Genomic DNA, 144,179 nt, shown 5'->3' with positions numbered 1-144,179 from the left:
ATCCTTACATTTACACACAAAGCTAGTAATCACCTACATCTAACCTTGACAAATGGAGGACTTAGCTACTCATTTTCATGGTAGCTTGGTCGGCAAGTTTCGGAAGAAGGTTGATCAACATCCAAGTCGGATAATCGATATTGGATGGGAATCCACCTTCTTTTTGTAGAAGATGGTTACAAGATGAAGAGAAATGAAATCTAGGGCATAAAAGATCCTAAGAACAATGCTGGAAAATATCTCTAAGAAAGTACAAAAGTGGAAAAATGCAGTAAAAACTAGGTATGGTGCTCAAAAGTGGCACTTGCTACTTATAGACCTGTGCTGGGCTGTCATGCTCGCTAGGCGAGCAGAAAGGCTCGCCTAGCGAGGGTCTAATTGTGGCACACAAGGCACCTGTGCCCAGAGAAACAGGGTCTGTTGAACTGTCATGTTCTCCTAGCGAAGGACACGCTCCAACCTTCGCCCCAGCGAGGTTGAGAGGTTTTGCTACTGGAATGCTCGCTGGGGACTCGCTAGAGCCTCGCCTAGCGAGTGAGTGCTGGCTGCGCTTTTCACCAAAACTGAACGAACTCGCTACCACCATCGCTAGGATCTCGCCTGGCGAATTTATTGGCATTTTACTGGAGCTTTTCGCTGGAAACTCGCCTAGCGAGGCCTTCGCTTCAGCTCTCGCCTAGCGAGCAAGCTGATGAATGCAAATTCTCTTTGGTTCCTTTGCCAACTTCTTGTGTCTTTCATTTTCTATTGTTTCATGCCTTCTACCTGCACAATAACACACAAATCAAAGGTACCAAGATCGTTTATCAATGTATTGCATTTCATGTTAGAACAAAGGTGGTTTTGACAAAAGAGCAAGGAAATAGAGTGAAAAATACCCTTAATTGATAACTCAAATAAGCACTTTTGGGTATCTAACAGTGGCTAACCAGGAATAAATCCATCAAAAGCACTCTGTCTGGCAAATTCCTCCTTGAGTTCACAATTCTCTTGCTCAAGATGATCCATCAATCTCGAAGAATCGGCTCTGGTGTAGTACCGACGAGGTGCGTCTTCAAATTAAGTGAAAAGCACAGAGATCAGACCCCGAGGCTGAGAACGACACCTGCTTATGCAAATGATGCATGCGATGCTCGTGCATATGATTGATTTTATTTCAAAGGAACTCGAGGGTTTTATTTGCAAACTTTGAAATGTTAATCATTTTATTGCATATGGAAATATCTCATTGAATAATTCTTTGTCTTTCCATATCTGATTTTTTTTTGCAAAGAAACCCCTTAAGTTCTTTGAAAAAAAAAATTCTCATTTTTTGATGATATGGGTGCGGATGAATGCATGAATGTATGAATTCAACAATCACACTCAAGGATCAAGCAAAGCACACCAGACAAAGGTCATGGGAAAGCTCATAGTATCCTTAATATCAATCATCCATTTTGGTGGATTATGATTTTCACCTTATCGACACCCAAGTTCCATTGATATTAACAATACATGAACCGGCTCAATCATCCTTAATATCAATCATCCATTTTGGTGGATTATGGTTTTCACCTTATCGACACCCAAGTTCCATTGATATTAAGGATGTCTGAACGACTCAACCATGAATCACGGGTTTGTTGAGAGTCACGAGCATGGAGTCTCGGTTAAGAACCACCCAAAGGGAGTGTACTAGGGTTTAAACCTGCCGAGCATGTTCTACCAGAGGTTCCCATAGTCATCATCCCATCTTTCGAATATTATCGGAGGAACGAATACTCGTATTCCAAAAATATTCTCAAGAGAGACTCTTATGAGTGTAGTATCGCGTAACAATCGCATCAGATCTGACATCTGAACGACCTCCGCACTACGTCCTAAAAATAGGCCAAGATGGGCTTGGTAAACTAAGGTCCTTGGCTTCTAAGGCACATGATTGAAAGAATAATGCCTAACCACAAATAACTTGTGTGACATTAGTAATCCAACATGACCTCCACCAAGTGAATGGACTCGCAAGTCAACTTGTTAAGGAATACTCCACACAAGTCGACAAGACTATGCCATTCTCCTATCCTAAGGTGCACTCGAGTTCGGGTATAGAACTCATCTCACAGAGATCACCAAGCAAACAACAATTGTATATCAAGCAATTCAAACATTACAATCAATACAGTCATCCCAAATTGTACAAAAATATGTCAAATAACACATAAACAATATCATACAACAAGGGTGAAAAGTAGGCAAAACCACCAAGGATATTCATCCCCAACAGAGTCGCCACTATTCTGTAGCGGTGTATTCGTCACTTTATGATTTATTGACTAAATCAAAAGCAAAAGCATACAAAGAATCGAGTCGCCACCGTACTTTTATTTATCCAAAGGATTGGCTAAAAAGTGAACAAAAGCCTAAGAAGTTTTACACATAGAAAACTAATGAAAAGATCAGAGAATCTGGGTAAGGGGTTAATTACGCAATGGGAAGGTGTTAGGCACCCAAAACGTCCTAGGTACTCCTAGGGAGCCCTTTTCACACTTGTTGTACGAAATGTTATTTATTGTGAAAATATTATTGTGCAAACATGATTGGGAAGATGATAAAAGAATATACAAGTTATTATTTTTGTGTTTGAACGGATGAACCCGTTGCCTACGTACCTTTCCATGGAAGGTAAGGATCAAAACGCCGTAGTTCGGCTAAAAGATTTCCAAAATATGAGTGGGTTCATTTTAAACAAAAGCCCTAAGGTCTTTCGTTATCCACGGGAGAAAACTCAACCTTATACAAACAACAGGTCCATCATGTGAGAAAAGCTTCAACTTGCTAGTGAGGGGTTAACCCTATAATAAGCAAGGAAGTCTTACAATTCAATCACTAAGGACAAGAAGGTGAGATTAACATCAACCAACTAGGATAAATCAAACCTATGGCTAATGCGTGAAAACTTATCAAGAATGGACAAAGCCACAAAACAATTGAATGAGTTGGATTAACCAATTAGGATTTATTCACAAAAGAGTGGTCAAGGTATGATTAGGATTCAATTCAAAAGAAGTATTATGAAAATGGAGTTTGAAAAATCAAAGGCCTAAAGCCTAGGTTTCTAATTTGAAAAGAGATGAAAATGTTTGCACAATATTTTTTAGGTTTAGAATTAACATGCAAATGGAGGTTTAAAGAACAAAAGGTGGGTGGGTGAGGAAGTGTAAAACTTCTTAGATGTTCACCTCTTGAAATCATATGTAGATGATTCAAGTGATTCCTTTGGAATGAGGCAACAATGCAAGTAAGCAAATGAAAAATGGATACCGGATGCCAATCAATGGACTTACACTAATCTCACAAACAAAGATGGATACCGGATACCAATCAATGGATTTACACCAATCTCCTAAAACAAACAACAGATGGATACCGGATGCCAACCAATGGACTTATTCCAATCTCCAAAGGATGATCATAGGAATACAACTGCCAACAAATGGACTTACAATTGAATCCTCACATACAACAAAACAAAACAAAAGCAAGAGGTAAAAGGAAACAAGTTTCCAATAAATGGTCTTACACTCGACTCCTTCCAGATCATGGGAACAATGGCCAATAAATGGACTTACAATTAATTCCTCAATGGACAAACCAAAGATGTCACAAGGATATGAATCATGATCATGCAATGATGTTCAATTAATGATGATAAATGCACAAGGCACACACAAGCAAATATGCACAGATGAAACAAACAATCAGACAAACAAGTCAATTAGCACACACTATACACAAGCAATTAGGCTAAAGCAAGGTTAGACTTTAAAGTCAACTGGAATGGGGTATGTGGTGCTCCTAACCCTAACATTGAGAGTTAGGGTGAAGCAGATGAAATGGAGATGAGGGGTGTGCCTTGTAACACCCTTCTAAATACCCCAAAATATTTAATTAAAACATATAACATATCAAATCAGAGTAATTATGCCCCGAAGGGTGTCACACAATCGTTTCACAACAATCATCAATTATCCTGTCATGCTCATTTATTTAATCAAAATAAGACTCTTTTGCATAATTCGCAGCGGTTATAAAACATCGACATTCAAATCATGTACTACATTACAGGTAAAGTTGAATCAACAACTAAATTAAAACATAGTCAAACATTCCCTCCCGATGTTACATCTACCAGAGCATGACCCACTAAGGACGACACTAGACTCCATAGTACTAGCTTCTACTCAACTCACTGCTCGTTACCTGAAAAATAGATGTAAGGGTGAGTTTCTCAATCAATATAATAAGCATTATAGAACAACATGTAATGCTAAGTAAATAACACATCAATTCACCCTAATCAGACTACGCACTCAGCAACGGCAATATCCATTCAAACATCATATTCAACAGTAACATATAGCATATGTATAATCTCAACCATACTCAACATCAACAACACAACACACAACACACATATAATACTGGAATACATCCATTCATATTATATGCCATACATTCATTATGCAATGAGACTCCACACATGCGGTACCGACTATTCTTGAACATACAGTTCAAGCTCACCGATCAAATCCAGATACGGCTACTAAGCTCACTAGTCCCACTCATTTGAGATCTAATGACTCACTCACTAATTCCTCACCGTGGGAATTAGCTACAGCCCCGAAGGCTAGACTATGCACACTAATCATCTAGCATGCAAACATCAACAACAAATCCACAATGATTCACTCACTAATTCCTCACCATGGGAATTAGCTACAGCCCCAAAGGCTATGCCATGCATAATATATACATTCACAACGATATGCATATCATCAGACATCCTCAATATTTTATCACATAAGCATATCAGATCATGACAAACAACAACCACAGTATTAGTACACTCTACTAATACCTATACTACTCAAAGCCACGGGAAATGATCCCTAATATGTCATACCTCAGCTGAATTACACACTCAGCCTAAACAATCAGAAACTGCACAACAACAGCACAGAAAATTCACAATTCTGCCCATACGCGTATTGCCTATGCCCATACGCGTATTGCCCACGCCTGACCAAATCCATACGCGTAATGCCCACTCTCATACGCGTATTGCGCATTTCCTCGCCCAACCCATACGCGTATCACCTGTCTCATACGCGTATGCTACGCGTATCACTTCCCCATACGCGTACCACCAGAGACCATTTCACGTTCAAAATTTCATCTTCCTCATCCATACGCGTATTGCCTAGTGCCATACGCGTACTAGCCATCTCATACGCGTATTGCCTAGTGCCATACGCGTATGACCAGAGACCAGAACTCTCAGATCTGCCATGGCTTTCTCTGCTACGAGATCTACCCAATCCAACCTTCCACAGTCCAATTTCTACACAGAAATCATTCATATTTTCAACACAATTCGTATCTTATTCGATTACACAAAATTTGACACTTTTACATCTAATTCCTACGAATTCTTTCTCAATTATACCCCAATTTCGTTCATCCAAAGGGTTCACAATTCATCATGCCTCAATCTAATCAGAGGTAAAACAATAGTTTCTTACTACCCAGTACATATCATCCCATAATACCCGTTAATCGATGATAAAACCCCCCTTACCTGAGTTAATCCAGCAATCTCTGAGCTCCAAGCTTTTCCTCTTCTCTTGCTCTGCCTTTTTGCCCTTTTTCCACTTTCAACCGCTTCTCTGTGTTTTCCTTTTCACGTGCAAACCCTTTTTACCAAAAAATGGGACTTTTTATTATTCCAACTTATTTTATTCCAATAAATAATTATCCCAATAATTATTATTCCAAAATAATAATAATAATAATAATTCAATTATCTAATTAAATTAATAAACATATTATTAACTTAATTTAAATAATTATTATATTATTATCGGGGTGTTACAACTCTCCCCCACTAACAGAGTTTTCGTCCTCGAAAACATACCTCAAACGAACAACTCCGGATAAGACTCCTTCATCTTACTCTCCAGTTCCCAAGTCACATTGCCACCTGCTGGTCCCCCCCAAGCTACCTTCACCAAGGCAATCTCTTTACCCCGCAACTGCTTCAACTCTCGATCCTCGATCCTCATAGGTGATGTCTCAACAGTCAGGTTATCTCTCACCTGTACATCATCTATTTGGACTACATGCGACGGATCATGAATGTACCTCCTCAACTGAGACACGTGAAAAACCTCATGCAAATTCGCAAGCGACGGCGGTAAAGCGATACGATAGGCTACCTCTCCTATCCTCTCCAAAATCTGATAAGGACCAATAAATCGAGGTGTCAACTTCCTTGACTTCAAAGCTCGACCAACACCAGTTATCGGAGTAACACGAAGAAACACATGATCTCCCTCTTGGAACTCAAGTGACTTCCTCCTCTTATCATGATAACTCTTCTGACGACTCTGAGCAATTCTCATCTTCTCCTGAATCATCTTAATCCTTTCCGTAGTTTGTTGAACAATCTCCGGTCCAACCACAGCACTCTCACCGGACTCATACCAACATAAAGGTGTCCGACATCTCCTACCATACAAGGCTTCAAACGGTGCCATACCAATGCTCGAATGAAAACTATTGTTGTAGGTAAACTCAATCAAAGGTAAATAACAATCCCAAGCACCTCCCTTTTCCAAAACACAAGCTCTCAAAAGATCCTCTAATGACTGAATCGTCCTCTCAGTCTGACCATCAGTCTGCGGATGATATGCAGAACTCAATCTCAGCTTAGTTCCCAAAGCCTTCTGCAAACCTTCCCAAAATTTCGATGTAAATCTAGGATCTCTGTCTGAAACAATACTCGACGGAATACCATGCAAACTTACAATCTTCTCAATATACAACTCAGCTAATCTCTCTAACGGATAATCCATTCTGATCGGAATGAAATGAGCCGACTTCGTCAATCTATCAACAATTACCCATATAGCCTCAAAATTCTTACTTGTCCTCGGCAAACCAGAAACAAAATCCATACTGATACTATCCCACTTCCACTCTGGAATAGCCAACGGTTGCATTAGCCCAGACGGCTTCTGATGCTCAATCTTTGACTTCTGACAAGTCAAACAAGAATAAACAAAACTCGCAATTTCTTTCTTCATTCCCGGCCACCAAAATAACTTTTTCAAATCATGATACATCTTCGTAGCTCCAGGATGAATACTCAAACCACTACGATGTCCTTCTTCAAGAATGCTCTTCTTAAGCTCAGTAACATCCGGAATACACACCCGATTACCAAATCTCAAAACACCATTCTCATCAACTCTGAATTCACCACCTTGACCTTGATTCACTAAAGTCAACTTATCAACCAAAAGCATATCGGATTTCTGACCCTCTCTGATCTCATCCAAAATATTACTCGTTAACTTCAACATTCCCAATTTAACACTATTGTGAGTACTTTCACACACCAAACTCAAATCTCTAAACTGCTCAATTAAATCCAATTCTTTAACCATTAACATAGACATATGCAATGATTTCCTACTCAATGCGTCAGCCACTACATTTGCTTTACCCGGATGGTAATTCAAACCAAAATCATAATCCTTCAGAAATTCTAACCATCTCCTCTGTCTCATATTTAGCTCTTTCTGATCAAACAAATACTTCAAACTTTTATGATCACTGAAAACCTCAAATCTTGATCCGTACAAATAATGCCTCCACAACTTCAGAACAAACACCACAGCTGCCAACTCTAAATCGTGTGTCGGATAGTTCCTCTCATGAACCCTCAGCTGTCTCGAAGCATAAGCTATAACCTGCTTATTCTGCATCAACACACCACCCAAACCCAACAATGAAGCATCACAGTAAACCTCGAATAGTTCCGACGAACTCGGTAATATCAGGATAGGAGCAGTAGTCAACCTTCTCTTTAACTCTTGGAAACCTTCTTCACATTTCGATCCCCAAACAAACGCTTGCCCCTTTCTAGTCAACATCGTCAACGGTAACGCCAACCTAGAAAATCCCTCAATGAACTTCCTATAATAACCAGCCAAACCAAGAAAACTTCGAATCTCAGCAACAGACTTCGGAGCTTCCCACTTAGACACCGCTTCTATCTTAGAAGGATCAACAGCAACACCACCTCTTGAAATCACATGACCAAGAAAACTCACCTCTTCTAACCAAAATTCACATTTAGAGAGTTTAGCAAATAACTTCTTTTCTCGGAGAACTTCTAAAACCACTCTCAAATGCTCAGCATGCTCTTCTTCAGATTTCGAATACACCAAAATGTCATCAATAAACACCACGACAAACTGATCTAGATACGGATGGAAAATCCTATTCATATACTCCATAAATACTCCAGGCGCATTAGTCACACCAAACGGCATTACAGAATACTCATAATGTCCATACCTTGTTCTGAAAGCAGTCTTTTGAATATCTTCAGTTTTCACACGTATCTGATGATACCCAGATCTCAAATCTATTTTGCTGAACACACTCGCACCAACCAACTGATCCATCAAGTCATCAATCCTCGGCAAAGGATACCGATTCTTGATCGTCACTTTATTCAGTTGCCTATAGTCCACACACAACCTCATAGTACCTTCCTTCTTCTTAACCAACAACACTGGTGCACCCCACGGTGACACACTCGGACGAATAAATTTCTTATCCAACAGGTCTTCCAGCTGACTCTTCAATTCAGCTAACTCAACAGCAGACATACGGTACGGAGCCATCGATATCGGTCTAGTACCAGGTACCAAATCAATCGAGAACTCAACTTCACGCTCTGGCGGCAATTCATTCACCTCTTCCGGAAACACATCAGGAAAATCACACACCACAGCTAGATCACCAATCACCAGTTTATCTTTAGCTTCCATAGTCGCTAACAGCATAAACAACTCTGCCCCATCTACTACTGCCTCATTCACCTGTCTTGCAGATAGAAACAAACTCTTTCCTTCCTCAATCCCAGGAAATATCACAGTCTTATCAAAACAGTTGATATAGACTCGGTTAAACACTAACCAGTTCATACCCAGGATAACATCAACCTGTACTAGTGGAAGACACACAAGGTCTATCCCAAAGTCTCTACCAAAAATACTCAAGGGACAACTTAGACAAACTGAAGTAGTAGTTACTGAACCCTTCGCAGGAGTATCAATCACCATACTTCCAAGCATTTCAGATATCTCTAACTTAAGTTTCACAGCACAATCCAAGGATATAAAAGAATGAGTAGCACCTGTGTCAATAATAGCTACAAGAGGAAAGCCATTAATATAACACGTACCTCGGATCAAACGATCATCTGCAGAAGTCTCAGAACCCGATAAAGCAAAGACCTTGCCTCCTGACTGATTCTCTTTCTTCGGCTTAGGACACTGTGGACTGATATGACCCACTTCTCCACAGTTGAAACAAGTCACAGTCTTCAACCGACACTCTGCAGCCAAATGACCACCTTTTCCACACTTGAAACACTTCATCTCAGCACTGGTACACTCATGAACACGATGTCCAGCCCGACCACATCTATAACACTTAACAGGGGCACTAGAGTCTCCCCCACTAGGCCTCTTCATCCCACTCTGTCTCTGAAAACCTTTGCCAGCTGCATACGGTTTTCCACGGTCATTCTGACTCTTGCCTTTCCTATCAACCCTTTGCTGATAGCTCTCTGCTCTAGCCTTGGAATCCTGTTCGAAAATCCTGCAACAGTCAACCAAATCAGAAAACACCCTGATCCGCTGATATCCAATCGCCTGCTTGATCTCGGGACGCAGCCCGTTCTCAAACTTCACACATTTGGAAAATTCCCCAGTAGCCTCACTGTAGGGAGTATAATACTTTGACAGCTCTGTGAACTTAGCAGCATACTCAGTAACAGACCGGTTACCCTGCTTCAATTCCAAGAATTCTATTTCTTTCTTCCCTCTAACATCCTCTGGAAAGTACTTCCTCAGAAATCTCTCTCTGAACACAACCCAAGTGATCTCAGCACCTCCAGCAGCTTCCAACTCAGTGCGGGTAGCAACCCACCAATCATCAGCTTCTTCTGATAGCATATGCGTACCGAACCTGACCTTCTGGTTCTCGGCACACTCAGTTACTCGGAAGATTCTCTCGATCTCCTTCAACCACTTCTGAGCGCCATCTGGATCGTATGCTCCCTTGAACATTGGAGGATTGTTCTTCTGGAACTCACTCAGTTGACGAGCAGCTCCCATTCCCACAACATTCGGATTTCCTCCAAGTACTCCAGCTAGCATACCCAGAGCCTCAGCAATTGCAGCATCATCTCTACCTCTTCCAGCCATCTCTATTCTGAAAACCCAAACAAACTAAAACCATGAGTACTGATAGGTTACACAACACCTATACCGTACAGGGGAAACAGAATAATTACGACTCGACTCGACCGACTATGCTCTGATACCACTAATGTAACACCCTTCTAAATACCCCAAAATATTTAATTAAAACATATAACATATCAAATCAGAGTAATTATGCCCCGAAGGGTGTCACACAATCGTTTCACAACAATCATCAATTATCCTGTCATGCTCATTTATTTAATCAAAATAAGACTCTTTTGCATAATTCGCAGCGGTTATAAAACATCGACATTCAAATCATGTACTACATTACAGGTAAAGTTGAATCAACAACTAAATTAAAACATAGTCAAACATTCCCTCCCGATGTTACATCTACCAGAGCATGACCCACTAAGGACGACACTAGACTCCATAGTACTAGCTTCTACTCAACTCACTGCTCGTTACCTGAAAAATAGATGTAAGGGTGAGTTTCTCAATCAATATAATAAGCATTATAGAACAACATGTAATGCTAAGTAAATAACACATCAATTCACCCTAATCAGACTACGCACTCAGCAACGGCAATATCCATTCAAACATCATATTCAACAGTAACATATAGCATATGTATAATCTCAACCATACTCAACATCAACAACACAACACACAACACACATATAATACTGGAATACATCCATTCATATTATATGCCATACATTCATTATGCAATGAGACTCCACACATGCGGTACCGACTATTCTTGAACATACAGTTCAAGCTCACCGATCAAATCCAGATACGGCTACTAAGCTCACTAGTCCCACTCATTTGAGATCTAATGACTCACTCACTAATTCCTCACCGTGGGAATTAGCTACAGCCCCGAAGGCTAGACTATGCACACTAATCATCTAGCATGCAAACATCAACAACAAATCCACAATGATTCACTCACTAATTCCTCACCATGGGAATTAGCTACAGCCCCAAAGGCTATGCCATGCATAATATATACATTCACAACGATATGCATATCATCAGACATCCTCAATATTTTATCACATAAGCATATCAGATCATGACAAACAACAACCACAGTATTAGTACACTCTACTAATACCTATACTACTCAAAGCCACGGGAAATGATCCCTAATATGTCATACCTCAGCTGAATTACACACTCAGCCTAAACAATCAGAAACTGCACAACAACAGCACAGAAAATTCACAATTCTGCCCATACGCGTATTGCCTATGCCCATACGCGTATTGCCCACGCCTGACCAAATCCATACGCGTAATGCCCACTCTCATACGCGTATTGCGCATTTCCTCGCCCAACCCATACGCGTATCACCTGTCTCATACGCGTATGCTACGCGTATCACTTCCCCATACGCGTACCACCAGAGACCATTTCACGTTCAAAATTTCATCTTCCTCATCCATACGCGTATTGCCTAGTGCCATACGCGTACTAGCCATCTCATACGCGTATTGCCTAGTGCCATACGCGTATGACCAGAGACCAGAACTCTCAGATCTGCCATGGCTTTCTCTGCTACGAGATCTACCCAATCCAACCTTCCACAGTCCAATTTCTACACAGAAATCATTCATATTTTCAACACAATTCGTATCTTATTCGATTACACAAAATTTGACACTTTTACATCTAATTCCTACGAATTCTTTCTCAATTATACCCCAATTTCGTTCATCCAAAGGGTTCACAATTCATCATGCCTCAATCTAATCAGAGGTAAAACAATAGTTTCTTACTACCCAGTACATATCATCCCATAATACCCGTTAATCGATGATAAAACCCCCCTTACCTGAGTTAATCCAGCAATCTCTGAGCTCCAAGCTTTTCCTCTTCTCTTGCTCTGCCTTTTTGCCCTTTTTCCACTTTCAACCGCTTCTCTGTGTTTTCCTTTTCACGTGCAAACCCTTTTTACCAAAAAATGGGACTTTTTATTATTCCAACTTATTTTATTCCAATAAATAATTATCCCAATAATTATTATTCCAAAATAATAATAATAATAATAATTCAATTATCTAATTAAATTAATAAACATATTATTAACTTAATTTAAATAATTATTATATTATTATCGGGGTGTTACAACTCTCCCCCACTAACAGAGTTTTCGTCCTCGAAAACATACCTCAAACGAACAACTCCGGATAAGACTCCTTCATCTTACTCTCCAGTTCCCAAGTCACATTGCCACCTGCTGGTCCCCCCCAAGCTACCTTCACCAAGGCAATCTCTTTACCCCGCAACTGCTTCAACTCTCGATCCTCGATCCTCATAGGTGATGTCTCAACAGTCAGGTTATCTCTCACCTGTACATCATCTATTTGGACTACATGCGACGGATCATGAATGTACCTCCTCAACTGAGACACGTGAAAAACCTCATGCAAATTCGCAAGCGACGGCGGTAAAGCGATACGATAGGCTACCTCTCCTATCCTCTCCAAAATCTGATAAGGACCAATAAATCGAGGTGTCAACTTCCTTGACTTCAAAGCTCGACCAACACCAGTTATCGGAGTAACACGAAGAAACACATGATCTCCCTCTTGGAACTCAAGTGACTTCCTCCTCTTATCATGATAACTCTTCTGACGACTCTGAGCAATTCTCATCTTCTCCTGAATCATCTTAATCCTTTCCGTAGTTTGTTGAACAATCTCCGGTCCAACCACAGCACTCTCACCGGACTCATACCAACATAAAGGTGTCCGACATCTCCTACCATACAAGGCTTCAAACGGTGCCATACCAATGCTCGAATGAAAACTATTGTTGTAGGTAAACTCAATCAAAGGTAAATAACAATCCCAAGCACCTCCCTTTTCCAAAACACAAGCTCTCAAAAGATCCTCTAATGACTGAATCGTCCTCTCAGTCTGACCATCAGTCTGCGGATGATATGCAGAACTCAATCTCAGCTTAGTTCCCAAAGCCTTCTGCAAACCTTCCCAAAATTTCGATGTAAATCTAGGATCTCTGTCTGAAACAATACTCGACGGAATACCATGCAAACTTACAATCTTCTCAATATACAACTCAGCTAATCTCTCTAACGGATAATCCATTCTGATCGGAATGAAATGAGCCGACTTCGTCAATCTATCAACAATTACCCATATAGCCTCAAAATTCTTACTTGTCCTCGGCAAACCAGAAACAAAATCCATACTGATACTATCCCACTTCCACTCTGGAATAGCCAACGGTTGCATTAGCCCAGACGGCTTCTGATGCTCAATCTTTGACTTCTGACAAGTCAAACAAGAATAAACAAAACTCGCAATTTCTTTCTTCATTCCCGGCCACCAAAATAACTTTTTCAAATCATGATACATCTTCGTAGCTCCAGGATGAATACTCAAACCACTACGATGTCCTTCTTCAAGAATGCTCTTCTTAAGCTCAGTAACATCCGGAATACACACCCGATTACCAAATCTCAAAACACCATTCTCATCAACTCTGAATTCACCACCTTGACCTTGATTCACTAAAGTCAACTTATCAACCAAAAGCATATCGGATTTCTGACCCTCTCTGATCTCATCCAAAATATTACTCGTTAACTTCAACATTCCCAATTTAACACTATTGTGAGTACTTTCACACACCAAACTCAAATCTCTAAACTGCTCAATTAAATCCAATTCTTTAACCATTAACATAGACATATGCAATGATTTCCTACTCAATGCGTCAGCCACTACATTTGCTTTACCCGGATGGTAATTCAAACCAAAATCATAATCCTTCAGAAATTCTAACCATCTCCTCTGTCTCATATTTAGCTCTTTCTGATCAAACAAATACTTCAAACTTTTATGATCACTGAAAACCTCAAATCTTGATCCGTACAAATAATGCCTCCACAACTTCAGAACAAACACCACAGCTGCCAACTCTAAATCGTGTGTCGGATAGTTCCTCTCATGAACCCTCAGCTGTCTCGAAGCATAAGCTATAACCTGCTTATTCTGCATCAACACACCACCCAAACCCAACAATGAAGCATCACAGTAAACCTCGAATAGTTCCGACGAACTCGGTAATATCAGGATAGGAGCAGTAGTCAACCTTCTCTTTAACTCTTGGAAACCTTCTTCACATTTCGATCCCAAACAAACGCTTGCCCCTTTCTAGTCAACATCGTCAACGGTAACGCCAACCTAGAAAATCCCTCAATGAACTTCCTATAATAACCAGCCAAACCAAGAAAACTTCGAATCTCAGCAACAGACTTCGGAGCTTCCCACTTAGACACCGCTTCTATCTTAGAAGGATCAACAGCAACACCACCTCTTGAAATCACATGACCAAGAAAACTCACCTCTTCTAACCAAAATTCACATTTAGAGAGTTTAGCAAATAACTTCTTTTCTCGGAGAACTTCTAAAACCACTCTCAAATGCTCAGCATGCTCTTCTTCAGATTTCGAATACACCAAAATGTCATCAATAAACACCACGACAAACTGATCTAGATACGGATGGAAAATCCTATTCATATACTCCATAAATACTCCAGGCGCATTAGTCACACCAAACGGCATTACAGAATACTCATAATGTCCATACCTTGTTCTGAAAGCAGTCTTTTGAATATCTTCAGTTTTCACACGTATCTGATGATACCCAGATCTCAAATCTATTTTGCTGAACACACTCGCACCAACCAACTGATCCATCAAGTCATCAATCCTCGGCAAAGGATACCGATTCTTGATCGTCACTTTATTCAGTTGCCTATAGTCCACACACAACCTCATAGTACCTTCCTTCTTCTTAACCAACAACACTGGTGCACCCCACGGTGACACACTCGGACGAATAAATTTCTTATCCAACAGGTCTTCCAGCTGACTCTTCAATTCAGCTAACTCAACAGCAGACATACGGTACGGAGCCATCGATATCGGTCTAGTACCAGGTACCAAATCAATCGAGAACTCAACTTCACGCTCTGGCGGCAATTCATTCACCTCTTCCGGAAACACATCAGGAAAATCACACACCACAGCTAGATCACCAATCACCAGTTTATCTTTAGCTTCCATAGTCGCTAACAGCATAAACAACTCTGCCCCATCTACTACTGCCTCATTCACCTGTCTTGCAGATAGAAACAAACTCTTTCCTTCCTCAATCCCAGGAAATATCACAGTCTTATCAAAACAGTTGATATAGACTCGGTTAAACACTAACCAGTTCATACCCAGGATAACATCAACCTGTACTAGTGGAAGACACACAAGGTCTATCCCAAAGTCTCTACCAAAAATACTCAAGGGACAACTTAGACAAACTGAAGTAGTAGTTACTGAACCCTTCGCAGGAGTATCAATCACCATACTTCCAAGCATTTCAGATATCTCTAACTTAAGTTTCACAGCACAATCCAAGGATATAAAAGAATGAGTAGCACCTGTGTCAATAATAGCTACAAGAGGAAAGCCATTAATATAACACGTACCTCGGATCAAACGATCATCTGCAGAAGTCTCAGAACCCGATAAAGCAAAGACCTTGCCTCCTGACTGATTCTCTTTCTTCGGCTTAGGACACTGTGGACTGATATGACCCACTTCTCCACAGTTGAAACAAGTCACAGTCTTCAACCGACACTCTGCAGCCAAATGACCACCTTTTCCACACTTGAAACACTTCATCTCAGCACTGGTACACTCATGAACACGATGTCCAGCCCGACCACATCTATAACACTTAACAGGGGCACTAGAGTCTCCCCCACTAGGCCTCTTCATCCCACTCTGTCTCTGAAAACCTTTGCCAGCTGCATACGGTTTTCCACGGTCATTCTGACTCTTGCCTTTCCTATCAACCCTTTGCTGATAGCTCTCTGCTCTAGCCTTGGAATCCTGTTCGAAAATCCTGCAACAGTCAACCAAATCAGAAAACACCCTGATCCGCTGATATCCAATCGCCTGCTTGATCTCGGGACGCAGCCCGTTCTCAAACTTCACACATTTGGAAAATTCCCCAGTAGCCTCACTGTAGGGAGTATAATACTTTGACAGCTCTGTGAACTTAGCAGCATACTCAGTAACAGACCGGTTACCCTGCTTCAATTCCAAGAATTCTATTTCTTTCTTCCCTCTAACATCCTCTGGAAAGTACTTCCTCAGAAATCTCTCTCTGAACACAACCCAAGTGATCTCAGCACCTCCAGCAGCTTCCAACTCAGTGCGGGTAGCAACCCACCAATCATCAGCTTCTTCTGATAGCATATGCGTACCGAACCTGACCTTCTGGTTCTCGGCACACTCAGTTACTCGGAAGATTCTCTCGATCTCCTTCAACCACTTCTGAGCGCCATCTGGATCGTATGCTCCCTTGAACATTGGAGGATTGTTCTTCTGGAACTCACTCAGTTGACGAGCAGCTCCCATTCCCACAACATTCGGATTTCCTCCAAGTACTCCAGCTAGCATACCCAGAGCCTCAGCAATTGCAGCATCATCTCTACCTCTTCCAGCCATCTCTATTCTGAAAACCCAAACAAACTAAAACCATGAGTACTGATAGGTTACACAACACCTATACCGTACAGGGGAAACAGAATAATTACGACTCGACTCGACCGACTATGCTCTGATACCACTAATGTAACACCCTTCTAAATACCCCAAAATATTTAATTAAAACATATAACATATCAAATCAGAGTAATTATGCCCCGAAGGGTGTCACACAATCGTTTCACAACAATCATCAATTATCCTGTCATGCTCATTTATTTAATCAAAATAAGACTCTTTTGCATAATTCGCAGCGGTTATAAAACATCGACATTCAAATCATGTACTACATTACAGGTAAAGTTGAATCAACAACTAAATTAAAACATAGTCAAACATTCCCTCCCGATGTTACATCTACCAGAGCATGACCCACTAAGGACGACACTAGACTCCATAGTACTAGCTTCTACTCAACTCACTGCTCGTTACCTGAAAAATAGATGTAAGGGTGAGTTTCTCAATCAATATAATAAGCATTATAGAACAACATGTAATGCTAAGTAAATAACACATCAATTCACCCTAATCAGACTACGCACTCAGCAACGGCAATATCCATTCAAACATCATATTCAACAGTAACATATAGCATATGTATAATCTCAACCATACTTAACATCAACAACTCAACACACAACACACATATAATACTGGAATACATCCATTCATATTATATGCCATACATTCATTATGCAATGAGACTCCACACATGCGGTACCGACTATTCTTGAACATACAGTTCAAGCTCACCGATCAAATCCAGATACGGCTACTAAGCTCACTAGTCCCACTCATTTGAGATCTAATGACTCACTCACTAATTCCTCACCGTGGGAATTAGCTACAGCCCCGAAGGCTAGACTATGCACACTAATCATCTAGCATGCAAACATCAACAACAAATCCACAATGATTCACTCACTAATTCCTCACCATGGGAATTAGCTACAGCCCCAAAGGCTATGCCATGCATAATATATACATTCACAACGATATGCATATCATCAGACATCATCAATATTTTATCACATAAGCATATCAGATCATGACAAACAACAACCACAGTATTAGTACACTCTACTAATACCTATACTACTCAAAGCCACGGGAAATGATCCCTAATATGTCATACCTCAGCTGAATTACACACTCAGCCTAAACAATCAGAAACTGCACAACAACAGCACAGAAAATTCACAATTCTGCCCATACGCGTATTGCCTATGCCCATACGCGTATTGCCCACGCCTGACCAAATCCATACGCGTAATGCCCACTCTCATACGCGTATTGCGCATTTCCTCGCCCAACCCATACGCGTATCACCTGTCTCATACGCGTATGCTACGCGTATCACTTCCCCATACGCGTACCACCAGAGACCATTTCACGTTCAAAATTTCATCTTCCTCATCCATACGCGTATTGCCTAGTGCCATACGCGTACTAGCCATCTCATACGCGTATTGCCTAGTGCCATACGCGTATGACCAGAGACCAGAACTCTCAGATCTGCCATGGCTTTCTCTGCTACGAGATCTACCCAATCCAACCTTCCACAGTCCAATTTCTACACAGAAATCATTCATATTTTCAACACAATTCGTATCTTATTCGATTACACAAAATTTGACACTTTTACATCTAATTCCTACGAATTCTTTCTCAATTATACCCCAATTTCGTTCATCCAAAGGGTTCACAATTCATCATGCCTCAATCTAATCAGAGGTAAAACAATAGTTTCTTACTACCCAGTACATATCATCCCATAATACCCGTTAATCGATGATAAAACCCCCCTTACCTGAGTTAATCCAGCAATCTCTGAGCTCCAAGCTTTTCCTCTTCTCTTGCTCTGCCTTTTTGCCCTTTTTCCACTTTCAACCGCTTCTCTGTGTTTTCCTTTTCACGTGCAAACCCTTTTTACCAAAAAATGGGACTTTTTATTATTCCAACTTATTTTATTCCAATAAATAATTATCCCAATAATTATTATTCCAAAATAATAATAATAATAATAATTCAATTATCTAATTAAATTAATAAACATATTATTAACTTAATTTAAATAATTATTATATTATTATCGGGGTGTTACATGCCTCATAGCTCTTATCCCTGGCCTGGGAGAGCTTTAAACAATAGAATGTGTGGGAGTTCAGAAAGTTGGAACTCTTTTCCACAAATGATTAGACTCTATAGATCTTGGGCTTTTACTCACTATGCATCAACACATGTGGTGTGAGCAAGGTGAGTGACACACTGAGTAGCAGGAGATGGATTACACATTTCTTTTATCTGCCAATTGCCTTATCAAAGGACTTTTCCTGCTTAGCACAAAAATAAACACACAAAGACATTGCCTCTTAAGGAGGGCTTCAGACAGGTGCCTGACCACATAACAGGCCAGGTCTTCCAGACTACATGAAGAAGAGAGGTTATACCTAATTGGTTAAGCAACCAAGCAAAAGCAAGTTCAAAGTGAACTTAAGCAACTTATGTACCTGTGGAAACATCAAACAAATCAGTACACAATACAGACAAACAACCAACAGTTAATGCAACAGATAACCAATATACACAATGTGTAAGCCAAAAGTCAAACTCAAGAGAGTCAACATCAACCTATAAAACACGCATTAGTAATCAAAAGAAAATATCAAATGCTCTCAAGATGAGGCATCATCAATTGTGTAACTTGAATGTGTAACCTGAAACAAAGCTTCAAACATGAGAGGCAAACCACTAGGTCAAAGCCTAGGGTCAAAGATGGAGAAAAAATTCAAAACAGAAACTCAAATTTGACATGATGAAACTTCAAACAATTATTGGCACATTGCAAAAAGTCTCACATCAATATCATTTACCAAATTCATTTCATGATCAATTGAAGTTCAAGGCAATTTTAAAGTTCAGAAGTGACCAAATAGAAAGAAAAATCTCAATTAAATCAGAAATAATTCACAAAAATCTGGAAAAAATTCATGCATATTCAAGACATCTCATATGATCAGCATGCAAAAAATCAGAACAATTGAGCATCATTTGATAGGGCAAACACATAGCACAAGATGAACATCCAAAGGTGTGACACAAATTGTCACACCTACTTAGAAAAATCACAAACCAGAAATGATAAATGATAAAAATGCAAACTCAACACCGAAATGTCAAGCAAGGTGTCTAGTTTCATCATGCAAAAATTCAGATTCATTGGATCAACAACCATCATTTCACAAATGCATAAGCAAGGCAATGTCCAAAATGCACACATGTACAAGAACCCTAGGCAAAATATTTAATCAGCCAAGCACAGCTTGAGTTATCATGATGATAAAAAACTAGAGAGAAAAAGAAACTCAATGCAAAAATCCTCACATTTTTTGGATAATTTTTGGATTTGTTATGATTTTTGAAAGTATGAGAATAAAATGAAATGAAATGATTTAAATGAATTAAAATGAATTAATGGAATATAATATAAATTTGAATGGATGCTGACGCCAAATCAAAACGCCGCGTTTCATTTATTTTCGCCTGGCCAATCAGAAGCGCTGCATGGGCGCTCATGCAGCCAACCACACGCTAACCCTAACACAAACAAAAGAGAACGGTTTCGCGTGGCATTTGCAAATCCAAACCGTAGCCTTAGGCTCTGAATCGTCTTCCCCAAACACGTTTTCATGAACAGTGGAAGCTCAAGAACAACATGAACATTTTTTCCAGATCTTAAAACTAAGCATATCAACATGTAGCACATACATCCTAGGTCATGAATCAAGCAATGAAATAGCATTTAACATCATGAATCAATTGGATCGAGCAAATCATTATTCATCATCAAAACTTTAAATCATCGAAACTAAGTGAATATGGCATGGAATTAAGTGAATCGAAGCTCAGAATAACAACAACAGCATGATCTACAACATTCACATAACAAAAATGAGAATTAAGAGAAACGATTTCGTGACCTCTTGAAGTGCAGCTTTGGAATTCACGCGTTTCAGGCCTTGCAATGCTCAAATGATCCTCTAGCAAGCTTGTAGAGTTGATTGGAAGAGGTCTTGAGGTCCAATTGTCCTTGATTCAACAGAATTTTGCTTTCACCATTGATGAGCTTCAAGCTTCGAGCTGCTCCAAAGTGCAAGAATCCTCTTGGATCTTCCTTCAATCTTGATCAGTGATGCTTCCAAATGATGAATTAGGCAAGAAAATGTGAATTGATTGAAGAATTTGAGAGAAAATTTTGAGATCTGAAATTTGTGATGTCGTTTTTGCAGAAACAGTTAGGATTTACTATATATATGCTGTGTTAATCATCCCTTAATCATGTTTAAGCAATTGGCAAAGTGGATTAGCAAAATGATGGTGTAAGTGCAAATTAGCAAATTCACCTCATGCATGAAATGCATGGTTAATAGTGCACGAAAATCCAATCCAAATTCACTTAAAATCCTGTTTTGGAGCTATTGGCAATGATAGAATGTTCAAATAATTAGCCAATTTTAAACTTTAATTTTCCCTCCAAAATTTAAGTGAATTTGCACATGATTTTGTGATGATAATTGATGTAATGCAATTCATGATTTGGAAAGTAGAAGTCAAAAAAAGAATTTAGCAAAAAGAACCACTTGAATTGGAGCTTTGGTTGAGAAGTTATGCACATTTGAATCTCCATGTACATCTTGCCATGTTTTGATCATATCTTCTTAACCACACATGAGAAATTGATGATCTTGGACTTTTTGGAAATGGGAGAGAAAGATATACAACTTTCATGTTCAACAAAATTTCATTTTAAGCTTTCTTGATGATGTAATTTGAAGTTGAAGTTAGGTTAAAACCTTTCCATCTTTGTCAATTTTGAATTATAGATCACTTTCTATTTTTGGAAAGTTTTGACCTGACTTTATTTTCTTCAATGTTGATGTTTGAAATGTCAAATGAGACTTGTTTGAACATGAATGAAGTATTTCTAGGCTCTTCCCACCTCCAAATCCACAGTTGACTTGGCAGTTGACTTTCTAGGCCTCCAATTGACTTGACAATGTTCTGATGAAATTCAAGCCTCTACCACTTGGGATTTTGATTCAAAATAACATCATAGCTCATGTAAGCTCTTGTGAATGATTGTGGTGTCCAAATTCTCAAGAATGGCCACCATCTATTGCTCAATGACTGCCTTTGACTGCTTTGACTGTTGATTGCTTCATCTGCAAGGCAAAGGTTAGATGACATATTTTTGTACTTTTGGTTAGTGGTAAAAGAAAAAGCAATGATATACAAATGCAAAACATACTTGGTGATCAAGAACCACTCTCAAAGGGATAACCAACCTACAAGGAAGGAAGCAAGGTGTACAACGATCCTTGAGGCAATGATATGGTATGATATGATGCCATGAGGGATCTTAGGGACAAAATTGGGGTCTTACACTTATCTAAAGCTCGGGTTATGTTTCAACAATCCACAAAAAACCTTCCTCACGAGGTTCTTCATTTATAGAAATCTCAGGTTTCTTATTCTTTATGATAAGGTTCTCAAAGAATTATATATATCAGGGTTCAATAATCACATTAAACTTCAAATTCAAAAGTCTATACGCTTTACTGTTAGCACATAGCCTACAAAAGCACATTTGATCTCTCGAGGACCCAACTTAGTCCTTTTAGGATCCATGTTATTATAAGAAACTACACACCCTATAATCTAAATAATTGATATTTGCGCTTTGCCTTTCCATACCTCATATAGAGAAATATTATTTTTCTTCAGAGGAATTATATTCATTATATGAGAAGCAGATAACAAAGCCTCGCCCCATAAATTAAAAGACAATTCAGAATGCATTAACATGAAATTTATCATTTCTTAATATGTCATATTATTTCGTTCGGCTAGATTGTTTTGTTGTGGTGTATAAGGTGCAGAAAATTTATGTATAATACCACATTCTTCATAATATGCATCAAATTCAGTATAAAAATATTCACCGCCTCTATCCCTCATAATGATTTTAATCCTTCTACTTAATTGATTTTCTACTTATGCTTTAAAATTTTTAAATGTATTAAAATCATCATCTTTATGCTTTAAAAGATATACATGTATGTATTTAGCGCAATCATCAATAAAAGTAACGAAATACCTATTTCCCCCATGAGTTATCATGCCTTTAAATTCACATAAATTTGAATGCAAAAAACCAAGCAATTTGATATTTATTTTTATAATAAGGAAAAGTTTCTTAATATTTTTTATTTAACACATATTTTATATTTTTTGAAATTAACCTCACATGATATTAAACCATATTTAATTAATCTTTTCATAGTGCTAATACCAATATGAGCTAATCTACTATGCCATAAAGAAATAGATTCAATCATATAAGAAAAAATAAAAACTTTATTAATAATGTTGTCAATATTACAAAGCTTAACAATTTCCTCAGCGAAATAACCCTTTCCCACAAATGCACCATTACGGGTCAAGATTAACTTTCCCAATTCATACACAGGATTAATACCTGATTTTCCCAAAAGATCTATCAAGTTTTCTATTCATGTCGGGAACATGAAATTCATTAATAAGCGTAAATTTATTCTATTATGTAAAGTTGAGTTCCATGGAATCTCAAGCATAATGATTGTGTTTTCCACACACATAACAGCCGTGATTAGGGCCTTTTGATCCTCTGAAACTTTTGAACTTATTTTGATCCTTCTTAGTACAAAGATAGTTCTTCTTGCCTTTAATTCTCACCGTATTGGCCTTAGAATATTCGTTTGTCTTAGATTTCTCTCTATCTTTTGATTCCTCCTCGATTCGAAGATGTTTTGGGATTTACTACAGTGAGAAGTCCTCAGAATTATGAAATAACACCATTCAGTCTATACAATACTACGGAATACATATCTTATCACAATTGGGTGACATATTCTACTATGGATGGTGGTCCGTGGTAAGGTAGCTCATGGTTGTATGTGCCCTCTTTACAACCACATGTTACTAGCCGTGGTAAAAAGACAGTAGCGCGTAACATACCACTACGGTTGTTTAAAACAATCGTAGTACAATGTTAAGGCCATGTGTTCGATTACGAGCGCCTTTATATTTTCCAAATTTCAACACATTTCACTATGATTCTAGAAGCAAATCATAGTGAAAAACTTAGCGCACAACATATAACCACGGTCCTCGATTACAATCGTGGTGATATGTTTACTTGAGTTTATTATAACTTATGTGGAATGCTTATTTCACTAACTGCTCACGAAACAAATAACTTTTTAATCTAATTCAGAAAATTATAATATGAGATATGAAGTTATATTAGAAAAATAAGTTACACTAATCAGTGTTGTACAAGATTTCTGCAACCCATAATCCGCATTTCGCTCTTTAACAGTTAGATCTTGTTTCAATGCTTCTAGTTCTTTAACTACCCCTTCCTTCACCTTTAATTCATTTTGCAAAATATTATTTACTTTGCAAACAAAATTAGAGGTGAAAGAAGGCATAGTTGAAGAGCTAGAAGCATTGAATCAAGTTCTAACCGCTAAAGAAAGAAATGCAGATAATGGGCTGAAGAAAACTCGTATAACATTGATAAATGTAAGTTGTTTTCTAATATAACTTAATATCTCATATTATAATTTTCTAATTCAATTCAAAAGTTTATATATTCGATAATGGTTGGAAAAATACTCAAACCACATAAGATATAATAAAACCAACTTCAATTTCTTACAACGTACAACTTTTATCAACAACGACATACATTAACAACAACAGACAACATATATCAACAAAAATAAAATCATCAACAACATACCTTAAACAACACACTGTTAGAATAAATTCATTTCAGAAACTTGTTGAAAAAGTTTGTTTGAGGGTATTTTAGTATTTCTCCTAAAATCCCACTTGTATTTAAGCAAGTGAGCGGTGTGAACAAATTATATCTTTATTCCTTTTTGCAGTCTGCAACAGTGTGTGTGTGTGTGCACCTATTTTATAACCGTTTTGAGTAGTGGAAGTTTGTTATTATTCTCTCTTCTCTCTCTTGTTCATTGTTCATCTTTATCACCTTGTGCACCAACAATTGGTATATAGATCTCCGGTTCAGATCCACATGGAAACACCACGGGAAACACGAGTGAAATGGTGAGGCGTTATGTGATTGATTTCTATTCGGAGAATTCGTGTTGTATTTCTGATCATAATCGTAACAGAATCACATGTCTTGATTCTGCGGGATTGGGAAACAATGTATTTTGGTGAGATCTGAGTGTATTGCACAAGGTTGAAGATGAACGAAAACAATCTGAGAACCAAGCTTTCAGTGCTTTGTGGCAAGAACTAGAATCGTTGGATCATTCAGATACATGTGTTGTTTGGAGCTTAAGATTTTCTTAATCTCATCAATGATGGTTATGTTCAGACTACACTTCCAGAAAATACAACAGAAGCACAAAAAAATGCTCAATGTGATATGAGGAAGAAGGATCAGAAGGCTTTGTTCTACATCCATCAGTGTATGGATATGATCGTGTTTGAGAAAATCGCTGATTCGACGACGGAGAAAGCTTCTTGGGACACACTGGTGCGGTGCTACAATGATGATGCATTAGTGAAGAAGGTGAAGCTTCAGTCTCTACCTAAGCAATACGAGAATCTCAGCATGAAGAACAATGAGAAGGTACCTGACTACATTTCTAGAGTGATTCTAATCACAAATGAGATGAAGTCGTGTGGAGAAACTCTTTCTGAAGAAAGTATCATTGAGAAGATACTTAGATCTCTTACTCCTCAGTTTGATTACATTGTTGTAGCAATTGAACATTCTAAGTATCTGAGCACCATAAGAATAGAAGAGCTACAAAGTAGTATAGAGGCGTAAGAGTTATGTCTGACTGAAAGAACCTTTGAGAGTGAGGTAGAGCAAACTCTGAAATCTTCTTTTGTCAAGAAAGACCAGAAGAAGTCTTGGCCAGAAGCCAAGAAAAGACATGGTAGATCTCAGGAGTCAGAAACCTCCAATTCTGATGAGAAGAAACATCATAAGGGAAAGGAGAAGCTTGACAAGAGAATGGTTTAATGTTACTGTTGTAATATGTTTGGACACTTTGCTAAAGACTGTTGGTCAAACAAGGACATGAAGTAAGAAGAAGCAAACATAGCCAAAGGAGATTCTGATGATGAACATGTGCTATTGATGACTTATGAATCTGATGATGATGAACTTGTGTGATTGACAATTTTTGATTCTGAAGGAGACTTTGAATATGAGTCAGAATCAGAAGATGAGTCAGAATAGGAAGGTTTTGAAGATGAGTTAGAATCTAAAGGTTCTAAAGAAGAGTCAAAATCTGAGGGTTCTGAAGCTGAAGTTGAGTCAGAAGATGACTCTGAAGGTGAAGGAGAAGTTGCCTTTGAAGAGGATTCTACCTCTGAAGGTGAGTCAAAATCAGAAAATAAGTCTGAAGATGACTCTGAAGATGAAGAAGACACTAAAGGCGAGTTTGACTCTGACGGTGAATATGATTCTGGTCTAGATTCTGATGATGATCCATAATCTAGAGGTAACATAATATTTAGAAATGAAGCTTCTGGAGGTGAGCTTTTGAAGGAAGAACTTATGAAGATGAGTCAGAGCATGAAAATGATTCTGAGAGTGAGTCAGAATTAGAAGACGAGATTGATTCTGAGGAAGAATCTGATTCTGATCCAGATTATGACGGTGATTCAGATTTTGGTGGTAGTCCAGATTATGGGAATATTCTAGATTCTGAAGGTGGTCATGCTTCTGAAGTTGGTACTTTTAGAGTTCCAGCATCTGGTATTGTTCTAGAATCAGAAGGTCCTGAACAAGTTTAGAGGCCACAAAGAATCAGAAACATTCCGAGAAGGTTTGTAGAGTTTGACATGCTGCAAGATATTAAAGTAGACTCTGAAGGGGAAATTATTCAGTGTACCATGTTAGTAGACTCTGAACGCGTGAGTACGAAAGAAGCTCTCAAGTAGAAAGTTTGGCTGAAGTCCATGAAAGAAGAACTTGATGCCATAGAGAGAAATAAGACTTGGAAGCTGACAAAACTTCCAAAGAACAAGAAACCCATCAATGTGAGATGTGTTTATAAGGTGAAGCTAAAGTCAGATGGATCAATTGGCAAACACAAACAAGGTTATTTGTGAGAGGTTTTCTGCAGAAACTCGGGTTAGATTACTTTGAAGTGTTTGCGCCTGTAGCAAGACATGAAACAATCAGGCTGGTGATTACGATAACTGCTAACATGAGTTGGCCTCTGATGCATTTAGACGTGAAATATGCATTTTTGAGCGGTCCATTGAAAGAAGAGGTTTATATCTCACAACCTCATGGATTTGATAAATAGAATCAGGAAGGGATGGTGTACATATTACACAAAGCTTTGTATGGACTGAAGCAAGCCCCAAGAGCTTAGAATTTGAAAATTGATTATTTTTCAAGAAACATGGAATTTCAGAAATGTGAGATGGAGTATGGTGTCTATGTTCAGCATACTTCTAAAGGCAATATGATTCTGGTGTGTCTCTATGTTAATGGCATATTGCTAATAGGACGTTGTGAACATGAAATAGCTAAGTTCAAGAAGGAGCTGATGAATGAGTTTGAGATGATTGATCTAGGGAATATGGTTTATTTTCTAGGGATAGAGATTATGTACTCTGAGAAAGACATAATTTTACATCAGCTGAAATATGAACTTGAGCCACTAAAGAGATTTGAGTTGCTGAATTGTAAAGTTGTTGTCACACCAGCTGATACAAATCAGAAATTGGATTCTGATTCTGATGGTGATGATGTAGATGCGACAACGTTCAAGCAATTGGTAGGATCTCTGAGGCATTTGTGTAAAATCAAACCTGATATTTACTATGTAGTTGGAATGGTGAGTAGGTTTATGAGTAAACTGAAGTGTTCTCATTACCAAGCTACTGTCAGAATTCTTAGGTATATAAAGGGAACTTTGAAGTATGGAATTTTGTGCCCTTCTGGTGCTGAAACTGACTAAGAACTTCTGAGTTACTAAGATTCTGATTGGTGTGGAGATAGAGTTGACATAAAAAGTACTTATGGATACTTGTTTAAGTTTATGGGAAGTCCTATTTCTTGGTGTTCCAATAAGCAACCAATTATTGCTTTGTCAACCCGTGAAGCAAAATATGTTGCAGGTGCTGTGACTGCATGCCAATCTGTGTGACTTCTGAATTTACTACAAGATCTGAAGATCAAAGTAAACAAGCCTATGAAGGTGATGATTGATGACAAGTTTGCAATCAATCTTGCCAATAACCCAGTGCTGCATGGGAGAAGCAAGCATATTGAGACTAAGTATCACTTTCTGAGAAGTCAGGTTCAAAATGGAGTGCTAGAAGTTGTGCACTGTAGCATCCAAAAGCAATTGGTAGATGTTCTGACGAAGGCGATCAAGACTGATCAATTTCTCTGCTTGTAGGGATGGAATTGATGTTGTTAGTTTTGGTTAAGCTGAATATGAATTAAGGGATGGTGTTAGAATTAATTCATTTCAGAAACTTGTTGACAAAGTTTGTTAGAAGGTATTTTAGTATTTCTCCTAAAGTCTCACTTGTATTTAAGTAAGTGAGTGGTATGAACAAATTGTATCTTTATTTCTTTTTGCATTCTGCAGTAGTGTGTGTGTGTGTGCACCCATTTGATAACCGCTTTGAGTAGTGAAAGTTTGTTACTATTCTTTTTTCTATCTTTTGTTCATTGTTCATCTTTATCACCTTGTGCACCAACACATACAACATACAACATACATTACCAACAACATACCAACGACATATAACTTTTTATCAACAACAACGTACTTTAAACAATATAAAACATATATCAATCAAAACAAAATCATCAACAACATACCTTAATAAACATACAACATACAACTTTTATCAATAACAACATACATTAACAAGAACATACAACATATATAAACAAAAACAAAATCATCAACAACATACAACTTTTATCAACAACGACATACCTTAAACAACATACAACATATATCAACAAAAACAAAATCAATAACAACATAAAATGTGAAATGTCTCACGTACCTGAAATGTGACGAGGAAGTGAAAGAAATGAGTTTTGTGTAACATATTTTTCTTGATCCATACGAGATGAAGAAAATATGTTGGAATTTTGTGAAGAAGTGATATGAAACCGTTCATGGAGTTAGGATGAGGCGTGGGAGAGTTTTAGGGTTTCATTTTGTGAGAGATGAATGTGTTCTTTCGCTTAAATATATATTATACTTATTACCACGATTGCTATAAATGATCGCGATAACATGCATGTACATTTAACAACGTGTTCTATTATAGATCGTGGTGAAAAGTATTTTAGTTTTGATATAAATATTATGATTATAAGTGACACACCCATTTTGTAACCAAAAAAAGAAAAATTGATGGTGCTGGGATTCAAAATCTGTATGCTTTATCATATCACCATAGTTACTAATATGGAAAGTAGTGAAATGTCTTTTAATAAAAGACAAAAATTTGCAGGCGCCTAAATAAGAGCTCTTACTACAGTTGACTTCATGACCGAGGCAATAACATGTTACGTTATGTGTTTTTTCTAGTCGTGATAAATAATCTGCTTCGAATTTCAGAAAATTATACAAATTCGAACTCTCCTCTTCCTTATTTAAATTACACATTTCTTTCTTTCCTACGTTCGAATTTTATCTGTCTTGAGCAAATTTGAAGTAGATTAAGCTATCCTGAATATTTCAGTGTATATACTCCGAGACAAAATAGATAATGCTTGAAACACTGTAAAAAAAAAAAAGGGATATATTCACAATGCTTGACTGATACAATTAATTTAATTTAGAATCAATTTCTAACCCTTATTACTTCATCATCTAAGTAAATGCAAAATTGCTATGTACTTAACTACATTTTTTATTTATAAATAAAATATATGTTAAGATTTGTACCAAACAAATGTTTTAATGACGGCTGTTCCAACCCATACAAAGGCCTAAAGCAATTTCAGAATGTTGCATTTTAAAATAGTAATATTTATATTTCTATAATATATATATATATATATATATATATATATATATATATATATATATATATATATATATATATATATATATATATATATATATATATATATATATATATATATATATATATATATATATATATATATATATATATATATATATATATATATATATATCTTTCGCATGCATTTGATATCATCTCTCGCAAACTTTAGCATCAATGTAACTTTCTTTAATCTCATCCAAAATTGTAAAATTAAAGTGGGGCATATATTACACAATAAGATAAAAGAGTGCAGAATGAGAATGAAATATATCTGAAAGATTCCAGGTATATTCTTTCCTTCAATTTAATATACATAACCGATAAGACAGAAAGAATAAGAATATGAATGGAATGGTACAAATGAATGTCACGAATTTGATATCACTGAAAGCATCATACATTGAAACTTGTCTCATACATCTGAGACAGTTCTGGGGGGGTGACATTGACAACAATCGTGAGTTGATGTAGTTTTCAATTTGTCTCTCCCTTTTGTCTATTCTAGCTCAATCATGTTGTTGCTGCTGCCAATTTTGTATGTTTTATTTTAACCATGTAAAATACGAATACCATTATCATGATTCAACAATTTTATAATTTTTTAAATTTTTTTCTATTAATATATTCTCAAATTTCTTCCTAAATTTTCATGATATGCAATTGGTTTTTCCATTGAACTTAAATGCTTAGCTACTAGGCTATGTGACAAATAAAAGCATGCAATTCTTTTTCTGTTTGAGAGGAAAATTCCACGATTGAAAATAACAGTTCATTGCATGTCTTGGAGTTTAGTTACTGTTATTTTGAAGTTTTTAGTCTAAAACTAAAGAGCCAGAGAAAGAATATTGTAGAATCAGCCTTATGATGTATCAAATTTGTGTTAGAAGTCTCATATTGATCATGTTGAGCAATATAAAAATAAGATGATTCTTTAAAGTTTTAGGTGAAAATATAATTTATAACCTTACTTGTGTATAAAGTCAGATATATAATAGATTCCGGGCTTGATTTTAGTCGTTATCAGAGTTGTCTTAAATTATTTTGGAGATTTTATATAGGTTAATCATAATTTAACCATGACAAAACATATAGATTTTATTTAATAATGATTTAACTTACAAATACTTTAATAAGAGACTCTATTTAACTGTAATTTAATCTGACAAATTTGAGGTCATCTACGGTAGATAATCTTTTATGACTTCAAAAACGGCTCCGATTGTTATCAACCAAAAACTATTGAGATATAAGATATAATCCAAATTGTGTGAGGATCAAACTCAAAGTCAATTAGGGTTTAAGGTTTCTTATTTAGTTTATTATAGTTTGGTACTTACTAGTCAAGTAACTTTGCATATAAATACATGCATATATAAATCAGTTTGCAACACAATCATTCTTTAATAATAGAATCCTTATTTTCACATTCTCTCTCTTTTCTCTCCTCACAAAAGTGTCTCACGCACTAAACAAATTGGTATCTAAAGCTCTGATTAGGTTCTTGATCGTGTTTTCAAGAATCACACGTCGCTGATCGTGTTTCTGGGATTGTGGGTTGTTAATCAATCGCTGCAAAGATGAATGGTACTAATGACATTCCGACTTCTCCGTCAAGAACTGGATCCGATGAAGAAAACATATGCAGTCCTTGTTCGACTTTCATGAAACCCTAGAAGTGGTTAGTAACGGCGTCCCTGAGCTTGCTAAGAATGCAATTGATACTTAGAGACTAGAGTTCATAGGAACTCTGGGAATAATACAACGATCTCTTCCAGAAAAGCCGGAGTCGCGAAGAATAAAGACTGCAAGGCCATATATTGCATTCAATCGGCGATAGTTTCGGAAAATTTCTACAATATTTCTCATGCTGAATCGGCGAAGGAGAAATGAGATATTCTTATCAAGTATTATGAAGAAGGTGAGAAAGTCAAAGTCGTCAAATTGCAGACTTTGCGACAATAGTATGAATTGTTTCAGATGAGAGAAGATGAAAAGATTGTAGGATATGTGTTGAAAGTTCAGAATCTCGTCCATCTCATAAAGGATTGTGGTGAAACCCTAACTGATAACATGATAGGTAATGTGTATGTTGAACTCTCACTTTGATCACGTCATCGTAGCTATTCAAGAATCCAACAATATTGAAATCATGAAATTGAAAGATTTGGTTTGTTCTTTAGAGGCACATGAGATTAGGATTGTCGAAAGGAAAGGGGTTCAAGATTCGATACAAGCATTGCATGCTCAGGCTTGGAAAAAGAATGATGATTCCAACAAGTTCCAAGGCAAAAGTGACAAGACTCAGAGCAAGAAGTTTTGGTCGAACCCTCAAAAGCACAAGGCCGATGATAGGTCTTCTGAATCCTCAAAAAGAGGGGGAGGAAACTCCTATCAGAAAGACAGAGAAAAAAAGTGTACAATGCTATAATTGTGAAAAATGGGGTTACGTGGCCAAGAACTGTTGGTAAAATAAAGACATGGGATCGACAAAAGGAAAGGAGGAAGGAGAGAACCTTCTACGCCAAGATTCAAATGATTATTAAAATATGATGGCTACGGCTGCAGTTGTAGATGACCATGTCGAATCCAGGATATGGTTCCTCGACTCGGGCTGCTCGAATCACATGACTGGTCAAAAAGTGTAATTAACAAATTTCGACTCGTCGAAGAAGAGCAAGATCAAAGTTACTGATAATAGCTCGTTATAAGCAGAAGGAGAGACATAGTTATTCAAAGGAATAATGGAGGAAAAGCTATGATCAAATATGTACTCTATGTACCTGGAATGAAGTGCAATTTACTAAGTGTTCGACAACTGGTTGAAAATGTTTTCTCAGTGATTATGAAAGATGGAGCCTTGGAACTATTCGACACTCAAAATAATTTGGTCTTGAAATTTTCTTTGTCGAAGAATAGGATATATAATACCATGATCAATTTGAATGAAGTACAATGTTTAAAAATTGTTTTCGACCATAAGCATAGTTGGCTGTGGCATTTGAGGTTTGGAAATTTGAGCTTTCAATCACTTAATCAATTGATTAATCAAGATATGGTAATTGGTATACCAAGTCTAGAGATGCCCAATAAACTCTGTGAAGGTTATCTAGTCGGAAAGAAATCCAGAAAGTCGTCGTTTTGACTATGCCAATGAGATCCTCCTGCATACTCGAAGTTGTACATTCAGATGTATGTGGCCCTTTTTAAGAGCATACCATTAGTGGAAACATGTATTTTGTTTTGTTTATCAACGAGTTTAGTAGAAAGATGTGGATCTATGTGATCAAGCAAAAAAATGAAGTATTTGAAACCTTTAAGAGATTCAAGATGTTTGTTGAAAACCAGAGTGAGAAGAAGATCAAAGTTCTGCGAACAGACGGGGGTAGTGAATACACATCTAAGATGTTTGAAGAATTATATGCAGAACAAGGTATTTATCATGAGGTAACTTCTCCTTACACGCTTCAACATAATGGAATAACATAAAGAAGAAACAAGACCATACTGGACATGGCGAGATGCATGTTAAAGCAGAAGAATGTGCCAAAATCCTTATGGGGTGAAGCTGTTTCCATTGTTATTTATATTATGAATGGTGCCCTACCAAGAAGTTGAAGAAAAAGGTTCCTAAATAAGTTTGGAGTGGAAAATGACCATCAGTGAGTCATCTGAAGGTGTTTGGCTCTATGTGTCACAAGCATGTTTCTGATGCTAAAATAAGGAAGCCCGATGACAAAAGTGAACCTATGATCCTGTTAGGATATCATAAACCTGGTGCATATAGATTGTTCAATCCAATTAATAAGAAGATTGTGATGAGTCGATATATTGGGATTGATGAAAATTCTTCCTAGGATTGGAATTCTAGTGATGAAATTGACAAGCCTTTGATGAGCTATGATTTCAACGAAGCAAGTAGTGATGTCGAAGTCGAAGATATTCCAGTTGAAGTTGAAGCAACTATTGATGTGCCTGACACAGTTGTAGTCGAAGATGGTGTAGGTAGTACTAGTTAAAAGACCTCAAAGAACTAAAGTTCGTCCAACAAAACTTCAAGACTATGAAGTGACTGGTGATGATGAAGTCACACTAGTTGGAGAATTAGTTCATGTCGCCTTACTTGCAAGTGTTGAACCAATCAACTATAGTGAAGCCTTAAATGATAAAAAGTGGAAGATAGCTATGGTCGAAGATTTACAAGAAATCGAAAGAAACAACACACGGGAGTTAGTCGAATTGCCAACACATACAAAAGCTATTGAAGTGAAGTGGGTGTTCAAGTTGAAGCACAAAGCTAATGGATCGATATCAAGACATAATGCAAGATTGGTAGCTCGAGGTGTTCTTCAGAGAGAAAGACTCAACTACTCTGAAGTATACGCACAAGTAGCAAGATTGGAGATTGTTCGTCTAGTCGTTGCCTTGGCATGTAATCAAGGTTGGTCGACATTTCACTTAGATGTGAAATCAACATTTTTGAATGGTCCTCTAGATGAAGAGGTATATGTCACACAACCTCTTGGGTTTGTGATTCAGGAGGAAGCAAGAAAAGTATACAAGTTTCACAAAACGCTCTATGGTCTCAGGTAGACACCTAGAGCATGGAACAAGAAGATCGACTCATACTTAGTCGAATTGGTATTCGTCAAATGAAAATCTGAGCATGGTGTCTATGTTCAGGTTGTAGAACAAGATATACCAATCATCTTCTTATACGTCGATGACCTGTTAGTAATTAGAAGTAGCTTGGAGAACTTATCGAAGTTCAAAGAATTGATGAAAAAGGAATTTGAAATGTCAGATTTGGGAAACTTCTCTTATTTTCTAGGCATGGAAATTCAAACGTCGAAGCAAGGTACGGTGCTACATCAAAGAAAGTATGTCAAAGAGATACTCAAGAGATTCCAGATGGATGATTCGACTCCTGCACCTTCACCTGTCGAACCAAACTTGAAGTTGGAGAAGCATGGAGAGGGAGACAAAGTCGATGTAACTATGTTCAAACAAACTATCAGATCTCTAAGATATGTGTGCAATAATCGACATTATATAGGTATCTCAGTCAGATTAGTGAGAAGATACATGAGTGAACCAAGGGTGTCACACATGAAGGCTGCACGAAGAATCCTAATATACATAAAAGGGTTGATAAACTATGGAATTCTATTTCGACGAGACTCTGAAAGAAAAGAAGCTATGGTTACTTGCTATTCAGATGCTGATTGGTGTGGAGATAAAGAAGATCAAATAAGCACAACTGGTTATTATTTCTTTCAAGTATTTGGTGCCCCAATCTTATGGTGCTCAAGAAAGCAACCCGTGGTGACATTGTCATCGTGTGAGGCTGAATATATTGTAGGGTCCTATGTTGTGTATCAAGCAATTTGGATCAGATATGTGCTTGAAGAAATGGAGGTCGAAGTGAAGAAACCTCTGGTGTTGCAGATCAATAACAAGTCAACCATAAATCTTGCGAAAAATCTAGTTTTGCATGGAAGGAGTAAGCATATCAAAGCTAAATTTCATTTCCTTATGGAGAGGTAAATCAATGTGAACTTGAAGTGAGACACTGCTCAAATGAAGCACAACTGACTGCCATTTTCACTAAAGGATTGAAGATCGACAAATTCTTGAATTTTAAAAAGAAATTACGAATAGTTCAGATCGATTATGATTAACATATGTTCAACAACTTGGATTATAGAGGGGTATGTTGAGATATAAGATATAATCCAAGTTGTGTGAGGCCCAAACCCAAAGTCAATTAGAATTTATAGTTTGTTATTTAGTTTGTTATAATTTGTTACTTAGTAGTCAAGTAACTTTGTATATAAATATATGTATATGTAAATCAATTTGCACTACAATCATTCTTCAATAATATAATATTTATTTTCATATTCTCTTTTTTCTCTCCTGATAAAAGAGCATTACACATTAATAAAATCATATCATTTATAACAATTAAAATATTTCAATCAATTTTAGTCACATATTGTGGTTTACAGTAAAATTGACGTAAAATCTGTAGAATTTAAAATGATGGACATAAACCTAAATGACAGCGTATAAGATCCAATAATATGTTATAGCTGGTATAACTGTCACATACATTAATTAATGAATAACAATCTAAAAGTTGATAATGTACATACACTATTAAGTAAAAGAAAAAGGTTAAATTCAATTACCTCCTTTTCACCCTTTTAAACCCTACTTTATTCGGTAATAAGATATATGAATGCATGTATTTAAATATTTGGATTTAGGATCAAATCCACAAAAAGCTTTTTTTTTTTATAATTACTTTTATATATTTGACATTTTGTAACAAAATATTTTCTGATAATAACTCTCCATTTCTTGGAAAAAAAAAACCTATTTTATTCCGAGTAAATTATAAAATAGTTAATAAGAATAAATTGTACCACCTCATCAATTAAAATGGAACAAACATTTTCTCTAATTTTAAAATATACACTAACATTTCTTAAACTCTATTAAAATGACATTGAAATGTTAGATATTTCGACAAGATTAAATGGATCCAGGTTGAATTGTGAACAAAGTCACTTTTCTTAAAAGTATTTCAAACATTCTCTTTGATGTTTTAGAGTCGGAAAACAAGAACACCCAAGATAATTCAGTCTTTTGATCGAGTCTGCACAAGATAAGTGAAGAACTCGAATGCAAGGAAGTGTGGCTGGAATGTTTAAAAGGATGTGCAGATTTTGAGTGAGTGATTTTCGAATTCAGAATCATGTATTTATAGGTCATGCATATGTTGTTTCATAAGTTTGCATCTCTTGATGAAACAACACTTTTCACCATATGTTGCAATGGTTCACCTATGATCATACAATGCACCACTTCATGATGTTTTGTATATTTTGAATTCGAAATTCAAACTGTAAGCAACGACCAAAATCCTGAAGCAATACTTAGGATTAATTTGCAGCATGTCGATCGAAGGCTGGCCGCCGGAGCGCCGCAAATAGCCCTATTGCTCCGATGCATCGTGCCTAACTGCTCAAGTGCCGCCTACAAGCCGCCACTAGTGCCTCTACGCCCACGCCCTCGGACCCGGTCCCGGAGCCAAAGCCGGTGTCGTCGGTGGCTACACCGACGAGGGATTGTTTGGATGTCACATGTGGCATAATGCTTGGGACCACCACATATGTCCATGTGGCACCTTATCCTCTTTGGCTCCTTTGGCGAGTTTAATGTTTCAAGGTCTATATAAATGCTTTTAATGTTAGCTCCACTTTCTATGTGGGACTATTTGCAATGCATTTATTGTCATTAACTCAATTGCCCATTTTTGTCATATTGGAACATACCCATGACAATTATTGTTTATAATTTCCAACAATCCCCCACTTGTTCTAAAACTGACAAAACTAATTCTAGAAAATGAGATATAAAGAGTCTTAATACAGTTAGGTATCTTTAGATTTAAAACTTAACCTTAGTGAGGATAACACAAAGTTTAATCGGAATATTAGGTAGCAATGCTTTTAAACCATTAATCTGTATGATTAGACTGGCGTTACCTTACATACACTCTTTAAAGGTCTGTCCTCTACATATCTCACTTTTCACTTATTTATGGCCATATGCTATCCTGTTTCATGAATTTTTCATGAGAGAAACTCCAACTCTCACTTTGAGACGACACCATCTCGAAATTCACATAGCTAAAGTTCATGTTGTATCATTTTCCAGGAGATACTTTTCCTCGGTTATGAACTTCATTAAGAGGTTTTGAAAACCCCAACCCTCTATTTAAAATAGTCAACATTATTACCCAATGCATGACTTACATCCAAATCAACGACTTATTGTTACCCATTGAATCTTGAAGTTCTGTTAACATAAGATTGGGTTGTCGCCGTCGTTGGAACTCTTATTCAAGGAGTTTCAACCCCATGCCTCTCGAGGTTGTTTTTACTAAGTCTCTGGCAAGTGGCTTAGTAAATGGATCATCCAAATTATAGCTTGTTCATATATAGGTGAGTGAAATGATTCCATCCTTAATCATTTTTCTTACAAACGAATGTCTAAGTCTTATGTGCCTAGACTTTCCATTGTAAACTTCACTGAATGCTCTTGCTAAAGTGGCTTGGCTATCGCAATGTATCATCACCTTCGAAACATTGTCTTTAGCTAATGGAACTTCCAACAGAAGATCCCTCAACCATCCTGCTTCTTGACCAGCGGAAGCGAGAGCCACAAACTCCGATTCCATGGTCGAAAGAGTAATGCATGTTTTTTTCTTGCTCTTCCAAGAAATTGCTCCTCCAGCTAGTGTAAATATCCATCCAGTTGTAGATTTATGATCTCCAACGTTAGATATCCAACTCGCATCAGTATATCCTTCTAGTATGACAGGGAACCTACCATAATGAAGGCCACGGTTTTTGGTTTTCAGTAGATAGCCAAAAATCCTCGTGATTGCCTTCTAGTGTTCATTACTTGAATTACTAGTAAATCTACTCATTTTACTAACTGCAAATGATATATCGGGCTTGGTACATTACATTAAGTACATAAGACACCCTATTGCACTTGCATATTCCAATTGAGCTACTGCTCATCCATTGTTCTTTTAAAGTTTGACGGCATGATCAAATGGAGTGGTTACTTCCTTAAATTTTAGGTGTTTGAACTTATCAAGCATTTTCTCAATATAATGTGTTTGACTAAGTTCATAACCCCAACTATTTTTCTTAACTTTGATCCATAAAATTGTGTCAACAAGTCCAAGATCTTTCATTTTGAAAGTGGAAGTTAGAAACCTCTTTGTCTCTAGAATTCCATTTAAATCGTTTCTAATTATTAACATGTCATCAACATAGAGGCAAAGAAATATCACAATGGTTTTGCACACTTTTGTGTGTAAACACTTGTCATAAGAATTAGGAATAAATATGTTTGAAAGTATCATGGAATCAACTTTTTGATGCCATTATTTTGGTGCTTGTTTTAAGTCATACAAGGAATGATAAGCTTACACACCTTTAGTTCATTTCAAGGAAGCACATAACCTTCTGGTTGTTCCATGTAGATTTCCTCATCAAGATCTCCATTTAGGAATGCTGTTTTAACATTCATCTGATGAACTATAAGGTCATTTAAAGAGGCTAAGGAAAATAATAATCTCATTGTGTTTGTCCTTGCTACTGGTTCATATGTGCCAAAGTAATCTATACCTTCCTTTTGTCTAAATCCTTTTACCACTAATATGGCCTTATAAGTGTTTAAGGTACCATCACTATGATATTTCTTTTTAAACACCCACTTGCATCAAATGGGCCATGATCCCTTTGGTAAGTCAACAATTTCCCAAGTGTGGTTTGAAATAATTGAATCCATTTCATCTTGGATAACGTCCTTCCAAAAAGAGGAGTCCCTTGAAGTTATTGTTTCCTTGTAAGTTTTAAGATCATCTCCTAATTGAAGAATGATAGGAATACTTTGCACGGAATTCTTACAATTTCCTTCAACTAGATAAAAGGAAATAATTTGAGGATCAATTTCATCTGGTCATAGATTCTTTATTTTCCAGACTCTTTTGCTTATCCTAGGCCCGGGTTTTGACTCGATGGGTCGAGAAGTGCCTTCAGGTTGTATTTCTACAATTCGAGAGAAATCTTTTCCACAAGATTCTTTAGTTACAATCGACTCTGATTCTTTATCCTTGGTGATAAGATTTTCAAAGAATTATACATCTCGGGATTCTATAATTACATTAGTCTCTAAATTTAAGAGTCTATATGCTTTACTATTTTATGCATATCTTACAAAAGCACATCTTATCCCTCGAGGGTCCAACTTGGTTCTTTTAGGATCCATGTTTTTGTAGTAAGCCACACACCCCCACACTTTAAAGTAACCGATATTTGGTTCTCTTCCTTTCCATGCCTCATATGGAGAAATACCGGTTTTCTTTAAAGGAATTCTATTAATTATATGGCAAGTGGATAACAAGGCCTCACCCCACAAATTAAGGGGTAGCTCAGAATGCATCAACATGGAATTCATCATCTCTTGATATGTTCGATCCTTTCTTTCGGGAATGCCATATTGTTGTAGTGTGCGAGGTGCCGAACATTCATGTATTATGCCGTATTCTTCACAAAATGCATTGAATTTTGTAGAAAAGTATTCACCACCCATATCACTCCTAAGGACTTTGATACTTCTACTTAATTGATTTTTCACTTCTACTTTATAAATCTTAAAGGCATTAAAAGAATTATCTTTATGCTTTAATAGATATACATATGTGTATCTAGAAGAATCGTCAATGAATGTAATAAAACATCTATTTTCCCTACGGGTTAACATGCCATTAAATTCGCACAAATCTGAGTGTACAAGATCAAGTAGATTTGTATTTCTTTCAACACTTTTGAAAGGTTTCTTAATCATCTTTGACTTGACACATAATTCACATTTTTTGAAATAATTTATATTACATGAAATCAATCTAGATTTAATTAGTCTCTTCATAGAACTAATACCGGGATGTGCTAGTCTATTATGCCATAGAGAAACAGATTCAAGTATGTAAGTGGAAGTAGAAATTTCATTAATAATATTGTCGGTAGTACATAGTTTGATCATTCCCTCAGCGAAATATCCTTGTAGCGGTAAGTTCATGACCATCAAGCTATGGATAAGCTAGATGTCAATAAAACCAGAGTCACCACCGCGCTTTTATTGTTTCCAAGGGAAAAGGGAAAAGTACGAACAAAACCCAAAAGATAAGAAGTTTTCAAATCAAAACTAATAAAATGCCAGAGATTACAGGTAAGGGGGTTGGTTACACAGAGGGAAGGTGTTAGCACCCAAAGTGTCCTAGGTACTCCTAGGGAGCCCTTTTTTGTGTGCATGTGTATTTTTGTACAAAAGATGTTTTGCAATAAATAGAGTGGAGGGATGAGAAAAGAATTCATTAATTATATTTTTGTGTTTGACAAGACCTTCAGACTTGTGCCTACGTACCAACATAAAATGAGGCATCAAAATCTCGTAGTTCGTGGTAACAATTTCAAAATGGATGCATTGCTTTTAACAAAAGTTTAAGTTTAACAAAGGCACAAAAGGCCTAAAAAGGTTTGAATGAGTGTTAGCTCTTTTTGGATTTTAAAATTTTAAGTCAAGTATAATTAAGTTCATTTACAAATTTGATTAAGAAAAAAAGTTTGAAAATGCAATGGCATAAGGCCAAAGTTTCTAATTTGCAATATGGTCAAAGTTTAGAAATCACAAACAAAGAAGATTTTTAAAAGGAGGGAGAGATTTTTGAAATTAAAGAAGTGGGGAGGAGATGAAGAGACTAATCCTTAGGCACTAATTTTTTAAAAGTTAAGAGTTGAAAAGATCTGACCAATGGGCTGCAAGCCAATAGACAAGAATGTCATATAGAAACCCAAATTTCCCTTGGACTTTAGAATCAAGCAATATCAATACACAAATAGCAAGATGAAGAGAAAGACATCAAATAAAGATAGCCACATCCAAGCTTAGCAACTCCATGATCTTCTCCAAAATTTCCCATGTATCAGATGACTTCAAAGATGGCATTAGACACAAGTTCAAAATAACAACTTCAATATGATCATGTTGCAGATGAACTCAAATTAATATTCAATATTGTATCAGATGAATGTTTACTTCACAAGCACTTGGTTTCATGAAAGTTGGTATTGACCAAGTCCTTTGCATAGGGAGTGTTGCCTAATTCTAAGTCCAAAGTCTCAAATCAAACCAACAGTCCACACAAAATGTCTTTTAGGGTTTTTGTTGTTATTATATACATTAAGGTCAAAAGACCACAAACACAGACAAGTATACACAATCACAGAATATCACAAATTATGGCCCAAGTGGGCAAAGTAAAAATGGCATTAAAGTAAACAATTTGAATGGTATGAATAATGGCAAATGAGTAAAAACTTGAAATTAAAGTGCATAAGAGTAAATGACTTGAAATTAAATGTTAGTTGTTAGTTGATTAGAAGTTAGCATTGTTTTTGCTTTGTTTTTGTTTAAGTCATTCTTTGGAGAACACTCAACCCACTTATCACAAGCATGAATCATTGAACCGAGACATCTTCCAAAGGAAGGAAAAGGGGTCAATTTTCCATATAATACCATGAAAGAGGGGAGACTTACAATCTCACTTACTAGAATGTTACACCTTTTGTGTCACAAATTTAGCGCTATGTTAAGCAATCGTAATTGGACTTATGTAGAAGTCACAACTATTTGAGGTCAGGCAATAAAATTTTGGTGTTAATGCATGTTAGAGACATAGTATGATGGACTATGCTCATGAAACATACCACTACACACAAAAAGAAGATGCAAAGTGGTGGACCTAATCTCATCCATACTCATGTTGATTTTTGCAATCAACCAACCTTAGGATATAGGGATATCATAGATCCATGACATGAATGAATAAGAAGGGGAATGAGATGAAGAGGGAGGGGGAATGGAATCAACACAAATTGGTCAAAGGAGGACTTTTACCAAATTAAGATCTTCATTCATTTTGGGAGATGAAATGTACATTTAAAATGGTTCAACAATGATCTTAACCTAACAAAGTCAAATCAACCTTGACCAAGGCCCAACAACACAAGTCAAACTCAACAAGTCAATTAAAATGGTTCAACACAATTTATTTGACATTTAATCAATTAAAAATAATTAAAATATGCATTAAATTAAATTTTGGTTGGTCAAATTCCTAAAACCTCATCAAAACACCAAAGAAATGACCTTGAGATTTATCATAGGTCAAGCAAGGTCAAAGGACCTTGGAGAAAAAAATTCATTATTTTTGGAAACTTAAAACTATTTTTAAACAATTAAAAATATTCATAAAATCAATTAAATCATGAAAAATATTAATAATGATCCAAAAAATAATTTTAATTCAAAAAATGATAGATGAATTTATTTAAATTTGTTTGGTGAAACTCTCATATTTTTTGGATCAATATTAAAATTAATATGAATTAATGAAAATAACATAAATAAAATGAAAATCAAATAATCAGAAAAAACGTGGACCACTTGATCTCCCTCATTAATTGAGGTGGCGGATCAAGTGGCCACAAGCGCGCGTTCCGTGATGGACTTGAGTCAGCGCGCCACAACAATGGTAATTCAAACCAACGCGTGAGATTAAAACAATTTGAACAGATCATGTGGCTCTAGACCTTGCCAACTCACCACCGCAGCAAACCTCCGGTCACCTTCTCAGCGAGCTTCGCCGGACTGGTCCAATCATAACCATCACTAAAATAAAAAAGAAGGACATAATTTTAAAGTAAAAATGGCACTGAGCACAAATTTGACCTCAATTTATCCTAACTCCAAGTATATCGCCAGATACATGGAGTTGAAATTTGAGGTGCATGATCTGAGTTGCTTCGGTTCGACCTCAAAGCAACTCAATCTTGTTGCCTACATTGGTAGAACTTCAGACAACCAAGGATCCTAGAGAATTATGGAGAATTGAGTGAGAATCGAAGAGATGAAAATTTCTGGAAAATACCTTCAATGCATGTCTGAATTCTCTTGCTCTTGCTTTGATTCGTGCTTGATCTCACTCAGGAAGTTTGTAGAAGTAGATTAGAATCAACCAAAGGCCTTGGATCCCTAGAGTTTTGAATCTCAGAACAGTGAGATTCAAACTCAATTTTCAAAGAAAATTCTCAGGATTATCCTCTCAAATGGAAGGGTTTGGGGCTTTGGATCAAAGCTGGTGCAAAGGGGTCCTCAATTCTGAACCTAGAGGCTTCTATTTATAGCTGTAGCAAGTTTTATTTGCACCTTCCGAGTATGTTTCCAAAATTGGCAATGAGTGATGCATGCTTGCATGGGCGTTTACATGCCCATGAGATCATTCCTTTAGGTCCAAAATCAAGTATGAACATGTCTGAAATCAACTTGAAGTGCAAGGCAAATGTGCATAGCTGTTTGAAGTTTGATCTTTGCCAAATGATGATGCCATGTTCAAGCCATGCACAGACCATTCAAATCTTATCCAAAATGGATGAAATTAGACTTTTTGGAAATTTTAGATCAAGAGAAACAAATTTCATATTAAACACTTTTCCATTTGAAGCGTGTATCATGATGAATTTTGAAGTGGAAGTGTGGAAATTTTAACATATCAAATTTTTTTTAAGTGTCAAGCCATATGTTCACTTATTCCACCTTAGCTAACTTTTTGTGTGAGCTTCAAATAAGAAAAGTGTATTCATCAAAGTTGTATCTATTTCAAAGTACTTCAAAATGATCACAAATTTTACTATATTTGGATTTAATATGAATGCGTTATGCATTTTTGAAGTTGAGGAAAATCACTTGTTCAATGGTATTGGTCCAAAATGACCTATAATGTATCCTCATATCATATGCTCATAAAAGTTGAATTAGATCTTATTCCAAACATCAAAGTTGAATTAGACACGTTGAATTTAACTTTGCAACTTGGAAATATTTCATATCATAAAAATTGAGCAAGTTATGGCCTTGGGAAGTTGACCTCCAAATTAGGGTTTAGATAAAATAACCTATAATCCTTTACCATAAAAATTGACTTTCCAAGCAAAAATAGCTCTAGACCTAAACACGAAAGTTGTTTGTAATGTCATTTAGAGTAACTTTTATATTGGAATCATTTTCATATGATAAAAAGTGTAGGAGATAGGGTCTGGGGGACCCCAGTTTTGATCGGATGAATTCCTCTGGTCAACCACCATGAACCAACTTGCTAGCTTGCAATTCTCTTAACGTTTGGGACTCATGGGAGATAATATATGCATAAGATGATGAAATTTTAAGTATCCCTTGAAATATTTGATCAATTGTTGAAGAATCTTGGTGAAGAAGTTACATAAGATACCCAAATGAACTAGGGTTTCCACTGCAAACCAATTCCAAACTCTTGATGAATTCTTAATCAAAATAACATGTGAAGTTCATGGGGACTCATATATGATGTCTAAAGACATTATAGACAAATCTTGATTGTGCTCTTAGTAATGAGGGTCTTAAACCCTAGATATGAACTTGATAGATCAAAGGTGATCATATGCCCTTCCTACAAAAGAGTTAGACAAATGCAAAGATATATTTTTGGTATTTTGGTTAGTAAATGATAAAGTACAAGGTATGATACAATCACATGGTGATTGGTGATCTCTCCCAATACAAACCCAATGAATGAGGGGTAAGGAGGATGCCAAGGTATGATGCTAATGCTAATGCATATGATGAGGTAGCATGAGGGATCTTATGGTCAAAATTGGGGTCTTACAATCCTTTTCCAACAATACACCATTACAGGTCAAAATAAGTTTGCCCGATTCATAAACAAATTTAACGTCCGGTTTTCCCAATAAATCCCCACTAATAATATTCAATTCATGTCAGGGACATGAAGCACATTGACGAGAGTGACTTTCTTTTCTAAAGTGAAGTTGAGTTTGACCGATCCGGTTCCAACAACTTTAGATCGTACTTCATTTCCCATCTACACTTGTCCATCATTTATCTCAGAATAGGTTTTGAAAGCAGCCTTGTCATACGAGACATGCACCGTAGCGCATGTATCATACCATCAACCTTGAACTTTACCTTTGATTGTCATAATTTCGCTCACTGTAGAAATTATGTCATCATTTGCATGGACTGCATTGATCTCGTTTTTTGACTTGTTTTGCATGCATTCTCTAGCATAGTGTCCAGGTTTTCCACAAACTAAACATCCGCTTTTCGGACCCTTATGACCGCCAGAATTCTTGAACTTGTTATGTTCCTTTTTTGGTCCAAGATGACTCTTTATGCCATCATGTTTCTTCTTTCCTTTGGTGGTCACGACATTGGCTTTTGAAAGACCCGTAAATTATGATTTCTCTCTCTCCTTGGATTCCTCCTCGATTCGAAGATGTTTCTAGGTTTTCTCCAAAGAGAAGTCCTCAGAACTGTGCAACAATTTCGTTCTGTAGCCTTTCCACAAAGGTGACCGTTTTACAATGATTGCACCGACTTGAAAGGTCTCAGGGATGTCTATTTTCACCGCTTTAATTTTATTCACGAGGACTTGCAACTCATGCACTTGGGGAAGAATGGACTTGTAGTCTATAAATTTAAAATCAAAATATTTAGAAATAAAAAACTTCTTCGTACCTTCCTCTTCGGCCTTGAACTTGAATTCGAGTGCTTTCCAGATTTCTGTTGCAGATGGATTATCGTATAGAGGTCGTAGAGACGATCAAACAGTGTATTTAGAATATGTCCACGACATAACAGTTCGTCCTCCTTACGTTTCTTGCGCTCCTTCTTGACTTCTTAGAGGCATTTTTTGATGGTTCAGGAATTGGTGCTAAGTCAGGATCTAAATACTTTTAAGACTATTAGATATTTTGACAAGATTAAATGTATCCAGGTTGAATCGTGAACAAAGTCACTTTCCTTAAAAGTATTTCAAACATTCTCTTTGATGTCTTAGAGTCGGAAAACAAGAATATCTTTAGCCGTTTGATCGAGTCTACACAAGACAGGTGAAGAACTCGAATGCAAGGAAGTGTATCTGAAATATTTAAGAGGATGTACAAATTTTCTCCGTCTCATTAGCGTCACGAATAACCCGATTGCTCCGATGCATCGTGCTTAAGTTCTCAAGTGCTGCCTACAAGCCTCCACTAACGCCTCTATGCCCTCGGACCCGGAGCTGGTGTCGTCGGTGGCTACATCGACGATGAATTGTTTGGATGTGACATGTGGCATAATGCTTGGGACCACCACATATGTTCATGTGGCACCTTATCCTCTTTGGCTCCTTTGGTGACTTTAATGTTTCAAGATTTTTATAAATGCTTTTAATGTTAGCTCAACTTTCTATGTGAAACTATTTGCAATGTATTTATGCCATTAACTCAATTGCCCATTTTTGTCCTATTGGAACATACCCATGACAATTATTATTTATAATTTCCAACATGAAATATCATTTAGTTTTTAGCAACACTTAAAATCATAAGTATAAATAACATTTTCTTATTTATCTATAATTAAAACTTTTTGTCGATATATATGTATTCCCTTAAATGCTTTATATCTATTTATTGCATGACTGATTATTTTCCTATGAATTTCTAGTGATTTATGATGGATGAATTTCTAGTGATTTAAGTTGATTTTGAGAAATTAATTTTACTTTATCTTTAGATTCGTTTTGAGTTGAATTATAAAATCAATTCAAAGTGTAACACATGATTTTTTTTTATAGAAATTATGATTGATGTAGAGGATCCTTACCTGATTGATGGATGCAGCAAGTGTTGGAGGTTCAAGTTCGTGCATTTATGATTTTAGACTTACAAATCAAGCTAAAGATCATGTGTTGTTTATGCTTTCCGGAAATGATTGTCCATTTGATTAGTTATTGTATATCTCAAATATGGTATGTTGTTTATGCTTTACATAAATGATAGCGATAAGTTGAATGTTTTGCATAAATGATATAATATAGCTCTTTTAATTACTCCCCCCGTTCCTTTTTAAGTGTCATTTTTTTTATACTTTTTATACATACCAAGAAACTTAATCATTAGTATTACTTTTTCAACCACAATTCTTCTTTTTTCTATAATACCCTTAACTATTTATTACATTCATTTTACTTTTTTTCTCTCTGTAATGATTACCTATGGATAATTTTAACAAAATACAACTAATACTACATTGAATTTTGTAAGTGACAATTAAAAAGAAACAGTTTTTTTTTTCAAAAATATAACACTTAAAAAGGAACGGAAGGAGTATTCAACTATATAGCTCTTTTATATTTCTACTTGTATTGCTACTTGTCACTAATATGCACCGGGAGGCAAAATTAATAAAATCTTTTGAATTTTCTACTTTAACTTTAGCGTCGACGCAACTGATGCTAATCATATATTTTTTTACTTTCCTAGTTGAATTTAGCGGCTGCTTAGCCGAAGCTACATGTAGTTATTGACTTTTATTTGTTGACTTTAGAGTCGGCCTGAGCAACGCTAGGCATATTTGTTGATTTTTAATCATATGAATAATGAAGCGTCAACCTCTGTTAACGTCAACTTAGCCTTGGATTTTTCGAGGCTAACTAGCCTGGGCTACTTTACAGCCGACACTACATAGTAGCTTCACATGTTTTATCCAAGGCCTGACACCGACGCTAAACTCATACTAGTGTTGGTTTTTACACTTTTAGCGTCAGCTGAAGCCCGACGCTAATGACTGTTTTTCTAGTAGTGAATGTTAGTACCTATTTTAAAATCCGTCTGGTGTTTTTGAGATTAAGGGGAGGTTGACTGTAGGTTGACATGCCGTTGTTTGGTCGATTTAAAAATTTCGAAATGATATAGTTTTTTTCAAGATTTACAGTAATGAAGTTAGAAGATATGTACATCTTCTAACTTGGAAATGATATCTTTGTAGATTAGTGAACAACTCATATGTCTTTTCGACCTGGTTGGAGAATCATATCTTATTTTTAAACCAATAGGAATAGGAAATGAGTTGTTTCGACCTTCATTAAATATGTTTTTGTTGGTTTCTTTTGTGAGTTTGGTGGTTCTTCACATTTCCTTGTATTGGAAAGTTTAACCATGTCTTTTGTTTGGTTTTTCTATTTGCTTTTATTTCTCATAGTTGTTCTTTTGAATTGGTTGAGGTTGGTGTAAGCTTGTGATTTTTTTCTTTTTTTTTCGTTTTTGTTGATTTTGTTCCTGAGTTTCGGTACTGTACCTTTTTCCATACTCTCATATTTTGGCCGTAGTACTTTCTTTTATATTATAATTTGGGTTGTCTTAAGAAAAAAAGGTGATGAGTATAATTTTCCTAAATTCTTTTAATTAAAGATACACTACATTGATACTGTATAAAAAAATTTGGAGGAATATAATGACATGTGATAGAAAAGAAAGAAAAGAATAAACAAGATCTGAATGAAGGGGAACATGTGAAAAAGCCAAAGGGAATGAATCCAAAATATTCACCACCACTACTAACATTTTGGTAATGTATATTAATTCAAGAAAATATAACCAAGCTACTTTGAAGATAACGCATGGCCTATGAAGCTGACACATAATAACCCTTCTTTTCTTTCTTTCATGGCTCTCCTTTTCAAGTTCATGGATTCTCTTTGTAGTTGTCTTTAGAGATAGGACTAGATTCTACTTTCATGTACACTTTTTCTCATGCTATCGTCATCTTTAAATTGCACATTCTTAAACCTACCATCCTGTCCACCATTCACATTTGCAAGAAAATTTTAAGATACTATCGAGAATTATGTCTCATTTTATTTCTAACCCACGACCTAATTATTTCCCCTTACATCACCAATGTTTGTAAAGGCTTCTTTGAAAGCGTGTAAAAAAAAGACTATAAAACAAGATTTTAAATTCATTATTGTTAAACTATAAATAAATAGAATTTTATCTAAATCAAATTCTAACTGTTTTGACAAAATGAAACTATAATTAATATACCAAGAATGTCCCAAAATTTAAGACGACATTAATATTTTACTTGGACCACATTAGTCTATCAAGATGTAGATGTAGTGTTTGAATGTCTAAAAATAAATCTTTTAATAATTATATGACATCCTATAATTATTACTCTCTGTAGAATAAAATAATATCCTAAAATGAATAATCAATTTTAATTTTGAATATACATTTTTTAATTTTAAATTTTAATTAATATTATTTTTATAATTTCTAATATATGATAAAAATATTTTAATAAAAATAATATTATCTTTTATTTATTTATTTATTTATTTTAATATATATAAATGGTATAACTCGTTATGGGAAGGATGGAGTATAAGTTTTCGTCAAAGATATGTAACAATTAAGGTATTTTCTTTCCTAGCAATCACATATAAAGAAAAAGTTCTAAACACAAGTTTGATACATAGATCATAATTTTTTATTTATTTTAGAGAATATATTTTGCATTCTTTAAATAAGGGAATGGTTAACGAGGGTTCTAAGATATTTGTTTTAAGAATTTAAAAAATATAAATTTGTATGATGACGTGTGTATTCAATTTATTGATAATATGAAATTAATTTGTATAAAAATATAATTGATTTATATATAAAATAAATCTTGTTTTGAAAATAGTTGGAGTAAGTATCAACCCCTACAACTGCTTTGTTGTATTAAGTGAATATTATGACACCTTCATGAACTTTTTATAAATCAAAGTATAGTTTATGTACAGTTACATAGACTGAATATTTAAAATAATTAAGAATTACTTAGGAAATTGACATTTCCCAATAAAAATATTCTTTCATACAAGAGGTAATTCAAATTATTTGAATTAGTTGAACTAAGAGTTAAATGAAGTTAGAGGTTATAAATTCAATCTCTAATAGAGAAGAAAAAGAATGATAATACTAACTGCACAATTAGCATGCTAACAATGTATCATTAAAAAAAACTCTGCTCAATACATACTTATTATTTAATAATGTAGTATTTTTTTATATTTAATAAGTAAATATAAATTTTAAATTAACTATGTACAAGATATCAAAGTAAATTTTAGGCATGATTTTCCTTAAATTTATAATCTTTTTACTCTTTTAAGAGACTCCACTTCACTTCACTATTAGTGTCATCATTGCTGCTGAGTTGGTGGGTATGCATGGGTTGCTTTAAGCCTTTACTATCGACTTTAATTGTTTAATAAAGTACTTTTTTGGTAGGAATGAAGGAATGTCTTTTTTCTTTTGATTGTTTAAATTTCCTCTTTATTTATTTAATCTTACCTTTTGTACACCACCTTTTCACACTTTGACTATAGGAGAATAATTGAAAATTTTAAGATTAGTTTTGGCATTTATAAACTAAATTCAAGTGTCACTCCATCTCATTAAATACCATATGCATCTATTTAATAGAGCTTAATTTTTAGACGAATTAATAATAATTATTAAAAATTTATATATGAAGTCGAAAATATTCTGATCGACGACAATCTAATTTATTCGGTGTAGTAGAAACAACCTTATTTTTAGGGATAAGATCATATCGGTAGATGATACGATCAACTCAGTTAAATTCTTTTCTTAGAGATGATTGTTTATAGATCCTAGTCTTCCCAATTGTGGTTTTTACGATTGGTTTTCCTCTCCAATTAACTGTATAAAACCGAAGTAATTTTCTCGTTGATTTGTTGTATTGGATTTGAGTACCCCTTATGCTCTTTTAGTAATATCATTGCCTATTAAACAAAAAACCTGATGATACTAGACAGACTCAATTTATCGGATATATGTTTTACATACAATTTTTTACGGGCATGCCAAAGTTCTAAGCACACACCTTCTAATATGTCAATCTCGTCCGACCTCCAATTTTTTCATGATATGGATATTAATATAAATTTTTATAATTTTTAAACTAAAAAGATGCATGAGTGGTCCGACCTACCGCCCTCCCTATTTTTTTTTCCGGTCACAACCATCGTAATCTCAATTCTTCCCATTTTATTTTTTATCAATTTTTTATAAAAATTGTCTAAGTAAAACTAACATGCTCGTTTATTATCCTTAAATAGAGCGTTCAATCTAATAATTTCATGTTAAATTTTTTGTAGAAATTAGAGTTATACTTTATTATAGTACTAGTAGTAATGGAATTAATGGTGGAAAGGCAAGGTGATCGGCAATGATGTGTATAGTGATTGCTGTGTACTTATACTTTTTGCAGCAATAATATCATTTGCAATGATGACAAGTATTATTGTTTTCGTGTGGTCTACATATCTGAATGGATGGGAATCCAGATTCTCTAGTTTTGTAGGTATCACAACATTAATGCCAACACTTTGAGGAAAAATCCCACTTGGAATATGTATAAGTAGGTGGAGAGTTTCTCCAATATTCAAATTTAGAGTGTTGATATATTCCTCTCACATATTTGCGCAAGACTTCTTTGACTTTGTTAGATTGTATTTTATACACATGATTTATGATTACAAATAAAAAACTTTAAAGTTTCTAAATATTTATAAATTATAATTGTTAAAATAACTATAGTCTATAGGTATAGTTATAGCATATTTAAAATGGAAGTGGAGATACTTACTCAAGCGATTTGGTCCTATTACTTCAAAAGTCACAAGTAGAAATGAAATACACATTGGTGGCAAAGATTCAATTATAGTGGAAAGATATAATGTACGGTTATTAGATAGAGGACAATAGGCTTTGCTTTGCTAATAATATGGCTTGTAACATAGGTAATGGAAAAAGTAGTTAGGTTTTGACATGATCAATGGATAGGTAATGATTTGCTAAAGAAGGTTTTTCCTACATTATTTGAAATTGTTGTTAATAAAAAGTCAACAGTTGTGAGTTTAAGAAAGTTTGGAAATTCTATTTGACAATGGAACTTTCATTGGGATAGTATGCTAGACAATACTGAAGTTGATTTGTCTTCCGGTGTTTTCTCGGATTTATGTTTTGTTGTTTGTCTATTTAGTTTTGTAGTTTGTTTGTTCTAATTGAATCTCCTCACATAGTTGTGATTTTTATGGTTAAGTGCTAAACTATTTTTATGCATTCATAAATTGAATTATTTGTTTAAAATCGATGCAATATGATTGTAGTCAATTAGTCGGAGGCTTAGATAAAGAAACACATGAATGCATGACTCAAATTTTACATAGTCTCGATTCAAGTAAGCATTTCATTTTTCTTAAAATATGAACTTTTTGAAGTGTGATTCAAATTAGAGAATTGACTGAGTCGAATAAAAAAATTGAAGGTAAAACCAGACTTTGATTATGTATTTCTAATTTGAATCATGAGATAGTCTGACTTGAATCAATTGAATTTGAAAACAATATTTTTCTTATGTATTTCTGATTCGAATCATACAAAAGCTTGAATCGAATCATGGAGGGCTTGATTCGAATTACATAATAGTGTGACTCAAATAAAATATTGCATGATTATTTTGGATTTTGGTTATGTATCCATACTCGAATCACGAGTTTATCAGACTCAAATCAAATATGCAATTCTCTGAATGTTTAGTTCTTGATTCAAATAATTCATTCACTTAAATCGAACCATATCATTTTCTCTTGACTCGAATCAAATGAATATTTTCTATCATTTTTTGTGCACTATCTCCAATAAATATATAAATCACTTTTCTTAATCTCTCTCATAACATACATATGATTTAATAATCATAACACACATTGAGATTGCACATGAAATATCACTTCATCTTCAACCTCTAAAGTCTACCATTGTCTTTTAGGAATAACTTCTCAACCTTTAGTGTGAGATATGTGTAAGGAGGTTCGTTTGTGTTTAACATTTTGTGAAGGTTTGAAGATTTCAGATTGGTATTTCTTGCGTGGTTGTGGTTGAGATTGACAATTCAGCAGTGAAAAACATGAGTTTTTTTTCAAGATTGCTTCGGTAGAACTGTACGGAAATTGCTACGAATAGAGTTGATATTTCTATTACCTTCAGATAGAACAAGGCCCAAACAAGGAACCAGTAGGACTTAGGAGAAGTTACTGCATAACAGACGCTTGCAGCCAAATTCTTGAATCTGGAAGGTTGAAGTCAAGATCGAATGAAGATCTTGCAGATATCAACTTCAAACACTATATACATTCGAAGAGAAGGTTCAGATCGAAGATTTTTTAATTTTCAACATTATCTTGAATATTATGATTATATTAAAGCATCTATAAAGCAATTGTGAAATCATAGTGTAAGACTCTCTCTTTCCCTATTTCTTTTATTTTTCATATTAGAATATTATGCTTAGGATTTATCATTTTCTTAAAAATTGCACATTGTTAGGTTTTATTACCTTCATAGAAGTTTCTTGTGTAAAATTAGGTTTATAACTGGAAACTGTATTCACAGATTTCTTAAAATTGGAAACTTTGACTTACACATCTCATGTGACACAAATTTAGATTAATTAAGACATTGATTGCTTTACCTTCTTCATCGTTTGTTCATTTTATTTCTGATTATACGTGTATACAACACAACCATTCCAATCACATCTATTTTAAAAAGTTGTGCTACGTCAAGCGATTTTATAAAACATTAATTTTGAAAAGCAAACTTTTTTTTTTAAAATTGGTTTTTTTGGGAACAGTCTATTCAACCCCTTTCTAGACAAAAGTCTGATTACTTTTTCCATTACCTATGTTACAAGCTAGAGATTATTAGCAGTGCAAAGTCTATTGTCCTTTATCCTATAATCATACAACATTATGTCCCTTATGTTTCGCAATGGAAATTTTATTAAAATAGTATGCTAGATAATACCTTGAATGCTATTGCAATAAATTTAAGAAGCGGGCTACATTATATCCCCATTCAAGTGAACAAAAGAGACTAGTGGTGTATGATCCATGATATGGTTAATGGTTTCTTAGTCAAGTCTTACTATAAAATGTCAATGAATAAAAATGACCACGGTCATGGAATGGGTGTTCAATCAATATCGATGACTCAACTTTGGAAAGCATGTGCTCCTTCAAAAGTTCAAATTCTGGGTTGGAGACTTCTCATAGGAAAATTGTGGATTGATATGCTACAAGATACAAATATCTACAATCATCAGATGTCCATGATGGTCAAACAACATGATGCAATGTCTTAATATGTCAAGAATAAGTAATAATTAAGATATTCTATCAAGATGTTCATTTGTGGTTTCAAGATATCAAGCCAGACTAAATAAATATAACACCCAATGCCAAGAGGCGTCCGATGGAGTCCCTGGTAGTTTATGGTCAAGTAATCTCTGATGATAAATTCTATCAAAGACGCTTTATCAAGCTTCATGATTAAGAAGTTAAGTCCCATATGAAGTGTTGAATCAATCATGAATCAAGAAAGAGATCTTGAAGTTTCAAAAATTATGAAAGAGAGGAAGTGTGAAATCTTGACTTGTCTGTATCTGAGTGTTAAGTATATTGTAAAGATATAAGAGTAATTCTTAAATTTCTACGATAACCCGCACTCACATGGAAAATAGTTTTAAACATATCTTTTTTTGCTAAAACACCTTAAAGTCTATGAAGGAGGCATCATGGTGCATGTGGGATTGGAGAATAGTGTTCTTAATCATTTATGAAGTATTTGTATAGTTTCTAATCGATCAGAGTCTTAATTCAATCGATTAGAGAAAGAAAAAAGGTTCTTAATCATTGAATAGTACTCCTAATTGATTAAGACACATAACCGTTGTAGGTTTTCCTTTTTGAAATTATGGTTGTCGTATCTTGTAAGCTTCTAATTGTTTAATGCTCCGCCTTAACCGATTAGATTATTAAAAGGCTCATGGATCTTTTTCCTTTTTGAGCTAAATTTTTCTTCTAAGAATAAAGGTATGCACTCCATTTTAAAATACACAAGAAAATGCATTTCAATCATACGTTCTCACTTTCTACTCTCTCTATTTCATTTCTCTTTTTTCTTCATGAGATTCCCTTAATGCTTTGAGATTGGAAAATATCTATGAGAGTTTTGCTTTGGTGGTGAGGACATTTAAAACCTACATAATTCCCCCCTACGTGAGGAGACTAAAATATCACAAAATAAACCAAAACCTAAATTGAAAAGAAATAAAACATAAATAGATAAACCTTATGAGGTAGAGGCAACTTCAGTCTCCCTCTTTTTGATGCTTGGTAAGCTTGCAACTTTAGCAATTGGACTTAAGTCAACTTTAAAACTTTAAGTAGAAGAAAAGCGTGATAAATGCTTTCCTTCGTTTTTCTGTGCTCCCTCTAAAACATTTAACAATACTAGAAACATCATAAAATATAAAAATCAAATATAGATTCACATTACAACTTTCCCCCTTTGACAAGATCAAAAAGAGATAGATGCTAATGAGCCTGAATGCAGAATAATCAGCACCAAAGAAACTAATCCAAAGAAAACAAGGTTATACATAACTAATAAAGATATACATCAAAGAGAATGGCATCACATATACACGAAAAATAGCACATGCCAAATGCAATTAGCATACGCAATATGAAATGAAACTAATTAGCAATAAAACTATATGTGACCAAGACATACATGAATGGAAGATTTAAATAATGCATGAACAACTCAAAAAAAATGTTTTAAATGCTCAAAATAAGCATGATGCACTTAAAAAGGTTTTAAATGCACTACGAATAGTCATACAACAACTTAGAACTTAATGAACGAAAAGCAACATGAAATGTAAACATATAGAACAAAGTATAAAGAAAATACAACTAAATATAAAAGTCATAAGAATCATACCAATAGAGTTGGTTTAGATGTATCTTTCTACAAGGGAATGCTATTTTACTATAAATCAAATATAAAAAGAAGAAATGAAATAGAGATATAAATTTATTTACAACATGATGAAACCAAGATTCTCGATCCCCTACAAATATTGTGAAAAGGTTATGTGGATAACGATTTTGTAAAAATATCAGCTAATTAATTTTTGATATCAACATGATTAAAAATAACATCGTCTTTTTCAACATGATCTCTCAAGAAATGGTGTCGGATCTCTATATGTTTAGTTTGTGAATGTAGTATGCGATTCTTAGTAAGACTAATAATGCTAGTGTTAATGCTTTTGATTGAACAAACTCGAGTTTTAAATCGTAATCCAACTATTGTTGCTTTATCCATAAAACTTGTGCACAAAATTTATCGTCCGCTATGTATTCAACCTCAACGGTAAAAAGAGCAATGTTATGCTGCTTCTTGTTGTGCCAAGAAACTAAACAATTTCCTAACAAATGATAAGTACCACTAGTACTCTTCCTATCTGATTTGCAACTAGTGAAATCAGTGTTCGGTGAGAATATGGAGTAGACAAATGGTCTAGAGGGGGGGGGGGGGGGGGGGGGGAGAATAAAACCTTATTAAAAAATTCGAGTGATATTTAAAAAAAAGAATATCAAAGGTTTTTCAAAAATCACACAGAAATCTTAAAGTGAAAATAGAGATCTTATGCTTATACTGAAATTCAACGCGTTGATAAATACACAATTCACAAATCTCACATATTGTTCAAAGATAATAATTAATTGAGTGATTCTAGAGTACACGAGATGTGTGCTGTAGAATGATTCAATTAATACTAGATTCTAACAACACTAACTTTCCAAAGTTTTATTAACACTAAATCTTAATTAGGTACCAATTCTAACAAAACATAACCTTACGTAACAAATCGCTACCAATTGAAATGAATGATAAACTACACTAAGAATTGATATCCTAAGCATGCAATATACTATAAAAATGAGAGAGAGAGAGAGAGTACACCAGGATATATAGTGGTTCAGATTTATTGTCCTCGCAAGAGCCTATTTTTTGATAAATATTATAAGAGTTCATACAATCACCAATCCACAATAATTCTGAGAAAAATAAATCTTCTATATGGATTTAGCCTTGTACAACTTAATTCTAAACTCTTCTGCAAAATCTTTACTCGATTCTCGTTTTTTAAATCTTCCAGTTTCACCAATATGCTCATAATATTCGTAGGTGGCAATCACCCATTGATCCCGCCAATTTTTTGAGCGGTGAGCTTCCTGAAGATTGAGAAGAACTCCACCTTGTTTGTAGCCTTCCACACAGTCACTGCCAAGGTTAACTGGACATAAGAACCTCATTCTTTCCACTAGAATTTCTCACTACCGATGACAACAACCTCAACCTTGCAAGATTTTCTGAAAATTCTTATCAAACATTCAAGAACGATTAGTTTTAAGATAAAGTCTCCCTCAAAAATTACAAATCTTTCTTATCAGGATCTAAAATTAAAACTAGAGGTTAAAGATGAAAGAATTTATGTTCGCAAAAGTTTTTGAGTTTTCAAAAATGAGAGGGTGTTGATTTCACAAAATCACAATGTAGATTATGAAGTTGCTTTTTTAAAATACAATGACAAAATGAATTCATATGTGCTTGATATTAAGCACAAAAATGGATGGAAAAAGTTTGTTAGGTTCGAGTCAATAACATTTCTTGATATGAGTCAAATGAGCAAGTAGACTGAAACAATATCTCATAAATAAATTGACCCATTTTTTGTGTGATTCGAATCACCTTATATCTCTGATTTAAGTCACAAAGGTTCATAATTCTAATCAGCTATAAATCTTGATTCGAGTCAATTTAGACAGAGCCCAACAGAAAAATAAGAAAAATAGTGTGATTCAAGTCATGTATAAATTGTGATTCAAATCAAATGAGGCAGAGGCTGACCAGATCCGTCTGATTCAAATTAAGTGCAACTTGTTATTCGAGCCACAAAGCTTCCTAATTCGAATCAAGTTAAAACTTTGATTTGAGTCATATAATTTGAAAATCTTTTTGTTTGCCCCGTTCAATTTGATTCGAGTCAGGATATGTACATGATTCGAGTCATGCACATACAATCTCAATTTATCATGTTTTTTAAAATACTTTGAGATTTATCTTACCATCTAACTTCAACCAATAAGACATATGGTTCTTGTTCCAATAACTTAACCAATTGACTAAAAGTTGAAGGTGGCAAGAAACACAAGAAAAGGGGGTTTGAATTGGGTTTTTAAAAATAAAAGCTTTTTCAAAACCAACTCAATCAAACAATAACATGAACAAGAAAAATAACAAACTTATTTTTATATTGGTTCTCTATTAATGAATCTACCTCCAGTCCACCCTACCAAGGTGAGTTTTCCTTCCCAACAAGGACTTAAACCACTATAACTGAAACCTAATACAGACACCACAAAGATATACCGTCTTTTTCTTCTTGAGTCTATCTGACTAAAACCTAGTCACTCAAGGAAACCACTCAAATAACTTTGATATTTACAATTTTATGTTTACAAGTAATACTACTAAGTCTCACGGGGGGAAAAATTATAGAGTCACTATCATCCTTTATTCGTTCCTACGGAACAGAGAAATAATGATAAAACTATAAGTTAAATTGAAAGAGCAATGAGAAGGTATCATGCACCCCTTACTTCCATTGTACTCAATGGGATCATCCTATAATCCTAGGGTTAATGTGTGTTTCTAAGGAAATGTTTGCCTTTGTTACTTATTATTACTTAATCTATTTATTTATAAAGAATCAATTATCATAAAATAAACCAAAAACTAAATTGAAAAGAAATAAAACATAAACAGGTAAACCCTATGATGTAGAGGCAACAACAATATCCCTTTTTTTTATTCTTGGTAACCTACTTTAAAACTTTAAGTAGAAGAAAAGCGTGATAAATAGTTTCCTTCATTTTCTTGTGCTTCATCTAAAACATTTCACAATACTAGAAACATTATAAAATGCATAAATCAAATATAGATTCACATTACAACTTTTCCCCCTTTGAAAATATCAAAAAGAGATAGATGCTAACAAGCCAAAATGCAAAATAACCAGCAATAAAGAAACTAATCCAGAGAAAACAAAGCTATACATAGCTAATAAAGATACACATCAAAGAGAATACATATACACGAAAGATAACACATGCCAAATGTAATTAACAAATGCAATACGAAATATAACTAATTAGCGACAAAACTATATGTGATAAATACATACATGAATGGAAGATTTAAATAATGCATGAACAACACAAAAAAATGTTTTAAATGCCCAAAATTAACAGGATGCACTTAAAAAGGTTTTAAATGCACTACGAACAATCATACAACAACTTAGAAATTAATGAATGAAAAGCAACATAAAATGTAAACATATAGAACAAAGTACAAAGATAATACAACTAAAGATAAAAGTCATAAGCATCATACCAATATAGTTTGTTTAGATGTGTCTTTGCTACAAGGGAATGTTAGTTTACAATAAAACAAATATAACAAGAAGAAATGAGATGGAGATCTAAATCTATTTACAACATTATGAATCCAAGATTCTCAAACCCCTACAATATTGTGAAAAGGTTATGTGGATAACGATTTTGTAAAAATATCAGCTAATTAATTTTTCATATCTACATACTAAAAAATAACATCTCCTTTTTCAACATGATCTCTCAAGAAATGGTTTCGGATCTTTATAGATTTAGTGTGTGAATGTAGTATTGGATTCTTAGTAAGACTAATAACGCTAGTGTTATTGCATTTGATTGAACAAACTCGAGTTTTAAATCGTAATCCAAAAATTATTGCTTTATCCATAAAACTTGTGCACAACATTTATCGATGACTACATATTCAACCTCAATGATAAAAAGAGCAATCTTATGCTACTTCTTGGTGTGGAATGAAGCTAAACAATTTCCTAACAAATGATATGTACCACTAGCACTCTTCCGATCTGATTTACAACCAATGAAATTAGTGTTGGGTGAGAATATGGAGTAGATAAATGGTCTAAATGGGTGGGGTGGGGGCTGATGAGTTCTTCCAGGCTTATATTCTTCAAATCCTTTGATAACTTTAAGGCAGTGACCATATGTCTCCACTTCTTTGGCAGATTCCTGATAATCTTTTTGACATGATTTGCAGTTGTGTAGCCTTTATCCAGAACCTTGATTCCTACAATTAAAGTTTGAAATCTAGAAAACATTACCTCTACAGCTTCATCGTCCTCCATTCTGAAGGCTTCATATTTTTGGATTAAGGCAAAAACCTTAGTCTCTTTGACTTGATTGTTTCCTTCGCGAGTCATCTTTAGGGAGTCAAATATTTTTTTAGTTGTTTCCATGTTGGTGATCTTTTCATATTCATTGTAGGATATGGAGTTCAACAGAATCGTTCTAGCCTTATGATGATTTTTGAAGTCTCGCTTCTGATCATCATTCATTTTGTTCCTAGCAATGATAACTCTAGGAGCAGATACAGGTGGTTCATAACCATTTGTAACCATGTCCCATAAGTCAGCGTCATAGCCTAGGAAGAAGCTTTCGATTCTGTCCTTCCAATAATCAAATTTCTCTCTATCGAAGACTGGAGGTTTGGCGTTGTAGCTATCACTTTCATTGGTGGTAGTCATGATGTTTTTCTCACGCTGGATCTCTCAACACTGTTAAGTGTTTGATTTGAAAATCAATAACAGAGCCGAAGCTCTGATACCAATTGAAGGTAGAGAAAAATAAGAAAGGAGGGGTTTGAATTATTTTCACAGACAATAATTTTTTTTAGTGTTTCTACATACATACACACACACTTTAAAGACAAAGAACACAAAAATTATCCTGGTTCGCTTGAAATTCAAAGGTACTCCAGTCCACCCTACCAAGGTGATTTCGCCAAAAGGACTTAATCCACTAATCTTGAAAGATTACAACAACGTCTAAGAGTCCAAAGAACTCTTATCCCTCTCAAGTGTATAGACTTCACAAGTCACTTGAGGAAATATTACAACAAATATTATAGAATTACAAGAAGGTGTTTAATGCTTTTAGGTAAGAAAAATGAACACAGTAAGAACAATTGAATCTCACACTAGTGAGCAAAAACTCATGTGAAAAAGTGAAGCAAGAATTATTGAGTATTTGAATTTTGATGAGAAGAATTCTTGTTGAATAATTTTGCGTCTTGGTATGATGAAGGTTAGACCTTTATATAGTGCTAGGATATGATACCGTTGCATGAGGCATTGATGTTGATATCTTGCCAATGATGGTACTTAATTGTCATTAAGTTTATTTTCCTTTCCATGGCAGTCTAGGAGAGTACTTAATTTTCTCCATATATAGATTTATACCATTTTGGAATACTTTATTGTTAAGTCTTGATCTGATCTGATATGTGAGAGTTAGAGTGCGTGGAGTTCAGATACTTCACTCAGATCTTATATTCTTTAGATAGTTGCCTGATGTTTTCATTAGAAGCTCTTGATTAATATTTTACTTTATGTTCCTCAGATGTAGTAATCCTTAGAGACTTCAGATGAGAGGTCTTTTAGATTCAAAAGGTCAAAGCCTTGAGTCATCAGAGCGATGCTTTTAGCTTTTAGTTCAGCTGTTATGGACTTGCTTAACGCTTAGAGTTTGTTTCTTCAGATGCATTAATCGTTAGAGCCCTGCACACTTAGAGAATCTTTTTAGGGTACCAAAATGTTTCATCCTTTGTTATCATCAAAACTTAAGGATAAATTGCATAACCAAAATCTTGTTCTAACAATCTCCCCCTTTTTGATGATGACAAAAACCACAGACTGTTAATGAAACGATGATACTTTATAATAATAAAGGGAAGTTAGTTATAGAGTCAGATGTATTGTGACTCCCCATGAGATAGGCAATCTCCCCCTAAATCTGATACTAGAGGGTTTAAACGTTCTTACCAGATCTTCTTATGTTTCTTAGCTTGTATCTTAGATGTTTTACTCAGATCCTTCCTGCAAGAACTTAAACAACATACTATTTTTTGGGATGTAAGTGGTGCATTATGAGGATTATATATTAATTTCATCAGAAGGCTGTTAAACTATTTCTCCCCGTTTTTGTCAGACTAAAAAAGACAACCAAAAAACAATTAGTAAGATAAAACTGCATTGGATAAGGTAAACATGTACAAAAGTAAAAAGAAACACTTAGAAGAACATAAGAGAAAAACATAGCAGAAATACTAAGGTGCCTAAGGGTTTGGAGGAGGTGGCATCCTCTAGAGCAACTGAGTCAGAAGACTCTGAATACTGGAGTTGATAGAGTCATGTTGATCCAATCTAGCTCTTACGATCTATTGTTCTTTCTGGAGTTCCTCTAGAGTCTTCAGCACTAGTGGATTAAGATCAGATTTAGATGACTCACCCTAAGTCAGAGCCATTTCCTTTTCCTTGGCAGATTCTTCTACAGAAATGCGTGCTGCTTCTTCAGCATCAGAATTGGCTTTGGCTTCAGCTTCAGCTTTAGCAGTAACATCCTTAACGACAACCTTTTCTTCTGCTTCTTTCCTTTATTTATCTTTAGCTTCCATTCTTGCCTTTTCTTCAGCTTCCTGACTAGCTTTCTCTTCATCTTCTCTGGCCAGACGAGCCTCTAGCCTCTCTTTAGCTTCTCTAATGTAGTCATTTTTGACTTGTTCAGAGAGACCTTTTAGCTTGAATACCTCAGATGTCATCCATCTGATAAATCCACTCCAATGATTCCTTAATTTAGAGGGAGCATCACTTAGTTTGGAATTTTCAGACGGTGATTTGATTTTCACAGCTGAAGACTCAGAAAATAAAGCAACTGACTCTTCCAGGGTGGGAAAGGTTGGTTCAGGGTCAGAAGCTAGATTCATGGTTTATGGTGAGGTGAGGTTGGTTTAAGTGGGATGGAAAAAGGTGTGTGTCGTGGGGGATTCAGATGTAGGTTCAGTGGGAAGTTCAGATGGTGAGACTATTTGAGGTTCAGATAGTGGTTTTATTGAATGTTCAGATGGGGAAGGCATTGAGGTTTCCATCTCAGATGGGTTTTGATCAGATAATACATTGGCTTGGATTTGAGCTAGTGTTGGAGATGAAAGATCAATGGTTTCTGGTTGGTTAGAGTCAGAGGATATGTCATAGTAAGGTGGAGATGAGGGAGTTGAAGATGGATATGAGATGGGTTCATTTAGAAGTAAAACTTTAGAGACGGGGAGTGTTGTGGTGGTGAGATTGAATTGTTGGAGGGGAGGTGAGGATGGATTCGAGTTATGAGGTTTAGAGGGATTTAAAGTGGATGTTATCGGTTCAGAGTTTGTGTAGGTAGAATATGATTGAGGTAGAGGGGAGGATAATTGCTTTAATTAGAGTTTAAAAGAGTGTCAAGGGGAACTGATTTACTTGAAGCAGAGGAGACCAGAGGCACAAGCGGTCTGGTTTCTGACGTTTCTCCCAGCTTCAGAGTCTTCTTCTTCGACTTCCTTTTAGAAGGCTCTCGCATCCTCTTCATGAAATTAGGTGGATGTTCTGGTAGCCAATCTATTGTGAACTCTGAGATGTCCACTCCTTGCGTTGCCAGATCCTGGAGGTAGTAGGCAATGACCTCAGGAGGATCTGAGACCATTTGGAAATTTTCTCTGATCCTTCAGAGCTTCCTAAGATGTATCCACAATTATTCTTGCTAAGACCCTTTCAATAACCCCCATGCTTTTCAGATTCCTGGCATTCAGAGGTTTGCCAACGTCTATGGTCACATCTTTCATCAGATTGTGGGATATCAGCTGGTCTACTAACCCGTTTTCAATCAGAACACCAGAGATGAGTCTTCCCAGAGGGATGTAGTTTCTGGGTTTCATGTGATTCCTTGTGTCTCTAACTGAATCCCTTAGGTATTTGAAAAGCAACACAAGTAGATTCAACTTCAATCCCTTGTGAAGGCAGTATAGGATACACTTCTGGTCGGTGTTGATGTAGTCTGAAGAGTTTGAAGCTGGACAATGGTGGATGGTGTAAGACCCCAATTTTGACTCTAAGATCCCTCATGCTATCTCATCATATGCATTAGCATTTGGACCATACCTTAGCATCCTCCTTACCCCTCTTTCATTGGGTTTGTTTTGGGAGAGATCACCAAGCACCATATGATTGTATCATACTTTGTATTTTTTATCATTTACTAACCTAAATAAAAGAAATATGTCTTTGCATTTGTCTAACTCTTTTGTAGGTAAGGCACTTGATCACCTTTGATCGATCAAGTTCACATCTAGGGTTTAAGACCCTCATTGCTAAGAGCTCAACTAAGGAATGCTCCACATTGGTTCTAGGTATCATATGTGAGTCCCCATGATCTTTACATGTTATTTTGATCAAGCACTCTTCAAGAGTTTGGAATTGGTATGCCTTGGAAACCCTAGTTCATCTGGGTATCTTGAGTAACTTCTTCAACAGGATTCTTCACCAATTGATCAAATATTTCATGGGACACTTCAAATTTCATCATCTTATGCATATATGATCTCCCATGAGTCCAAAAAGTCAAGAGGATTGCAAGTTAGCAAGGTAGTTGATGGTGGTTGACCAGAGGAATTCATCTAATCAAAACTGGGTTCCTCTAGACCCTATCTCCTACAATTTTCATCATATGAAAATACTTCCAAGAGAAAAGTTACTCTAATTGACATTTTAAACAACTTTCATGTTTAGTTCTAGATCTAGTTTTGCTTGGAAAATCACTTTTATGTTGAAAGATTGTAGGTCATTTTGTCTAAACCCTAATTTGAAAGTCAACTTCCCAAGGCCATAACTTGCCCAATTTTTATGAGATGAAAGATTTCCAAGTTGCAAAATCAAATTCAAGGTGTCTACTTCAACTTTGATGTTTAGAGGAAGAGCTAAGTCAACTTTTATGAGCATGTGATATGAGGATACATTATAGGTCATTTTGGACCAATACCATTGAACAAGTGATTTTCCTCAACTTCAAAAATGAATAACTCATTCATCCCAAATCCAAATGAGGTCAAATATGTGACCATTTTGAAGGTTTTTGAAATATTTACAACTTTGATGAATACACTTTTCTCATTTTAAGCTCACATAAAAAGTTAGCCAAGGTGGAATAATTGAATATATGGCTTGACACATAGAAAAATTCTTAACATGTTGAAATTTCCAAACTTCCACCTCAAAATTCATCATGATAAAAGCTCTAAATGGAAAAGTGTTCAACATAAGAGTTGTTCCTCTTGATCTAACCTTTCCAAAGAGTTCAAATTCATTCATTTTTAACAATGTTTGAGGGGTCTGCGCATGGTCTGAACATGGCTCCATCAATTGGCAATGATAAATCTTCAAACATCAATACACTTTTGCCTTGCATCACAATCCACATTCAGACTCAATCTCACTTGCATTTGGACTTAATTGAGTTTCTTCATGGGCCTGTGCATGCCCATGCAAGCATGCACTTCACTTTGCCAAATTTGGAAGTATTTTGAAAGGTGCAAATATCACTTGCATTTGCTATAAATAGAGGTCCATTACATCAAAATGAAGGACCCTTGCACGCCAGCTTTGCCTCCCATATTTGAAACCCTCACAATTGAAAGGAAAACCTGAGAAATTTCACTTGAAATTTGAGTTTGAATCTCACTGTTTGGAGATTCAAAAACTCCAGGATCCAAAGCCTTGTACCAATCCTAAGTTACTTCTGCAAGCTTCTTGAGCAAGATCAAACACGAATTGAAGCAAGAGAGATCAAGTTCTGCACAACATTGAAGGTATTTTTCCAGATTTTTCTTCTCTTCGATTCTCTCTCAATTATCATCAATTCTCTTGGATCCTTGGTTGTCTGAAGTCCTACCAACGTAGGCAAGAAGATTGAGTTACTTTGAGGTCAAATCGAAGCAACTCAGTTCATACACCTCAAAATTTAACTCCATGTATCTCTCAATATACTTGGAGTTAGTTTGAATTGAGGTCAGATTCGTGATCAGTGCCATTTTTTCTTTAAGATCATGTCCTTCTTTTTCATTTTGGTGATGGTGATGAAAGAACCAGTCCGGCCAAGGTCACCTGAGAAGATGACCGGTGATTTTCTCCGACGATGTGTTGGACACGTTCTGAGCCATTTGATCATTTCAAATTGTTTTAATCCTGAGCGCTCTTTATGATTACCATTGGTGTAGCGCGCTGACTCATGTGTTTGATGGAACGCGCGTTTCAGACCACTTGATCTGCCACCTCAATTAATGAGGGAGATCAAGTGGTCCATGTTTTTCTGATTAATTGAATTTTCATTTTATTTGTCTTATTTTCATTAATTCATATTAAATTTAATATTGATCCAAAAAATATGAGAGTTTCACCAAAAAATTTTAAATAAATTCCTCTTTCATTTTCTGAATTAAAATTATTTTTTGAATCATTATTAATATTTTTCATGATTTAATTGATTTTGTGAATATTTTTAACTGTTTTAAAATACTTTTAAGTTCTAAAAAATTCTGAAATTTTGTCTCCAAGGTCCTTTGACCTTGTTTGATCTATGATAAATCTTATGGCCATTTCTTTGATTTTTTGATGAGGTTTTAGGAAATTGACCAACCATAATTTAATTTAATGCATATTTTTATTATTTTTAATTGTTTAAATTCCAAATTAATTGTGTAGAACCATTTTATTTGATTTTGTGAGTTTGACTTGTGTTGTTGGGCCTTGGTCAAGGTTGATTTGACTTTGCTAGGTTAAGATCATTGGATTTAGGGGTTTGATAGAATGTACATTCCATCTCCTAAAATGAATGAATTATCTTAATTTGGTAAAAGTCCTCCTTTGACCAATTTGTGTTTGATCCATTCCCCCCCCCCCCCCTCTTCATCTCATTCCCTTTCTTTATCCATTCATGTCATGGACCTATGATATCTCTATAACCTAAGGCTAGTTGATTGCAAAATCAACGTAAGTATGGATGAGATTAGGTCCCCCACTTTTCATATTCTTTTTGTGTGTGGTATGTTTCATGAGCATAGTCCATTATACAATGTCTCTAACATACATTAACACCAAAATTCTATTGCGCGACCTCAAATAGTTGTGACTTCTACATAAGTCCAATTACGATTGCTTAACATAGCGTTAAATTTTGACATAAAAGGCATAGCATTCTAGTTAGTGAGATTGTAAGTCTCCCCTCTTTCATGGTATTGTGTGGAAACTTGGCCTTTTTTCCTTCGTTTGGAAGATGTCTTAGTTCAAGGATTCATGCTTGTGATAAGTGGGTTGAGTGTTCTCCAAAGAATGACTTAAAAAAAAGCAAAGCAATACTAACTTCTAATCAATTAACAACTAACATTTAATTTCAAGTCATTTACTTTTAATGCACTTTAATTTTTAAGCCCTATTCATTTTCCATTATTCATACCATTCAAGTTGTTTACTTTAATGCCATTTTCACTTTGTCCATTTGGACCATATTTTGTGATATATTGTGTTTGTATATGCTTGTTTGATTGTGTGGTCTTTTGACCTTAATATACATAATAAGAACAAAAACCCTAAAAAAACATCTTGTGTGGGCTGTTGGTTTGATCTGAGACTATTGGACTTAGAATTTATGTAACACTCCCTATGCAAAGGACTTGGCTAATGCCAACTTTTATGAAATCAAGTGCTTGTGAAGTGAACATTCATCTGATACAACTTTGAAGATCCATTTAAGTTCATCTGCAACATGATCATTGTGAAGCTGTTATTTTGAACTTGTGACTTATGCCATCTTTGAAGTTATCTGACACATGGGCAAATTTTGAGGAAGATCATGAAGTTGCTAAGCTTGGATGTGGCTATCTTTATTTGATGCCTTACTCTTAAACTTTCTAATTTATGCATTGTTTGTTGCTTGATTCTAAAGTCCAAGGGAAATTTGGGTTTCTATATGACATTCTTGTCTATTGGATTGCAGCCCATTGGTCAAATCTTTTCAACTCTTAACTTTTAAATTTGTGCTTAGGATTAGTCTCTTCATCTCCTCTCCACTTCTTTAATTTCAAAATGTCTCCCCCCTTTTTAAAATCTTCTTTTCTTGTGTTTGATTTCTAAACTTAGACCATTTTGCAAATTAGAAACTTTGGCCTTATACCATTTCATTTTTAAAATCTTTTCTTAACCAAACTTGTAAATGAACTTAACTATACTTGACTTAAAATTTCAAAAGACAAAAATAACTAACACTCATTCAAACCTTTTAGGCCTTTTGTGCATTTGTTAAACTTAAAATTTTGTTAAAAGCAATGCATCCACTTTGAAATTGTTACCACGAACTACGAGGTTTTAATCCCTCATTTTTATGTTGGTACGTAGGCATACGTCTGAAGGTCTTGTCAAACACAAAAATATAATTAATGAATTCTTTTCTCATCCCCACACTCTTTTTATTTGCAAACATCATTTGTACAAAAACGCATATGCACATAAGAAAGGGCTCCCTAGGAGTATCTAATACACTTTGGGTGCTAACACCTTCCTCTATGTAACCAACCCCCTTACTTGTAATCTCTGACATTTTATTAGTTTTGATTTGAAAACTTCTTATTTTTGGGTTTTGTTCGTACTTTTCCATTTTCCTTTGGAAACAATAAAAGTGCGGTGGCGACTATGGTTTTATTGACGTCTAGCTCATCCATAACTTGATGGTCATGAATTTACCGCTATAGATGGTATCCTGAATGATCTTCAACCAAAATCTTAGGTTCTGGTGAAGTTCTTTGTTCTTGGAGGATCTGCCTTCAAAGCTTTGTTTGAAGATGGTGGGAACAATCTCCTGAGACATGTATCTTGCCCTAGAGTTTATGTTGTAAATTCTTCTGCCCCCAGTTTTCTCCATGTTCAGAAGCATGGAAATTGATTTTTCAGTGATGACAATCTTCACACCTAGAAAATATGAAACGATACAGCGCTCATCACAGTCTACGAATATCCAGAACTCCTTGACGAGAAAAGTATAAATGGGACCATAGAGCCTCTGAAAGTAAGTTTCCCAACCTTGTTTCTTCAGTTCTTCAGTGAGGTCGACTCCATTGAGCTTCATATTATCAAAATCCACGAGAGACTCACAAAGTACTTCCAGTTTATCAAAGGGTGTTGATAGGTTGATGTCAGCTGGACGATCAAAAACATGAGGTTCCTTGTAGGCAGTGATAGATGTTGTAGTAGAGGTTTGTTGGGGGGTTGTTAGCAAGTTATTTAGTAGCTTCCATCTGTTGTGAGTAGGTGTACACTTGTTGTTTTTGGGAGTCCATTTGAAGAAGATGATTGTTGAATGTTGATGGAGATGAAGAACGTTGAAGAACTTTTAGAGAGATTGAGTACAAAGGTTTTATGTAGGTTTATGAGTGAAAAAGTGTGAGAGTGAGAGTTGTGACAAAAATATATACACATTAGTTAGCATGCAAAACGACAACGTTATTTAGAGAATAGTAAACATCACAAATTAATGAACACATAATTTTTGGTTGACACGCAAGAGGGGATTTAGTTGCAGCTAATGATGGATGTCTAATCCCAAAAAAATGCACACTGCTCGAGGAGATCTCAATAGTCTGGCTCTTGAGTTTTGTGCTATACAGTTGTCTAGAAGATCCAAGATCAGACGCTAGAGAGGCCACATGTTGATGCATATGACCTCAAGAAAACCAAGAGGTTTTTGATTCAGAGGATTTCTAATTCAGATTACATCTAACTGGTAGAAGTATCATAATCAGAACCAGATGCTAGATAGACTTTAAGTTAGAGCCTATTTTGACACTTCAGAGAAGGAGCACAAGTTTTAGAATCATTCTGGGCAATCTGCCATGTTTAATTGTTTTAGAATGAGGGAGAATCTATCTTTAGCTAGGGGTTTTGTGAAGATATTAGCCCATTGGTGGTTTGTATCAATGAGTTTTAAAGTTATTACCCCTTTCTGAACATAGTCTCCGATAAAATGATGTTTAATTTCTATGTGCTTTGCTCTGGAGTGCAGAATATGATTCTTACTTAAACATATGGCAGCAATATTGTCACAGAAAATAGGAATGTTACTCTCATATATCTGAAGGTGCTCTAGTTGATTCTTTATCTAGAGCATCTGAGTGGTGCATAGTGAAGCTGAAGTGTATTATGCTTTTGCAGTCGAGATTGCTATGGTTGATTGTCTTTTGCTAGCCCATGAAATGAGGTTTCCTCCCAGAAATTGACAGTTTTCATATGTGCTTTTTCTTTCCAATTTGTCTCCAGCGTAATATGCATCATAATATCCAGAAAGCCTATACTCTGATGTTTTCTCATACATCAGGCCAAGATTAGGTGTTCCTTTCAGATACCTTATGATTCTCTTAACAGCTGTCAAGTGAGATTCCCTTGGACCTGACTAGAATCTGGCACATAGACAAATACTGAATAATATATCTAGATGAGTAGAAGTCAGATAGAGAAGAGAACCTATCATACCACGATAGAGTTTCTGACAAACCTTAAGACTTACCTCTTCTATCTCCAAAATGCATGTGGGGTGCATAAAAGTCTTTGCTGGTTTGCTATTTGACATCTCAAACTTCTTCAGAATGTCTTTTATGTATTTGCTTTGATAAATATAAGTTGCATATGATGTTTGATTGATTTGTATTCCCATAAAGAACTTTAGTTCTTGCATCAGACTCATTCCAAATTCACCATGCATTAGCTCAAAAAATTCTTGACAAACAGAGGGATTAACACAACCAAAAATAATGTCATCAACATATATTTGACATATCATGAGGTCATTTCTGATGTTTTTACATAAGAGTGTAGAATCAACTTTGCCTTTGATAAAATTATTTTCCAGAAGAAAGGCACTTAGTTTTTCATACCAAGCTCTAGGAGCTTGTTTTAGACCATACACAGATTTTTTCAGTTTAAAAACATGTTTTGGACATTTTGAGTTTTCAAAACCAAGAGGCTGATGAACATACATTTCTTCAGAAATATATCCATTCAGAAATGCACTCTTGACATCCATCTGATATAGTTTGATGGAATAATTTAAAGCAAAAGATACAAGTAAGCGAATAGATTCTAACCTGGCGACTGGAGCAAAGATTTCGTTGTAGTCAATACCTTCTTGTTGACTATAACCTTGTGCTACCAATCGTGCTTTATTTATGATCACTTCACCCTTTTCATTTAGTTTGTTTATGTACACCCATTTGGTTCCAATTACACGGGTTCCCTTAGGTTTTGGTACAAGATCCCAGACATCATTCTTTTCAAATTGATCAATTTCTTCTTTCATTGCCAGAATCCATTCTTTTTATTGAAGTTCTTCTTCATAAGATGTTGGCTCTATCAGAGATACTAGTCCCATAAGCGTTTCTTCAGACCCCTTGAAAGTTGATCTTGTTCTGACAGGTTCGTCTTTGTTTCCCAGAATCAATTCTTCAGATACATTTTGTCTAGTTCTTGATCTTTTCTGGTTTAAAGTGACTTCAGGAGCTTCTGAAGTTCTCTTTTCTGCTTCTTCAGATTCTTTAGCCTTTTCCTCAGAGCCTGCAAGTGTTATCTCTAATTCTGCAAAAATTTCATTTAGCTTTGACTTTTCAGAGTCAAGCTTGTCATCAAATCTGACATGTATTGATTCTTCCATAATTAATGTTTCTGTATTGTATACTCTGTAGCCTTTAGAGTGTTATGAGTATCCTAATATAATACATTTCTATGCTTTAGAATCAAACTTGTTCAGATAATCTTTAGTGTTTAGGATAAAGCAAGAACATCTAAAAGGATGAAAATAAGAGATGTTGGGTTTTCTTCCCTTACATAGTTCATAAGGAGTCTTCTCCATAATAGGTCTAACGGAGATTATATTCTGAATATAACACATTGTGTTCACTGCTTCAGCCCAAAATTGCTTAGCTACATTTGTTTCATTGATCAAGGTTCTGGCCATTTCTTGAAGGGTCCTATTCTTCCTTTCTACAACTCCATTTTTTGTGGAGTTCTAGGACAGGATAAATCATGGGATATCCCATTAGAATCAAATAGTTCTTCAAAAAAATTATTTTCAAATCCCCCACCATGATCACTTCTGACTCGAATGATTTTAGAGTTAAATTCATTTTGCACTTTTGAGCAGAAACTAGTAAACACGGAGTGTGACTCATTCTTGTGTTTGAGGAACTTTACCCATCTCCAATGACTATAATCATCAACAATGACCAGTCCATACTTCTTACCATTGACTGAGGCTGTTTTAACAGTTCCAAACAGGTCAATGTGAAGAAGTTTCAGAGGTTTAGAGGGAGAAACAACATTTTTATTTTTGAAATTCATTTTAGAACATTTTCCCTTTTAGCATGCTTCACAAAGAGCATCTAAAGAAAACTTCAGCTTAGGTAGGCCTCTGACTAGCTCAAGTTTATTTAGATGAGAAATCCTCGTCACACTAGTGTGGCCTAAGCGTCCGTGCCATACCCATTGCTCTTCGTTTACAGACATTAAATATTTTACATTCTGATCTTTTAAATCTGAAAGTTTAATTTTGTAAATGTTGTTCTTCCTCTTACCAGTGAAAATAATTGTGCCATTTTTATGATTAATAGCCTTGCACATTTTTTGTTAAAGATTATATCACAACTGTAGCGGTAAATTCATGACCATCAAGCTATGGATAAGCTAGACGTCAATAAAACCAGAGTCGCCACCGCGCTTTTATTGTTTCCAAGGGAAAAGGGAAAAGTACGAACAAAACCTAAAAATAAGAAGTTTTCAAATCAAAACTAATAAAATGCCAGAGATTACAGGTAAAGGGGTTGGTTACATAGAGGGAGGGTGTTAGCACCCAAAGTGTCCTAGGTACTCCTAGGGGGCCCTTTCTTGTATGCATATGTGTTTTTGTACAAATGATGTTTGCAAATAAAAAGAGTGTGGGGATGAGAAAAAAATGCATTAATTATATTTTTGTGTTTGACAAGACCTTCGGATTTGTGCCTACGTACAAACATAAAAATGAGGGATCAAAACCTCGTAGTTCGTGGTATCAATTTCAAAGTGAGTGAATTGCTTTTAACAAAATTTAAGTTTGAAAGGAACAAAGGCCTAAAATGGGTTGAATGAGTGTTAGTTCTTTTTGGCTTTTGAAATTTTAAGTCAAATATAGTTAAATTTACTTACAAGTTTGATTAAGAAAATATTTTTAAAAATGTAATGGCCTAAGGCCAAAGTTTCTAGTTTGCAATGAGGTCAAAGTTTAGAAAACAGTCACAAGCAAAGAAGATTTTAAAAGGAGAGAGAGATTTTGAAATTAAAGAAATGGGGATGAGATGAAGAGACTAATCCTAAGCATAAATTTAAAATTTGAGAGTTGAAAAGATCTGACCAATGGACTACAATCCAATAGACAAGAATGTCATATAGAAACCCAAACTTCCCTTGGACTTTAGAATCACACAACAATCAATACACAAATAGCAAGTTGAAGAGCAAGGCATCAAATAAAGATAGCCACATCCAAGCTTAACAACTCCATGATCTTCTTCAAGTTTTACCCATGTAGCAGATGACTTCCAATATGGCATAAGTCACAGGTTCAAAATAACAGCTTCACAATGATTATGTTGGAGATGAACTTAAATGGATCTTCAATGATGTATCATATGAAGTTTCAATTCACAAGCATTTGGTCTCATGAAAGTTGGCATTGGCCAAGTCCTTTGCATAGGGAATGTGCCTAAATTCTAAGTCCAATTGTCTCAGATCACACCAACAGTCCACACAACATATTTTTTAGGGTTTTTGTTCTTATTATGTACATTAAGGTCAAAAGACCACACAAATAATCACAATATACACAATCACAAAATGTGGTCCAAGTGGACAAAGTAAAAATGACATTAACATAAACAACTTGAATGGTATGAATAATGACAAATGAATAAGGCTTAAAAATTAAAGTACATTAAAAGTAAATGACTTGAAATTAAATGTTAGTTGTTAATGAGTTAGGAGTTAATATTGCTTTTGTTTTGTTTAAGTCATTCTTTGAAGAACACTCAACCCACTTATCACAAGCATGGATCCTGGAACCAAGACATCTTCCAAAGGAAAGAAAAAAGGCCAAGTTTACACACAATATCATGAAAGAGGGGAGACTTACAATCTCTCAAACTAGAATGCTATGCCTTTTGTGTCACAAATTTAGCGTTATGTTAAGCAATCGTAATTGGACTTATGTAGAAGTCATAACTATTTGAGGTCGGGCAATAGAATTTTGGTGTTAATGCATGTTAGAGACATAGTATGATGAACTATGATCATGAAACATACCACACACAAAAAGAATATGCAAAGTGGGGGACCTAATATCATCCATACTTATGTTGATTTTGCAATCAACTAGCCTTAGGATATAGAGACATTATAGGTCCATGACATGAATTCATAAAGAATGGGAATGAGATGAAGAGGTAGGGAGAATGGATCAAACACAAATCGAACAAAGGAGGACTTTTACCAAGTTAAGATCATTCATTCATTTTGGGAGATGGAATATACATTCCATCAATCCCCTAAATCCAATGATCTTAACCTAACAAAGTCAAATCAACCTTGACCAAGGCCCAACAACACAAGCCAAACTCACAAAGTCAATTAAAATGGCTCTACACAATTTATTTGGCATTTAATCAATTAAAAATAATAAAAACAATGCATTAAATTAAACATGGTTTGTCAAATTCCTAAAACCTCATTAAAGCACCAAAGAAATGGTCATGAGATATATCATACGTCAAACAAGGTCAAAGGACCTTGGAGAAAAAATTTCAGAATTTTTGGAAACTTAAAAGTATTTTTCAACAATTAAAAATATTTTAAAAAATCAATTAAATCATGAAAAATATTAATAATGATCCAAATAATAATTTTAATTCAGAAAATGAAAGAGGATTTTATTTAAATTTTTTGGTGAAACTCTCATATTTTTTGGATCAATATTAAATTTAATATGAATTAATGAAAATAAAAGAAATAAAATGAAAATCAATTAAATCAGAAAAACGTAGACCACTTGATCTCCCTCATTAATTGAGGTGACAAATCAAGTGGTGGAAAAGACGCGTTCCATGATACGCTTGAGTCAGTGCGGCACACATCTGATATTCAAAATGAGCCCTCAAGATTAAAACCATTTGAAAGGATCAGATGGCTCTGGACCATGCCACCTCATTTCCGGAGCAAAGCGTCGATCGTCTTCTCAGGCGACCTTGGCCGGACTGGTCCACTCATCACCATCACATAAATGAAAAAAGAGGACATGATCTTAAAGGAAAATGGCGTAGATCACGAATATCACCTCAATTTAACCTAACTCCAAGTATATTAAGAGATACATGAAGTTGAATTTTAAGGTGTATGAACTGAGTTTCTTCGATTTGACCTCAAAGCAACTCAATCTTCTTGCCTACATTGGTAGGACTTCAGACAACCAAGGATCCAAGAGAATTGATGAGAATTGAGTGAGAATCGAAGAAAAGAAAAATATGGAAAAATACCTTCAATGCTGTGCAGAACTAGATCTCCTTTGCTTTAATTTGTGCTTGATCTTGCTTATGGAGCTTGCAGAAGTAGATTAGGAATGGTACAAGGCTTTGGATCCTGGAGTTCTTGAATCTCCAAACAGTGAGATTCAAACTCAAATTTCAAGTGAAATTTATCAGGTTTTCCTTTGAATTGTGAGGGTTTCAATGGTTGGAGGCAAAGCTGGCGCGCAAGATCCTTCAAATTGATGGAAGGGACCTCTATTTATAGCAAAATGTAAGTGATATTTGCACACTTGAAAATGCTTCCAAAATTGGCAATGTGAAGTGCACACTTGCATGGGCATGTACAGGCCCGTGAAGCAACTCAATTAGGTCCAAATGCAAGTGAAACGAAGTCTGAATGAGAATTGTGATGCAAGGCAAAGATGTATTGATGTTTGAAACATGATTCTTGCCAACTAATACAGCCCTGTTCAAGCCATGCGCAGACCCCTCAAACTTTGTCCAAAATGAATGAATTTGAACTCTTTGGAAATGTTAGATCAAGAGGAAACAACTCTTATGCTGAACACTTTTCCATTTGGAACTTGTATCATGGTGATTTTTGAGATGGATGTTTGGAGATTTCAACATGTCAAAATATTTTCTAAGTGTCAAGCCATATGTTCAATTATTCCACCTTGGCTAACTTTTGATGTGATCTCTAAATGAGAAACATGTATTCATCAAAGTTGTACCTCTTTCAAAATCCTTCAAAATGGTCACCAATTTGACATCATTTGGATTTGGGATAAATGAGTTATGCATTTTTGAAGTTGAGGAAAATCACTTGTTCAATGGTATTGGTCCAAAATGACCTATAATGTATCCTCATATCACATGCTCATAAAAGTTGATTTAGCTCTTACTACAAACATAAAAGTTGAAGTAGACACTGTAGCAGGGTATTCGTTACCTTTAGATTTATTGACTAAATCAAAAGTAAATCATACAATTTGAGTCGCCACCGCACTTCTATTTATCCAAAGGAAAGGTTAGAAATCGAACAAAAACCGAGAAGTTTTATCAAATCAAAAACTAATAAAAATGTCAGAGATCTGGGTAAGGGGGTTGGTTATGCAATGGGAAGGTTTTAAGCTCCCAAAACATCCTTAGTACTCTAAGGGAGCCCTTTTTGCAAATGTTGTATGGTAGGTTGGTATTTGTGAAAATATTTGTGCAAACATGATTGGGGAGATGAGAAAAGAATATACAAATTATTTACAATTTTGTTCTTTGAATGGATAAACCCATTGCCTATGTACCATCACAAAGGTAGCATCAAAACCTCGTAGTTCGGGGTAAAAAAATCTCAAAATAAGTTGGTGAATTGATTGGTCAAAAGCCTTAAGGTCTTTTGTTATCAAATGGAGAACACTCAACCTAAACCACAAATCCACCATGTGAGGAGAGCTTCAACATACTAGTGAGGGATCCACCCTATAATAAGTATGGAAGACTTATAGTCCAATCACTAAGGATGAGGTGAGGTTTACATCAACCACTATGATAACTCAAACCTAATATCTAATGTTTATGAAAAGCTTTGGCAAAGGTGGCCATTGGAACCACAAAAGAATTTGAAGTGAGTTAGATTTACCAATTAGAAGTATTCACAAAAGGAAGTCAAAGTTGACTTAAGATTCAATTCAAAATAAGTGTTAGGAAAAGAGTTTGAAAAAAAATCAAAGGTATAATGCCTAGGTTTCTAATTTTGAAATCAATGTTAATGTTTGCACAAAATAAGTTTGGCTTGGGTTAGAGTGGAGAGAAGAAGAGAAGGGCTAGGTCCTAAACATGCAAAGATGAGAGAACAGAATAAGACCACTTGGAGTTCCCTTTTTGAGATCATAAAGATGATCGAAGTTGCTCCTTTCCTTTGGACCTAGCAAGTAATAAGCAATTAACTCAAGCAAATATCCAATCAAGCTCCTAGGATCTTTCAATTGGATTTGTCTCTCTTATCTTGGATGCTCATGATAATGGTCCTTCTAATTAGCTCAAGTTTGGGATCCCTATCACACAAGAACAAACAAATCAAAAAGTTCCACAATGTAATAGAAAGAATGGACAAAGAGAGAGTTTAGAACAGGGGTCCTTTCAATCCATCTTCAAGATTAAGCATTCTAAAGGCATGAGACCTAGTTGCTCTTCATCATATTTAGAATAAATTGCAAGAATTAAATGCTTGAATTAAAAGTTAGTAATTAGTAGTTAGTGTTTGTGTGCCATAAGGCAATTTAGCGCTATGTTAAGCAATCGCAAGTGGACTAATGTAGTAGTCACACCTATCTGAGGTCGGTCAATAAAACTATAGGCAATTAAATACAAGTTAGAGACCATGACTAGTAAGCCAAGCTCCTACAACTTGCCATGCCAAAAGAAAAGAAGAATGACCTTGTATGGATTTAAGGTTCTTTGCTTGACTAAGAAGCAACCTATCTTTGGCACAAAGCAATTCACTTGATCTTTGATCAAGACGAATTTGATTTGGATCAAAGAAGGTTAAGCCTCTCATATGTCAAGGCTAACCACAAATCATTAACTCATTGGTCAAAAGAAAAAGAAGAAGATGGAAATGGAATGTACAAAAATGAAAAGTTAAATGACACAACCAAAACACATTGATCAAACATGAATGGAATCAACATCAATCAATGGTAAACAGAAGTAAAATGAAGATTAGAAGTCAAGAAAGGTCAAACATATTTTTTGGAATTAAAATAATGCATAAAATAAAATGAACAAATAAAGGTCAAACTTCAAATCCAATTCAAATCAACTTGGATAATTCCAATTGGATCGTCATAAGTCTAACATGGTCAAACAAGGTTTGATAAATTTTCTCAACATTTTTTGAAAACAGAAACTAATTTTAAACAATTAAAAATGAAGAAAAATAACATAATTGGACTAAAATCTCAAATAAATCTCAAATCAATTAAGAAATTAATGAGAATATTTTTCATAGATTCATCATCATCCAAAGATGTTAGGAAAATATTTTTGGCATTTTTGAATATCTAAAAGTATTTTAAATGAATTTAAAACAACCAGAAATGAAATAATTCACAAAAAATATTAAATGGAATCACAAAAATAATTAAAAATCATTTTATGAAACTAGAATTTAAGAGATTTTTTTTGCAATTGGTCCCATATTTTTGTGATTCCAAATAAAGAAGTTATGAATTTTTGAAAATAATTGGAAATAAAAGAAAATAAAATAAAAATTCAGAAATTAGAAAAATCCACAGCGCTTGGATCAGCGCTCATTAATTGACGTGGTTGATCCAAGGAACAAGAAGCGCCCGCGTATGATACACCTTGGTCAACAACGTGGCATCATGAATTAAATAAAGTCATAACAACATAGGGCTAGGATTAGATCTGGAAACACTCATCCAATGGCCAGGGTTTAGACGCGTGGGGACGGTGGTGGAAACCACCGTCTTCTCCGGTGAGAAGCCATAATCCGGCCACCAGTTGCAGGTTTTCAAACCTCAACCATAGCACGCAATCCATATACCATTCGAAAGCTGATGCGATGTACATCACCCCTACGCCCTTAGTTTTTGCTCAAGACTCTTATGGAAGAAGAAATCTGAGGTTGAAAAACAAGGTACTCAATCTGAAGTTAACCAGTTCACAAAATTAAAACCCCCACGGGCTTGCCTCTCAAATGAGGACTTCAAAAATGCCAACCAAACCAAGCAATGCACAATATTCAAAGAGATTCGAAGGAAAACAGTTGGAGAATAAACCATTGTAGAGCAGCTTTTGTGAGCAAAATCCAATCCAACTCTTGATTGCAGCTTGATCTTGAAGTAACAATGAAGCAAGGCTAAGGAATTAGAAGCTAAAGATCAACCAGGGAAGTTGAAATTTAAGCTTGAAAAGAGAATTGAAATTTCAGAATTCCTTTTGTGAGAGGGTGTGGAATCAGTTCAGCAGAGTTTCAGGCGCCTTCAGGTTGAGATTCAAGTGAAACCATGCCTTCTATTTATAGCCAAGGCTGATGCAAAGGTGTGAAGAACTCGTGTGCATGTGAAGTTGGGTCCTCCATGCATGGGCCTGTACAGGCGCATGTGAGGCCCAAACTCAATTGATTTTGCATGCTGAACATCAACCAAATGGATTTGGACGTGCAGATGGCAATGCAATGGAGTGTGCAAGAAGGTTTACCATGTTATGCATAATTGGTCACAAAACTTCCCCTTTTCGAAAATGCCAATTGGAAAATCCAAACATAAGGATGTGAGTAATGGTTGGAAAGGTCTTGACATAAGGAACAAATGTTATGTTGAACAAAAATTCATTTGGAGTTTGGAAAATATTGAAAACTAGCCATGAAGTTCAAGGTACAAAACATGCATTTGAAAATTTTGCCAAAATGGACCAACTTCAAACCCTTCAGCTTCAATGATGCAAGCCTCAAATGACAAAACCTCCAACATCAATGGCTTTGGTCCAAAGTGACCTATAACGTTTTGTATTATCACATGTATTTATTTTAGGATTATGAAATTTTGTCCAACATAACACTTGAAGTAGATATCTTAAAATTTCCAATGAACTTAGTCTCACCTCAAAATCATAAAAAATGAAGGAGTTAGGTCCTTGAGAAGTTGACTCAAAATTAGGGTTTCAGTCAAAATGACCTATAATGTTTTGAAATGAATGATGACATTCTAAGTTTCAAATAAATATTTTATGAACATGAAAGTTGTTCATATGGTTCTTAAGAACATTTTTTCTCTTGGGGTAATCATCATTTGACAAACACATCAAAAGTTAGGTCTCAGTGGATTTCAAAATAGTCAGATGAATTGACTGATCAACTTCTCAAGTCCAAACTTCAAATCTGATGAATGAATGATTGAGGATACTCACATAGGCTCATATATGCATAAAAGGATGAACTAAAGAACTTCCCTTGATTGTATTTGATCATAGGTTGTGGTTGCTTCATGAGTAAGGCATAGTCAATGCATAGATGAATTAGGGTTTCCTTGGGAAGCAATCCTCAAGCCATTTGGTTTATCTTGATCAAATTAACAAATTGAGATACTTGGGAGGCATATATGATGATTGAGAGCTTGGTGAACCATTGCCATGCTTGCTTTCATCTTCATCTGGCCACTTCAATGGGCATAAGAGCCTCCTATGAGCCTTGGATCACATGATTGCTTGAGCTTCAAAAAACAAACAAGTTAGTGACATATTTTTGTGCTTTTTCTTAATAAACAAAATAAGAAAAGCAATAATATACAATTAAAGCATGCTTGGTTGTCTCAAACCAACTCACACAAATCCCAACCCAAGGGTAAGGAGCCAAGATGCTATGATCCTTGAGGCAAATGCAATGAGCAATGATATGATGCCATGAGGGATCTTAGGGTCAAAATTAGGGTCTTACATATGCCCCTATTTAAGGTCATTCTAGCCGGAGATATGAAGGTTAAAATCTTCGTCTCGACGTGGTAGAATGGGCTTAAATAATAACAAAGAGACGAATTTCGGTCCCTAAGAGACCTCATGATGCAAATGTGTGTATGCAAAAATTAATACTCTGTGGGGATATGTGTCCACAAAGGAAAAGAGAAATTAGGAGAAATTGAAAATCCAATAGGAGTAATACACTCAAAAATGGGACAGAGACTCTAGGGGAGAAATAAGGGTAAAAATGCGTGAGCAGGTCACGACTTAAAACTTGCTGAGAGACACGAAGGGATTCCATGAAAATAAAATAATGGAAAGACTCGAGCTGACGCAAAGATACATGTATTAGGGAATATGCCAATACAACAAAACTATCCACAAAGGATACTTCGGATAAAAATCTGGACTCAGGCGGGGATGTCCACAAAGGACTCAGCTGAGGAAACAACAAAGGAGGTATTATCGGCTACTGGGTAATAAACTCAAAGAGACATGTGATCAAATACACCGGTACAAGGGTGAGAGAACAACATGCTCAGGGAGAAAGAATATCTAAGACTGGTATAAGGGTGAGAGATATCAATCATCCAAAACATCTGAGGAAGACCTAAAAGGTATGTTTCAACTCAGGAAATCTGACTTCGCAGGGGACAAAAAGTCATAATAGGGAGAAGAAGGAAGGAACACCAGAGATACCAGTTACTGGGCATATAATAGGTGACCAACCAGGCGTAAATTGGGGAATATTTCCAAGAAACTCATCAGCCGAAAGGAGGGCTGAAAAAGCAAACTCAATTACAGGATGGACATTCGATTCCATAAGGAAATATAAATCTTACTCAACTGGGGAAGAAATAGACTTCGACTGAGGAGCGCATGAGATATATTATCTATAACCATTAGAACGTAGATAACATACTTGCATGGAAGATTATCCACAACCGGTTACTGGGTTAATAAAGGATGAATCGACCGAAAAGAAAGGACGTCGGGATACCGGTTACTGGGTATAAAATGATGGCCAATTAAAGGGAGATACAATCATTACTGAACAAAGGGTAAATGAAAGATGACTCGCTGGGGATAAATTGCTTGACAAAAGTAATTACCCAAGAGATATATCACCGGTTACTGGGTGAAATACTCCAAAAGTGAAGGAATATCAATACCGAATATTGGATAAAGATAACCAACAAAGAGGGGATTACATCTACCGATTACTGGGTAGAAAACCAAAGGTGTGAGTAACCGTCATCTGTTAGGATGAGCAAATATCAAGGGTTAACTATGCAAGGGGACAAAATGGGTTTATAACTAGCAGCTACTGGGTAGAAAACCTACAAAAATAGGACTTACAACTACCGGTTACTGGGTTGAAGGCCACAAAATCCGCTGGGGAGAGAATGAACAACTATTGTTTACTGACCACAGGGAACTGTAGGGGAAATAACAAGCAAAGGGGTCAATCTAGGAACAAACTAGAGAGACACAATGAAACAAGACTCAACCCAATGAGGATATAACTCAGGGGAGTAATTCCATCCCAATACATATTTTGGGAGGAAACTGAAATAATAATCATCCATGAGGGCATAACTCGGGGGGGAATATGGAAGAAAAGATAGACACTTTCTGCCTAAGGGGCTGACTCTATATGGAGAGACCAGACATAGACATCTGCTTGGGGAAACATATATCACCAAATAGCAAGAGATGACAATCAAAGATATATGACAAAGAATGCAACATGAATATCTGAATGTTAAAATTATGCATGTATATGTGTGGTTTATGTATGATTAATGCTGACAAACAGACATATCTAACACAAACAGGTCCATTGATCAATGGACAGACATCCGGTACAACATCTCAAAAGACAAAACCAGGCCGAAAGGAGAAAATCCCATCTGGTACGGGAAACGAGTACCATGAAACATCAATCGCAATTGAGGACCAAACAGAGTCGCTGCTAGGGATCAAGACTACTGCTAGGGGAATAAGCAGGGATCGCCGGGGATCATGGACCACTGTTGGGGACAATCAAAGGATCACAACTATCAAAGCTAAGGATCTTCCAACAATACGCAGGGATGTGGATAAGATCAGTCAAAGAAGAATTCTATTGGGGATCTCATCAGGGGATAATATGAAATTCTGAGGGGAACAACCACCAAACAAAAGCACATCAATTAAACATTCACTTCTAAACACTGAAGGAACATCTCTACCGCGGAGACGAAGAAACAGGATCACTCCGCCGGGGAAGGAAACAACACATCTTCCTCGAAGTTCCAACACCAAACTAAGATCGGGTAAAGTCTCATCTGGGGAAGCTACAGAGCTATTGCCAGAGAGCTCAACACGGATAAGATCCATTGTAGAAGAACTCTACTGGGGATTCTATCAGGGTAAGATATGAAACTCTGTTAGGGAACAACCACCAAACAAAAATTCCAAATAATCAACAAATTTCCTCATATCTGCTGGAGAAACATCTCTGCCGAGGAGAAAAGAGACAAATGCTCCGCCGGAGAAGGGAATAAACATCTTCACCTCCAGCCCTGCTAGGAGGGAACTAACCAATAAAGAGGGAAGAACAGATATATCAAGCTCTGATCAGGCAATTCCACCGGGAAAGACTGCTGGTGGTCACTGGGGATAATCTATAGGCGATCAGCTGGAGGTAATCTGCTGGCGAACCAACTGGGGGGAGTCTAATGTGAGCAACCCTTCTGAGGACGAGTAGTAAGCAAACTTGCTGGGGGAAAAATTATATGCGAATCCGCTGGGGATAAGCTACAAACCAACCTGCTGAAAATTTCCACTTGTGCTGGGAATTCCTGCTCAATCTGCGGGATATTTCCAATCACCAAAAGGGAAGACCAACTTCCTCGAAGAAAATAGCATATCAACTTTTATTAATCTATACGGGATTTTAGGTCAGTCCACACAAGGGATAACAACCACATAATTGATAAAACACGGATGCTAGACTCAAGCTCGCTGGGGAGTTAAGGATATTAGAAGACCAAGACCAAAACTCCACACTCTCTTGGGAATTTGGTGGTGTATCACCCCTCTCTGCGCTCACTAAGGAGACAATTCAGAAAGATGATGAAGAGGATACAAATATGCTAGGAAAATGAACAAATGTCTTACCCTTTTGGAGATCGTACTATCCTTGGGAGAGCACTGAAGGCATCCCTTTTATCCTTTCAGTCAATGTGAATGTTCACTTTGTTTAAAAACAATATATAAAAACTTTATTTGTTTAAAATAATGATATTTATCAATTAAAACATGCAAACATTTGTTAAACAGAAACAAATAAGAGTGTAAAGAATTGGATAAAGGCTCAAATTTATTTGATAAGATGGTAGTCTGCAAATGGCAAGACTCCATGGATCTTTACAAATTTGAAATTGGTAATATATATTGGAAAAAGGGATACATTGAACATAATGACAATTTCTCCACCAACTCTGAATCCAATGTATCTGAAGCTTCAGTTGACGATGATTGAGCGAGAATTTTTGACAGATGACAGTTGTAGAACAAACTCTTGCCAGGATGCGGTTACTTGCTAAATCCCTAATTTTTGCCTAGATTGCCCCAGGGTGAGGTACTCAATCTAGCGGAATATATATATTCATTTTTTATATGTCTCTAACTTTTGCTTGGACCGCCCTTTCGGGTTTTCAATCCACCGAGACGCTCATTTTTGCCTAAATCGCCCTTTTGGATTTTAAATTTAGCGAGTTATTCTGTTATTATTTTTAGGTGAAGTATTTCTTGACTGCATCTAAATTCACAAGACGAGTGAAATCCTCCCCATCCATAGTTGTAAGTATCAAAGCACCCCCTGAAAAGACTCTCTTAACAACATATGGACCTTCATAGTTTGGAGTCCACTTGCCCCTGGAATCGGGCGCGAAAGACAAAACTTTCTTGAGCACAAGGTCACCTTCTCGAAACACACGAGGCTTGACCTTCTTATCAAAGGCTTTCTTCATCCTTTGCTGATACAACTGACCATGGCACATGGCAGTTAATCTCTTCTCTTTAATCAAGTTCAACTGGTCATAACGACTCTGAACCCATTCAGCCTCAGTCAACTTGGCTTCCATCAAAACTCTTATTGATGGGATCTCAACCTCCACGGGGAGCACAACCTCCATGCCATATACAAGAGAGAAAGGGGTTGCCCCTGTCGAAGTGCGGACGAATGTACGATAGCCGTGCAAGGCAAATGGTAGCATCTCATGCAAATCTTTGTACGTAACAACCATCTTCTGGATAATCTTCTTGATGTTCTTGTTAGAAGCTTCAATAGCCCCATTCATCTTGGGTCTATAAGGGGAAGCATTATGATGTGCAATCTTGAACTCGCTACACAACTCTTTCATCATCTTGTTGTTCAAGTTAGATCCATTATCGGTAATGATCTTATCTGGCATACCATAACGGCATATGAGTTGATTCTTGATAAACTTCACAACCACCTGCCTGGTCACATTTGCATATGATGTCGCTTCAACCCACTTGGTGAAGTAATTAATTGCTACGAGAATAAACCTGTGACCGTTGGACGCCTTTGGCTCTATCATGCCAATCATGTCAATTCCCCACATGGAGAAAGGCCATGGTGATGAAATAACATTCAGAAGTGTCGGGGGAATATGAATCTTATCCGCATAAATCTGACAATTATGGCATTTCTTCACGTATTTGCAGCAGTCAGACTCCCTTGTCAGCCAATAGTAGCCTGCTCCCAACATCTTCTTTGCCATGGCATGTCCATTGGAATGAGTACCAAATGAACCCTCATGGACTTGAGTCATCAACAGGTCTGCTTCGTGTCTATCCACGCATCTGAGCAGAACCATGTCAAAACTCCTATTATAAAGCACATCGCCATTGAGGTAGAAATTGCTAGATAATCTCCTCAGAGTCTTCTTATCTTTAACAGATGCCCCAGGCGGGTAAATCTGACTCTGAAGAAAACACTTGATGTCATAATACCATGGCTTGTCATCTTTCACTTCTTCAACTGCAAATACATGAGTTGGTCTATCCAAGCGCATCACAATAATATTGGGAACTTCATTCCAGAATTTCACCACAATCATTGAAGCAAGCGTAGCAAGAGCATCTTCCATCTGATTCTCATCTCGAGGTATATGATGGAAGTCAACCTCAGTAAAGAAAGTTGAAATCCTCCTCAAATAATCTCTATATGGGATGAGCCCGGGATGATTTGTCTCCCATTCACCTTTAATCTGATTAACAACAAGGGCTGAATCACCATAAACATCAAGATGCTTGACCCTAAGATCAACACACTCTTCCAAACCCATAATACAAGCCTCATACTCCGCCATATTATTCGTGCATTTGAAAGTTAGCCTTGCTGTAAAAGGAAAATGTGTGCCCTGAGGAGTAATAATCACTGCCCCAATACCATTTCCATATTGATTTATATCACCGTCAAACACCATGCCCCACCGGGAACCAGGCTCTGGCCCTTCATCGAGCGTAGGCTCATCGTAATCTTTCATTTTCAAATACAGAATCTCCTCATCGGGGAAGTCGTACTGAACAGACTCATAATCCTTAATTGGTTGATGTGTCAAGTGGTCAGCCAAGATACTACCTTTAATAGCCTTCTGAGCTCGATACTCAATATCATACTCAGACAACAACATCTGCCAACGGGCAATCCTCCCAGTTAAAGCAGGCTTCTCAAAGATATACTTGATTGGATCCATTTTGGATATCAACCAAGTCGTATGATTCGACATATACTGGCGTAAACGCTTAGCAGCCCAAGCCAAAGCACAACATGTCTTCTCAAGCATTGAGTATCGAGACTCACAATCGGTGAACTTCTTACTCAGATAGTATATAGCATACTCTTTCTTCCTTGATTCATCTTGCTGACCTAATACACAACCCATAGAGTCTTCAAGAACAGTCAAGTACATAATCAAGGGTCTCCCTTCAATAGGCGGAGACAGAATCAGAGGCTCAGACAGATACTCTTTGATATTGTCAAAGGCCTTATGGAAATCCTCGGTGCAATCATGACGCTGATCTTTCCGGAGGAGCTTGAATATAGGCGCACATGTGGCAGTCATGTGGGATATGAATCTGGAAATATAATTCAAGCGGCCAAGAAAACCTCAGACTTGCTTCTCATTTTTTGGCGCAGGCATCTCTTGTATTGCTTTGACCTTGGCAGGATCAACCTTAATACCTCTTTCACTGACAATAAAGCCCAATAACTTGCCGGAACGGACTCCAAATGTACACTTGTTCGGATTCAAACGGAGTTTTGTACTTCCTCAAACGCTGAAAAAGCTTCAACAAGTGTTCTACATGTTCATCTTCCGTTCTCGACTTCGCAATCATATTATCAACATATACCTCGATCTCCTTGTGCATCATATCATGAAACAAGGTAGTCATAGCACGATGATATGTGGCTCCGACGTTCTTCAAACCGAAGGGCATCACTCGATAATAGAATGTTCCCCAAGGTGTGATGAATGTTGTCTTCTCCATATCCTCGGGTGCCATTTTAATCTGATTATAACCGGAAAATTCATCCATAAATGAGAAGACATTGAATTTAGCTGTATTGTCTACTAATATATCAATATGTGGTAGAGGAAAATTGTCTTTCGGACTAGCTTTATTCAAGTCTCTATAGTCCACACACATTCGGACTTTTCCATCTTTCTTAGGCACGGGCACAATGTTGGCCACCCATTGAGGATATGTAGAAGTCACCAGAAACCCCGCATCAATTTGCTTATGAACTTCTTCTTTAATCTTCACTGCCATATCAGGATGAGTTCTTCTGAGCTTCTGCTTCACAGGCACGCACTCAGGCTTCAAGGGAAGGAAATGTTGCACGATATCGGTATCTAGACCAGGCATGTCTTCATAAGACCAGGCAAAGACGTCGATATATTCTCGTAGTAACTTAATCAACCCCTTCTTCACAGACTCTTCAAGGAGTGCCCCAATCTTCACTTCTCAAACACAATCTTCAGACCCCAAGTTGACTGTTTCCAGATTCTCAAGGTGCGGCTGAATGATCTTCTCTTCGTGCTCAAGCAATCGGGTAATCTCATCAGGAATCTCTTCAACATCATCTTCTTCGGCCTCAAATACAGGGAACTCAAAGTTGGGAGACGGTGTTGGATCATTATGTTCAATGGGTTTGATCAACCTGCATAATGATTTTGGATATAAAAGAGATTTTAGAATTCAAACAAGGCAAATCATTATGCAGATGAAAAGATTGTTTTTATTCTCTTTTTAGGGTTTTTTAGTGATCACCAATTTCATGCAAAAAGCAAAAAGTGAAAAATAATTTGGAAAAACAAACATTTGACATGTAATTATTGAATGAATATCATTGTATTTATATGCCAACAATGTCATCACTTCTCCTTTTGGCATGGGAGAAGGGTTTTCAAACAAAAGTAAACACATTACGTGGACTTATGGAAAACTGTTGGAACATCAACAGCGACCCAATTATTGCAGACTCCTCCAGGGATGACAAAGTTACCAGAATCTTCCTCTGCATCATCTTCCACAATAGTAGCAGCCTCTTGGTCTTCGACCGTGTGGATGAAACCTCCACTCTAGAACAAGCCACGCTCATTGAAAGTACCCTATGCCAACTCGGGATTTACTGTCTTCCAACTTAATCATTTGTCCTAAACTAGTAGTTGTGCCATGCTCAATGGCCAACTTCGCATCATTGTAGGATGCAAATGAAGAAGTTCCTTTCTTAGAAGGCTCAACAATAAACAAGGCTTAGATCGGTGTCCCAACCTCATCCTCAGCATCAATATAAGAAAAGGATGACAAATGGCTTACCAAGAGAGCCTTCTCTCCCCCTGCCACCACCAACTTCTTGTTCTTGAAGAACTTTAACTTTTGGTGTAGGGTGGATGTCACGGCGCCTGCCTCGTGAATCCATGGTTTACCTAGAAAACAACTATATGATGGGTGGATATCCATGACCTGAAAAGTGATCTGGAAGTCACTAGGTCCGATTTTGATTGGGAGCTCAACCTCGCCAATCACAGTTTTCCTGGATCCATCAAAAGCCTTGACGACCACTCCACTCTGCCTCATGGGAGGCCCCTGGTATGAAAGTTTAGCCAGAGTGGATTTTGGCAACACATTTAGCGAAGATCCTGTATCTACTAGCATATTAGACAGGGCAACATCCTTGTAGTTCATGGAAATGTGTAGTGCCAAATTATGGTCTTTTCCTTCCTCGGGAAGATCAGCATCGCAAAAGCTCAAGTTGTTACAAGCAGTAATGTTTGCAACAATGCTATCAAAATGTTCTATTGTGACATCGTGATCCACGTATGCCACGTCCAACACCCTCTGCAAAGCCTCACGGTGTGGCTCGGAGTTCATCAACAAAGACAACACAAATATCTTTGATGGAGTTTGAAGCAGCTGATCTACAACATTATATTCGCTCCTCTTGATGAGTCTCAGCATCTCATCACAGTCCTCTATCAATATGCCATTCTGGCCAACAGGGACAGGAGCTTTAACAACAACGACAGGTTTGTCAACAACAAGTGCCGGATTCGGAGAAGAAGAAGGAGTCCCCATAGGACGGGCATAATTATCAACAACATCAGCTCTTCTTCTCAACACGTCTTCATGGGGTTTCGGCGACGCTGAAAAAACACGACCACTGCGGGTCAAACCACTGACGTTAGAGATACTTGTCACAGAAGTGGAGGGCAAAGGCACCTCCTTCCCATCTTCTAATGCAACCGCATTATATCTATAGGGAACAGCCTTGTCTGAAAAGTAAGGGACAGGGCCCGCTGGCTTAATAACGAGAGTAGAGGAAACCTTCTTCTTGCTGCCATCATATCTGACAACAACAAGTTCGGGTATTCTGAATACATGTGATATAACATTAACTTCATCCTCATCATGATTCTGAAGTATCTCGATCACACCCTGATCCAGCATCTCTTGGATGTCCTTCCTAACTTGGTGACATCCCCTCTCATTGACGGTGCATACACGGAAGCTGTCATGGTCATGCTCATAGTGACTGTACCCACATAACAGTCTATGCATCTCGACCAAAGATTGTCTGATATGGCTGATATATCTGACCTTATACTTGCCAGGGCAACCCTGAACCATATTAACAGCAGATTTCCCATGCTCGGGCAATGGGTTCTTCTTGACATTGGGACCTACGTCCTCAAAAAACAAAATACCGCTCCTAACAAGGTCTTGAACCTTGGTCTTGAGAGGATAACAGTTCTCCATATCATGTACGGGAGCACCAGAATGATAAACACAATGAAGCTCGGGCTTGTACACCACTGAGGGTTAGGCGGTACAGCAGGTGGGTCACGTGGAGTGATCAACATCCTTTCAATCAATGAAGGATATAATTCAGCACAGGTCATTGGAATAGGATCAAAAGTGACCCTCTTCCTATCATAGCTAATGCTGGCATTTTTGTTGTTTCGAGGCTGGTAGGTGTAAGACCCCAATTTTGTCCCTAAGATCCCTCATGGCATCATAACATTGCATTTGCAAAGCCTCAAGGATCATAAGCATCTTGGTTCCCCTTGCCTTTGGGTGGGACCTCTTGTGAGTGGTTTGAGATCACCAAGTATGCTTGAATTTTATATTATTGCTTTTCTCATCTTTATTCACTAACCAAAAGCACAAAAATATGTTACTAACATCTTTTGTTTGTAGCTTGAGCAATCACAAGGTCAAGAGCTTCAAGGAGATCCTTTGTGCAAAGATATGGTCAAGAGAAGAGGAAAGTAAGCATGGTAATGGTTCCCAAAGCTCTCATTCATAAAATATGCCTCCCAAGTATCTCAATTCATCATTTTGATCAAAGCAAGTCAAAGGGTTGAGGTTTGTTCCTCAAGGAAACCCTAATTCATCTGATCACCCTCAATGCCTTGCTAATGAAGCAACCTCAGCCCATGGTCAAATACAATAAAGGGAAGTTCTTTAATTCATCATTTCATGCATATTTGAACTTGTTTGAGTGCCCTCAATCATCACTTCATCAAGATATGAGTTATGGACTTGAGAAGTTGATCAGTCAATCCATCTAACTATTTTGATCTACACTGAGACCTAACGTTTTATGTGTTCGTCAAATGGAGATGATCCCAAAAGAAAAACTGTTCTTAAGGACAATATGAACAACTTTCATGTTCATCAAAAATTGATTTGAAGCATGGAAGGTCATCTACCATTCCAAGACATTATAGGTCATTTTGACTGAAACCCTAATTTTGGGTCAACTTCCCAAGAACATAACTCATTCATTTGTTATGATTTTGAGGTGGGATAAAATGAATCGAAAAGCTTAAGATGTCTACTTCAAATGTTATGTTGAACAAAATATCAAAATCTCAAAAGAAATACATGTGATAATGCAAAACATTATAGGTCACTTTGGACCAAATGCATTGAAAGGCAAAAAAGTCCAACTTCAAGTGCCCATAACTCCTTCATCAAAACTCCAAATGATGAAAAATTTAAGTCCATTCTGATTTTCTTGAAAATACCTACAACTTCGATGTTGGAATTGTTTCCATTTGAGGCTTGCATCATCAAAACAGAAGGTCTTGAAGTGGGACCAATTTGGAAAAATTCTCAAAGGCATGCTTTGCACTATAAACTTCATGGTCTGTTTTCATAAATTTCCACACTTCAAATTAGTTTTTGCTCAACATAACATTTGTTCCTTATGTCAAGACCTTTCCAACCATTACCCACATGCTTGTGTTTGGATTTTCTAATTGGCATTTTCGAAGAGATGAAGTTTTAAGCTCAATTATGCATAACATGTTAGAATTCCATGCACAAGCTTATGCATTGCCAACTACACGTACATTTCAAGTTGTTTGGTCATAATCATGCAAATGCAATTGAGTTTGGGCCTTCTACATGATCAGGCAAGCCCATGCAAGGAAAATCCACTTGCCATGCACACGTGGAAGCTCACTTGTTCAGCCAATTCCAGCTATAAATAGAGGTGCATACCTCCATCAAATCTCAACCTGAAGGCGCCTGATATGCTGCACAATTGAATCCCCAACCATACCTAAAGGAACTAGTTGACATTTCTTCAAAATTTCAGATCTGAAATTCAACTGAATTTGGTTGAATCTTTAGATCTAAAGTTCCTAAACCTTCATCATCCTGTCCATAGAAGTTCTGTTTAGCAAGAGGAAGCAAGGAAAGTGACTCAAAGATCCACAGTTCAAAGGTTTTCATCAACTGGTTTTTTCTTCGAAACTCCTTAATCTTTGATCTATTTGCCTGGCTATTGTGTTGTCTGAAGTCCTCTCTATAGAGGCATCATTGCTGTATGCTCAATTTTCAAAATCAAGCAAGTTCATGATGAACATCATCAAGTTTCAACCTCTGATTTCTCTCACTATGGAGATCTAGAGTAGAAATAGATGGCACAGGGGTGATGTACATCACCCCAGCTTTAATTTGGTACCTGGATCGTGAGTTTTGGTTGAGTTTGGTTGAGTGCTTGCCGGAGAAGACGGTGGCGTTGACCACCGTCCACCATGCCAGATTGAATCTAGACCATTGGATGCATCTCCCACGTTTTAATCTCAGCCATGCGTTTGGATTACTTTTAATAATGTTGGATGCTTCGCGTTTGACTTGGACTCACCATGAGCGCGCATCTCACATCCGTCTGATCAGCCACGTCAATTAATGAGGCTTGATAAGACGCCTGTGGTTTTTTGCTATTTTCTAATTTCTGTTTTTATTTCTTTTATTTCTTTTATTTTCAAAAATTCATAACTTCTTCATTTTAATTCCAAAAAATATGGGACCAATTGCATTCTTCTCCATTTAAATTCTAGTTTCTAAAAGTGATTATTAATTTTTTTTATCTTGTCATTTGATATTTTTTATGAATTTTCTCTTTTCTGGTTATTTTTAATTCATTTTAAATAGTTTTCAATATTCAAAAAATACAAAAATATTTTCTCAACCTATTTGAATGATGATGGATCTATGAAAAATATTCTCATGAATTTATTAATTGATTTGAGATTTATTTGAGATTTTAGTTCAATTAGGTTATTTTTATTCATTTTTAATTGATAAAAAATAGTTTCTGACTTTTAAAAATGCTGAAATTTTTTGTCAAACCTTGTTTGACCTTGTTGAACTTAGGATAAATCACTTGGACTTTTCAAAGTTGATTTGAAGTGATTTTGAAGTTTGACCTTTCTTTAATATTTTAATCCAAGTTTATTTTAAATATTAAAAATACCAAAAATATTGTGTTCATTTCTTGACCTCCAATCTTCATCTCACTTCTGTTTTTGATTGTTTGACCATGATCCTCAATGTCATTGGTCAACACTTGTTGATTGGTACATCCCATTTTCATCTAATGCACTTTATTCTTTCCATTTCCTTTTCCATTGTTCATCTCCTTCTTCTTCTTCTTTTTCTTTTTTGATCAATGAGTTAAAGGTTGATAAGTTAGCGTTGATTAGGGAGGCTTAATCTTCCTTGATTCAAATCTAATTCATCTTGATCAATTGATCAAATGAATGGCTTTGCATTAAGGATAAGTTGCTTCCTAAATCATGCAAAGGACTTAAACCAATACTAGATCATTTCTTTTTTTCTTTTGGCATGGCAAGTTGTTGGAACTTGGTTCACTAATCAAGACTTCTAACTTGTGTGGTTGCCTACATTATTATTGACCGACCTCAGATAGTTGTGACTTCTACATAAGTCCAATTACGACTGCTTAACATAGCGCTAAATTTGCCTTATGGCACACTAACTACTAACCCTAACTATTAACCATTAACATTTACCTTTTGCACTTTACATTTATGCAATTTATTATTCTTGTACATATTCATTTGCTTTTTTTTCCTTTGCTCATTTGAGCACATGTTTATGTTAATGCAATTTGCCTTTTGCTCATTTGAGCACATAATTGTGTATATGCTTTTGTTCTTGTGTTTTGTCTTGATTGTTGTTGACCAAAATGCAAAGAAATGGACAAATGGACTTAGAATTTAGGATTTTCCCTATGCAAATTTGGAGTCAAAGAGCAACTAGGCATTGGGCCTTTAGAGTGCTATAAAAGTCAAAGAGCAACTAGGCATTGGGCCTTTAGAATGCTTAATATTGAAGATGACCTTGAAAGGACCAACTTCTAAACTCCTCTTGTCCATTCCTTGTTTTGTTTGCTAGAATCTTTTGATGTGTGTGTTCTTGTGCTAGGGATTCCAACATTGAGCCAAATTGAGGAACCATTACCATGAGCTTCCAAGAGAGAGAGATCCAAGATGCCTTGAGGAGCTTTCCAAGATTTCATTGATTGTTGAATGCTTGAGTTTATGCTTATGTGATTGCTTATTCCAAAGGACGGGAGCTACTTGGATCATCAATATGATCTCAAGAGAGGAACTCCATTGTGGTCTTTTTCTTTATCCCTCACCTCTTGTATGCTTAGGACTTTAGCCTTTCTTCTTCTTCTCTCCACTCTAACCCTAGCCAAAACTTTTGTGCAAACATTTAACACTTGTTTTCAACATTAGAAACCTAAGCCTTATGCTTTTGATTTTCAAACTTTCTTTTCTCAATACTTATTTTGAATTGAACTTCTAAGTCAACTTTGACCATTTTGTACATACTTTTCATTGGTAAATATAACCCATTCAAATGTCTTTTGTGGCTTCAATGGCCACCTTCTTAATCAAATTTTTAATAACCTTTAGCTATTAGGTTTGAATTATCCTTGAGGTAGATGTAATGCTCACCTATATCCTTAGTGATGGACAATGAGTCTTCCATGCTTATTATGGGGTTAACCCCTCATTAACATGTTGAAGCTATCCTCACATGGTGGATTTGTGGTTTTAGGTTGAGTTTTCTCCCTTGGATAACAAAAGACCTTAAGGCTTTTGGACCAATCAATTCACCAACTGTTTTGGGATTTTTACCCCGAACTACGAACTTTTGATCCTAATCTTTTTTTAAAGATGGTACGTAGGCAATGGGTTTATCCATCCAAACAAAATGTAAATAACTTGTACATCCTCTTCTCATCTTTTCAATCATGTTTGCACAAACAAATTTTTCACAAAAATACCAACCTTAAAACCAATGTGAAAAGGGCTCCCTAGGAGTACCTAGGATGTTTTGGGTTCCTAAAACCTTCCCATTGCATAACCAACCCCCTTACCCAAATCTCTGACCTTTTTACTAGTTTTTGATTCGATAAAACTTTTAGGTTTTTGTTCGCTTTCTAACCATTCCTTTGGATAAATAGAAGTGCGGTGGTGACTCAACTTGTATGATTTACCTTAGATTTAGTCAATATCTCTAATGGTAACGAATACCCCGCTACAGAAAAGTGGCGATTCTGCTGGGGACGACATTTGCCTAGTGGGTTTTTCCTACTTTTCATATTGTGTTGTATTTTGTGACATATTTTTGTGCAATTTGGGATTACTGTATTGTATGTAATGATTGAATTGTTTGAATATTAATTCCTTATATGCTTGGTGATCTTTGTGAGGTGAGTTCTATACCCGAACTCGAGTGCACTTAGGATAGGAGAATGGCATAGTCTTGTTGACTTGTGTGGAGTTATTCCTTAGCAAGTTGACTTGCAAGTCCATTCACTTGGTGGAAGTCATGTTGGGATCAATAATGTCACACAAGTAGTTGTGGTTAGAGATTACTCTTTCCAATATAGACCTTAGAAGCCAAGGACCTTAGTTTACCAAGCCCATCTTGGCCTATTCTTATGATGTAGTGCGAAAGTCGTTCAAGTGTAAGATTTGATACGATTGTTACACGATACTACACTCATAAGAGTCTCTCTTGAGAATATTTTTGGAATACGAGTAGTCGTTTCTTCGATAATATCCAAAAGATGGGATGATGACTATGGGAACCTCTTGTAGAACATGTTTGGTAGGTTAAACCCTAGTACACTCCCTTTGGGTGGTTCTAAACCGAGATTCCATGCTCGTGACTTGCAACAAACCCTTGATTCATGGTTGATCCGTTCATGTATCCTTAATATCAATGGAACTTGGGTGTTGATAAGGTGTAAACCATAATCCACCAAAATGGATGATTGATATTAAGGATAATATGATCCATCCCATGACCTTTGTTTGGTGTGCTTTGCTTGATCCTTGAGTGTGATTGTTGCATTCATGCATTCATGCACCCATTTGCACCCATATCATCAAAATAATAAGAAAATTTTCAAGGAACTTAAGAGGTCTATTTGCAAATTTTCAGACATGGCAAGACAAAGAAGGAATACAAAGAAGTATAGCTTCAGACAACCAGATTTGAAAGAACTAAGGAATTTGACATCCTATGTATTAGATCCCTTGGGTTTCAAAGCTCGTTTTGGGAAGCTTCTTCCTCTTCTGACTACTCAGGTGGATGAAGGGTTGATGAGTTTATTGGTGCAGTTTTATGATCCTTTGTACCGTTGCTTCACATTTCCGGATTTTATGCTTTTGCCCACGCTTGAGGAGTATGCCTATCTTCTAGGTATACCTATTCTAGACCAGTTGCCGTTCAGTGGCTTAGAGAGTATTCCTACTTCTCGAGAGATAGATGACATGTTGCATATAGACGAATCTCTGGTTGGTGCTCACATGACTACCAAAGGTGGAATTCAAGGTCTCCCTTCTGAGTTCCTCATTGCTTAAGCTACTAGGTATGGGAAGGCCATGAGTGAGGATGCCTTTGAAGCCATATTTGTACTTCTCATCTATGGGTTAGTGTTATTCCCCAACATCGACAAGTTTGTGGACGTGAACACTATTAGGATTTTCTCGGCTCTTAATCCCGTTTCGACTCTGTTGGGTGACACTTATTTTTCTTTGCATATGAGGAATGCAAAAGGTGGTGGTGCCATTGTGTGCTGTTTGCCTCTGTTGTATAAGTGGTTTATTTCTCACTTACCGCAGACGGTTGCCTTCAAGGAGAACAAGGGATGTCTACGGTGTTCCACGAGACTTATGTCTCTCACTAATGATGATATCTCATGGTACAACCGTGTGTATGATGGTGTGCAGATTATCGACTCTTGTGGTGAATTCTCCAATGTACCTCTTCTTGGTACATGTGGTGGGATTAACTACAACCCTGTTTTGGCACGTCGTCGGCTTGGGTTCCCTCTAAAGGATAAACCCAATAACATTCTTTTAGAGGGTGTGTTCTTTCAGGAGGGTAAAGATCCCTAAGGCTTGAAGGGCAGGATTGTCCACGCTTGGCGCAAGATTCGTAGGAAAGGAAGGAATAAGTTGGGTCCTAAGAACTGTGTCGCTTTGGAGCCTTACACTGCTTGGGTTAGGAAGAGAGCGTTTGAGTATCTCATGCCTTACAAATATCCGAGACCTACACCTATGGTTATGGCTGGGCCTTCAACCCTCCCTGATCAAGGAGTAGAGGAGTTGAGAGACGAAGACCGTTCACGTGCTTGGATTCGTGAACGAGAAGAGTTGCTTCAGCAGATTAAGGAGAAGGATGCTTTGATTGAGTTTCTCGAGCATCAGGTCATTGACGATCCTAATGATGGATGGACTTCTCTACTTCCTCAGTCTTCCAAGTTTTGGAAGAGGAAGTACGATCGACTCGCCAAGGAGAAGGCAGATATGGAGGCAGCCTATGAAGAGGAGGTTAAAAGGCTTCGTGCATCTTATCTTCGTGTATCCCGAGTTTTAGATGATTGTTTTTAAGGATCCATAGGATGGTCATTTTCCTTTTTTCTCTTGTATCTGGTTACCAATGTTGTACTCCTTTGGTGTAAAATGTATATATTCCAGATATTATTGATGAGATGTTTCCACAAAAGAATGTAATATTTCCCAAAATTTGCAAGTAGAACTCTAAAGTCCCTCTGAAATAAAAAATAAATCATATGCACAAGTATTGCATGTATCATGAGCATAAGCAGGTTTTGCTCCAGGCTTCTTGTCCTATGGTCTAACTCTGTGTTCTTCATTTATTTTGAAGACAAGCTGACTCACCGGTACTACACTCGAGCCAACTCTTCAAGACTGATGGATCATTTGGAACAAGAGAACCGCGAGCTGAAAGAGGAGGTAGCCAGATTGACTGCCCTGATGGAGTCATTCTTGGCCGCTCAGAGCCAGTCTTCTCCAACACCCTCAACTCCTCCCCAGAGGACGGTCATTTTTGAGGTCGTTACCTCTACTGTGCCTACTGCGACAACTCATTTTGCGCCATCTATGCCAGCCAGGTTCCCTTGGGGAATGCCCTCCAACTTCATGCCAGAGGGTTTTGCTCCAACTCTTGCTTCTTTGCCGGCATCTAGCCCGGTCATGTCCGTGCCACATCCTGTCGTGCATACTTTACCAAGAGTTGAAGATGCCATCTATCATTCTAAGCCATGTGAGGGCCTAGACGTTTATGAGAAGATGGATGACATGAAGGACCAATTCCTTGAGCTTCGCAAAGAACTGAAGACTTTGAGGGGGAAAAACCTCTTTGGTAAGAGTGCTGCTGAGTTGTGCTTTGTGCCCAACGTGAAGATCCCTATTAAATTCAAAGTGCCTGACTTTGAGAAGTATAAGGGAAACACATGCCCTCTCAGTCATCTTGTGATGTATGCTCGCAAGATGTCAACACAAACTGATAATGATCAACTGCTCATCCACTATTTCCAGGACAGTCTGTCCGGTGCTGCCCTCCGGTGGTACATGGGTCTGGAAAGTTCGAACATCCGCTCTTTCAATGATCTTGGCGAGGCCTTCGTCAAGCAATATAAATATAATGTGGATATGGCTCCAGATAGGGATCAGTTAAGGGCGATGTCCCAAAAAGAGAAAGAGACCTTCAAAGAATACGCCCAGAGGTGGCGCGAATTGGAAGCTCAGATAGTGCCACCCCTTGAGGAGAAAGAGATGACCAAGATCTTCTTAAATACCTTGAGCTCGTTCTATTACGAGAGAATGATAGCCGGCGCTCCCTCAGACTTCACCGAGATGGTGAATATGGGGATGAGATTGGAAGAAGGGGTCCGTGAAGGACGCTTAACTCGAGAAGAAGGCTCTTCAGCAAAGAGATATGAAAGCTTTACGGAGAAGAAAGAGGGAGAGGCACATGTTGTGTCTTCCCATGTCAAGAGAAGACCCTCCGTGAAGAGGAAGATTGCTCGCCCAGTCAATAATCAGCATCAGGTGGCTCATACAGCACCTGCTTTCAGGGAAGCTCAACATTATCAACAACCACAAACTCAGCAATATCAACAACAACAACAGCGTCCACAACAGCAGGCCTACCAGCCTCGAAATAACAACAACAATGCCAACACCAGCTATGAGAGGAAGAGGGTCACCTTTGATCCAATTTAGATGACTTATGATGAACTATATCCATCGCTGATTGATAGAAAGTTAATCACTCCGCGAGACCCTCCCGCTGTACCTGCTAACCCCCAGTGGTGGTACAAGCCTGAGCTTCATTGTGTGTATCATTCTGGTGCTCCCGGACACGATGTAGAGAATTGTTATCCCTTGAAGACCAAGGTGCAAGACCTTGTGAGAAGCGGGATTTTGTTTTTCGAGGACGTAGGTCCAAATGTGAAGAAGAACCCATTGCCCGAGCATGGGAAGTCTGTTAATATGGTCCAAGGCTATCCTGGCAAGTACAAAGTTAAATATGTCAGTCATATTCGGCAATCGCTGGTTGAGTTGCATCGCTTGCTGTGTGATTATAGCCATTATGAGCATGACCATGATAGATGCAGAGTCTATTCTGTTAATCAGAGAGGATGTCGCCAGGTGCGTAGAGATGTTCAAGAGATGTTGGACGAAAAAGTCATTGAAATCCTTCAAAACTGAAATGTTGACGAAGATGAGCTCGAAGTCAACGTAATTTCTCTGGTATTCCGGATACCTGAGCCTGCTGTTATCAAGTATGATGGTAGCAAGCAGAAGGTTTCTCCATCTCTGACTATTAAGCCAGTCGGACCTGTACCGTACTTCTCTGAGAAGGCGGTTTATTATCGCTACAATGATGTAGCAGTGGAAAGTGGGAAAGAGGTGCCCTTGCCCTCTTCATCTGTTGTAAACATTGCTGACGTCAGTGGTTTGAACCGCAGCGGTCATGTATTTTCAGCTCCGGTGAAACCCCAGGCTGATGCTCGAGGAAGTGTTGACGCTGATTTTGTTGAACGCCCGATTGGGAATGCTGTGAGCACTCTGAATCTGGCACTTGTTGCTAAGCCCTCCTCTATGTTGAAAACTCCTGCTTCTGTTGGCTCGAGTGGCAATACGAAAGGAGATTGTGATGAGATGATGAGGCTCATCAAAAGGAGCGAGTACAATGTTGTAGACCAGCTTCTACAAACGCCATCCAAAATATCTGTGTTATCACTACTTTTGAATTAAGAACCACACCGAGAAGCTCTGCAGAAGGTGTTGGATGTGGCGTACGTAGATCACGATGTCACGCTAGAACAGTTTGATAGCATTGTTGCAAATATCACCGCTTGCAACAATTTGAATTTTTGTGACTCTGATCTCCCCGAGGAGGGAAGAGCCAACAACTTGGCATTACATATATCTATGAGCTGCGAAGAGGACGCCATGTCCAATGTGTTGGTGGACACTCGGTCATCATTAAATGTGTTGCCGAAGACCACTCTCACGAAATTGTCATATCAGAGGCCTCCCATGAGGCAGAGTAGGGTAGTTGTGAAGGCTTTCAATGGGTCTCGCAAAACTATGATTGGTGAGGTTGATCTCCCAGTCAAAATTGGACCAAGTGATTTCCAGATTATCTTCCAGGTTATGGACATTCACCCATCATATAGTTGTCTCTTAGGCAAACCTTGGATTCACGAGGCAGGCGCCGTGACATCCACCCTACACCAGAAACTGAAATTTGTAAAGAATAAGAAATTGGTGGTGGTAGGGGGATAAAGGGTTCTCTTGGTTAGCCATTTATCTTCCTTCTCATACATAGATGCTGAGGATGAAGTTGGAACTCCGTTCCAAGCTTTATCTATTGCTGAGCCTGTTGAGAAAAAAACTCCCTCATTTACTTCCTACAAAGATGCGAAGTTGGCCATTAAGCATGGTGCAACTGCTGGATTAGGGCAAATGATTGAGTTAGAAGACAACAAGTCCCGGGCTGGCATAGGCTATTCTTCTGGGGTCTTCAACAAGCAAGGTTTGTTCAAGAGTGGAGGTTTCATCCACACTGGTCAGGATGAAAAGGCTGATGCCATTTTGGAAGAGGACGAAGAGGATTCTGGCAACTTCATCATCCCTGGAGGGATCTGCAATAATTGGGTCGCTGTGGATGTTCCAGCAATTATCCATAAGTCAAAGTAATGTTCATTATGTTTGAAAACCCTTCTCCCATGCCAAAAGGAGGAGTGATGACATTATTGGCGCATAAATGCAATGATACTTTCATTCCTTAAATTCATGTTAAATGTTTGTTTTTTCCAATTATTTTCCCTTTTTGCTTTTTGCATGAAATTGGTGATCACATAAAACCCTAAAAATAAGAATAAAATCAATCTTTTCATCTGTATAATGATTTGCCTTGTTTGAATTCTAAAATCTATTTTATATCCAAAATCATTATGCAGGTTGGTCAAACCCATTGAACATAATGATCCAACACCATCTCCCAACTTTGAATTCCCTGTATTTGAGGCGGAAGAAGATGATGTTGAAGAGATTCCTGACGAGATTACCTGCCTACTTGAGCACGAAGAGAAGATCATTCAGCCGCATCTTGAGAATCTAGAAACAGTCAACTTGGGGTCTGCAGATTGTGTGCGAGAGGTGAAGATTGGGGCACTCCTGGAAGAGTCTGTTAAGAAGGGGTTGATTGAATTGCTACGAGAATATGTTGACGTCTTCGCCTGGTCATATGAAGACATTCCTGGTCTAGATACTGATATTGTGCAACATTTCCAACCTTTGAAACCTGAGTGTGTGCCTGTGAAGCAGAAGCTCAGAAGAACTCATCCTGATATGGCAGTGAAGATCAAAGAAGATGTTCAAAAGCAAATTGATGCGGGGTTTCTGGTGACTTCTACATATCCTCAATGGGTGGCCAATATTGTGCCAGTGCCTAAGAAAGATGGAAAAGTCCGAATGTGTGTGGACTATAGAGACTTGAATAAAGCTAGTCCGAAAGATGATTTTCCACTACCACATATTGATATGTTGGTAGATAATACAGCTAAATTCAAGGTCTTCTCATTTATGGACGGATTCTCCGGATATAATCAGATTAAAATGGAACCCGAGGATATGGAGAAGACAACATTCATCACACCTTGGGGAACATTCTGTTATCGAGTGATGCCCTTCGGTTTGAAGAACACCGGAGCCACGTATCAATGAGCTATGACTACCTTGTTTCATGATATGATGCATAAGGAGATCGAGGTATATGTTGATGATATGATTGCTAAGTCAAGAACGGAGGTTGAACATGTAGAACATCTGTTGAAGCTTTTTCAGCGTTTGAGGAAGTACAAGCTTCGTCTGAATCCCAACAAGTGTACATTTGGAGCCCGTTCCGGCAAGCCGTTGGGCTTTGTCGTTAGTGAAAGAGGTATTGAAGTTGATCCTGCAAAGGTCAAAGCAATACAAGAGATGCCTGCACCCAAAACTGAGAAGCAAGTCAGAGGTATTCTTGGCCGCTTGAATTACATTTCTAGATTCATATCCCACATGACTGCCACATGTGCGCCGATATTTAAGCTCCTTCGGAAAGATCAGTCCCACGATTGGACCGAGGATTGACAAAAAGCTTTTGACAGTATTAAAAAGTATTTGTCTGAGCCTCCGATCCTGTCTCCGCCGGTGGAGGGAAGACCATTGATTATGTATCTGACAGTTCTTGAAGACTCAATGGGTTGTGTCCTTGGTCAGCAGAACGAATCAGAAAGGAAAGAGTATCCCATCTACTATTTGAGTAAGAAGTTTACTGATTGTGAGTCTCGATACTCAATGCTCGAGAAAACATGTTGTGATTTGGCTTGGGCGGCTAAACGCTTACGTCAGTATATGTTAAATCATACGACTTGGTTGATATCCAGAATGGATCCGATCAAGTATATCTTCGAGAAGCCTGCCTTGACTAGGAGGATTGCCCGTTGGCAGATGTTGTTATCTGAGTCTGATATTGAGCATCGAGCTCAGAAGGCTATTAAAGGTAGTATCTTGGCTGACCATTTGGCACATCAGCCGATTGAGGATTATCAGTCCGTTCAGTATGATTTCCCAGATGAGGAGATTCTGTATTTGAAAATGAAAGATTGCCATGAGCCTACACTCGATGAAGGGCCAGAGCCTGGTTCCAGATGGAGTATGGTATTTGATGGCGCTGTAAATCAATATGGAAATGGTATTGGGGAAGTGATTATTACCCCTCAGGGCACACATTTTCCTTTTACAACAAGGCTAACTTTCAAATGCACAAATAATATGGTTAGTATGAAGCTTGTATTATGCGATTGGAGGAGTGCATTGATCTTAGGATCAAACACCTCGATGTTTATGGTGATTCGGCCCTCGTTGTTAATCAGATTAAGGGTGAATGGGAAACGAATCAGCCTGGCCTCATTCCATAAAGGGATTATGCGAGGAGGATTTCAATATTCTTTACTGAGGTTGACTTCCATCATATTCCTCGAGATGAGAATTGGATGGCAGATGCTCTTGCTACACTTGCTTCAATGATTGTGGTAAGACTTTGGAATGAAGTTCCCAATATCACTGTGATGCGCTTGGACAGACCAACTCATGTATTTGCAGTAGAAGAAGTAAAAGATGATAAGCCATGGTACTATGACATCAAGTGTTTCCTTCAGAGCCAGATTTACCCGCCTGCGGCATCTGTGAAAGATAAGAAGACTCTGAGGAGATTATCAGGAAGTTTCTACCTCAATGGTGATGTGCTTTATAAGAGAAATTTTGACATGGTGCTGCTCAAATGCGTGGATAGACACGAAGCAGACCTGTTGATGACTGAGGTCTATGAGGGTTCATTTGGTACTCATTCCAATGGACATGCCATGGCTAGAAAGATGTTGAGAGCAGGCTACTATTGGTTGACAATGGAGTCTGACTGCTGTAAATACGTGAAGAAATGCCATAAGTGTCAGATTTATGCGGATAAGATTCATATTCCTCCGACACTTTTGAATGTGATTTCATCACCATGGCCTTTCTCTATGTGGGGAATCGACATGATTGGCATGATAGAGCCGAAAGCGTCCAATGGACACAGATTCATTCTCGTAGCAATTGATTACTTCACTAAGTGGGTTGAAGCGGCATCATACGCAAATGTGACCAGGCAAGTGGTTGTGAAGTTTATCAAGAATCAACTCATATGCCGATATGGTGTGCCAGATAAGATCATTACTGATAATGGATCTAACTTGAACAACAAAATGATGAAAGAGCTGTGTAGTGAGTTCAAGATCGCACATCATAATTCCTCTCCTTACAGACCCAAGATGAATGGGGCTGTTAAAGCTGCTAATAAGAATATCAAGAAAATTATCCAGAAGATGGTTGTCACGTATAAAGATTGGCATGAGATGCTGCCATTTACTTTACATGGATATCGTACATCTGTCCGCACTTCAACATGAGCAACCCCTTTCTCTCTCGTTTATGGCATGGAGGTTGTGCTCCCAGTAGAAGAGGTGGAGATCCCATCAATGAGAGTCTTGATGGAAGCCAAGTTGATTGATGCTGAATGGGTTTAGAGTCGTTATGACCAGTTGAAATTGATTAAAGAGAAGAGATTGACTGCCATGTGCCACGGTCAGTTATATCAGCAAAGGATAAAGAAAGCCTTCGATAAGAAGGTCAAGCCTCCTGTGTTCCGAGAAGGCGACCTTTTGCTCAAGAAAGTCTTGTCTTTCGCTCCCGATTCCAGGGGCAAGTGGACTCCAAACTATGAAGGTCCATATGTTGTTAAGAGAGCCTTTTCAGGCGGTGCATTGATACTCACAACTATGGATGGGGAGGATTTCACTCGTCCTGTGAATTCAGATGCAGTCAAGAAATACTTCGCCTAAAAATAAAAACAGAATAACTCGCTAAGTTGAAAACCCGAAAGGGCGACTTAGGCAAAAATGAGCGTCTCGGTGGATTGAAAACCCGAAAGGGCGATCCAGGGAAAAATTAGAGACATATAAAAAAAAGAATGTATATATCCCGCTAGATTGAGTACCTCACCCTGGGGAAATCTAGGCAAAATAATAGGGATTTGGCAAGTAACTGCATCCTGACAAGACTTTGTTCTACAACTACCATCCGTCAAAGATTTTCACTCATTCATCATCAACCAAAAATTCAAATACATCGGATTCAGAATTGGTAGAGAAATGGTCATTATGTTCAATGTAACCCTTTTCCAATATATATTACCAATTTCAAATTTGTAAAGATCTATGGAGTCTTGCCATCTACAGACTACCATTCCATCAAATAAATTTGAGTCTTTATCCAATTATTTGCATTCTTATTTGTTTCTATTTCAACAAATGTTTTGCATGTTTTAACTGAAAAAATATCATTGTTTTAATCAAATCTTTCATAATTTGTTTTTAAACAAAGTGAACATTCACAATGATGAAGGGATACTGGGGATGTCTTCAGTGCTCTCCCAAGGATGGTAAGATTCTCGACAGGGTAAGACATTTGTTCATGTTCCTGGCATGCTTGTGTCCTCTTCCTCAGAAACCTCTTATGGTTCTTTCTCTCAAGCAGAGTGTTGGATAAGATTATTCATCTCTCCTTCCTCAGCAGAAATGATCTCATTGGTAGGACAGTATCTGGTGATCTTTGGAAGATTCCGATTATGGTTGTTCCCTTTCAGAGATCCATCCTCCTTTTGGATAACTTCCCCAGTAGAGCTGTTTCTACGTCGGAGCTCATCTGTGTAACGACTTTGCCCCAGTTGGAATGATGGATGCTCATTCCCCTGCAGAGATCTCTGTGGTCCTGACTTTCTCTCTCGAGATGTAGTACCAGATGTCTTATTCTTTGGACCATGTTTGTGTTAGAAATGTCTGTTTGTCAGCATTCATCATACATAAACCACGCATGAGTGCATATAATTTTCAAACATTCAGATATTCATGATAGCATTCTTTGCCATATATCTTTGTTTGTTATCCCCTGCTGGTTGGTAATACATTTCCCCAAGCAGATGTCGGTGCCTGATCTCCCCATATAGAGTCAGCCCCTTAAGCAGAAAGTGTTTATCTTTCCTTCCATATTCCCCACCAAGTTATATCCTCGTGGATAATGGTTATTTCTGTTGCCTCCCAACACATGTATTGGGATGGACTTCCCCATTGAGTTATATCCTCATAGGGACAAACTTTGTTTCATCGGGCTGTTGGGATATAATGATAGTATCGGGGTTTGTTATCGTCTCCACAGGGATTGTGTGATATCACCGCCGTTCGACATTTGCTAAGTTCTTAACTCGTAGAAACAAGGGGGGTTTTAGTTTTTGGTCATGGTAGCTTGCATAAAAAGTAAGAAATTGTGGTAAAAGTTTTGGTTTTACGATTTGAGAAATATTGTCAAAGTTAGGGTTCGACGATCACTTTGCATGCATATGTTCGATCAACAAAACTCATAAACTCCATTAGATGTTAAACACATTCACAAAGTCCTCCCAATGTGTTTATCTCTAACACACATTGTGGGTTTTCCCATTTTGATCCATTGTTGATCTCTCACACAATCTATCAAAATGACAACTTTTAGGTTTAACTTTTTAGTAAACAAACTCATTCATTACTATCTCTAGCTAAAGAACAAGGATGGATGAAAACCTAGGTCAAGAGTTGGAAAACATCTTTCAATCATAAACCAACACAAAGAGTTATCAATAAAACAAGGTTTTCACCATATATTCATCATCAAAGAGTTTACAAATGAAGATCATCCCATATACATACAAAGCTTATGATCATATACATCTAACCTTGACAAAATGAAGGACTTAACTACTCATTTTCATGGTAGCTTGCACAACAAGTTTCGGAAAAAGGTTGATCAACATCCGAGTCGAAGAATGGAGATTGGATGGGAATCCACCTTCTTTTTGTGAAATATTATCAAGAGAAGAAGAAATATGAGAAAAATGGGTTTCTAGGTTACAAAGTATGATCCCAAGAAAAATGCTGAAAAATATCTAGGTGTAAAAGTTGTGTCCTTTCCAAAAAATAGCCCCTGCTACTTATAGTATTGGTTACTGAGCTGTCATGCTCGCTAGGCGAGCAGAATGGTTCGCCTAGCGAGCCCCAAAATAAGCCACCAGAGGCACCTGCGCCCAGAAGAAACATCCCAGAAAAGTTGCATATGTTCGCTAGGCGAACAATCCTTCGCTAGGCAAAGCCCTCGCTTCTCTCCTTCGCTCCAGCGAGCCTTGATGAATTTGCCACTGGAATTGCTCGCTACCTGCTCGCTGGATGCTCGCCTAGCGAGTACTTGGCTACTTCCCTCGCCACAGCGAGTTCTGAAGGTTTTGCTACTGGAATTGCTCGCTGCTTCCTTGCTGGATACTCGCCTAGCGAGTAACTGCTAGCTTTGGTTTTGTCCAAGTCTGGGAGTGTTTGCTGGAATCTCGCTGAGTGCTCGCCTAGCGAGCACTTCGCTACCTCACTCGCCTAGCGAGCTTGGTGATGTTTGCATTCTTTCTTGGTTCCTTTGCCATCTTTCTTGTGCCTTCGTTTTCTACTCTTTCATGCCTAATTCCTGCACAATAACACACAAATTAAAGGTACCAAGATCATTTCACATTATATTGCAAATCATCAAAAGCAAGGGCGGTTTCGAACACTTTTTCTACAAAAAGGAGTGAAAGATGCCCACATTTGATAGCTCAAATAAGCACTTTTGGGCATCTAACAACTCTCCCCAACTAGATTCTTGCTTGCCCTTAAGCAAAGTATGCCTCTTGAAGGACAAGGGGATTTGCTTAAAGAAAAAGGTTTCTCCGAAATCGGATAAAATGGCTCAAACACAAGAGAACCAACCAGACACAAGTTCCCAATGGTTAGAATAACACAATACACAAGAACTAAAGCTTTATAGCAATGCAAAACATGTAACAATCCACAACAATGTTATCTTGAATGAATCACCCTATATCTCCTCTTCGAATAAGGATTGAAGAAATTACGCGTTTGCAACCGCGGGGACAATTTCACTCTCTAACAAACAATGCAAAAGTCACTTCAATTCATACAATGTCTAACATTTATAAATGAAAATGTGGAAGCGCGAAGATCACTAAGGTCTTTTCCGGTTGTAGCTTGGTCAGGTTTACAAACAAGGGTCATTTCTAAGGCCATTGAAAACGAAATTGCCGATGCAAAAGAGACATTCACTGTACAAGTTATTCACACATCTCAACTTCGTTCCACTTGTTTCTCATTTGAAACCTTCACAACTCTTATTTCACAACTCAATTTTTGTTTTTCACTATTTTTCTTCCAAGCAAGCATTCATTTTCATTTTCTCTTTTTTTTTTCATATCGTATTCACAAAACAGATGTTTCTCTTTTCTAATTTTTTTTTCAATGCTTGCTCGGTTGTTCAAGAGTTGTGGCACCTACCGATTCTCATTTTCGTTCTCCCCAACTTATCTTTTACTCACCCTAAGTGAATGCTCTTGACTTTTTACAGCAAAAGAACAATTATAAAAAATTTCAGGGTTTCAAGAAAAAAGATTTTGACATCTCGCCTTATTTCAAGCAGAGATTCAACTGTTTAAGCTCAAAGGGGTTCACGAATACTCTCTGCTCACGGGTAAGTTGTATTTGGAACTGGTTGTGCTCGAAAGAAAACAAGCGCCTTGATCATTTCTAATTGCTTCCACAAATTCACAATAATAAAAGACAAAACATGAATTAAATGAATCACACAGTTTATTAGAATCCAGCATTTTAGTGCACAATGGAGGTTTCCTCACAATTTGTGGTTCTAAGTCCTATGTGAATCATTCATTCAATTATGTTGCAAAAATAACAATATTCAATTACGAAAAGAGTAAAGTTCTTAATGCATTCTAAAATTCTAACCGGAGGTAACTATGTACCTTAGCATTATTCGCTTGTTTATTTTTATCATCGCCATCCAAGCTCGGATGCACCTTCATTGGATACTTCTTTGAGGAGCAACCAATCTAGAATGTTTGACCCTCAACAACCAAAAATTTATTAAACAAAAGAAATTAAACCAAACACAATAATTTAAAACATAAAAAAAAAACTATTACTTCAAAATGTTAAAAATGTGCGCGGGGGACAAAACACCCCAAAAGTACATAACCAAATATCTAAAAATACAAGAAAATAAAACATAACATAAATAAAAACTTAGTCCTCATAGGACTCAGAACTCTCATCACTACCGGCCTCAAAACCGGAACCATCCTCATCATCACCATCAGCATCATCATCATCAGCGCCACCAGACGTATCAGCACCAGAAGCACCAGCACTCGCCCCCTCTCCGAAAACAGGCCTGTCCGCAGGCCAGCTCGCATGTTGCAGGAACTGCTCACGCGTCATCAGAGGATGCTCTCTAGAAGGGTCACGCACCTGCAACTGTAACAACTGCATAGAATCGTGAATATCAATCATGGCGCGCTGAGTCGCCGCCATCCAATCCCAATTATAATTGCAGACAGCCTGCTGGAAAGGATCAAATCCCTGAGCAAAAGTACCAGGACCATCAGTAGTCCCGGTATTACCAGCACCTGTACTACTCCTGAAGTTCTTTGGCTTACAATACTTGGCCACATATCTATCATCGATGGCTGAAGGAATCCTCACCTGACATCGGGAGGGTAGCTTCACCCTCGAATGTTGGCACAAAGCCATGATGAGACAAGGAAAAGCAAGGGGGCAGTTAACTCGTGCCCCCGACTTCAGCCCGCTCTCAACCACGGACTTCATCTCTAAAGCAATGATTCTCGCCACATCGATCTGAATATTAGTGAGAATGCAGTTGACCAAGTGTGCCACTGGGATCGGCACGGTCGATGTGTAGGACTTGGGTTTAATATTTGTTAGAACCAGTATTAGGATCAGCTGAGCCAAGGGAATCATGTCCTCCCTATGGTACCTCATAGGAACCCCAGATGGGTTCACCTCAACTGACTTCCCCTCAAATAACAGGGCTGCAGAAATAGAATCGGTGTCCCTGTGGAGCCTCAGATCCCTGTGGTATGTGTCCCTCTCATTAGCTCCCAAATGGAACAGTACACCCAACACACGGTTGATAGCATCCCTATCGAAAGCAACCTGACGTTCTGACACTCTAGTCATCCAAGTGAAAGGCTCGTCGTCATTTGGTAGTGCGTTCGCATAGAACTCACGCACTATCTCGATGTCATAGCTTTCAAGCAAAGAGATCAAACGGTCCCATTTCTTGCTATGAATCAACCCTGCAAAAGTCCGATAATCGCCTTCGGGGTTGATCATAAACCTCTTCTCTGGCAAGATTTTTCTTTTTTCCAAAGCCACATAGCGTGCGGCTTGCTTTGCCCCGATGAACTTATCTGTGTCAAATTATATTGGCACAGTGCGGGAAGTGCTCCCGACCTTTCTCTTCTTCGAAGCGCTCGACCTGGATGCCATCTGTAAAATCATAGAAAAGAAACAGCACACAACCACAAAACATATTAGAGATCAAATCAGAAAAACCAACTACTGTCATGGTCGCTACTGTTTCGCCTAGCGAGGACCTAGCGAAGCTTCTCTACAGGTTCGCTTAGCGAAGTGGCAGCGAATGCTCGCCACAGATTCGCCTAGCGAGATGCTAGCGAATGTTACGGGATTCTGAGTTCTCCATTGTTAACACTCAAATTTCAGAAAACCCTAAGTCTAATGGTACCCATTTCAAAAACAAAGTGATTTATCATGCTAGGAATCGTTCTAAAGATACATGCAAACCTAAACATACATGCAAAACCTAATGATACCCAATCTCCCAAATACACCCTAAATGTCTCATACTTCAGAATTTACAACTGGAAAGCATAAAGTAATGGAGATAGAACAAACCTGGTTGGAGAGGTCGAATGAATTTGGAATGCAACGGTTAGGGTTTGCAATGCAATAGTTAGGGTTTTGTTAGATGGAAGTGAAAAGTGACTGAGTTCGTGAGGTTCAGACTAAAACAATTTAAAATGGTTTTGGGCCCAAATGAGTGGCCCTGTGAAACAGAATAAAAGTTTTGTCATGCTACGTTCGCTATTGCCTTCGCCTAGCGAGCAGTTAGCGAATCAGCTCGCTACTGCTTCGCCTAGCGAGCTTGCTAGTGAACATGACAATATTTTTTTTTTAAAACAACACATTTCAGCAAGGTTCTTCAAGTTGAACACCAATACCACACAACAGAAAGCTGTAAATACTTACAATGTTGGGGTGCCTCCCAACAAGCGCTTGTTTAACGTTGGATAAGCTCGACGGTTCAACGGTCTTCACGATCCGGATTTGTTGAGCAACTTCCTCAAGGGCTTTGCTGTCTTCAAGAGGTTCTTGATGAACTTTCGATAAAATCTGATACCACCCTTTTTCGGAACTACTTGCACAACATTCACCCATTCACCATCAGAGATAAAACAATTCATCCCGGCCTCTACTAGTTTGACAACTTCCTTCTTTTTCAGCACTCGTATCAATTGATTCTCCTCTTTTGTGGATAAAATATTGCTAATGATCACCGGTTTAGTACAATTATCACCAAGGAACACATACTTCAAATGTGGCTCTAGTTTTGGCTCCTCCACTTTCTTTGTCATATCCCAGCCTTCACTTGTCTCTTCATGATAAACAAGTTCTCCACAAGACTCTAATTCATGTAACAATGCTTCCATCTCTTTTCCTTTATTTTCGGTCGAAACTTTGTAGACTCCGATGAGAGATCTTTCTGATGGATTAGAAACATGAACCTGGTTTGCGACCTCCACAAGTTTCTCCTTGGTGGCATCGATTCAGAAAGAATCATGCTTATCATTAGGATGGTTTTTGGCTTCAAAAAGATTGAAGGCTACCTCTTCATTTTGGACCCTTACTTTCATCAAACCGTCGTCAACGTCAATCATCATGTGTGCGGTTTTCATGAATGGTCGGCCAAGAATAAGCGGAGCATCGTCGTCCTCTTCCATATCAATCACAATGAAATCAACCGGGAAGAAGAATTTATCCACCTTCACTAACATGTCTTGAGCAACTCCATATGGTGAAGTGGTGGACTTATCAGCTATTTGTAAAGTCATCCTTGTAGATTTGATCTCAACATTTCCCAATCTTTTAACAATGGATAGGGGAATTAAATTGATGCTAGATCCTAAGTCAATCAAGCCATTACCAATGTAGGTGTCTCCTATGGTTACCGGTAAAACGACTCGGCCCGGATCGGATTCCTTCCTTGGGAGAGTTTTTTGAATGATGGCACTACATCGTGCATCAAGCAAGATTGTCTCGGGTTCCGTGTACCTCCGCTTTTTAGTAAGCATGTCTTTCATGAATTTCGCATACTTAGGCATTTGCTCCAATGCTTCGGCAAACGGAATGTTCACTTTATGCTGTTTGAATATATCCATGAACCGGGCGTAATGCCGTTCATTCTCCCTCTTAGATGAAGCATGTGGATATGGAAGGTTTTGGATTGGAGTAGCGCTCACTACCTCATTTCCTTTAGAAACTCTAGAATTCCTCTCTCTTTTCTTTTTTACTCCCTCCACCTTCACTTCATCACTCTTATTTTTTTTCGACTTCCACACTTTCTTTATTTTCTACTTCACCATTTTTTTCATCCTTTTCAACTTCTTCCCCACTCCACTCCCCAACTTCACCATCAATGTTCTCCTCTATTTTTTTCTCCTCATCTTTTTCCTCATCCTCTCTTTTTTCACTCTCATCTCTTTTTTTACTCTCACTAATTAACTCCCTTCCACTTCTCGTCCTTATCGCTTTACAATGCTCTTTTGGATTCGTTTGCGTGTTCGCCGAAAAAGATGGTCCGGGTTGTTGTTCCGCTAGTTGTTTAGCAAGTTGTCCGACTTGAGTTTCGAGATTTTTGATTGCCGCATCGTTACTCTTTTGATTAGCCATTGACATTTGCATAAATTATGTCAATGTCTCTTCTAACTTTGAAGTCACGACCGGCGGTTGTTAAGGTTGGTAAGGATTTTGACGGCTAGAAGTACCACCCCATAACCTTGGTTATGGTGATAGTTACCCCATGGTTGGAACCCTTGATTCCCTTGAAAGTGTTGTTGTTGATTTTGAGGATGTTGTTGATACGGTTGTTGTTGTTGTTGCCTCGGTTGGTAGTCTCGTTGGTTCGCCATGTAATTTACCTCTTCGAACCCGGGAGGTAGACAAAACCCGGTGTCATGATCACCCTTGCAAAGCTCACAACAAGCTATTTGTTTAGCTTTTGAAGGCTCTCTGAACTCTTTTATTTGTTGAGTTAAGAGTTCAACTTGTTGTGAAATGAGTTTATTTTGGGTAAGAATAGCATCGTTTGTCCCAAGTTCTAGCACTCCCGGTTTCTTCAAAGTGTTGCCTCTACTTTGACTTTGGAGGTCATTTAGAGCCATACGGTTAATGATATCAATACCTTCTTCGGCGCTTTTAGACAACAAAGAACCACCCGAGGTAGCATCCGATAAAGTCTTGCAATTAGGTTGAAGGTCATTCTTGAAAATATGGATTTGCGTCAATTCGTCAAAACCATGCCCTTTGCACTTTCGAAGCATGGATTTAAATCTTTCCCATGCCTCATTCAATAATTCGTTGGCTCCTTGCGAAAACACGGAGATAGCCGTTTTGGATTCCATGAACCGGTTGTGGGAGAAAAATCTTTCAATGAACTTCTCTTCCAACACGTTCCAATCCGTCATGACTGCAGGTGTTTGATCCAAATACCAACCTTTGGCTTTGCCGAGCAAAGCATGAGGAAATAGTCTTTTGAACAATGGTAGCTCTTGAGCTTGATCAACTCCGGCCTCCAATGCTATCTCGTAAATTTTGGTGAGAAAAGCAAAGGGGTCTTCATGGTCCATTCCGATGAATGGACTTCCATATAACAAGTTAAGAGTTCCCGTCTTCATCTCGGCTTGCCTTCCCGTGTGGTTGGCAAATTGAGTTGTATTCCTCGGACTGTTGACACATGGTGTGGAAGCGGGCGGTGGTTGTGGTGGTGGCTCCATGATAGGTGTGAAAGGTGGTGTGTGTGTTGTAGAAGAACCTTCTCATTGTTCTTGTCGTTGTCTAGCTTGTCGCCTCCTTCGTCTCGTTCTGCTATTCAGTCTCCTTGCGGTTCTTTCGATCTCGGGATCAAAAAGAAGTTGGTCCTCAGGAACCTGCCCTCGCATAAAACGAAAGCTGCACACTAAACCAAACAAATTAACAAGCACAAGTCAAAAATTCAGAAGTTAAAAATTTAGCAACTATTGCGATGCTTACAATATCAACTCACAATCCCCGGCAACCACGCCATTTTATTGGGACTAATGATAGTATCGGGGTTTGTTATCGTCTCCACAGGGATTGTGTGATATCACCGCCGTTCGACAGTTGCTAAGTTCTTAACTCGTAGTAACAGGGGGGTTTTAGTTTTTGGTCACGGTAGCTTGCATAAAAAGTAAGAAATTGCGGTAAAAGTTTTGGTTTTACGATTTGAGAAATATTGTCAAAGTTAAGGTTCGACGATCACTTTGCATGCATATGTTCGATCAACAAAACTCATAAACTCCATTAGATGTTAAACACATTCACAAAGTCCTCCCAATGTGTTTATCTCTAACACACATTGTGGGTTTTCCCATTTTGATCCATTGTTGATCTCTCACACAATCTATCAAAATGACAACTTTTAGGTTTAACTTTTTAGTAAACAAACTCATTCATTACTATCTCTAGCTAAAGAACAGGGATGGATGAAAACCTAGGTCAAGAGTTGGAAAACATATTTCAATCATAAACCAACACAAAGAGTTATCGATAAAACAAGGTTTTCACCATATATTCATCATCAAAGAGTTTACAAATGAAGATCATCTCATATACATACAAAGCTTATGATCATCTACATCTAACCTTGACAAAATGAAGGACTTAGCTACTCATTTTCATGGTAGCTTGCACAACAAGTTTCGGAAGAAGGTTGATCAACATCCGAGTCGAAGAATCGAGATTGGATGGGAATCCACCTTCTTTTTGTGAAATATTATCAAGAGAAGAAGAAATATGAGAAAAATGGGTTTCTAGGTTACAAAGTATGATCCCAAGAAAAATGCTGAAAAATATCTAAGTGTAAAAGTTGTGTCCTTTCCAAAAAGTAGCCCCTGCTACTTATAGTACTGGTTACTGAGCTGTCATGCTCGCTAGGCGAGCAGAATGGTTCGCCTAGCGAGCCCTAAAATAAGACACCAGAGGCACCTGCGCCCAGAAGAAACATCCCAGAAAAGTTGCATATGTTCGCTAGGCGAACAATCCTTCGCTAGGCGAAGCCCTCGCTTCTCTCCTTCGCTCCAGCGAGCCTTGATGAATTTGCCACTGGAATTGCTCGCTACCTGCTCGTTGGGCGCTTGCCTAGCGAGTACTTGGCTACTTCCCTCGCCACAACGAGTTCTGAAGGTTTTGCTACTGGAATTGTTCACTGCTTCCTCGCTGGATACTCGCCTAGCGAGTAACTGCTAGCTTTGGTTTTGTCCAAGTCTGGGAGTGTTCGCTGGAATCTCGCTGAGTGCTCGCCTAGCGAGCACTTCGCTACCTCACTCGCCTAGCGAGCTTGCTGATGTTTGCATTCTTTCTTGGTTCCTTTGCCATCTTTCTTGTGCCTTCGTTTTCTACTCTTTCATGCCTAATTCCTGCACAATAACACATAAATTAAAGGTACCAAGATCATTTCATATTATATTGCAAATCATCAAAAGTAAGGGCGGTTTCGAACACTTTTTCTACAAAAAGGAGTGAAAGATGCCCACATTTGATAGGTCAACTAAGCACTTTTGGGCATCTAACACGTGCCTATCTAGTTTGATCCTAGACTGGCCTCTTATGACTGTCCCCTGCACTCCCCTGTGGTATAGATGAATAGTTGCTCAGTAACCAGTAATTATCCATCTTCGCCCCGACGAAATCTGTGGTTTTCTACCTTTATACCGGTAGTTGTAAACCCTATTTCATCTCCTTACAGAGTTAACCTTTTGTTCATCCTAATCGATGATGGTTACTTGTCCGTGGTTTTCTACCCAGTATCCGGTAGATGTAATCCCCTCCTTGACGGTTATCATTATCCAATATTCGGTATTGATAAGTCCTTCACCCCCGATGATACATCTCTTGGATAATTGCTTTGATAAAGCATTTATCCCCAGCAAGTCATCTTTCTTTTACCCTTTTGTTGGTAACGATTGTTTCTTCCCCCTGGATTGGTGATCACTGTATACCTAGTATTCGATATCTTGGTGTCCTCTCCCTTCGGTCGATTTATCCTTTATTAACCCAGTAATAGGTTGCGGATGATCTTCCATGCGAGTATGTTATCTACGTACTAACGGTAATAGATAATATATCTCATGAACTCGTTGGACAAAGCCTTTTGTTCTTCCCCAATCGAGTAAGATTCGTATCCCTTTTTATTAGAATCGAATGTCCATCCTATGATTGAGTTTTACTTTTAGCCCTCTTTTGGATGATGAGTGTCTTGGGAATATTCCCTAATTCACCCTTTGGTTGGTCACCTATTATATGTCCAGTAACCGGTATCCCTGGTGTTTCTTCCTCTCTGCTCCCTATTATGACTCTTGTCCCCTACGGAGTCAGACTTTCCTGAGTTGAGATATACCTTTTTAGGTCTTCCTCAGATGATTTTGGATGTTTGATATCTCTCACCCTTATACCGGTCTTAGATGTTCATTCTTCCCGAGCATGATATCTCTCACCCTTATACCAAGGTTCAGATCACATGTCTCGTTGAGCTTATTACCCAGTAACCGGTAATACCTCATCCTGTTGCTTCCCCAGAGGAGTTTTGTTTGGATTTTCCCCAGCAAAGTCCCTTAGTGGATTCTCCCAGCCAGAGTCCGTATTTTTATCCGGAGTATCCGTTATGAATAACTTTTGCTGTATCAGCATATTCCCCAACACGTGCGCCTTTGAGTCAGCTCGGGTCTTTCCATTGATTTCTGCTCCCCAAGTTTCAAGTCGTGACCTGCTCACGCATTTTATTCCTTCTCTTATCCCCATAAGAGTCCCCAGAGTCTCTGTCCCGTTGAGCGTACTGCTCAGATGGATTGACAATTCCTCCTGATCTTTCCCTTTGTGAACACATATCTCCACAGAGTATTACCTTTTGCATACATACATTTGCATCATCAGGTCTCTTAGGGACCAAAATTCGTCTCTCTGTTACTATTTAAGCCCATTTTACCCCGTCGAAACGAAGATTTTAACCTTGACTTCTCCGGCTAGAATGACCTTAAATAGGGGCATCTGTAAGACCCCAATTTTGTCCCTAAGATCCCTCATGGCATCATAACATTGCATTTGCAAAGCCTCAAGGATCATAAGCATCTTGGTTCCCCTTGCCTTTCGGTGGGACCTCTTGTGAAGGGTTTGAGATCACCAAGTATGCTTGAATTGTATATTATTTCTTTTCTCATCTTTATTCACTAACCAAAAGCACAAAAATATGTCACTAACATCTTTTGTTTGTAGCTTGAGCAATCACAAGGTCAAGAGCTTCAAGGAGATCCTTTGTGCAAAGATATGGTCAAGAGAAGAGGAAAGTAAGCATGGTAATGGTTCCAAAAGCTCTCATTCATCAAATATTCCTCCCAAGTATCTCAATTCATCATTTTGATCAAAGCAAGTCAAAGGGTTGAGGTTTGTTCCTCAAGGAAACCCTAATTCATCTGATCACCCTTAATGCCTTGCTAATGAAGCAACCTCAGCCCATGGTCAAATACAATCAAGGGAAGTTATTTAATTCATCATTTCATGCATATTTTAACTTGTTTGAGTGCCCTCAATCATCAATTCATCAAGATATGAGTTATGGACTTGAGAAGTTGATCAGTCAATCCATCTGACTATTTTGATCTACACTGAGACCTAACGTTTTACGTGTTGGTCAAATGGAGATGATCCCAAAATAAAAAATGTTCTTAAGGACTATATGAACAACTTTCATGTTCATAAAAAAATGATTTGAAGTTTGGAAGGTCATCTCCCATTCCAAGACATTATAGGTCATTTTGATTGAAACCCTAATTTTAGGTCAACTTCCCAAGAACATAACTCATTCATTTTTTATGATTTTGAGGTGGGATCAAATGCATTGAAAAGCTTAAGATGGATAATTCAATTGTTATGTTGAACAAAATTTCAAAATCCCAAAATAAATACATGTGATAATGCAAAACATTATAGGTCACTTTGGACCAAATGCATTGAAAGCCAAAAAATTCCAACTTCAAGTGCCCATAACTCCTTCGTAAAAAATCCAAATGATGCAAAATTTAAGTCCATTCTGATTGTCTTGAAAAGATCTACAACATTTATGTTGGAAGTGTTTCTATTTGAGGCTTGCATCATCAAAACAGAAGGGCTTGAAGTTGGACTAAATTGGCAAAATTCTCAAAGTCATGCTTTGCACTATAAACTTCATGGCCTGTTTTCATAAATTTCCACACTTCAAATGAGTTTTTGCTCAGCATAACATTTGTTCCTTATGTCAAGAACTTTCCAACCATTACCCACATGCTTGTGTTTGGATTTTCTAATAGGCATTTTCGAAGAGATGAAGGTTTAAGCTCAATTATGCATAACATGTTAGAATTCCATGCACAAGCTTATGCATTGCCAACTACACGTCCATTTCAAGTTGTTTCGTCATCAGCATGCAAATGCAATTGAGTTTGGGCCTTCTACATGATCATGCAAGCCCATGCAAGGAAAATCCACTTGCCATGCACACGAGGAAACTCACTTGCTCAGGCAATTCCAGCTCTAAATAGAGGTGCATACCTCCATCAAATCTCAACCTGAAGGCGCCTGATATGCTGCAAAATTGAATGCCCAACCATACCTAAAGGAACTAGTTCACATTTCTTCAAAATTTCAGATCTGAAATTCAACTGAATTTGGTTGAATCTTTAGATCTAAAGTTCCTAAACCTTCATCATCCAGTCCATAGAAGTTCTGTTTAGCAAGAGGAAGCAAGGAAAGTGACTCAAAGATCCACAGTTCAAAGGTTTTCATCAACTGGTTTTTTCTTCGGAACTCCTTAATCTTTGATCTATTTGCCTGGCTATTGTTTTTTTCTTCTATTATTTCATTTATTTTCAAAAATTCATAACTTCTTCATTTTAATTCCAAAAAATATGGGACCAATTGCATTCTTCTCCATTTAAATTCTAGTTTCTAAAAGTGATTTTTAATTTTTTTTATCTTGTCATTTGATATTTTTTGTGAATTTTCTCTTTTCTGGTTATTTTTAATTCATTTTAAATAGTTTTCAATATTCAAAAAATACAAAAATATTTTCTCAACCTATTTGAATGATGATGGATCTATGAAAAATATTCTCATCAATTTATTAATTGATTTGAGATTTATTTGAGATTTTAGTTCAATTAGGTTATTTTTATTCATTTTTAATTGATAAAAAATAGTTTCTGACTTTTAAAAATGCTAAAAAAATTTGTCAAACCTTGTTTGACCTTGTTGAACTTAGGATAAATCACTTGAACTTTTCAAAGTTGATTTGAAGTGATTTTGAAGTTTGACATTTCTTTAATATTTTAATCCAAGTTTATTTTAAATATTAAAAATGCCAAAAATATTGTGTTCATTTCTTGACCTCCAATCTTCATCTCACTTCTGTTTTTGATTGTTTGACCATGATCCTCAATGTCATTGGTCAACACTTGTTGATTGGTACATCCCATTTTCATCTAATGCACTTTATTCTTTCCATTTCCTTTTCCATTGTTCATCTCCTTCTTCTTCTTCTTTTTCTTTTTTGATCAACGAGTTAAAGGTTGATAAGTTAGCATTGATTAGGGAGGCTTAATCTTCCTTGATTCAAATCTAATTCATCTTGATCAATTGATCAAATGAATGACTTTGCATTAAGGATAGGTTGCTTCCTAAATCATGCAAAGGACTTAAACCAATACTAGATCATTTCTTTTTTCTTTTGGCATGGCAAGTTGTTGGAACCTGGTTCATTAATCAAGACTTCTAACTTGTGTGGTTGCCTACATTATTATTGACCGACCTCAGATAGTTGTGACTTCTACATAAGTCCAATTACGACTGCTTAACATAACGCTAAGTTTGCCTTATGGCACACTAACTACTAACACTAACTATTAACCATTAACATTTACCTTTTGCACTTTACCTTTATGCAATTTATTATTCTTGTACATCTTCATTTGCTTTTTTTTCCTTTGCTCATTTGAGCACATGTTTATGTTAATGCAATTTGCCTTTTGCTCATTTGAGCACATAATTGTGTATATGCTTTTGTTCTTGTGTTTTGTCTTGATTGTTGTTGACCAAAATGCAAAGAAATGGACAAATGGACTTAGACTTTAGGACTTTCCCTATGCAAATTTGGAGTCAAAGAGCAACTAGGCATTGGGCCTTTAGAGTGCTATAAAAGTCAAAGAGCAACTAGGCATTGGGCCTTTAGAATGCTTAATATTGAAGATGACCTTGAAAGGACCAACTTCTAAACTCCTCTTGTCCATTCCTTGTTTTGTTTGCTAGACTCTTTTGATGTGTGTGTTCTTGTGCTAGGGATTCCAACATTGAGCCAAATTGAGGAACCATTACCATGAGCTTCCAAGAGAGAGAGATCCAAGATGCCTTGAGGAGCTTTCCAAGATTTCATTGATTGTTGAATGCTTGAGTTTATGCTTATGTGATTGCTTATTCCAAAGGATGGGAGCTACTTGGATCATCAATATGATCTTAAGAGAGGAACTCCATTGTGGTCTTTTTCTTTATCTCTCACCTCTTGTATGCTTAGGACTTTAGCCTTTCTTCTTCTTCTCTCCACTCTAACCCTAGCCAAAACTTTTGTGCAAACATTTAACACTTATTTTCAACATTAGAAACCTAAGCCTTATGCTTTTGATTTTCAAACTTTCTTTTCTCAATACTTATTTTGAATTGAACTTCTAAGTCAACTTTGACCATTTTGTACATACTTTTCATTGGTAAATATAACCCATTCAAATGTCTTTTGTGGCTTCAATGGCCACCTTCTTAATCAAAATTTTCATAACCTTTAGCTATTAGGTTTGAGTTATCCTTGAGGTAGATGTAATGCTCACCTATATCCTTAGTGATGGACAATGAGTCTTCCATGCTTATTATGGGGTTAACCCCTCACTAGCATGTTGAAGCTATCCTCACATGGTGGATTTGTGGTTTTAGGTTGAGTTTTCTCCCTTGGATAACAAAAGACCTTAAGGCTTTTGGATCAATCAATTCACCAACTATTTTGGGATTTTTACCCCGAACTACGAGGTTTTTATCCTAATCTTTTTTTAAAGATGGTACGTAGGCAATGGGTTTATCCATCCAAACAAAATGTAAATAACTTGTACATCCTCTTCTCATCTTTTCAATCATGTTTGCACAAGCAAATTTTTCACAAAAATACCAACCTTACAACCAATGTGAAAAGGGCTCCCTAGGAGTACCTAGGATGTTTTGGGTGCCTAAAACCTTCCCATTGCATAACCAACCCCCTTACCCAGATCTCTGACCTTTTTACTAGTTTTTGATTCGATAAAACTTTTAGGTTTTTGTTCGCTTTCTAACCATTCCTTTGGATAAATAGAAGTGCGGTGGCGACTCGATTTGTATAATTTACCTTAGATTTAGTCAATATCTCTAATGGTAACGAATACCCCGCTATAGTAGGCCTGCTGTTGCGGACGATGTTGTTGCTGTTGATACTATTGATGTTGCTGCTGCATGTTCTGATGCTGATAATGTTGATTCTCCTTGAAGGCAGGTGCTATATGAGCCACCTGGTGCTGGTTACTGGCAGGGCGCACAGTCTTCCTCTTCACAGAGGGTCCTCTTTGTTTAACATGGGAAGACACGGCATATGCCTCTCCATCTTTTTTCTTGGAAAACTCCCCATAACGTTTCGCAGAAGAGCCTTCTTCTCTGGTCAGGCGTCCTTCCCTGACTCCTTCCTCTAGTCGCATCCCCATGTTCACCATCTCGGTGAAGTCAGAAGGAGCACTAGCAATCATCCGCTCGTAGTAGAAAGAGCTTAAAGTCTTTAGAAAGATCTTCGTCATTTTTTCTCTTCGAGCGGGGGCACAATCTGTGCAGCCAATTCACGCCACCACTCAGCGTACTCCTTAAATGTTTCCTTCTCCTTCTGGGACATAGCCCTCAGTTGGTCCCTATCGGGAGCCATATCAACGTTGTACTTGTACTGCTTGACAAAAGCTTCGCCAAGGTCGTTGAAGGAGAGGATGCTTCACTATCCAAACCCATATACCATCTCAATGCGGCACCGGACAGGCTGTCCTGGAAGTAGTGGATGAGAAGCTGATCGTTGTCAATCTGAGTTGATATCTTGCGCGCGTACATCACAAGATGGCTGAGCGGGCAAGTGTTTCCCTTATACTTTTCAGAGTCAAGCACTTTGGACTTGATAGGAATCTTGACGTTTGGCACGAGGCACAGCTCAGCAGCAGATTTACCGAAGAGGTCCTTCCCTCTTAGAGTTTTAAGTTCCTTGCGCAGCTTAAGGAATTGATCATTCATAGCATCTATTTTCTCATACACATCTGGGCCCTCAGATGGCTCAGAGTGATAAATGATGTCATCAACTCTCGATAAAATGTGCACAACTGGAGGTGGCACAACAAGGACCGGGCTAGATGCCGACAAAGAAGCAAATGTAGGGGCGAGACCCTCTGGAACAAAATTTGCGGGCATCCCCCAGGGAAACCCAGCTGACATGGAAGATGGACCAAAATGAGCACTGACAGCAGGCACGGTAGAGGAATTAACCTTTGGGATGACCATCCTCTGGGGAGGAGTTGAAGGCGTTGGAGAAGACTGGCTTTGGGCGTCCAGGAATGACTCCATCAGGGCAGTCAACCTAGCCACTTCCTCCTTGAGTTCTCTGTTCTCTTGCTCGAGGTGATCCATTAGCTTTGAAGAGTTGGCTCTGGTGTAGTACCGGTGCGTCAGCTTGTCTTCAAAATAAATGAAGAACACAGAGTTGGACCACTGATCACGAAGCCCTGAACAAAACCTGCTTATGCATATGATGCATGCAATACTTGTGCATATGATTTATTTTTATTATCAGAGGAACTTTGGAGTTCTATTTGCAAATATTTTGGAAATATTAATCATTTAGACATATAATGGAATAATCATATCAATAATATTTGGAAAAAATTTTACACCAAAGAAGTACAATCTTGGTAACCAAATACAATACAAGAGAGAAGGAAAATGAACATCCTATGGAACCCTAGAAACAATCGTCCAAAGCTCTCGAGACCGGAAGATAAGTTGCGCGAAGCCTCTTCACCTTTCTCTCATAGGCTGCCTCCATATCTGCCTTCTCCTTGGCGAGTCGATCATACTTCCTCTTCCAAAACCTGGATGACTGAGGAAGAAGAGAAGTAACCACATCGTCAGGCTCGTCGATAACCTGATGCTCCAGAAATTCTATCAAAGCATCCTTATCTTTGAGTTGCTGAAGTAGCTCCTCTCACTCACGGACCCAAGCACGCGAACGGTCTTCATCTCTCAACTCCTCTACTCCTTAATTAGGGAGGGTTGAAGGCCCAACCATAACCATAGGTGTAGGTATCAGGTAGTCATAGGGAACGCGGTACTCATAATCTCTCTTCCTCACCCATGAGGTGTAGGGTTGCAAAGCAATACAATTCTTCGGACAAAGCTCTTTCCTTCCCTTCCTATGAATCTTGCGCCAAGCGCGGACCATCTTGCCCTTCAAGTTTTAGGGATCTTTACCCTCTTGAAAGAACACACCTTCTAACAAAATGTTATTAGGTTTATCCTTTAAGGGGAACCCAAGATGACGACGTGCCAAAATAGGGTTGTAGTTAATCCCACCACATGTACCAAGAAGAGGCACATTGGAGAATTTACCACAAGAGTCAATAATCTGCACACCATCATACACACGGTTGTACCAAAAGATATCATCATTAGTGAGAGACATAAGTCTCGTGGACCACCATAGACATCCTTTGTTCTCCTTGAAGGCGAGCGTCTGTGGCAAGTGCGAAATAAACCACTTGTACAACAGAGGCAAACAGCACACAACTGAGTATGAACGGGATTAAGGGTAGAGAAAATCCTAATGGCGTTCACATCCACAAAATTGTCGATGTTGGTGAATAACACTAGCCCATAGATGAGAAGTACATATACGGCCTCAAAGGCATCCTCACTCATGGCCTTCCCAAACAAAGTAGCTTGAGCAATGAGGAAATCAGATGGGAGACCTTGAATTCTACCTTTGGTAGTCATATGAGCACCAATAATAGATTCATCTATATGCAACATATCAACAATCTCTTGGGAAGAAGGAACTCTATCCAAGCCACTAAACGGCAGCTGATCTAAGATAGGTATACCCACAAGATAGGCATACTCCTCAAGCGTATGCAAAAGCTGGAAATCTGGAAAAGTGAAGCAACGATACAAGGGATCATAGAACTGCACCAACACACTCATCAGACCTTCATCCACCTGAGTAGCAAGAATAGGCAAAAGCTTCCCATGGCGAGCTTTGAACTCCAAAGGATCTAATACATAGGATGCCAAACTCCTTAACTCTTTCAAGTCGGGTTGTCTGAAACTGTACTTCTTCGTATTCCTTCTTTGCTTATCCATGTTTGAAAATTTGCAAATAGATCTCTTAAGTTCCTTGAAAATTTTCTCATTGTTGATGATATGGATGTGTATGAATGCATGAATGCATGGATGCAACAATCACACTCAAGGATCAAGCAAGTCACACCACACAAAGGTCACGGGATGGCTCAAGTCATCCTCAATATCAATCCTCCATTTTTGTGGATTATGGTTTACACCTTATCAACACCCAAGTTCCATTGATATTAAGGATATACGAGAACGGATCAACCGCGAATCAAGGGTTTGTTGCAAGTCACGAGCATGGAGTCTCGGTTAAGAACCACCCAAAGGGAATGTACTATGGTTAAACCTGACAATCATGTTCTACAAGAGGTTCCCATAGTCATCATCTCATCTTTCGGATATTATCGGATAAACGACTACTCGTATTCCAAAAATATTCTCAAGAGAGGCTCTTATGAGTGTAGTATCGCGTAACAATTGTATCAAATCTTACACTTGAACGACCTTCGCACTACATCCTAAAATAGGCCAAGATGGGTTAGGTAATCTAAGGTCCTTGGCTTCTAAGGTTTATATTGGAAAGAGTAATGCCTAACCACGACTACTCGTGTGACATTATTGATCCCAACATAACCTCCACCAAGTCAATAGGCTTGCAAGTCAACTTTCTAAGGAATAACTCCACACAAGTCAACAAGACTATGCGATTCTCCTATCATAAGTGCACTCGAGTTCGGGTATAGAACTCATCTCACAAGAGACCACCAAGCACACAAGCAATTGATATATCTAGCAATTCATACATTACAAACAATACAATCATCCCAAATTTGTACAAAAATATGTCACAAGTAAATATAAACATATAATACAACAAAGGCAAAAAGTAGGCTAAACCCACTAGGAAACCAAGTGTTGTTCCCCAGCAGAGTCGCCACTTTTCTGCAGCGGGGTATTCGTTACCTTTAGATTTATTGACTAAAGCAAAAGTAAATCATACAATTCGAGTCGCCACCGCACTTCTATTTATCCAAAGGAAAGGTTAGAAAGTGAACAAAAACCGAGAAGTTTTATCAAATCAAAAACTAATAAAAATGTCAGAGATCTGGGTAAGGGGGTTGGTTATGCAATGGGAAGGTTTTAAGCACCCAAAACATCCTTAATACTCTAAGGGAGCCCTTTTTGCAAATGTTGTATGGTAGGTTGGTATTTGTGAAAATATTTGTGCAAACATGATTGGGGAAATGAGAAAAGAATATACAAATTATTTACAATTTTGTTGTTTGAATGGATAAACCCATTGCGTACGTACCATCACAAAGGTAGGATCAAAACCTCGTAGTTCGGGGTAAAAAAATCTCAAAATAAGTTGGTGAATTGATTGGTCAAAACCCTTAAGGTCTTTTGTTATCAAATGGAGAAAACTCAACCTAAACCACAAATCCACCATGTGAGGAGAGCTTCAACATACTAGTGAGGGATCCACCCTATAATAAGTATTGAAGACTTATAGTCCAATCACTAAGGATGAGGTGAGGTTTACATCAACTACTATGATAACTCAAACCTAATATCTCATGTTTATGAAAAGCTTTGGCAAAGGTGTCCATTGGAACCACAAAAGAATTTGAAGTGAGTTGGATTTACCAATTAGAAGTATTCACAAAAGGAAGTCAAAGTTGACTTAAGATTCAATTCAAAATAAGTGTTATAAAAAAAAGTTTGAAAAAAAATCAAAGGCATAATGCCTAGGTTTCTAATTTTGAAAGCAATGTTAATGTTTGCACAAAATAAGTTTGGCTTGGGTTAGAGTGGAGAGAAGAAGAGAAGGGCTAGGTCCTAAACATGCAAAGATGAGAGAAGAGAATAAAACCACTTGGAGTTCCCTTCTTGAGATCATAAAGATGATCCAATTTGCCCCTTTCCTTTGGACCTAACAAGCAATAAGCAATTAACTCAAGCAATCAAGCAAATATCCAATCAAGCTCCTAGGATCTCCCAATTGGATTTGTCTCTCTTATCTTGGATGCTCATGACAATGGTCCTTCTAATTAGCTCAAGTTTGGGATCCCTATCACACAAGAACAAACAAATCAAAAAGTTCCACAATGCAATAGAAATAATGGACAAAGAGAGAGTTTAGAACATGGGTCCTTTCAATCCATATTCAAGATTAAGCATTCTAAAGGCATGAGGTCTAGTTGCTCTTCAACATATTTAGCATTCTAAAGGCATGAGGCCTAGTAGCTCTTGAAACTCCATTTAGCATAGGTAAGGTCATAATTCTAAGTCCTTTCTCCTTTTGCATTGGGTCACACAAACAAAACAAAGCAAGCACAAGGCAATAGTATATACACAATAATGTGCTCAAGTGAGCAAAAGGCAAATGGCATAAACATAAACATGAGCTCAAGTGAGCAAAGGGCAAAATATAATATGAATAAATGAGAAAGAAATTAAATTTCATTAGAGTAAATTGCAAGAATTAAATGCTTGAATTAAAAGTTAGTAATTAGTAGTTAGTGTTAGTGTGCCATAAGGCAATTTAGCGCTACGTTAAGCAATTGTAAGTGGACTAATGTAGTAGTCACACCTATCTGAGGCTGGTCAATAAAACTATAGGAGATTAAACACAAGTTAGAGACCATGACTAGTAAGCCAAGCTCCTACAACTCGTCATGCCAAAAGAAAAGAAGAATGACCTTGTATGAATTTCAGGTTCTTTGCTTAACCAAGAAGCAACCTATCTTTGGCACAAAGCAATTCACTTGATCTTTGATCAAGATGAATTTGATTTGGATCAAAGAAGGTTAAGCCTCTCATATGTCAAGGCTAACCACAAATCATTAACTCATTGGTCAAAAGAAAAAGAAAAAGATGAAGATGGAAATGGAATGTACAAAAATGAAAAGTTAAATGACACAACCAAAACACATTGATCAAACATGAATGGAATCAACATCAATCAATGGTAAATAGAAGTAAAATGAAGATTAGAAGTCAAGAAAGGTCAAACATATTTTTTGGAATTAAAATAATGCATAAAATAAAATGAACAAATAAAGGTCAAACTTCAAATCCAATTCAAATCAACTTGGATAAGTCCAATTGGATCATCATAAGTCTAACATGGTCAAACAAGGTTTGACAAATTTTCTCAACATTTTTTGAAAACAGAAACTAATTTTAAACAATTAAAAATGAAGAAAAAGAACATAATTGGACTAAAATCTCAAATAAATCTCAAATCAATTAAGAAATTGATGAGAATATTTTTCATAGATTCATCATCATCCAAAGATGTTAGGAAAATATTTTTGGCATTTTTGAATATCTAAAAGTATTTTAAATGAATTAAAAACAACCAGAAATGAAATAATTCACAAAAAATATTAAATGGAATCACAAAAATAATTAAAAATCATTTTATGAAACTAGAATTTAAGAGAAATTTTTTGCAATTGGTCCCATATTTTTGTGATTCCAAATAAAGAAGTTATAAATTTTTGAAAATAATTGAAAATAAAATAAAATAAAATAGAAATTCAGAAATTAGAAAAATCCACAGCGCTTGGATCAGCGCTCATTAATTGACATTGCTGATCCAAGGAACAAGAAGCGTGCGCGTATGGTACACCTTGGTCAACAACGTGTCATCATGAATTAAATAAAGTCATAACAACATAGGGCTAAGATTAGATCTGGAAACACTCATCCAATGGCCAGGGTTTGGACGCGTGGGGATGGTGGTGGAAACCACCGTCTTCTCCGGTGAGAAGCCATAATCCGGCCACCAGTTGCAGGTTTTCAAACCTCAACCATAGCACGCGATCCATATACCATTCGAAAGCTGGGGTGATGTACATCACCCCTGTGCCCTTAGTTTTTGCTCAAGACTCTTATGGAAGAAGAAATCTGAGGTTGAAAAACAAGGTACTCAATCTGAAGTTAACAAATTCACAAAATTAAAACCCCCACGGGGTTGCCTCTCAAATGAGGACTTCAAAAATGCCAACCAAACCAAGCAATGCACAATATTCAAAGAGATTAGAAGGAAAACAATTGGAGAATAAACCTTTGTAGAGCAGCTTTTGTGAGCAAAATCCAATCCAACTCTTGATTGCAGCTTGATCTTGAAGTAACAATGAAGCAAGGCTAAGGAATTAGAAGCTAAAGATTAACCAAGGAAGTTGAAATTTAAGCTTGAAAAGAGAATTGAAATTTCAGAATTCCTTTTGTGAGAGGGTGGGGAATCAGTTCAGCAGAGTTTCAGGCGCCTTCAGGTTGAGATTCAAGTGAAACCATGCCTTTTATTTATAACCAAGGCTGATGCAAAGGTGTGAAGAACTCGTGTGCATGTGAAGTTGGCTCCTCCATGCATGGGCATGTACAGGCGCGTGTGAGGCCCAAACTCAATTGATTTTGCATGATGAACATAAACCAAATGGATTTGGACATGCAGATGGCAATGCAATGGAGTGTGCAAGAAGGTTTAACATGTTATGCATAATCGGTCACAAAACTTCACGTCTTTGAAAATGCCAATTGTAAAATACAAACATAAGCATGTGAGAAATGGTTGAAAGATCTTGACATAAGGAACAAATGTTATGTTGAACAAAAATTCATTTGGAGTTTGGAAAATATTGAAAACTAGCCATGAAGTTCAAGGTACAAAACATGCATTTGAAAATTTTGCCAAAATGGACCAACTTCAAACCCTTCTGCTTCAATGATGCAAGCCTCAAATGACAAAACCTCCGACATCAAAGGCTTTGGTCCAAAGTGACTTATAATGTTTTGTATTATCACATGTATTTATTTTAGGATTATGAAATTTTGTCCAACATAACACTTGAAGTAGACATCTTAAAATTTCCAATGAACTTGGTCTCACCTCAAAATCATAAAAAATGAAGGAGTTAGGTCCTTGAGAAGTTGACTCAAAATTAGGGTTTCAGTCAAAATGACCTATAATGTTTTGAAATGAATGATGACCTTCTAAGTTTCAAATAAATTTTTGATGAACATTAAAGTTGTTCATATGGTTCTTAAGAACATTGTTTCTCTTACGGTCATCCTCATTTGATAAACACATCAAATGTTAGGTCTCAGTGGATTTCAAAATAGTCAGATGAATTGACTGATCAACTTCTCAAGTCCAAACTTCAAATCTTGATGAATGAATGATTGAGGATACTCACATAGGCTCATATATTCATAAAATGATGAATTAAATAACTTCCCTTGATTGTATTTGATCATAGGTTAAGGTTGCTTCATGAGCAAGGCACAATCAATGCACAGATGAATTAGGGTTTCCTTGGGAAGCAATCCTCAAGCCCTTTGGATTATCTTGATCAAATTAACAAATTGAGATACTTGGGAGGCATATATGATGATTGAGAGCTTGGTGAACCATTTTCATGCTTTCTTTCATCTTCATCTGGCCACTTCAATGGGCATAGGAGCCTCCTAGGAGCCTTGGATCACATGACTGCTTGAGCTTCAAAAAACAAACAGGTTAGTGACATATTTTTGTGCTTTTGGTTAATAAACAAAATAAGAAAAGAAATAATATACAATTCAATCATGCTTGGTGGTCTCAAACCAACTCACATAAGTCCCAACCAAAGGGTAAGGAGCCAAGATGCTATGATCCTTGAGGCAAATACAATGAGCAATGATATGATGCCATGAGGGATCTTAGGGTCAAAATTAGGGTCTTACAGATACCTTGAATTTTATTTTCAACTTGGAAATCTTTCATCTCATAAAAATTGAGCAAGTTATGGCCTTGGGAAGTTGACTTTCAAATTAGGGTTTAGACAAAATGACTTATAATCTTTCAATACAAAAAATGACTTTCCAAGCAAAACTAGCTCTATACCTCAACATGAAAGTTGTTTGGAATGTCATTTAGAGTAACCTTTCTCTTTGAATCATTTTTATATAATGAAAATTGTAAGAGATAGGGTCTAGGGAGACCCAACTTTGATCAGATGAATTCATCTGGCCAACCACCATCAACCAACTTGCTAACTTGAAATTCTCTTGACTTTTTAGGCTCATGGGAGATCATATATGCATAAGTTGATGAAAGTTGAAATGTTCCTTGATGTATTTGATCAATGGGTGAATAAGCTTGTTGAAGAAGTTACTCAAGATACCCAGATGAACTAGGGTTTCCAAGGCAAACCAACTCCAAACTCTTGAAGAATTCATGATCAAAATAACATGTAGAGATAATTGGGACTCATATATGATGCCTAGAACCACTTTGGATCATTTCTTGGTTTAGATTTTAGCAATGAGGGTCTTAAACCCTAGATGTGAACTTGATAGATCAATGGTGATCATGCCCTTCCTACAAAAGAGTTAGACAAATACAAAGACATGTTTTTGGTATTTTGATTAGTAAAGGACAAAATAAAAAGTATGATACAATCACATGGTGCTTGGTGATCTCTCCCACAACAAACCCAATGAAATAGGGGTAAAGAGGATGCCAAAGTATGATCCAAATGCTAATGCATATAATGAGGTAGCATGAGGGATCTTAGGGTCAAAATTGGGGTCTTACAGCTGCCCCTATTTAAGGACATTCTAACTGAGGAGGTGAAGGTTAAAATCTTCGCATCGATTCAATAGAATGAGCTTAAATAACAACATATAGAAACAAATTTTAGTCCCTAAGAGACCTCATTATGCATATGATATAAATGTTAAAATAAATCTTTATGGGGAAATGTTGCCACAAAGGAAAAGAATCCGGAGAGACTGAAAGTCCACAGGAGTATAATGCATTTCCCTAAGAAAAACTCATTGGGGAGACAAAGACTATGGGGGAAAAGGGTTGTGCGCAGGCCAGGCTACGACTTAAAACAACTAGGGGACTAGAGGAATTCCATGAAAATGGAAAGACTCAGCCGGGGAAACAAAGGACGCCTGTAGGGGAAACAGGTAGATCAACATAAAACTGAAATACTTGACTCATGCAGGAAAAGTGATTTCACTAAGGAAATATGCACTCAACTCAACTGGGAATAAAATAAACTTCAACGCAGAAGGAGCAGAAATCTATTATCCACTACGGGTTACCGGGTAAGGAGATAATAAAAGTCTGACAGAGAGGATATTCGTCACCGGTTAAGGTAAACATATCAAGGATGACTCACTGAGGGCCGCCAGGAGACATATTCATTACCAGTTACTGAGTAAGAATAGACTTGCTGGGGAAAAGCTGAAAATAGGATTTACAACTACCAGTTACTGGGCAGAAGACCACAAAGGGAGAGAATATCCGTCACTGATTAAAGTGAACATATCAAGGATAAACTCAAAGGAAAGGAAATTTGTCACTGGTTAGGATGAACATATCAAGGATAGACTTTCCTGGGGATGTTAAGGAGGATACCTGTCATTGATTAATATGAACATATCAAGGATAAACTACCTGAAAAAAATGTAGGAATTATATCTATCGAATGCTGGATAGAATACCATCAAAGAGAAATACCCGTCACCGGTTAAGATGAACATATCAAGGATAGACTCCGAGGGGAAGAATAGGGATTACATCTATCAGTTACTGGATAGAAGACCACAAAGGAGGATATCTGTCACTGGTTAAAGTGAACATATCAAGGACAAACTCTGTAAGGGGAGAAAAGCAGGATTTACAACTACCGATTACTGGGCAGAAGACTGAGAAGAGAAGAAAACCCGTCATCGATTAATGATGAACATATCAAGGATTAACCCTCTGGGAAATAAAATAGGGATTATAACTACCTTTTTACTAGGTAGAATACCAAAGATGAGAATATCTGTCACCAGTTAGGATGAATATATCAAGGATAAACTCAAAGCAAGGGAAGAAAATATCCGTCATCGATTAGGATGAACATATCAAGGATATACTTCCTAGGAAAACGTGAAAAAGAATCTGCCGGGGAGAAACAAGGTTACTTTTGTCGGGTATTGGGCAAGAAGTAACCCACAACCCACTAAGGAGAATACTACCAGTTACTGGGTAATAAACTCTCAGAGGACCAAAAATATCTATCTAGATAAGATCTAGAAAGAAACGGTCAATTAAGACTCTACCCAATGAGGATATAACTCAAGGGGAGTGGTTCCATCCAGATAATCAACTAGGGAGGAAGCTGAAACGATCATTATCCACGAGGAAATAACTCAGCGGGGAAAAGAGAAAGGTTAAAGTCTTTCTACTTAAGGGGATGACACTCTACAATTGAAGGAGGACAGACACCAAACTTATATGAGGATAAAGTACCACCATAACAGAGAATAAGAATTACAAGAATGAGTTTCAAAATGCAATGATGCAACAATGAAATTATATGAGTGTATAGGTATATATATATATATATATATATATATATATATATATATATATATATATATATATATATATATATATATATATATATATATATATATATATATATATATATATATATATATATATATATATATATATATATATATATATATGTATATATGATGATTATGCTGACAAAACAATCACAAAGGGTACAAAATTTCGTAGATTTCAATCATCAATACAATTCTCGACCAATCCACAAAGGAGGGAAACAACTGTTGGAGAAAAGAGAGATCAACATCCCGAAGGTTCAACCCTAGCTGGGGAAGGTGGAGATCTGCTGAGGAAAAGTATTATCAACTCTGCGGGGAATTTTAGGTCAACACCATATCAAACGGGAGACAACCAAGCAGGGGATAACCAAAAACAACTACTCAGAAACCAGGAGGAAACTCTGATTAGGAATGAGTCTGACAGCGACTGGTGAGGAAACCAAAGTCTGCCGGAACCACGAAATATTCTAACTCTGCTGGGGACCAAATATAAATTTGGCTGGGGAATAATCAACCAACTCAGGTGGGGATGACGGAGAAATAACCGTCTGGAGAAATCAACAAACATCGAGTGTTGATCAATGTTGTCGGGGATGAAAGAGAAATCGCGCCTACTGCTTGGGGAGAACCAATAATGCTCCACATTTAGGGCTTACTGCTTTCAAACCGTTGTTGATACTCCTTTTAAATGAAATCGATTGCTTAAAATTAATGCTTTTATATTTTTAAGAAAACATGATTTTGATTAAAAAAATTAATTTTCAAAAATGTTCATAATAAAATTTAAAACTATTTGGCTGAATTAAATAAGAGTAGAAACAATTGGATAAAAGCTCAACTTTATTTAATGGAATGGTAGTCTGTAAATGACAAGACTCCATAGATCTTTACAAAGTTGAAAATGGTAATTTACATGGAAAAGGGTTACATTGAATACAATGATCACTAATCCTTCTACCAAGTCTTGATATTCGTTGTGCTCTTGACTGCTATCGGGGACGATGAATCAAGACCGACCGATGTGCTCAAGAACGTCTTCAAGTCTGAAGATCAGCAGGATGCAGTTACTTGCCATATTCCCTAATTTTTCCATAAATTTCCCCAAGGTGGGGTATTCAATTTATCAGGATAAATATTTTTGTTTTATGTCTCCAACTTTTTCCTGGATTGCCCTTTCAAGTTTTCAATCCACCGAGATGCTCATTTTTGCCTAAGTCACCCCTTCGGGTTTTCAACTTAGCGAGTTGTTCTTTTATTTTTTAGGCGAAGTATTTCTTGACTGCATCTGCGTTCACAGGACGAGTGAACTCTTCACCATCCATAGTTGTAAGGATCAAAGCACTGCCTGAAAAGGCTCTCTTAACAACATATGGGCCTTCATAATTAGGAGTCCATTTGCCCCTAGAATCTAGTTTGAAAGATAAGATCTTCTTGAGCACAAGGTCACCTTCTCTGAATATGCGAGGTCTGACCTTCTTATCAAAATCTTTCTTCATCCTCTATTGATATAACTGACCATGACACATGGCAGTTAACCTCTTCTCTTCAATCAAATTCAGTTGGTCAAATCAGGTTTGACACCATTCAGCCTCAGTCAACTTGGCTTCCATCAGCACACGCAATGATGGGATCTCAACCTCTACTGAGAGCACAACTTCCATACCATATACAAGAGAGAAAGGAGTTGCCCCTGTTGATGTGCGAATAGATGTACGATACCCGTGCAAAGCAAAGGGGAGCATTTCATACCAATCCTTATATGTTACAACCATCTTCTGAATAATCTTCTTGATGTTCTTATTTGCAACTTCAACAGCCCCATTCATCTTAGGTATGTTGGGAGAAGAATTATGGTGTGCAATCTTGAAGTCTTTGCAAAGAGCTTCCACCATATTGTCATTCAAGTTCGATCCATTATCAATAGTGATCTTACTTGGCACACCATAACGACATATAATTTGATTCTTGATAAACCTCACAACTACTTGCTTGGTTACATTCGCATACGATGCCGCTTCAAGCCATTTTGTGAAGTAGTTAATAGCCACCAAAATGAAACGATGTCCATTCGAAGCTTTGGGCTTAATCTGCTAATCATATCGATTCCCCACATGGAGAAGGTGAAGGAGAGAAAAACAAGAAAGGGGGGTTCGAATTGTTTGGAAAATAAAACTTTTTCAATAACTCAGACACACGCAAAATAAAAAGTTTGACACAAAATTTTATACTGGTTCGCTTGAAATTCAAAGCTACTCTAGTCCACCCGGCCAAGGTGGTTTCGCCTTCAAAAAGGTCTTAATCCATTAATATTGAAAGATTACACAAACAACCGTCTAAGAGAATTAATCCCTTAGCCCTCTCAAGTATTCAGACTTCACAGAGTCACTTGAGGAAATATCTTAATAAAATGATTGGTAATGCACAGTGCTTCTAACAATAAGCAAATATTACACAAATAATAACCAAAGTCTTTCACGTAAGAGCAGCAACTCGTGAGAGACTGAAAAAAGATGATGGAGAGTTTTGTATTCTTGTGTGTCTCAGGTGTGTTTTTCTTGAGCGGCATTCCATCCTTTATATAGGAGTTTGAGAGGACCGTTGGGTGATGACAACATCTTGGACATTGAAGAATGATTAATGTCATTACTCTCTTTGTTTCTTTCCAAAACAGTTTTGGGTGCGTCATAACATCCTTCTAAAAATAGTTTCTTTCTAAATGCATATTTCTTCACGGTTACGCATTCTGAGTCAGCGAATCCTGTGTCCAGAGTCTTGTTTAGCAATGTTAGTCTTCAAAGGGTACTTCTATTTGATTGAATCAGAGTTCCTCTTTAATCTTGACTTCTTCAGATCGTGCATCTTCAGAATCTGGATGCATTCTTCTTTATCAGAGTTTCTGACTTCTTTTGTTTTGCTGGTGCCTGCGTTTGATCAGAGTCAGAACCTTCTAGTCGCGTATCCTCTGAGTAGCATCTAATCGCTGGATTTTGTATCTGATGATTTATCTATCTGGTTGTTTGATCAGAGTCCTGCACACTTAAGAAAAATTTCGTTAGGGTACCATTTTTATTTCATCCTTTGTTATCATCAAAATCTTAGATATACATTGTAGAACCAACTTTGTTCTTACAGAAGGGCCATGGGGAGGAAATGACGTTCTGCAGTGTCGGAGGAACATGAATCTTATATGCATATATTTGACAGTTGTGGCATTTCTTCACAAACTTGCAACATTCAGATCCCATTATTAGCCAATAGTAACCTGCTTGCATCATCTTCTTAGCCATTGCGTGCCCATTGGAATGAGTACCAAAGGAACCTTCATGGACTTCAGTCATCAATAGGTCTGCTTCGTGTCTATCCACGCATCTGAGCAAAATCATATCGAAGTTTCTCTTGTACAAAACCCCACCATTCAGGTAGAAATTGTCGGAAAATCTTCTCAAAGTCTTCTTATCTTTCAAATATGCCCTATACGGGTAAATCTGGATTTGGAGGAAACACTTGATGTCAAAATACCACGACCTTTCGTCTTTGATTTCTTCAACAACAAACACATGAGCTGGCCTATCAAGACGCATCACAGTTAAATTGGGAGCCTCATTCCAATATTTTACCATAACCATTGGAGCCAACGTTGCAAGAGCATCTGCCATCTGGTTTTCATCTTGAGGGATATGATGAAACTCAACCTTTCTAAAGACAATTGAAATCCTCCTCACATAATCTCTATATGGTATCAAACCGGGTTGATTCGTCTCCCATTCACCTTTGATTTGATTCACCACCAAAGCTGAATCTCCATAGACGTCTAAATACTTGATTCTGAGATCAATGGCCTCTTCAAGCCCCATAATGCAAGCTTCATATTCTTCCATATTATTTGTACACTTGAAAGTTAATCTAGCTGTAAATGGAAAATGTGTGCATTGAGGAGTAATAATCACTGCCCCAATGCCATTACCATACTGATTAACAACTCCATCAAATACCATGCCCCAACGGGAACCAGGTTATAGACCTTCTTCAAGAAATGATTCATCACAATCTTTCATTTTCAAGTACAAGATCTCTTCATCAGGGAAGTCATACTCCACTGACTGGTAATCTTCAATCGGTTGGTGAGCCAAGTGGTCAGCCAAGACACTACCTTTAATCACTTTCTGAGATCGGTATTCAATATCATACTTTGATAACAACATCTGCCAATGGGCAATCCTCCTAGTTAAAGCAATTTTCTCAAATATATACTTGATTGGGTCCATTTTGGATATTAACCAAGTGGTATGATTCAACATATACTGACGCAGACGCTTAGCAGCCCAAGCCAATGCGCAACAAGTCTTCTCTAGCATAGAATACCGAGTCTCACAGTCAGTGAATTTCTTACTGAGGTAGTAGATAGCAAATTCTTTCTTTCCAATCTCATCTTGCTGACCTAGAACACAACCCATACGCTCTTCAAGCACAGTCAAATACATGATCAATGGTCTTCCTTCAACAGTTGGAGACAAAATCGGAGGCTCAAGCAGATATTCTTTGATACTTTCAAAAGCTTTCTGGAAATCCTCGGTCCAATCACAAGATTGATCTTTCCGAAGAAGCTTGAATATAGGCGCACATGTGGCAGTCATGTGTGAAATGAATCTTGAGATATAATTCAAGCGGCTGAGAAAACCTTTGACTTGGTTCTCAGTTTTGGGCGTAAGCATCTCTTGTATTGCTTTGACCTTGGCAGGATCAACTTCAATACCCTTCTCGCTGACAATAAAGCCCAACAACTTACCAGAATGAACACGAAATGTACACTTCTTGGGGTTCAAGCGGAGTTTATACTTTCTCAAATGCTGGAATAGCTTCAACAAATGCTCAACATGTTCCTCCTCATCAACAAATTTAGCAATCATATCATGAACATAGACTTCGATCTATTTATGCATCATATCATGAAAAAGAGTAGTCATTGCTCTCTGTTAAGTTGCACCAGCATTCTTCAAACCGAAAGACATCACTCTGTAACAGAATTTTCCCCAGGGCGCAATGAATGTGGTCTTCTCCATATCTTCGGGTGCCATCTTGATTTGATTATATCTGGAAAATCCGTCCATAAACGAAAAGACTTTGAATTTAGCCGTATTGTCTACCAACATATCAATTTCCGGCAGAGGGAAATCATCTTTCAGACTGGCTTTATTCAAATCTCTATAATCAACACACATACGGACTTTTCCATCCTTTTTCGGCACAGGCACAATATTGGCCACTCACTGTGGATATTCAGTAGTCACAACGAAACTAGCATCAATATACTTTTTCACCTCTTCTTTGATTTTCACTGTCATATGAGGATGAGTTCTTCTCAACTTCTGCTTGACTGGTGGGCATTCTGGCTTCAACGGCAATTTATGCTCCACAATCTCAGAATCCAAACCAGGCATGTCTTGATGGGACCAAGCAAACACATCTGAATACTCTTGGAGAAGATCAACCAACCCCTTAACATCAGGACACAGTCGATACCCAATCTTGACTTCCTTCACGTCATCCTCGGAACCTAAGTTGACTAGCTCAATCTGCTCTTCGAACGGCTGAATGGCTTTTCCTTCATGCTCAAGAAGACGATACAATTCATCACTTACTTCTTCATCACTTTCCTCCTCGGCCTCAAACACAGGGAATTCAAAATTTGGAGAAGGAGAATGATCATTGTATTCAATGGGGTTAGAAATCAACCTGCATAATGATTTTATATTTTGATTTTAGAGAAGTGAATTTGTGACCAAATATTATGCAGATGGACAATTATATTTATTATGTTTTTTGTGATTACCATTTTTAGAATAAAGCAAAAAGTAAAAACAAAACATCATAGATGTGGATGAATAGAATTATATTTTATTGATGATCGAATTGAAAATGCCCAACAATGTTCACTTCTCCCTTAGACATAGGAGAAGGATCTTCAAAAACAAATAAAAGAAATTACTTAGATCGATGCATAATAACAGGAATATCAATGGCAATCCAATTGTTGCAAGCCTTTCCATGTGTCACAAAATTGGTGCAGTCTTCCTCTTCACCATCCTCTAGCACAACAACTAAGTGTTATTCATTACCATGAATGAACCCTCCGCTACGGAAGCTGAGTTGTACATCTTCTGATCTAACCACTGATGAAACCCAACCCGTCTCTACTCTTGTTGTCAGAGACCTCTACCATTCACCCCCACTGATCAGACTGACCACCTTCAACAATCTTCAATGCATCCTTGAATGAGGACATGGGGGCCCCAACTCTCTTTTCAACGACAATAGATAAGGCTTGAAACGGAGTTCCAACCTCATCCTCAGCTTCAACATAAGAGAAAGATGACAGGTGGCTGACCAACAACGCCTTCTCCCCCCCAACAATAACAAGCTTCCCATTCTTGACAAATTTCAGCTTCTGGTGCAATGTTGAAGTAACGGCTCCTTCCTCGTGGATCCATGGCCTTCCCAATATACAATTTTAGGCCGGGTGGATATCCATTAATTGAAAAGTAATTTGGAAGTCACTCGGACCTATCTTTACCAGAAGGCCCACCTCACCAATCACCATCTTGCGCAAACCATCAAAAACTTTGACGGTCACACCATTATATCTCATAGGCGCTCCTTGGTATGACAACTTGGAAAAAGTTGACTTTGGCAATACATTCAAAGAAGATCCGGTGTCTACCAACACATTTGACAAAGCATCCTCCTTACAGTTCATTGAAATGTGCAGAGCCAAATTGTGATTTCTACCCTCCTCAGGGAGTTCTTCATCACAGAAACTGAGATTGTTACAGGAAGTGATGTTAGCCACAATATGATCAAACTGATCCACCGTAACATCATGTTCCACATACGCTTGTTCAATAACTTTCTACAGTGCTTCTCTGTGCGCTTCTGAATTCATCAATAGAGACAGTACTGAAATCTTCGAGGGGGTTTGAAGCAACTGCTCCACCACATTAAACTTACTTTTCTTAATAAGCCTGAGCACCTCATCATCGTCATTAGGCTTCAAGCCGCTGGATTCACCAGATTGACACCTTGGAGCACTAATAGATTCTACTACAGGCACATCCACCTTCTTACTGACAATCGAATCTTCTATATTCTTTGGGAACACCGGTCCAAACACACGACCACTGCGGGTCACCTTAGTAACATCAACAATGCTTACAATAAAACTGGTTGTAGGCAACGAGACCTCTTGACCATCTTCCAACATAGTAGCATTGTACTGATACGGGACAGCTTTATCGGATGCATACGAGACTGGACCCGCCAACCGTATAACCAACGGTGATACCGATCTATTGCTGATATTGTTACTGCTATTGTTGTTATATTGAATAACCATTCTCTCAGGAGTTTTAAAAACTGGTACTATTACATAGACATCGTCATCTATATGACGGGATTGAACAATTTGAATCAAGCCTTCATCCATCATCCGCTGGATGCCCCTCTTCACAACCATACAACCTCTAGGATTGACACTACAAATAGCATAACCATCATGGTCATGCTCACAATCACTCACCAAGCAAATATCCTTGTGCATCGTCACCAAGGACCTTATTATGAAATGTACATCGAATACCTTGAACTCCCCTGAACAATCGTCCATCATATTAACAGATGAATTCCCATGGGTAGGTAGTGGGTTAGCTTTAACAATTGGCGCACGATCCTTAAAGGACACCATTCCACTCTTTACCAACTTCTGAACTTCATACTTGAGGGGGTAGCGATTCTCAATATCGTGTCCGGGGGCTCCTTGATGAAAAGCACAGCGGAGTTCTGGTTTGTACCACCTAGGAAGTGGTTCGGGAATTTGCGAAGGATTTCTTGGTTGTAATAGGTTCTTGAGAACCAAAGAGGGATATAATTGTGCATATGTCATCGGAATCGGGTCGAAAGAGACCTTCTTCCTATCAAAATTTTATTGTTGATGATTGTTGGTATTGTTGTTGTTGTAGGTGTTTGCTCGTTGTTGTGGTTGTTGTTGTTGTTGTTGAATTGGTGTTGACTAATTTGCTGAAAATACCATAATGACTGATGATACTTGATGATGATGTTGATGGGGTGGTTGATTTCTTCTTACCTGAGGCATCCTTTTCCTCCCAACTGAACTTACATTAGCTTCACTCTCCTTCTACTTGCTGAAATTGTTGACATACCTCTTGCTGGATGACGCCTCCTCTCTAGATAAACGCCCTTCTCAGACACCTTCCTCGAGCCTCATCCCCATGTTTACCATTTCGGTAAAGTCAACGGGGGCACTGGAAATCACCCGCTCATAGTAAAATGAGCTCAGGGTCTTAAGAAAGATCTTAGTCATCTCCTTTTCCTCTAAAGGAGGGGTAATCTGAGCAGCAAGCTCCCTCCATCGCTGAGCATACTCCTTGAATGTCTCCTTATCTTTCTGAGATAATGACCTCAACTAGTCTCTATATGGAGCCATATCAACATTGTACTTATACTGATTCATGAATGTTTCGCCCAAATCATTGAATGTGCGGATGCTCGCACTATCTAATCCCATGTACCACCTCAGAGCGGCACCGGTCAAACTGTCTTGAAAATAATTCATCAACAGCTGATCATTATCTGTTTGAGTAGACATCTTTCTGGCGTACATCACCAAATGACTGAGTGGACAAATGTTCCCTTTGTATTTTTGAAAGTCATGCACTTTGAATTTCACTGGAATTTTGACATTTGAACCCATACAAAGTTCTGTAGCACTCTTCCCAAACAAGTCCTTACCCTTCAAAGTTTTCAATTCGTTTCGCAGCTCAAGGAATTGGTCCTTCATCTCGTCCATCTTCTCATACACATCAGGGCCCTCAGACCACTCAAAATGATAGATGGTGTCTTTTACATGGGGATGAGTATGCACAACAGGCGGCGACACAAATATGACTGGGCTAGATGCCGACATAAAAGCAAAGGTAGGTGCAAAGCCTTTAAGCACAAAGTTCGGCGGCATTCCCCACGAGAATCCGACAAGCATGTTTGGTGCAAAATAAGCAACAGTTGCAGGAATGGTAGAGGTAGCCACCTAAAAAATAACAGTACTCTGAGGAGGAGGAGTTGCGGGTGTTAGAGAAGACTGGCTCTGAGCAGCTAGGACTGACTCCATCATGGCAGTCATACGGGCAATGTCATCCTTCAAGTCTCTATTCTCTTGTTCAAGATGCTCCATAATCTTCATATGATTGGCGCGGGTATTGTATCGATGAGTCAGCTTGGCTGAAGCACAGAAGAAACACCAATGAGACATCTGGTGAAAGAGAAACTTGCTTATGCAAATGATGCATGAAATGCAATGCTTGTTTATTTTTGTTTTCAAGGAACTTACTATATTATTTGCATATATATATATATATATATATATATATATATATATATATATATATATATATATATATATATATATATATATATATATATATATATATAACAATAATTGCAACAATTTGGTATGACCATAAAAAATCTCTTTTATTTATATAATTGGAAGGATTACACTGAGTACAATTTCAGAAACCAAAAATACAAAATACAAAATACAAGAGAAAAAGAGACTAGTCATCCTAAGGATCCCTAGCAACAACATCAAAAGATCTGGCGACAGGAGCGTACTTCCTTCGAATGCGTCGGATCTCGGTCTCAAAAGAAGCATTCATCTGAGTCTTCTCGAGGACAACCTGGTCAACAATCTTCTTCCAAGCAACAGAAGGCTGAGGCATACTAGAGGAAGATGAAACCTCTGATTCTCTCTGTCTCTTTGTCACTCGGTCTTCAAGTAGCTCAATAAGTGCATCTTTGTCCTTAGACTTAAGTTGCAACTCCTCATGCTTTTTGCTCAAAGTATGGAAACGCTCTTCCCACGTATCCTTCTCTTGTTTAATCTTGGCGAGCGCATCTTCTAACTCCTCTACATCTTGATTAGGGAGAGTTAATGGCTCAACTACAACCATAGACATAGGTCTCCCACAAGCATAAGGCATCTTCAACTCCAAAGCTCTCTTCTTCATCTTAAACTCGGATCTTCCTTTCCTATGCACATTATGCCAAACATGCACCAT

This window comes from Lathyrus oleraceus, chromosome 1 (assembly GCF_024323335.1).
Source record: "Lathyrus oleraceus cultivar Zhongwan6 chromosome 1, CAAS_Psat_ZW6_1.0, whole genome shotgun sequence".
Lineage (NCBI taxonomy): Eukaryota > Viridiplantae > Streptophyta > Magnoliopsida > Fabales > Fabaceae > Lathyrus > Lathyrus oleraceus.
The sequence above is the reverse complement of the archived record's forward strand: the minus strand, read 5'-3'. Positions refer to the sequence as shown.